The sequence below is a fragment of the Cygnus olor genome, chromosome 2 (assembly GCF_009769625.2).
Source record: "Cygnus olor isolate bCygOlo1 chromosome 2, bCygOlo1.pri.v2, whole genome shotgun sequence".
NCBI lineage: Eukaryota > Metazoa > Chordata > Aves > Anseriformes > Anatidae > Cygnus > Cygnus olor.
The window spans coordinates 44,224,548-44,337,560 of NC_049170.1; the positions used below are offsets into that span (position 1 = coordinate 44,224,548).

At 40.3% G+C, this 113,013-nt stretch overlaps 2 protein-coding genes and 1 long non-coding RNA gene across 6 annotated transcripts; 1 reads left to right on the forward strand and 2 right to left on the reverse strand.

The window, feature by feature from the left end:
- Positions 1–13,095: 13,095 nt before the first annotated feature.
- Positions 13,096–36,896, reverse strand: TCAIM (T cell activation inhibitor, mitochondrial). The gene is made up of 11 exons (XM_040548362.1): positions 36,767–36,896; positions 35,276–35,347; positions 31,957–32,092; positions 31,274–31,427; positions 29,925–30,171; positions 28,585–28,707; positions 26,654–26,751; positions 24,455–24,546; positions 22,813–23,045; positions 19,652–19,783; positions 13,096–16,258 (listed from the first exon to the last, which is right to left on the reverse strand). Exons 2-11 carry the CDS (start codon positions 35,302–35,304, stop codon positions 16,033–16,035), a joined length of 1,470 nt encoding a protein of 489 aa, XP_040404296.1. The 5' UTR covers positions 35,305–35,347; positions 36,767–36,896; the 3' UTR covers positions 13,096–16,032.
- Positions 36,897–38,931: 2,035 nt separating this feature from the next.
- On the forward strand, positions 38,932–58,205 carry LOC121065837. Its single transcript, XR_005817347.1, has 3 exons — positions 38,932–39,005; positions 50,630–50,637; positions 58,193–58,205. It is a non-coding gene; the product is annotated as an uncharacterized LOC121065837 (long non-coding RNA).
- TOPAZ1 (testis and ovary specific PAZ domain containing 1) lies at positions 39,855–79,945 on the reverse strand. Of its 4 annotated transcripts, none has more exons than XM_040548947.1 (20): positions 78,550–79,945; positions 74,615–77,081; positions 70,300–70,367; positions 68,652–68,782; positions 67,409–67,470; positions 65,409–65,521; positions 63,009–63,079; positions 62,354–62,491; positions 57,321–57,384; positions 56,335–56,486; positions 56,039–56,131; positions 55,674–55,789; positions 54,148–54,214; positions 52,700–52,874; positions 51,071–51,171; positions 47,376–47,541; positions 46,671–46,835; positions 45,618–45,821; positions 45,157–45,340; positions 39,855–43,443 (listed from the first exon to the last, which is right to left on the reverse strand). In XM_040548947.1, the coding sequence occupies exons 1-20, from the start codon at positions 79,697–79,699 to the stop codon at positions 43,230–43,232; spliced, it is 5,901 nt and encodes a 1,966-aa protein (XP_040404881.1). In that variant the 5' UTR covers positions 79,700–79,945; the 3' UTR covers positions 39,855–43,229. The 4 variants fall into 4 exon arrangements, with proteins under 4 accessions (XP_040404881.1, XP_040404880.1, XP_040404879.1 ...); XM_040548946.1 differs by having other exon boundaries at positions 63,009–63,094; positions 74,615–77,078; positions 78,550–79,944; XM_040548945.1 differs by having other exon boundaries at positions 63,009–63,094; positions 78,550–79,944.
- Positions 79,946–113,013: the final 33,068 nt, after the last annotated feature.

Genomic DNA, 113,013 nt, shown 5'->3' on the forward strand with positions numbered 1-113,013 from the left:
AAGAGAATGAGGAGGTAGGGAAGCCTCATGGTACAAGCCCTGGGCTAAGCTGCAGGATACAGGAATCAACTGGTAGCTCGGACAGCAGCGCCCGTCTGTGCAACTGTGCCACTTGGAGCAGAAATTCACAGCAGGTGTGGCACAAACATGTTGGACATGTGCTGGGTGTGCCAAAAGCCCCTATGTAGCATTGACACGGGTGTGTGCTACCATGGCGTGCCAGAACCCACTGCACCACCCGCTGCCATCTCTTTGCCCCCTGCCACATGCTGTCTTTGGTGCTGCTGTTTGCGGGTGAGTGCCGGGGGCCCAGATGAGGCCAGCCAGCCCTGGGGAAAAAGCCTTGAGAGAAGCATCCTGAGCTCAGTTCCCCTGCAGAGGTCACGCCACACGTCCTGAGGTTTGGGTCTGGCCTCCTCACGTAGGCTCTGCGTCCATGTTTGAGCTGCCCAAGGTGCTCAAATGGGGCAGACACAGAGGGATTTTTCCTTGCATGAGTAAGTCAGAGTTGGGAGGAAGTTTTCCTCAGCTTTCAGGAAATGTTGCAGTCTATGCTTGTATAAATCCACGTTTTTTTGGGGGGGGCTGAACACATGGTAGCCCTGTGACTGCCACAGCACCGTGCACTTCATCCGTCACATGGCCAATACGATGCAGTTTTGTGGGTGCCTGCTGACACCAGCTGGAAATGAGAGCCTATGGCAGCCCCACCAGCTTGCTGAAAGCAGGATTTCAACCCTAAAATGGCATTTCCTGCTAACCAGCGGTATGGGGCCACCAGGACATGGTAATCCAACACACAGGAGTGCTCAAGGGCATCGAGGCAGCAGCCAAAGTCTTCCTGCAGGCAGCCCAGGGCACTGCTGTCCCTGGGGGACCCTGGGGACTGGCAGGGTCTGGTTTTGGGAGTCCCTGAGTGGCTAAGGAGGGGCATGAACCCCTGTGGCACCCTGAGCCCCACGTCCCTCCTTAGGCCTGTGCCTGCTCCGGCACTGGTTTTATTTCTGGTTGCTCAGAGGCACATCTGAGGGAGCAGGGGAGAGGGCAGCAGCAAAACTCGTAATGCCATGAACGAGCATTCAGAAATAATTACAGAAATTAGAAGAACAACGCTGCCTTTCTGGCTGGTGCTGGTCCCCAGCCCACAAGGCTTCAACATGACTGCACACACGCCAGATTTCAGCACGTACTGAGCGAGGACCTTTGTGGGGAGGCTGAGGGAAGGCTTTGGTGCAATAGGCCTCAAAAAGAGGCCCTCAGTCACTCAAGATGCCCAGCAGTTCCCCACGGGATTTCACCAGGCACAGACGGTGGCAAGGCTGCAGGTGAGCCCCTGGCAAGGGCAAGGATTTTGCAACCCCACAGAGCTCACCATGATCCTGGGTTTGAGCATGCCCACGGCCTCATGTCACACTTAACCACAGCACCAAAAGCTCTTGCCACACGCCTGGTCTCCAGGCTGACACGCTCCAGGTGTCAGCTGAAGTGACACTGCCTCCTACAGAAATTTTTGTTACCAGTTTGCACAGCAGATCCCATCAGGGCCAGTGGAGCTTCCCACTAGAAGGGATTGGCTTTGTAATTTTTTTTTTTAAAGCAGCTCTTCGATTTATTTGCAGAGCTGAAGTCTTTTCAGGACCCTGAGGCAAATCGCGCCTCAGATGGTGCATTCTGGTTTTGCAGAGGAAGCAAATAAACACCAAAATGACACGCACCAAGTTTTCCACACATCATTACAGATACAGGCACGTGCCCGGAATAGATTTAAAATGTACAGAAGCAGAAAAATGCAGAACTGCAGCTTTCAGCCGATGAATGTTTTACGCAGAGACCATGCCCACTTAGTAGATATTTCCTCTTGTGTGAATAAAAAGGGATATTACTCTGAATATGGTATTTCAGAGTGATTTTGCAGTATTAACATTGTGAATTTTAAACAAGTATTGACTATCTAGTTGATATATGTGATATGTATGTTGATCTACTGTATCCACACAATCACAATGTAGTTGAAGAGCACATGGCTCCACGCTGCTCCTGGAAAAGTTTTTTTCTTCTGTACACCGGCCACCACCTCCCTGTGTGGCTCGGTTATTTTGGGCGAGGATGGGTGGACTGGCATGGAGACGCCTGTCTTTGAAATCCTCCGCCGTGTTTTACAGGAAAGGATCGCAGGTATGCAGGATGCGGGAGGAGGCTGGACACAGGCAAGCGAGAGCGGAGCGCTGGGAATGTGGCGGCCGGAGCTTTTAGGACAAAGCAAGGGACAAGGACAAAGCGAGGGGACAGCAAAGCACTGAAGATACAGTGCAACAGCTGAATAGTTCACGTGGTTACGATAACCATCCAGACCATTCAGACCTCAGAAATACTCCTGCTGCAGTAAAATCAAACCATGGAGTAAAACGCTAGCAGATGTGAAGATCTGCAAATGAAAAAAAAAGCAACGTCCTGTGTTTTTGTTACTATGCCATCCTGCTGTGCACCAATAGATGGTTAAATACTGTCTTCTGCTGCTACTTTTGTGCATGCAGACTGGGGCTGGTGACTCTCAGAAGCACCGAAGTGTTCCCCGCCCTGTCCCCGTGCCCTTTCCCCAGCCACCCAGGACTCACTGCTGGTGGAGGCAGAGGATGGGCTAAGTGGCTCTTTGCTTGGACCCAGGTGGTGGCTGCTGTGCTCCTCCCTGCTCTGCTGTAGAAGGAAACACACAGCAAAGCATGCTAAAAAAAATCACCCCGAAGGTTTAGAAGTTATTTTAGCAGGGAAAAAGCCAAGGAGGATGAAGGTATTTCTCACCAGCTGGGAAAAACAAGGCCACAGTTGCCAAGACACTGTCCTCCGCATTCCCCATGTTGGGTCCTGAGTTCCCAGCACAAAACACGCTGCTTTAGTATTTTATGACTTGAACAAAGCCCGTTGGAGCAGCATGGCTGCACAGGCACGGTCAGCCATCTGACCCTATAAATGGATGGACTGGCTTTAGGAACCCGTTGCTTGTGTGCTTGCAAAGGGAAAAAACCCCACATGGTGCGGGGCTCCAGCACCCCAAAACCCAACCGGCTCCAGCAGGGCTGGGTTGCAGCTGCAGGCAAGGAAGGACAGGCTGCAGGAGGCAGGAAAGTGGATGGGGAGCTGGGGAAAGGGGGATAAAAAGGAGGAAGCCCCTGGCCAGAGGCCACTGCTGACGGCCGTGCCCAGGGCATACAGCTCGGCTACTTCTGGTCCGGAAACAGTGCTGGGAGGCCCAGCGGAGGAGAGCCAGGGCGGGAGAAAAGCAGCCTTGGAGCATGCCTGAGGTCACGACACTTGACCCGTTCGCTTCGCTTCCTCTTTGAAACCTGATTATGTCTATTTTTAGGCCCATGCTCTGGGAAGGAGGGGGCCAGGGTGGCTGGACCCTGCCCGGCAGTGTGACTGGCCTGGCGGCCCTCCCCTGCGGGTGCCCCCAGTTGCATGCCAAGCATCTCCGAGCCCGGGGGCACTCCTGGACCGGCGGCCATCTCGTACAGGCCAGGCAGTGCTGCATCCTGCCTTCCCTGCAGCTGTGGCCAGAAACAAGCCAGGACCAGTGCAGGTGGGGATCAGGGCTGTGGGCTTTGCAGAGCTTTGTGCTGTTTTGTAAATTGGGGTTTTGAAAAAAAATGCTCAACACCCCTTTGGTGTTGCTGGTTGGGAGAGGAGCGGCTTGGTTCTCAGGGCTTCAGTCCTTGTGACTGTCACAGGTTTTCAGGGAAAGGCAAAATCACGTCCTAAAGGGACCCTTCAAACCCAAGAAATTGCTGTTTACCCTCACTGACATGACAGAGTCTCTCTCTGGCTCTTTCTCTCCATCCTTACTTTTATTTTAAAGCACAGGTTATTCTGTCTGCCTGAGACCTGGCATCACCCATGCAGTAGCACCTCCCAAACACATTCATCAAAAAAAAACAAATCACAGTTCTTCAAGCTAACACAACATTTACATGCTATTTAACATGCTCCTAACACATGCACGTGCACATACAAACACACACAAAGCTTTCTGCTTTTTTTTTTTAAAAAAAAAAAAAAGAAGGGTATGGTCAACCAATTCTCTTGGCTGCTTAGCAACAGGCAATTGAAACTGCCTATCAATTCTCAGTTTATAATAACCTGAGGCAGACCTAGATTTTTGTTTTCCCTTGAGCTTTTGTCTTCCCGTCCCTCCGTAATAAATACCAGAAATCTACGGGCAGCGTGTGTCAGAGACACCCCGGTGGAATATCTTTCATCGCACTCGCTGGGCTGCTTCTCCAGCAGGACACAGCTCTGGTCTCAAGCGCCGCTCCCTTTGTTAAAGCATTTGAAAGGTTCGTTCTGCACTGGACCTCTAAGTAGATTTATGTTCAAAATAGATAAATAAATGTTAAAAAGAAGCTTTTTTTTTTTTTTTTTTTCTTTGTATTAAAGAAAAAAAGACCCAAGGAGTTCATCTGTAGAAGCAGACAGAATGCAATCCTCAATCACCAGGATATACAGATAATCCAGGTATTTCTCTTTTTGATTGCACCATAAAAAGAGTCAGAATATAACTCATTTTACCAGCTAATGGAGCCACACTGATCCCTAGGCAGTGTCCCTGCAGTGTGGCTAGAGCTGGTGGAGCTGGTCTGGGTGTGCTCCTGGGCAATGCAGAGGTGGTGGCAGGCAAAGGCAGGAGGAACAACGTGGAACAGCTCCACAGAAGTTAACAGGGAGCCTGCCACCTGAGATGTTACTTTGCTGCCTGTGTTGGCCCCAAAACTGAGCTGAACTTGGTCCACCCTCTCTGCTAGCAGGTAGAAAATAAAAGCTTAAATAATAAAAGACTCCCAGTTCAACCCTGCTAGTGAACCAGGTGCTTGTGGGGATGGTGAGAAGCTCTGTCCTGCAGACAGATGCTGATCATTGCCTGCTCTCTGCTGTACGCTGCAGGACCAAGTGCTGTTACTCCCCAGCGCTCACGGCCCAAACGATGGTCAGAAACCCGATGGCTTTGCTTTCTTGATCGTTCTGTACAGATCAATGGGTACTTCAAATGCTGGGTCATGCTCTCCCTGGAGGCAACAGAGGTGAAAGATGAGGGAGACTCGGAAATCCAATAATATGCATGAATCTCCTCCCGCAAGGACCAGACTGAAGGATCATCAAAACCTTCCTCTTGCAGCAAGAACAGAGGGAAGGGCCAAGGTTTCTGATCCATTTGCAAAGCTGAAAGGGACTAAGACTGGCCAGGAATATTGAAAACTCCTTCCCAATTTGAAAAGATACACATGGGAAGTGGGAAGACTGTGGGCAGCAGGTCATCTTGAACCATACTAACTTCTAATATGAATCTGGATTAGTAAGAAAGTATGAGGTCTACAAATCCAGAGCTTCTTCCAGGAATACAGTGGGGGCAGGTGCTCAGCCCTGGCACTAGAAAGCATCAAACATCATGTTTGCTGAGGGGAAAAAGCCATGGAGGTCATCTAAGATGTATGCAGAGGTTACACTGTGCATGTATTCCTCTGGATCACAAACTCAAGCAGGGCATGGTCACTGCAGCCAGACTGCCTCCAATCTTAACCTCTTTAATGAGTTCATCTGCACCAGGCCCAGTAGCATTTGTCCTCTGGTTGGTTTGTCCTGGAAGTTATCCTCAATGCACCCTAGGAGTCTCCTGGATTGCGTACAGCCTGCTGTGTAGCTTTTCCAGCAGATGCCTGGGTGGTTGAACTCCCCCAATGAGAATGGGAGCGTGCAAGCGCAATGCTTCTCGTAGCTGAAACAAGAATGCCTCAAGAAGCAAAAAGCTCTGAGTTCCCAGCTCTTCCAGCTTAAAAGTTGGGAGCTTGCCAGTAGGCGATGCTCTGGGGGGAAGTGCAGTGCAGCCTCTGTCACTTCCTGCAGAGCACGCCTCTCTTTTTGTCCCCTTGGGCTGCACAGCCTGTGCATTATCACCTTGCCGCTATTGATCTGCAGATGCTGTGGCAAAGGAGGTGGATAAAAGCAAATCCACAGGAGAAATGAAACAGCAGCTGTGCCAGCCTCCACATCTGCCTCCGGCAGCCTGAGGCTCACCCCGGCAGCACCTTGCATCGACCCAGCCCTCCTGCCTCCTTCCCGATGGAGACCCCGCTGATCTGCTCCCCCAGGCCTGCGCTAGGATGTCACCAGGCTGTCACCTTATGGCACCGGGAGAGGAGCAGGCGAGCAGCAGCAGGGCCGCGGTTCAGCTGGGTTTGGACGCATCAGCTTTCAGCTAAACACTGAGCAAATACCCAGAGGAGACGTAAAGGGAGGGGGCTCAGCAGGCTGAGCTCTGCTCTTGTGGCAGCAGCTATCCCTGGCAATGTGAACGGCAAAGACCTTTTACAGCAGCCCTGCAGGAAAGCTGCATTGAAGCACTAAGGGCCAGGGTCAAGTGACAGTGGAGTTGCCTAATGATGATACTCGCCTTTGCAGGGGGAGCTCACTGGTGTGAAGTTCAGGGTACGGTGCTCTCCTCTGAACCTTGCTGAAGTGGGAGGGAAAGGTCACTTCTGTGCAAAGTCCAGTAATAAGTGTGTTGAGAATTGTACCAATCTGTGCATGCATCTCCATTAGGGCAGTAAAATCACAGGAAGAAGAGAAAACGCTACCCTACAAAATAAAAGGTTAAAAAATATATATATATATTTCACAAAATTTGTGCATCAGATCTGCTTGTAGCAGATCTTACAAATCTTTTAGGTTAAAAAAAAAAAATCTATGAAGAGCAATCCGAGATATTTGGTGTTGTATTGTTTGAGCAGAGATTGCTAAATGCGAAGCATCCAAGGGGGATCACAGAAGCACTGCACTCTAATGCCACGTTTGAAGAATGGGGAAGTATTTTAAAACACATCAGCTGTGGTGTAAATCAAACACCTTCGCTGAAGCCACATAAGGGCTCATCTAAGCAAAATTACAGCATTTTAAGTGTACGTTTAACTTCTGATAACTCTAGTGCAGTTCTGCCTGGGAACAGTGTTAGAGCAGTTAATACTTTTTCAGCTTAGTTATGACAAAATGTATATGTTTAAGGAAATACAGCAACAAAAAAGAAATACCAGAGCGAGTATGCACACGAAGTTTTACTGGTTTGGCTATCCTGAATTCAATCTTGGCTCTCAAAACCTTTTTCCCAGATAAACCCTTCCTGTAGACCCCTTTGCACCTGTACCTCCAGCAAACCAGGTGGAACAAGGCCCCTTCCCAGGGTGAAGATACAGCACGAGCAGCTCCATAATTAAACAGCTTCCTTGAGGAAAACAGGTTTGCTTTTTAAAGCAGTCTCAACTACAACAGTGTCTAAACCAGAACAACACTGAAGATAGAAGAAACATAATTAGCAGTGCAAAGAGATGAGGAAATGGCTCTAGTGCGCAAGAAAATGATTCATAACGATGCTGGGTAATTTGTGTTGAACTATTTATTATGCTCACACACATGGTGATATATTAAAATTCTTGTTGGCAAAATGTCCTTTCAAAATTAAATGATGCTTTAGCCTCACCACCAGGATTTTTCTCATCCCAAGTCATGTTTGTAATAAACTTTATTAAATGTGATAAAATATTACACAGTTCAAACAGAGAAACCCAATGGGGAAATCATGTCCATTTCTGTGAAACTAAGTAGCGGAGCTTTGTTGCTGGCATTAGGAGAACAGCTTTGTGCTTTGCTAGAGATATGTTCTAGAAAATCCCCATAGTTCTCCATGAATAATTGAAGACAATATATAACTGAGATGCTTGTTTGCTACCTCCAGAGTTGGATCCTCGAGGACCATTAAATTAATTTTTAATAACGTACGCTATGGCTAAAGTTATGGGACACAAAATTTCACTCTAAATATGTTCATCGTAAAAAAAAAAAATTAAATCTCAAGGTTACAACCTGGATAGCAGGAGGTTTACAATGACTAATAAAGCAGAAAGGGAGACATTAGGAGAGCTTACTGTTACTCCAATTTGTTTCTCACATCTCATTTGTTATGCCTTAGGTAAGAGGTACGCGTCTAAAGACTTATTCCACAACTTTAGCAGTGCAGCACGACAGTAACACTCAAATTTTCCAGTCCTCTTCACTTACACAGTCAGTTTTTAATTTTTTCCCCCCAGAAGCAAGGAATCGTGCAGGCCTTTCAAGTGTGCCGGGCGCCTGCACGATCCCATCCGTTTGAGTTATTTGTCATACACAGTCAGCGACAAGGCAATTTCTGCCAGCGCCTCAGGGCGATGCTGAAAACGTTTCAGAAATTCATTAACCAAGAAGAACCCAGTATAATAAATTGTCTGCAGAATAAATTTGCACAGAACAAAATAATCATTAGGAAACCCAGCCCACTTTAAGTAGTTGCTAACTGCACCTAGACTGCCATTAATCGCTGCATAATAGCATTTCACCTAGTATTAACTCTACCCTCAAGAAAGGCTGGTTTATCTTTGGAAAGAAATGTAATAAAGCAAAGTAACAAGGAAAAATGGCAAAGCAGCACGATCTTTAGAACAAAAAGAGAACTTTTCAAACACCCTGTGTCACGGATAAATCAGTATTTCTACAGACTCTCTATAGAGTACCACTAACAGCAGAAAAGTGCTAGGATGTATTTAAACACAAGCACATTTTGTAAAGCTATGGTGGAGTTTTCTGACGTTATTTGAGCATGAGGTTTTAAGGCGCAGGATGACAGCCTGTACCCAGAGTAGCTTTTATTTCACCAGAAGCAGAAAGCAGTTCTGGAAACTGCAATTTCTCGACACTCTTTGTTCCAGGCGATGGTCCCTGTTCACTCAAGAGAGAGAAGCTTTTGCCCAGCAGCACCAGTGCTGAAGGAGGCAAATGGAGGGGAGAGGAAGGAGCAAGACAGAGACGTGCTCGACACCTAATCCCTTCCTCTCTATTCTTAAACATTGCTCTGTTTGAACATACATATTTAGAGCAAACTGGTGTATTACCAGTACCTCCCAAGAATAATCTGAGGGAGAAAACCAGCACCCACACACCTGGTCAGAACTGTGCTTCTTTTCTCCAGAAGGAATTTCTAGAACCCACCAGGTCTGCATATACAGTAAGTTCATTATATATTCTAGTGCTTTACTTGATGAGAGGATCTTTTCAAAAGTGACCTTTAAAATTAAGACATAATTAAGTTTTAAGGCTTCTCAGGGGGATCTGCGAGCAGAGAAGGTCTGTGAGGACTTGTTCAAGACATCTGAAGATACTTCCAAAGGCAGTAAGGTCTCTGTGACTGCTAGAGGGCTGGCCACCCAGGTAGCATCACCAAGAACAACCATGTTTCTTTGGAAAGCCCTACCTATAGCACATGGCCCCATGGCCAACCAGTGACCAGATGAATGGAGATTACTAGCCAAGAGGAGGGAAATATATATATGGAAACACACAGATAAAAGCTTGATTCAATTATCACTAGATATAATCTGGGATGAATTCATCTTTCTATTTGTGATCTTCTTGACGTTTCTTGTAGTTTCTGTCTATTTTCATGCCATGTCTTTCTCAACTTATTATGTACCTGTATCTTTAATTTAAATAATGCCTCATAACAACACTTCGAGTAGAAGCTTTAAGAGGTTTTTAGAAGCCTCTTGTCCAGATGGGTATTAGGCTGATGAATTTACAGAACGTAAATAATTTGTTGGAGATGGATATGGTCTCAGGCAAAAATGCAAAAACCAAGAAACTAACAGCCATAACAAAGAACAATTTTTTTCTTCTAATGCATTATAATGTTGTCAATTTCAATATATTTATCTTTGAATATTAATGTGTTAATACACAAGTCAGCAACAAGGTACCTGTATTTGCTGGTTGAGATACCAATAACAATGGGTATTTCAATTGACAATTTTATTTTTATTTGTCCAGGAAGGTGTCAGACCAGCAGGGCCTTTTGGTCCACCAACTTTTCACCATTTCAAAATTGAGATATGGGATTTTTGGCTTCTGCACAGATTTCTGGCCAAAACCAGAATGCATGTACACCCTGGTTTATAGCACAGCCTATTTTTACTCCAAAATCTGTCATATCAGGACAGCAAAAACACATTTGCAAACACAGGCTTTTAAAGTTTGGTCCATTAATTTGACTTTTCTGGTAACACAGGGTCTAAGAGACCCAGCTCTTACAGACTATCACCTCACTGTTCCAGGCATCGTACGAATACAGTCCAAGACAAGATTCCCTCTTCCTAAAAGCTTTGTAAACTGGTTAGTCATATTTAAATTAAAGCTTCATGACCTTTACAGAAAGGTCTCACAAACTCAAAGATTAAACAGAGAAGAATATGCACGCAATCATGCAATACACCAACTACCCTGTGTTTAAATACCACCCGTTAGAGGGATTGTCCATTGTGATAGCATTACCCAGCAATCTGCCCTTATTTGAAGTGCACGAAATTGCACCAGAGAATTGGCTCATAACACGATGAACCTTCTCAACACTGCTACAAAACCAGAAATTTTCAGAATGGCCATTCCTCAGTTTTTTTAATATTTATATTTTTTAATGGGCCAGGGTCTTCAGACCACTCCACCAGGGAGGTTGCTGCAACTGGGTCTGCTCCCCAGAGCTGCGTAGGCAGTCCTGATGAAGACAGCATTAACTCACCTTTGGTAGCTCTGGGCCAACATTACCTTTGCAGATCCCTGCTAGCAAGGTGAGGCCCAAATCCTGTGGTTTCTGTGCAGTGCTCCTCTAGCTACAGATTAATCAGAGAAATCAAATTAACGCTACCTGTAGTGCTCCCCATTAAGCACTTTCTAGTAATTTTAGTTAACTGTGAAATTTATGGATTTGCATTTACTCTTAAATTTTTTTATTTTTATTTTTAAGCATTCTTTGTGTAGAAGTCACAGCTCCAGCTCGATGGACTGTCTGAAATCAATGCAAGTGGAAAACTGGAGTCATCTATGCCCTTAGATTACAAAACAAGTACAATTCAAAAACAGCCTAGAACTATGACCCACTGACTTAACGAACTAGAAACATGACATTAAAAAAACAACCCCAAATGAGAGGTTCCCTGGAGAATGACAAACCGATGGGTAAAATAATGTGCGGGTTGGACAAAGCGCTATCAAGGAAATGCCTTGATCTTAAACTGTGGCTGTCAGATCACAGGGCGGTCTTGAGGGAGGACATCAGGTTCTCATCTGATCGCTGCTTTTAGTAAATGGTCCCAGAATATCCAGTTACAGGCTGAGGGTGTACACAGCTACCACAGGCATGAGCTGACTACTCAGCTATGGCCCTACAACAATCAAACAGCAAAGCAGACGATTGAAGAGAATTAATCAAAAAGAAATTAAAGCTGACTGTGATCTTAAGCTACATCAAATTACCTTTTGTTCTCCACAGCAGCTAGGTGGGGATGTTGGAAACGAATTAACAAGAAAATTATAACCCTGCTCTTTTATCTAACCTCAACATTAAACATCATTTCACATTGCTGTTGCAGCCAGCACACCTTTGGCACAAACGCTGGCCTCTGCCACGGTTCCAAAACGTTTTTACTTCTGCTGTTGAAATCCAAGAGAAGTTTGCAAGGGGGTTAGCAGCTCAGTCTGGGGGGAGCAGGGCTATAGTTAGCACAATCCACAGCACAGATAGAGCCATTCTAAACCTGTTCTCTTTTGATAAACACATTAGGAAAAGTGTTCAAAAAATATTTAAACTTACCAATATATGGAGACACACAATATCCAAAAGCTATGGAAACAAGATTGCAAGGAGACTTTCAGAATGTAAAAGCTAGCAAGACAATATTAAATTTCAGCTCTACTGAATAAAATATCGTCAAAAGCCTTTTTTTTTTTTTTTAAGACATTACTGAGATCGCAATCAATCAGTCTAGCTACTTAGACATACAGCGCCCCATCAGAGGATTTAGCAAAAATGAAGTACTAAATTATTCAGTATTTAAGCAATCGTGTGAGGAATATGTAGCTGTAAAGGACAAACTGCAAAAGATTATTTTCCCTGTTACTTCAATATATACTGCAGTTTTAACAGGGCCTTCCAGGTAAAAATCTAAACATTTTTTCCATGCACAGAATTTAGATCCCAATTTAGCCTCATATTTCAGTCAAATTCTTCCTGTGTTTATATGCAACAGAAGAGCACAATCTGTATCTCTGAATTTAACTTAATATTTTTACTGCATTTACAGCTACGCTCTCTCACAGCTGTGTTGCATTTGATTTTTATTTATTTATTTTAAGCCTCCTCTGTTACAAATTCCCACACTTTTAAGGTTATAAAGAAATACTAGGGAAGTCTTGTCTTTGGATACATGTACTATAAACATACAGTATATGTGTAAGCCCAAGGAATCACAAAAATAACCCTGTTCAGATGCACACTGTATTCTCAGAATGACAATTTTAAATGAATAAGCTTTAAAATTTCACCTTTTCCTCAAAAAAAGCCTTTTAGCTATAATGTACACAAACTAGATCAGAACCATTCATGTTCTCCAAGAAAAGCTCTGATGCATTTTGAAACACGCTTAAATACATCAGCTCTAACCTTCTGCAATATTTACCATTTTAAGTCTTTTTAAAGATTCATAATCAACATTTTGAATGTCTGGTAAAATGTGAATACAAGCCAATCAGTCCCTGAAAGTGTATCACAGCAATTAATAGCCAGAATAACAGTGACCAGATGAGTATTATTTCACTTATTTCATGCAATTTTTATATATAGCTCAGAGAATCAAAATTGCATACTAAGCTGTTAAAATACATGTAGGAAACACTGGAATTCATACAGAACTGATACCATAAAATGTTAAGCATACACCTGACAAAATGGAAATTGATGTTTGCCACTGCATGCATCTCCAGATCGAAGTATTAAACAGCATCAAAATAACGCATTAAAAGTGATTTTATTTTATTTATTTTTTTTTTAAGTCCCCATGTCTTTTATTCTAGCACTGAATTTTTGAATTTCCTTCTGGCAACTGCGCTAAAACAATAAACCTTCGTGAGAGGTTGAATGACATGATCTGAGCATCGTGGTTTATTAACTCATGACGGATGACCAGCACACGTTTCAAGTCTTTGATCACTGGGAAAGATTTTTACTTATCTTTCAAACGTTTATTGCAAATTTCTAAACAGGAGGAGGAAAACTCAAATTAAGCCAAACATTAATGACTAAAACAGCAAGACATCAACTCCACCTAATTTGATATTAGAATTTGTTTTTAAAACAAACACTTCTTGAAACTTCATACTAAGCATGTTTTCAGTTGTTGGTCACAGAGCAAGCAGGAATTCTGTACCAAAAAACACCACGGTAGATGTTAATACTCATTTAAAACTATCACAACAACGAGCTGATAGCATACAGTCTGTTGAGCAGAATGCAAGGTGTTCTGCCCCATTTAAAAGCAGGTCAAAGTTTCAAATTCCCATTTCCACTCTGCCATTGTGATGAAAGGCTTTCAGAATTCTAGCCCCCTTTTTCTCCCCCTCATTAAAATACTGTAACATAAAATATAATTCTGACAGATTTAAACCATACACAGCTACCTAAACGGACAGTTCTGTTACTTTCAGGACAGTGTTCAAAATAAATCAAACTTGTCAAAAATAAAATAATACCTATAACATGCACATTAAGTTCATTTTTTTCCCCACTGCTTTTCTACATATATTTAAGAAAAAAAGGTTGTGAGGACAGTACGTTTGTAAACTCAACTCAACCGTTCTGCAGTAAAATTGAACTACAGAAAGTGTGCTATAAAATAATTCAGCTAAGATACAGACCTTACAATGTTGAATTACTGAACTAGAAAGAATCTTAATTTTGCCGTTGCTCAATTTTTGAGCAGTTTTTAGAGATTTTAGCATGCAGCCCCCTTCTCTGGGAGGATAGCAGCAGAACTGTGACTGGCTTATTGCACAAACCCAAGAACTCAGCCAGGCAGTAAGCATCCAAGGAGCTGGCTGCCAGCCTTTTGGGGGCTGACATGTTTTGTCAGAGGATTTTAGCTACTTCCCTGCTAGAAGGAATGGTGAGACTCATGAGATCTACTCCAGACTGGAAGCGTCTAATTGCAATTATTTTCACTACTTCCACATTTAAACTCCATCATCCCATTCCCTCTCGCCTGTCCTTGCCTACTCCTATCACTGTGCCAGGCCGGAGTCCTGACAGACCCTTTAAACTCGCTGAAAGATCCCACATTATTTCATAAGGGCTCTTTACAGCTTACTTCTCCTTCCCCAGCCAGTTCTAGCTGCCTTCTTTAAGGCTCAAAGAGAAGGTCCCTAAGTCTAGTCCCTGCTTTTCTATGACATTAATGTCAGCCCTCACTCAATCCCTAGTGGGATTCCTGTCACAATCACATCAGGATCTTGATCAAGTCTACTAACCTTCCCTCATCAAACATTTTCTCTCTTCTACAGAGAAATTGGAGAGCTGCTTCCTGCCTGAATGCCTGTAAAGGGGCATTCAATTCAAGGGAGAAAAAGAAAATTGCTACGCAGCTTTTATTACCGAAGCCACCCTACTTTCAAAGAGCTACAGGGAGTATTGCGAGGCTACAGGTGACAGGACTGGCTCATTTGCTTAGTTCAACTGGGACACAAACATTATTGTCAATACTAGGTGGACAGAGGGGAAGTATCATGCAATAGAAATTAACTGTTTAGTCAGAAGAAACTATCAACTGAACTTTATAACCTATGCAGGAATTGCTAAAAATTTGGCTGAACTAAAAGCCCAAGAAACTTCAGTTCTGCCTCTCCATTTTAAAACAGACATATTTGAGATCACAGTGTTTTTTGTTGTTGTTGTTGTTGTTGTTGAAGTTTGCAACATCATAATTTGAAATTGAACCTTTCAGCTGAAAAACTGGAGAACCCCAATAATTTCCTTCCTCAATACAGATGTAAATATAAGGCAGGTAAACATCAGACAAATCCTTTTTTTTTTTTTTGCCAGTTGTTATAGGTGAAGTCCATAAACATTAAGCTGTTGGATTCTCCTCAAAGGATATTTTGCAAAGTAGCAACCCAGATACAAAATACATCTTGGCATGTATTACAATAAAAAAGTGTCGACAAATTCACACACTTTCATTTTGTTTAAGCAATAAAGTACCAGTAAAGACACACATTTGCTCTACAGAGCCTTACTGCAAGCTCCTTGCTCTCACTGAGAAGTACTTACACTTGCAGACAATCCCACTCAAATCAATGCTTCCTTTCCTTAGATGTCACATTAAACTACTCAGGCAGTAAGTGCCATGAATGGGATTTGCAATCTGTTAGTAGTGTACAGAAAGATAAGTCTTCACAAAATTTGAATTGTATTTGCTTCACAAATACAGGAAAACAAAAATAGAATGACATCTCCTCTACAGTAAGCGCAGACAGTACAACTGGTGTATTTTGAAATTCTAAGGCAACAATATTGGACCAGCATATGAAACTGTACTACAGAGACCAAGTTAACGTACTGCTTTCTTCTGCAGAGTAGAAGTACTTTTTTTTTTTTAATTCATTAAGAGGTAGCAATATGAAATGCCAATATTGCCACCAAATAACTTATATACTCAATTTCTGCATTGAAAAAAATCCATTAAGGTGATATGTAGTGTCTGGTTTGAGTAGTGTACTCTGTATTCAAGGAAGTCTGTCTGGCAATATTCGTGTGTATTAAAAACACACATGCACATTTTTGCAGACTTGCAATTTAATATCTTTTCACCGTTAACTACAAAAATGCAGTTTGACAACTGCTTTCATACACTGGGACTCCTACAGTAGTACAGAGAACATACAGATGCCTTACCTAGAACTTGCAATACTGCGCATTGTGCAAACTGTCTAGGACTCCAATCCTTTCTGAGCAGCAGTTAGACGAAAATTTGAGGGTTGAGCACAGATATCAAAATACAGATTTAAATAATTTACTCTTAAAAACATTCATATTTATAGCCTCTTACAGAAAATAAACAATTCATCTGATTATCAGATATGTCCTCAACTTTTCCAGTTCCAAGGTATACACAGGTCTCCATCCTGCAGTACAGAGTAGAAGTGTGAAATGCAAAGGTGCATGCCTTGTAGGTACGGTAACGATTCTTCCAGCAGACGCTTACAGCAATCTATCATCTGTGCACTGGAAACACTGGGTTCCTTATACAGCCGATCCAAAGAAAATTTTTCAGTGGAAGTACCAATTAGCTCTTTTTCTGTAATCATCATCCTAGCAAATGAAGACAACACACAGGGACAAAATTAGAACTTTCAAAAATCATTAACTTGAACCAAACTTTAAGTAACTACATTTACAGATTATACACATGTAAACAAAGGTAATGCTTCTTCATGTACAGGTATGGTACTGCTGTAATTTTTGTGCAGGTCAATACCCACATCTGCCTCAGAAGCTAAATTGCATATGCTTCCATGACCATGGGCAACAGCATGCCTACACACCTGAAAGCCCGCATCATTAATTTTTTCTGCTAACAAGGTAGTCATAAAAATACCAAAAGAAAAATTCTGTGAGGTCTATTTTTAATATAAGGCATGGAAGCACTCAAATAACCTCTAAAGTATGAAGTTGGCATGGAAGCACTCAAATAACCTCTAAAGTATGAAGTTTAAGAGTAAAACTATGTTAGTAACTACTCTGTCTTCTTAAGAACAGTACTCTGCATGCCATCAAATCTAATGGATGACAGGTACAGTCACTTGATGTGTATTAAATGTGTTAATAACTTACTAATTGTAGGAAGTATACAGAATATCAAATTCATAGCTTGCAGATGATTATTTCCATTCACTCCAAACAAAGAGTAGTAAGACAGATCATACAGCAAAATTCAAGCTCCTCAGAAGTAAAGTTAATTTGCAGAATTAATTAAGATCACTGAAACCGCGGATTGTATGATGCAGATTCAGATTGGATTCAGCAGGACTTACTAGCTCAGGCACTGTGCCACATTCGCATAGCTATACTTCTTTCAGAGCCAGCTTGGTTGTAAGAACAGCACCACTGCTGCCCTACAACTCGGACTCTGAGCTAACAGGCCTCTGTGCTGAACCTGGAAATGGAGAAGGACTGGAGAGTGTTGCTGCAGTTGTGCTGCACCTGGATCAGCTTGGGTACTGGCTAGGTCTGACAGTGCCAGCTGCAGAGGTGGGATGACTCTGTACCTGTTTGGTGAGGCTACATATTCCAGAAGGGATGAAGCTGGACACTACCACAAAAATGCAGATTTGACAGACCCGGAGCAAGCCTGCCCACTCCACTGAGCATATCTGCACCACTCTCCTGAGCATGTTCTCTAATACCTGTGAGCCAAGCTTTCCTGTTCTGCAAAACCCCAAGCTCCCTTGAAGGATATAAAGTCAGCTGCACGTAATGAGAACCACAGGCTTATTTTTAGTCACTTCCACAAGGAGGCTTATACCTCTACCACAATACGAAACAGATACTTTCTGAAAATGAGGAAGTGGATTCATACCAGAAGACTGACATTATCCACACAGGTAACACAATTTTGTAGAACAGCAATGTCCAAACTCTCCAGCACAACAGGTCATACAGAATTCCAGCTACACTATGCCATTTACTGCATGTAAAACAATCACCTGCATGTACAAAGTATATCCAGTACATCTCAAAATATTTTCCTTTATCTCAGATCCCCTTTACAACCACAGGATGCTAAGGAAAATCAGAAGTACAGAAAGGGTTCTGTTCAAGGAACCATTAAAAGGAAAAAGGAGTTTTCAACTTCAATAAAAGGACACTAACAGAGAAATATGACATATCCACACACAAAAAGAACAGGTGATAAATACAGAGTGACTGTTTTGTATTACCTACAGCATAAGAACAAGAATGCCAAATGAAATCATCAGGCCATGGTCTATAAAATAAAGAATACCTCTTCCCTCCTTCAATATACATGTGGTAAACCTAATTCAACTCTGCAATTTGCTGCCACAGGATATTTCGAAGCCACAAAGTGTAAGCTGGCTCAAAAAATAATTAGACAATTAAGAAGGGAATAAAAATCTAGTGAATGCTTTTAACATGAGATAACACTTCCAGCTTCAATTACTTAGTCAAGTACAGACTGTTAGAAACTGGAGAGGAGTACAGAGTAAAAAGAACACCATAATTTTGCCCCATTCACGTAGCCTTTCCATAAGCTAACAGATGAGGGGGTTTCAACAGACCTTTGATATGACCGAGTATAGCTGTTCTCAACTATTTCATACAAACCAGCAATCATCCAACACACAGAAGAGCTGAGATATTTAGCGTGCCTCTTACATTGTTACAACACAGCTGCTTATACTCTGAGGGGAGCCCCACAGTTCTTTCACTGTTAACCTAAAGATGTCATTATTCCTGGATGAGTGTCTTTATGATGTGGGGTAACATGAGGGTTTTGGGGGGGGTGAGTTACCAGATGCAAATGCGTACATTTGCTACAACATCCCTCCCAACCTCTACAGACAACATTTTTCCAGCTGTCACATACAGAAAGCTGGATAGAGAGCTATTCAACAGTTATCACTGGCAAAAATAACCAACCCTTCATAGCTGTGCTTGGATTATGGAAAAACTCCAAAGAACCTCCATGCTTTACCAAAGTCCTCCCAGATGAGTCCTCCCAAGGAACGAGATCTTAACAGAGCTAAAACCATAAAGCTTTCAGTAAGGCTTATGCCTAAAATAACCTTCATAAAACTAGCTGGATCTTATAGATCATAGATGTGCTCACAACAAAGTGTGAGGTTTCAACAATTCATTAAAAGCAGAAAGATAAGCTTGCAGTAATGACCTGTAAAAGGATAGTAACACCCAGTTATCCATCACAGTGTTTTATTCAAAATAAAATCGGTATCTCTACTTCACACTCTTCTTAATCCTCAAAGACACATAGAACATACAAGGTCAACAACAAAATTTACAAGTGTGCTGGATATTACATGTTATGGACTTATTAAGTGCTGGTACTGAGACTCACTGTAGTCACTCTCATCTCACAAGCATCTGTGAAAAAGTACCAAGGAGGTATTTTTTTCCATCATTCTATCTCTAGTTTTTCTCTTCCCCTTATTATGTGCTACCTAATCTTTTCCTCATCTAACTGACAAACAACTAGATATAATAACTCTCTAGTCAGTCTAAGCTGTTTTTAGTTTTATTTTATTGTTTTCTTGTTGCAATTTAAGTAACATTAGTAGAAGTATGTTGCTTTTCTTACTCTATAGAAAAGAGTAAGAGTTTTTCTTTGTTAAAAAAAAGAAAAACTCTTCTTTTGGGATGTCATTAAAAAATTGTCTTGTAGGCAAGGATCTGAATTTCTGAATAAAATTTCTGAACAAAGTACTATTTCTGAATAAAGTACAACTATTTCTACCAGCTGAAGGATGGGTATTTTCTGACAACTGTTTGTGTTCACAGAACACTTGAATTTTTAACTTAGTAAAGCAGGTAAGTAGAGTTTTACTTTAGAAACAGAAGTTGGTTTTCCACCAGAAGAGCACAAATACTTTCTTCAAAGTTCTACAGCAGCTACAAGTATACAAAGATTTTCATAAGCTAAATGTACCGAGTCATATAAACACTTACTCTTCCTTTCTTTTCAGGTTCTCTCTTGCTTCCTGTGCTTTGGCAACAATAAACCATTGAAGGGTTGCTGGATCACAGACTGTTGGGATAGTAAAATGTCCAAATTCATGTAAGCTTGGTGTATATCTATCACTGTAATGAAACATGATGGAAATAAAAACCAAGGTATTTTTTTGATATTAGTATTGACATGAATTACTTTCAGAATGAATTCTAACTATGAGTAAGAATATCACTAAATCACATTCAGAATAGCTGGTAAAAAATTAATCAAGTTTGGCTTATGAGAATATAGAAGCATCATACATCAACCTTTTCATTACTTTTCATAAGCAACTCAGTCAAAAAACATCAAAAAATATACACCAACACCTTTACATGTAACTATGTGTTGTTCTGACTGCACAAAACCTTTTATTGGTGGAATTACTCTTTATGTGAGAGGGCAACTGGAATGTATGGAGCTCTACCTCGGGGTGGATTACAAGTGAGTTGAGAGCTTGAAGGTAAGGATAAAAGGGCAGGCTAACATGGGTGACACTATTGTGGGTGTTTACTACAGGCCACATGATCAGGAAGTCACCAAGACTTCTACAGACAGCTGGAGATAGCCTCACAATCACAGGCTCTGGTTCTCCCGGGAGACTTCAACCACCCTGACATCTGCTGGAAAGACAACACAGCTAGGCACAAACAGTCCAGGAAGTTCCTTCAGAGCACTGATGTCAACTGATCTATGGGTGGTGGATGAGCCAACGATAGAAGTGTGCTGCTGCTCCTTGTAACTAACAAAAGACAAGTTGGAGACGTAAAGGCTGGTGGCAGCCTTGGCTGCAGTGGCCATCAGATGGGGGGAGTTCAGGATCCTGTGTGGAGGAAGCAAGACAAGAAGTAGGATTGCAACTCTGGACTTCAGGAGAGCAAACTTTGACCTCTTCAGGAACCTACTTGGAGGAATCCCACTGGTTAGGGCCCTAGAAGAAAGGCGGGTGCAAGAGAGCTGGTTAATATTCAAGTGTAACCTCCTCCATGCTCAAGATTGGTGTATCCCTATGAGTAAAAAGCCAAGCAAAGGGGGCAGGAGACCTGCATGGATGAGCAAGGAGCTCCTGGCAAAACTCAAACAGAAAAAGGAAGTACACAGTATGTGGTAAAAAGGGACAGGCCACTTGGGAGGAATATAGGAATGTTGTCAGTGTATGCAGGGATGCAATGAGGAAGGCTAAGGCCCATTTCATTTGGAATTAAATCTGGCAAGGGATGTCAAGAAGAAGGGCTTCTTCAAATACATCAGTAGCAAGAGGAAGACCAGGGAACCCTAGAGACAAGAAAGAAAGACTGTAGAAAGAAAGATTTTCCCTTAGTTGAGGAAGACGGCGTTAGAAATCATTTAGGCAAAACTGATACCCACAAATCCATAGGCCTGGATGGGATGCACCGATGAGTGCTGAGGGAGCTGGCTGATGTTATTGCGAGGCCACTCTCCATCATGTTTGAAAAGTAATGGAGAACAGGAGAGGTGCCTGGGGACTGGAAAAAAGCCAGTGTCGCTCCAGTCTTCAAAAAGTGCAAGGAGGATGACCCACGAAACTACAGGCCAGTCAGCCTCACCTCTATCCGTGGAAAGGTGATAGAACAGCTCATCCTGATGTCATCTCTAAGCATAGGGAAGAAAGATGGTGATCAGGATTAGTCAGCAGGGATTCATGAAAGGGGAAATCATGCTTAACCGACCTGATAGCCTTCTATGATAGAACGACTGGCTGGATAGATGAGGGGAAAGCAGGTGGATATTGTCTACCTTGACTTCAGCAAGGCTTTTGACATGGTCTTCCACAACATCCTCATAGGTAAGCTCACAAAGCATGGGTTAGATGAGTGGACAAGTGAGGTGGATGAACTTGCTGGATGGCAGAGCTCAGAGGGTTGTGACCAGTGGCATGGAGTCTAGGGGAGGCCAGTAGCTACTGGTACCAGTCTTGTTCAACTTATTTATCAGTGACCTGGATGAAGGGACAGAGTGCGGTCTCAGCAAGTTTGTTGACACAAAACTGGGAGGAGTGGCTGATACACCAGAGGGCCGTGCTGCCATTCAGAGGTACCTGGACAGGCTGTAGACTTGGGTGGAGAGCAACCTCATGAAGTTCAACAAAGGCAAGTGCAGGGTCCTGCACCCAGGGAGGAATAACCCCATGCAGCAGTGCGGGCTGGGTTGAACCTGCTGGAAAACAGCTCTGTGGAGAAGGACATGGGAGTCCTGGTGGACGACAAGTTAACCGTGAGCGCCAGCAATGAGCCCTTGTGGCCAGGAAGGCCAATGGTATCCTTGGGTGCATTAGGAAGAGTGTTGCCAGCAGGTTGAGAGGTGATCCTCCACTCTACTTAGCCCTTGGTGAGGTCACACCTGGAGTACTGTGTCCAGTTCTGGTCTCCCCAGAACAAGAGAAACATGGAGCTCCTGGAGACAGAACAGCAGAGGGCTACGAAGATGATCAACAGACTGGAGCACCTGTCATATGAGAAGAGGCTAAGAGAGATGGGCCTGCTCATCCTGGAGAAAAAGAAGTCTGAGAAGAGATCTTATAAATATAAATATCTTAAGGAAGGGTATCAAGATGATGGGGGTCATATTCTTTGCAGTGGTGACCAGTGACAAGACGAGAAGCAAGAAGCACAAACTGAAACACAGGAAGTTCCAACTGAATATAAAGAAAAACTTTACTGTGAGGGTGATAGAACACCGGAACAGGTTGCTCAGAGAGGTTGTGGAGTCTCCTTCTCTGGAGATATTTAAAACCTATCTGGATGCGAATCTGGTGCAATGTGCTCTAGATGACCCTGCTTGAGCAGGGGGGTTGGACTAGATCTCCAGTGATCACTTCTAACCTCAACCATTCTGTCATTTAAACCAGCACAACACTGTAAGATAAAAACTCTAATTTTGATTCTTAAGTTGATTAAAACATGCAGAATGTCTTTCAGTCTAACTCCTTCTGAACCCAGAAAAAGGCACACAAAACCATGAGAAATAAAAAGACTGACATCATGAAAATCTGAAATTTAGTTTTCTTCTTAGTGAAAGCAATAATCAGTTTAACAACAACAAAAAAAACAAACAGTAAAAGCTCTAGAAGGAAGAAATCTTCCCTATAAATACCTACCTTTCTAGAATCATTTGCAAGCCTCGCAGACTGTGAGGATGAAAACGTAACCTACTGTCAAGTAATTTATTATAGAAAGAGTCCAGCGTCTCGTAGTATTCTTCTAGAGTCAACAGGGGTTGCAGCTCTTCTATGTATATAACTTGTATGCCTCCCAGAAGTTGGCTTATCCGATCTTCCAAAAACAGCAGCCTTTTCTGAAGTTTATAGTAATTTGGCAGTCTTTCAAAAATCTGTACAGGCACACACACAAACAAACATTTCCTACATTACACAGCACATTACAACTGTAAGAATGAAAAAATTAACAAGAAACTATAAAAGGAGACACTGAACAGTGCAAACATATGACCCAAGGGAAAAATTAATCAAAGAATATAAGAAATCAGAAATATCACATATATACATTTTGGTACAAGATATAATGGAAAAGGTTTGTAAGTATTTTCAATATTTATGCTATAAAGGCACCAAAGGCCATAAAAAGATAGATGGATGTCCTTTATCTCTCTATCTATGGAAATTGATACTCCCAGATCCCTAAACAACTATAATTTAAGGCCTATGTAAAATGTTTATTACCACAGTTACAGTGGTAGAGGTATTCTACATACTGTCAACAAGAGTGGTTTTGACAGACTAATTTATATCAGTTCTAAAAAAAAGGCAGAGTCTCTGTTGCAGGAACAAGCACTTTCTAAGGATTTGGTTGATAACATAGTTTGTCTGGAGTCTGAAGAGAGGGGAGGGAAGGATGAGGCCTCTGATTTACAAATCTACACCAGAAAAGATTAAGAAATGTTCAGAATTGTGAGTCAAGACACAGAAGGTAGGTGACAGGGTGAAGGCTGGAACAGGGAAGAAAGTGAAAAAGGGAAGTCCGTAGTAATCACTTCCTACCACCTACCCAATTATTACTAGAATGCAGCTTTTCATATAAAAAAATACTACCACTTGTGAAATTGTTCCAATCTCTCTAGAAATGACAGAGTAGTAGAATCCAAGTAGCTTTTGGCATAACTCCATTGGCTCAGCATTTGCAGTTGTACGGAAAAACTGCAAAAATACTCTAGTTATCATTATCTATGATAAACCATTTTACGGACTGACATGGACACTATTCTATTACTTCCTTTTTTTTAATAATTCCTAAATAAAGCACTAGAACCTAGGAATGCTTCCTAAAATGGGTTAGAATGCAACATAAGTTTCTACTCTCTAAAAAACAAGTAGCTAACCAGTCGCATGAAGATCTTCATCAACTTTTTCTGTGTATCATTTAATCTTCAGTGCACTTTAAAATAAAAAGCGCTTGTTTTCAGGTTTGAATACAGACCTCTTTGACTTCCAAAGCAAATACCATCACCACGTTTGTTTTGCATAACAAATTAGTTTGATTTACATCTAATCAGGAATACGACTGGTTTGTTAGCAGGAGCAGCAGTAAAGATCTGACAGAGATTGTTAGTAAGAACACATCACAGGATTATGTTTGGGATGCAATATACACAGTTATGCTAAACATAGCAGCTGCATTATTTCCTTTAGATTACTCATCAGTGATCTGCAACAATTAATATTTTGGTTACAGTTTAAAAAAAGGATGTCATAGCAGACAGTATCACTTGCTTTGAAATCTTACTTTGGTCCAGTGATGGTGAACATCCATGGTCCCCAGCATTATGTGGCCTGCCGCACTCATACCTGAACGGTCTGTGAATACCACTGTGCGCCCTGAAGAGCGAAGAAAGCTCTTTATTAAGTTTGGTTATTGTAATTATTCCCACAATTATTTAAGGTTTAGCCATATATGTCATAAGCAATGCATTTTCACTGCACAAAAATAAACAGGTGCTTTCCTTCTGCTCAAAATCTAAAAAAGTGATTCTTGAATACTCTGCTTCCAGAATTTTTCCATACCAACCTCAACTAGCTTTTATTTTCTCCCAATTTAAACAGATAGATTTGATAGATTTTTAGTTAACCAGACTTTTTCTTACAAAGACAGTTCTTAAAAAAAGAAAATTGCAGCAGACAGCATCTTCAAAGAACCTGCACAAATAATATATACCCAAAGAAATATATGCTGTATACTTAAAGTATGTTGAAAAGGTTGGTCGAAGAACTATTAGCACAACCATTCAACACTATTTCCACAAAGCTGTCTACAGCATTCAAGCCATCAGGAATGCCTTCATATTAGGTTTTTTATTGGTTTGCTTTTAAGAAAGAATAAAAGCAACATAAAAGTCTAATGCTATTTTTAAGTGTGGCACAAAGATTCTCAAGTATTCTTGAGGGTAACAGCACAGGCAACTATTTATCAAAATAAGCTTCCAACAAAAGTCTTCAGTGTGATGTATTAGTCTACAAGATAAGGCTTAAATAGAAGATCTGGAATGTACCAGACACCAAACCTAAAGAGTGCAAAAACCAAAACCAAATAAAACCACTTAACTTCACTGCAGTAAAACAACAGATGACAATTTCTATGTTATGCAGCATTAACATTACATGGTTGGAAATGTCTAAAAGCACTAAATAAAATGCTGCATGCTGAACAAGCCGTAAGTTAAAGTAATGCTACCAGTAACTCCATAATAACTAATTCTTGAGATCAAAAGGGCAGGTGTTGTCTTTGTAAGGAATCATACTGGATAACTGTAAAAAGGGAGCATCATTCCATCTTTGATGTTAAGCTCCGTAAGAACTACAAGGATGAGATTGAAATAATTAGGAATCTCTAAGACAGGAAAAATCAGACAAAGAATAGAACATAATGGCTTCCAATTATGAGACCAGTTATTACTCTTCAAGAGTCTAGATGGAAAAGGCAGCTAATTATGTTGAAAACGTACCTAGGGGAAGAAAAAAAGCTTCTCTTGAACCCACCTCTCTACCTCAGCATACAGACACTTGAACGTGCTCTCAGCAATCGTGTTTCCAAAATACTTAAGAGCGAGCAACACTGACTTCAAGACACCTAGTCCATCCTCTTACCCCAAGGCAAGACCAACTGTACTTTTAGGTACTCGCTATTATTTGTCCAGTATATTATTAAAAACATTCGAAAATGGAGACTACAACAGGGTCACAGGACAGACCTCTCTAGCATTTTACATCTTTACCATGCTTAGGTAAAGAAACTAATTTGAAATTTGATACAGTTTATACTTATTGTCCTACTCACTCTGTCTTTTGACAAAGGATTAAGCGAACCCTCAAATGAAAGCCACTCAAAACTGAGTATCTGGAAACAGGCAAAAAATGTGGAGTTACAATTATAGCAAACAGCTACTGCCAAGGCCAAACAGCTGTAACAGAATAACAGTATGTCAGATTTACAGAATATTTTATTTTTTTCTGAGAAGAGACTTAATTGTGAGTGTTTTATGGAACACGCATGATCAGAGAAGCTAATATGATTTTAAAGGGATTCTATTAAGCACTCCTTATATTGAATGTTTAGAGAACCACTAGCATTTTTGTCTTGAATTTACTATGAGTAACAACCTGTTGCTACTCACTATCTTTTCAAAGACACAGTCTGGATTTTTTGCATTTGTTTTTAGTACTTAGTCTTGTGCCTTCACCTCACTCCTCTTGCATTTATCAATTAAAAAAGCAGAGTGTAGAGAATACACTGTAAGGAAGGGTCACTAAAAACAGACAGTAGCTTAAAATGTAAATTCTCACCAGCTTTTTAGTAAGCTTGCAAGTTTTTTTGCAGTTATCAGAAGCACTCATGAAAAATACTACAGCTCCCTTTTCACAGAAGAGTCATGCTAACCTTTGAATCAATACTCTATTAGGATACATGAAACAAGTAGTGGAAATATACCTTTAACATTCTTTAATACTTCAGGTCTCTGTTGGACTAATCGACCTAGACTGTGCAGTTGGCTACAGCGATGAGCAATACCCCAACTTCTCTGCCACCTGGATTAAAACACAAATGAGAGCATTTCATTTTCAACTTTATAAAAAAAGAAACACAAAACAACAACACACAAGCTGAGATACAGACAAGAACCTTATAACTCAAATGACTCAAAGTAACACTTCTTCGACAGTAATAAAAGCAAAGACCTATCGAAAAGCTGTCCATGTCATGCTATTTGAAGAGATAAAAGTCTAAATAAAATTTCACAATCTCTCTTGAAATAAGTGCCAAGAACAATATGGGATAAAAACAGATAAGAGTAAACTTGTCTAAGAAAAATAAATATAAAAGCTGGTGGACAGAACAGAATTTGAAAATTAAACCTCTTGCCCAATAAGAAGGGGGTTAGTAAGCAAATAGCAAGCAACATACTAGCCAGGATTTGGTTCACTCATGTGGCATGCAGTTTCTGTTTGCACACTGTGTAATGTTTGTCTAGAGCAGCAAATATTGTATATAAAGGAAGCTGTCTTTTAAGTTCCTAGCTCAAAGTATCATGATTCTAGCCGTAAGTTGCCTTTTTTTAAAACAAACATATTTTAGAGTGGAGTAAGTTTTGTTTCTATAATATCATCTTTGTTAAACCACTCAGTAGCCAGGTGTTACATTAGTGACTTTAATAAATGTAGTTTTGATTTGACTTAAAAACATAGTTTTGATTTTGAATTTTGATTTTTTTGATCAGGAAGAAGAGACAAGCTACTAATTCAATTTCAAAAAGTGTTTAAATTAAAAAGTTGTCAGTATATCAAAAAACGATGTTTTTCATCTTTGGAAAAATTGCTGGCTGATATTGAACTGTCTCAAAATGTGAAAGTGGCATTCCAGTATTGTGCTGTGCCTGGCTGGGATGGATTTCCTTATCTTCATAGCAGCCCTGCGCTTTGGATTTTTGACTAAGACCAAGGACAACACGCTGATGTTTTGGCTATTGCTGTGTAGTGCTGGCGCAGCGCTGAGGTTCTTTTTCTTCCACTCTGCCCCTGTCGGGGAGCAGACTGGGGGTGGGCAAGACACTGGGAGGAAACAGCCAGGACAGATGACTCCAAATGAGCAGAGGGACATGGCCATTTCTGGTTATGGCATTTGTCTTCCCAAGCAACCATTATGAGTGCTGAGGTTTGCGCTCCAGGAAGCGGCTAAACACCTGTCCGTCAATGGGAAGTAGTGAATTAATTCCTCATTTTGCCTTGCTTGCACACACAGTTTTGCTAAACTTTTATCTTGATCCATAGATCTCACTTTTCCTCTTCTTATTCTCTTCCTCCAATCCCACTGGTTGTCTATGAGTGAGCAGCCGCCTGCATGCTTAGCTTATTTACTGTTACCCAACAATACCATTTTGGCTTTCAGTAGCACCAGACAAAGATATAAGATAGAATCTGTAAGCCACCTTTTTATCTCCATCTGTCCTAAACTTACACATGGAATAAAGCTAACAATCTCATTCAACCTCTGAACACCGGCATTAGGCTGGAGGATCACAAATAGTAGCTTCCTATTAATACATTTATTTTTCAGATTCCTGATACTTGAATTCTTTTCTAAACGATGGAAGGCTAATATAACTCCTGGAAGGTGCGTAACTCCTCAAAACATAGCAAACCTATGTATTTAGTTACAAATGTTAGGTCTTTTGGAGCAGATTTTAACAAGGAACTTTTGTCCTGCTACAATTCTTCTGGAGAAATCTTATTCAATGCAATAACAGTATCATACATGAAATACAGCTGCTTTGCCAGAATAGGCCTTTAAAACTCATGGCATGGTATTACACAATGCCTTGGTTTGGCTGTCTTAATACAAGTCCAACTGAGGTAATTTATTACCTGATATCTGAGAGCTGGAGTTGATAAGAAAGTTCAAATTTTAAACGTTCAAGTTCTTTTCTAAGTGGCAAACTCTTCTTTAGCTTTTCAACTGCACTTGCTTCATTATCATCTAGCCAGGATCTAAAAAAAAAAGAGAGGAAAAAAGTAGAATGTTGAATTTTCTCTCTCATGCAAACAGTACATCTAACTGAATTCTTACTGCTAACATTGATGTTTTATTTCAAGTTACAAGGTAAAGAGATTTTTTTCTTTTTTAAAGTAGAGGTCAGAAACTGAAACCACTAACTGCTTCCCATTAAAATATTTACAAAGGTAAACCTGGTGCTCTCTGTCTTCAGGGGGACTAGGCAATCAGATTGAATGGAAAGACTTTGACGTTACAACTATAAAACTTTGAGAGGCGTGAAAGGTGTAGAGCAGCAGATTAATGCTATTTATTTAGGGGAGCTGCTTCAGACGTCAGTGCTTTAATGAAAGAAGTTCCCAATCATCTGTCTTTAATAAATAAATTATCCTAACAGACTGTCAAATAAAAGAGGTGGTACTAAAGGGCCAAGTTACACAACTCTTACAGAGCTGGAATGAGCACAGATTATACAGGTCAAAGTTTTACCGTTTTGTCAGTAATCACAACCCTGGAAACATGACTTATGGAGCACATCTAAGGCCTTGAATAAACAGTTCATTCTATTTTTAGGAGAAAGCTACTCTTTAAGGGATTTAGCCTTGGCTGATAGCATGAGCTTATTCTCACACACTCGTTTTTACAAACGAATACTTCAATTCTTACAAAGTATTCTAAGGGAACAAAGCAAACAAAAAAGGAGCCCAGCACCAAACGGCTAGGTATTAAAACCAGACTGTTAATAGATAACTGTTCGTGTCATTTCTTGTCAATGTGTAAAAATAAGTAGAAATGTTGTCTACTTGCTAAATCCCAGTTAAATGTTTTACTGTAGTATGTAGTATAGTGATTTTTTTTGTGAAATGCTAGGTAAGATAACGGGTTATTTTTTGTTCAGAAGATACTACCACCATAATGCTGCGTTTATTTCAAATGACAGAAGAGTCTTGTTATAAAAAAAAGTTTTTGATATGCTAATTTTAACCCTTCCCCCAAAAGGAGCACATACAAATACAGCTTATAAACAACCAACTTCTAAATCATAACACGCTACATATAACACAAGTTTAGTATTTATAATTGATGGTACCCTTAGAAGCACAATGCTATGCCACCTGGCAACTTAAAACATTCTGACCTTAATTTTCATGTATTACCTTTCTTCATGTATTGTTAGGTTACAAAAATAAAATCAAATACAAGCCTTACATACGTTAAAGTAGTTTCCACTCTTTGGGCTTGTTCTAGGTCTTCCTCAGGATCCTTGAATCCAGTAAATGAATAGTAAGTTTTATCCCATTTGATCGGTCTGTTCTGTGTGCTTTTTGCTTCCTTGTGGGGCTGAGAGTTCACATTCAAACTCTGAATATGCTCCGTAGATAAACTGCAGGAATTGAGAATATCTAATACTGTGCTCAGGAGATCCCTAGTGTGTAGTGTAAAACTGACAGCTCGAAACCCTACAAAATACAATTAGCATTATTTAATTAAATTACTTTAACTGCATTCACATTTCTCTCATCTTAAAAGAGCTAAAATGAGGATGTGCATAGGCAGAAATTATTGTGACATTGTTTTTTTCAATATTCACTGCAAAATTCAAAGCAATTTAACCTTTACAATTGACTGTTTTGAAAACTATAAACATTTTAAAGTATGTGAATCATTGGACAAATCAGAAACCTAGCCGCTGATGCAGCAAAATCCAAGAAAATATTATTTTGCTTTAGCAGTGGCAGTCCAACAAAGAATTCGTATTATTACTGATCATCAATTTGCATGGAATTTGCACTTACACACTGGCTAAAACTAAGGTCCAGTAGTTAAATGAGAAAGCAAGCCAGTACTGGAGTCAAAAGCAGAATGCTGCTGACAGTTCAACTGGCATGAATAGACTGGACATAGTGCTACTATTTTCTTGAAACACAGTATGATTTTGTTTTCTGGCACTAGGGTACCTCACAATTTGCTCAAGTTCTTTGACTAGCAGAATACAGAACATAAAACTCATCTGTTAGATAAGGCCTTCTGACTCATCAGAGACAAATACGTAAAACAAAATTAATCAAAACCTATATTCCAAATTTGGCAATATTGACTGTAGTCTCAAAGCTAAGAGAACACGTGGTAAATTAAAGCTTCAGATATTACATACGGCATCTGCTTTCAGAAGAAATTCTTGCGGATCCTACAGGCACCCTGATATTGAGTACTACATATTGTCTGCAAAACAAGGACCCTGTTGTCGTTCGAGTTAAACATAAATAACGTATTTAAAGCACAACAATTATCACTTACATCAAAGTCCGCTTTTTTATTTCATCATACTGTAATTTGACCTCAACCTCAAATTCTCATTCTTTCAATACTTTTAAAAGTTCAAGATGTTTAATTATTTAAGATGGTCTTAACTGGTCTGATCTAATACATATTTTCATGGTTTGACAGTATTTTATTCAGTTGGAAAGTCATCATGACTGCACAAGGCATCAAAGACTGCACAATGGTCTTTCTTAAAGAATTTTAATACAGTAAGATACATTCTGCATGATATAAAAGCACCTGAAGTACTGAAGGATTCTTGAACATTAGAAGAGTTTGGTTCTCTTTCTCTTACATAAAAAGTAAGCTGAGTTGGCTTAAAAGAGCGAAATCCTGGTTTCTGTAGATTCTCCAAGTAGCCATTTAACCTCTTCAGAGAGTTTTCATTTACTTCCTGTTAAAAAATTAACAGATTTGGCCAGTTCTCATCTAAACCTTTTTAATCTCAAATGCAAAATTAGTGGTTTTTTTTAAACAATCTGCCAGCTGCTCTGAACGACACAGTTCATATTCTCAGCATAAATGAATAATTACCTTGCATGAATACACTGTATGATGTACATACTTGTACATTCCTGTAACAGATGCCCCAACCCCATTTTTAGGGCTTTCAGAAAAAGGGCTTAAGAAAATAATCCATTGATTTCAAATATGATGCACAGCATTTCAAGCAATATCATACGTTAAATTGGAAAGATTCCATATTTTCTTTACAAAAATTAAACAGAAAATATGACTAATAAAAAAATGTTTAAGGACCTATCCTTGCTAAAAATAAATTAAGCAGTGCATCTTTTTTTTCTTTTGTAACTGCATTCAGTTATAATGCTACCCCACCCCCACCCCGAAAGCAAGGAAAACAGAACGCTTCCAGCCTTGATGTATGCCACATTTACAAAGAAATCCCATTGTAAGATTTTTACCCTTTCTTTGGGATGCTGGCCAAAGAAATCTGGATGCACAGCAAAATAGAAAGGTCTGAGAGCATTGATGGCATCAGCTCCTGACAACGTTCTTGACTGAATAATGCATTGTAGCAATATCTTCTCCAGACATAACCTAACAAAATAATAAAATGTTTATGTATGATGCAACCAATCAAGTGACAAACTGATATAAATTATATTAGAATGTGACAGAATGGAGTAAACATTCTCAATTGCAAGTATAATCATTTAAAAGTGTTATTAGAAGTCTGAGTGCTGTTTTTTTTTTCCCCTTGGGACTCACAAAACTGCATTTATACAGAGCAAACCTAACAGGTTCCAGACATGGTGGATGCTAATGGCTGATTAAAGACATTTAAGTACAATAACATTTTCCTCTAAAGTAGGCTCAAATGATAATTTCCCAGTCAAGTATTTAGAATGAAAAAGACTGGCTTTAGTGGCATTTTTTGCAGCTGTTCCTGAAGCTGTTCCTAAAAACCAACCCTTACATACTTTTGAACCTCCAAGTTAAAAACCCAGCCCCCCTTTTTTTTCAAGCAGTGCCAAAGAGTATTACATTTTTCCCAGAAATAATAACCACAATTCAACCAAAAAGTTCTGCATTTGTTCGAGGGTCACAGTCATGTCAATTTTGAAAGATTCAATCTAATTTCCCAAACATACTCCTTTATAGAAGACGTCTAGTAAGATGACAGTACTTTTTTGTCCTTTGATCTTCACTGAAAGAGAAGGACAAAAACGAATTTCAGTGGTAGGAAAAGAAGAGTGTTTCAAGTAAGACCAGAAAGAAAAGTCAAATTAAAGTTCTAGGAAGCAGAGAAAGTGCAAAAGATTGAATACCTCCAATTATGCATAAATTAAACAACAGTTCTGCAAACAGCACATTTGTGTAACAGAAGACTGAAATGGAAGAAAAAAAGTTCTGAATTAAAGACCACCACCATTTCCTGCCGTAGCTTAAAGTTGATATTCAAGTCAGCATACATTACAGTGTATCTAAAAATGGCAAGAAGAGGAAAAGTGTGAATATTGAATGATTTATTTCTCCTTTACCTGAATTCACAGGCTAAAAAAATCAACTGACCAATCATTTAATCTGTGATTAACATTAATTTTATTTTGCAACTCAGAAAGGTAGGGATTCTGCTCTCTTAAGCAATATAATACTGTTTCACTCCTCACACTAACATTCATTCAAACTGCAGGCAGTAAGCAATATACGGAAGGTAAGAAACAAAGCTGCTTCCAATTCACACAAAAAACCCCAACTATATTAGTAATAGTAAGCAAGACTGTTTGCACAGAGAGCTATTTGCTCAGCATCCTATACCAAAAAATCATCCTTGGACACAGAAACATGTGAGACTGTTTCTGACTGCTCTCATTAATTAAAACCCACACCCCAAAAGCCCTAAGTCTGTGCTCAGATGGTATTTCTCATACTGGCAAATGAAAACAGCCGAGTTGCTAAGCTGATGCTATGACCCTTACTTTACCTTTCTTCTGTCAACCTTTCCAGCTCTTCAATTAGAAACATAAAAGCAGTTAAAGCTAATGGTTTCTGCCTCTAAAAGGAAGGCAAATATTGAATTAGCAGGTCTTAAAAGTCAGCTTGCTGAAAACAGGAAAAGTGTGTGTAGAGAAGTGGGAAGGAAAACCTGTAATGTAAGAAGAGTGATGAAATTTCCAACTGCTATGACTAAAGATAATTTTTGTGAGTGCAATTTAAATGGAAGACAAAAGTCTGTCATTTATTACTGGCAAACATTTCTACCTCCTTGCTGGACACGTCTGAGGAAGGCTCTAAGACTAGTCATCGCTATAGCTCATGATCCTACTCAAAATAGCAGGAGATGGTGAAGCACTATGGCAATATCATGTTTTTATGGAGAGTGAAAGCTCTCAATAACAAGAACGTGCCAGATGTGCTCAGTGACAGAAGAAAAAACCTCTGCCTGCCCTGGCAAGAAAGGAAACAAAGCACACCAGATGGAAAGTCCACTTGGTCATATGCTTTATTATTTTGAACGCAGAAAGACAAATACAACTGTTTTGCTGAGAAAAAAAAAAGTTTTCTTCATATTTGTCTTCTGTAGCAAGTGGACGCAACAGCGAAAAAAATTATTTCCAGCAACAACAACAAAAAAGTAAATTCAACCAGTTACCTATCTGATGGCAGCTTTTGATTAACAGCCACGTAAGAAACCCACATCCTACTAGGCCCGGCTGCTGGGAAGAAAGAAGCAAGGGGTTCAGTTCTCTCTTCACCTTGTTTGTACACTATATCCCACGTTTACCCTCCAGCTACATTGCATGCTGCTTCCAGTAGTTTGGGGAAAAGTTCCAACGCACCTGGAAATTATTAATCATTTCCATCTGCTATTCTACAAGAAAAATGTCCAAGTATGGACACCTTCGGTGCACTTGTTTTGTATCTAAACAACTCTGTCATGCTAGTATGAAGGCTCAGGATGCCAGCCAAAAGTCTATTTTGAACTTGCTTAAAAGAGAAACGCTCAAAGGCCAAAATTAGTCTGCGTGACTGAAGGAAGAATTCATTCACCGAAAATGAAAGACAGAACTCTGAGGCATCTTTCAAGTGAAGTGACAAAATATACGAATTGAAATGAAATTAGGGAGAGAAAATGCAAGGAAGATGCTTATGGCTTCTTTCAGAAGGGGCAACAGATTGTTCCGAGAGCTTCATGCTGATTTGAAGAGCAGAGAAAGGCTTCATGTTAAAATCAAGGTCATAACCACTTCGAGGGCAGCCGTCTCCACTCCATGAAAGATGTGAAACACAATCTCTCTTAGAATATATTATGCAATCGTACTCTAGGGCAGATTTAATTTATTGATTAATTCCCTTCAGCTTTCTTTTTACTTTTTCTTTACATCTCCCTGAAGTTTAACTTTTTGCACTGAAAAGCTCTGTTAAATTAAGCTCACTACTACAGATATATTCGCTCATTTTTAAACACTGAGCTTTAATAACTCAGTAATACAGTAACATATTGGATATCGTATTCAGGTTTAGAATACCACTTTCTCATAATTAAGCTATTTTCAAGGCCCTGCTTTGTTTAGAGACTTTTTAGCATCTTGCTTGAGGACAAGCATATAGCTTTTGGGGATTTTCAACTCTGGATGCTCTGTTGATAGCTTCAAGCTGTACAGATGAAAAAGCCAAAGAAATAAGGATTAAACAAAAAATACCTCATCAATGTTACATACATGCAAGTCATAAGCAAACTTTTAAACACATGCTAATTAAGTCAGCAACATGCCTTACCTTCTCACGACTCTCAAGCAGCAAAACATTTCAACGACTCAATGCTCAAGAAAGCTTTTGGCCATCCATTCACTTAAAAAAATAAGAGAAAAAAACTGTTTAGTAGTGGAGATGAGTATATACCAGTATTTCTCTAACTCTTGGGTGATAACTTTTAAAGTCAGAATAGCAATACAAAATTGAGAAGTCACACAAAAAAAGTTTCACAGAGAACAGTTTCCTGTTTTCTCTGCAAACAGACTGCAAGGAGTCTAACAAACATCAAGGGTTTCTACTATGTTTTGATTAGAAGATGAGTATTTAAAGATGTTCTAGTTAGGGGAAAAAAAAAACAGAAAAAAATCTGTATTGGAAGTGTATCCCATTTCTTCTGATGTTCAGTTTTTGACATAAGTATGGGAAATAAAAAAAAAATAAAGCTTTTCAAGCATTAGCACACACCAATTAATAGAATTCCAGGTTATTTTTCACTCCCCTAAGACCAAAACTTTCAAACAAGTGATAGTATTTTAAAACTTATATGCCAAGTATTTTATTGGACCATGACATGAAACCAAAGGGAAGGACTGTTATGCAATAACGCCTGTTAGTCTTTTGGAAAGTTTGCTGGCATTCACAATAATTAATCAGCATTTTCTACCAGAGAGAAGAGTTATTTCTGGACTACGCATCTGTAAACTGAGCGTTTTCAAACAGGAGATAAAACACTTAGCACGTCAGACTGCAGCCACGCACCTAATTACTGGGGATCACGAGGGAAGATCTATATGGGCAATGTTTCCTCGTATGTTTTCGGTGCACTTTTAAAAATACTTTATTTAAAAGACTTGGTTTTTACATTTTCCAGAATAGCGAGCACCCCAAGTGTGTTAGTTTGAATCACCTGGGGTGAGCCATTACCAGACAGACACCGCCCTAGTTTCCAACAGGGCGTGAAAGTTACTTTGACTATTTTGCAAAACAGCTGAAGTTTGAGAAGTGCATCTTACTGAGATAAATATAGTTTATTAAGAGTATATTATCACATGCAGGTAGAGGCAAAATATGTTGAGCTAAAATTTCTCCAGTTTTTAAATTGCCTCCTGATTTTCAACCAGGTGAGCGAGACAACGGTCCTTTCATTTTTTAGTGTCCGTACCAATGGTATTAAGTGGGAACCTGCCCCAGGTGCACTAGCAGGCTCTCTGGTGCTGGGACAACTTTCTCCCTGTAAGTTTAGCTCCAGTTATTTGGACAGGGGATGGAAAAACCCCAGAACCTCCCTAATCTGCGGCGACACTTTATATAACCAGACAAAAGCATCATTGTTTCTCGCTTCAAACGCTCCAGTAACTGCACACAAGTCGTTCCGGTCCTCGTTAAAGCCTCAGGCTCCTGAGGGAGCTTCAGCCGCAGGACACCTCAGAAGCACGGAGCCCCCCACGCCACGCCGCAGCCCCCCGAGCAGGACGCCGGGGGGTCGCCGCCGCCACCCCCCGTGTGGGGACTTACCTGCGCCTGGCTCCTCGGGCAGCCTGCGGAGAGCCGGCAACGAGCAGGGGGCGAGGCGGCCCGGCTGCCGCTGCCCGCCCAGCCCCGGCCCTGCCCGCCCGGCCCGGCCGCTCGGCGCCCCCCTCTCCTGCCCCTGCCCACCCGCCGCCCGCCGGGGCCCGGCCCCCATCGCCCGGCGCAGCCCCGACCCCGGAAACGGCGCCAGGGGGCGGGGCCCGGCGACCGCCCAGGGGGTTCCCGCTGAGGGCGGGAGCAGCGCATGCGCAGCGCGGCCGCTCTGAGGGGCGGCGATGGCTGCCCCGCCCCGGCGGGGGGCAAGGGGGCCTGAGGTGCGCGGGGGAAACGCCTCGTTTCGGCTGTTGGTTTTGAGTAAACGCACTGGAAACAAATAAAACAAGCGTTTTTCTTTCAGAAAACTGGAATGGTGTGAAATTTGGGGGTGGCGTTGGATGCTTTTACACAACAAGTTGGGACCAGGTGGAACCCACGCAAGGGTTATGGCGATCACGCATCTCCTGGTACTGGTGCCTTGGTCACAAACTGCATCCCACCCTGTAAACCTGAATAATAACACTCCATCCATTCCACCCTGTAACACACAATGTAAAGATGCTCTCCCTTTCAATGTGCAGCATGTCCCCAGCTCTTCCATTTCCCATTGGAGGAATATCCCCGAAATAAGATATCTGCTCTTTCCCAAAGAGCACGTTAAGAGTTATCAAAGTACTCACGTGCACCTCCAATTTCTTTCATTCTGCAGGAAAGTGGGCAAAGAATCAGCCACGAGCTCTGCAGTCATCAAAGGAAAATCAAAAGCTATTTTCCTGTGATTTCCAACAGCAGACACGTATGCATGTTTATACACCTATTTTGCTTCCAAGGTAGTTCATGCCACTACAGAGACATTCAACCCCAAAGCAAAAACATCTATGGCTGATGAGTATAAGAACAAAAAGAGATTAACTGTTAGGGATTGTCGCTATTTGCATACAATCTATTGCATTTCTGGGCAGAAAAGGCTAAAAAGAGGGCTGACAAGGTTTAGGAACTACGTGTAGTTCAGTGAAGCTTTAAATCAAGTTAACACTCGCACAACCCTTGGGGGATTTGCATAATTTTCATAATGTGCAGCATGTTTTTGCCTCCTGATAGAAGCCATCAGTTATGTAAGCAAATTGGTTGCATAATTATGCAGATGGGAAAATAATTTTAATTGATTCAACAGAAAAGTGTGCTGTTCATTTGTTCATTTCACCCGGGATTTCTTTTTACTCAGTGAGGGAAAAAATAAATTGGGAGAGAGAATCAGGAGGTGACGCTGCCAGATACCAGCTCCATTGCACAGGGCACCTATTTTCAAACAGACCCAGGACAATAACCTCCTCCCACCTTTCTGAGCACAGGAACGAAATTCCTACTTTTTAGCCAAAAGGTCTCACTATATATTGTTTACAAATATTGTCACAATATCCCATGGGAGTAATATTGTGGCTTTATCTGGTCTCGTTCTCCTTTATAGGTTGGGCTTACCTGTCATTCTGCATAGTTCCTCCCACTGGCTCAGCAGAAATGGACTTCAGGTGTGACTGTATGTCAGCAGAAAGGCCAGAGGTCCGTAAATACAAATGGGTACTCTACACCTCCAAATAATTTCTATAAAGTGGCACACGCATTTCTGAATGGAAAGGTTGCTTTACAACAAAGTTAACATCTGAAAGAGTATGTATTTTGACTACCTCTTGACCCCTAACAGAAGGAAACATAAGCATCACAATGTGAGAATTATGAGAAATGTGAGAATTAAAGTCATGTTTTTGCAGTGGAAAATTCCATTAGCCTTGCATATTCCAAAGTGATTGTGGAGGCATAAACAGTGGCATAGCAGTGGGGAGAGAGTATGTTAAGCAGATAAGGGGACAGTAGAAGGTTCCACTGTCCCCAGATAAGGAGGATAGCTAGGAAAAACAAGACGAACAGTGCAAAATTGGTAAAAACAAAAAATCACGGGCCCTCTAGTCACAAGAGTATAAGGAAAAAAAAAAGGAAAACGAGAAATAAAAGGTTGGTCAAATAAAATTGTACATATATGGAATAGTAATAAGCGTTGAGTAGTTTGTGAACCTGTGGTATTCAGCCAATAAGGAAATGGGAGGAATTAAGCATCAGGTAATAAGGAACATAAGGTTATGATACACTTTTGCTATGCACTCCTGCTTGCAGGACGCCCACCACTGCAATCGTGAATAAAAATGCTAGTTCACTGAGATCCTCGCCTGAGCCTGTGTTATTGGCTGCAGATTGTTTCTCACAACAATGAAGTTGCTACAAAGAGCAAAAGAGGCCTTCTCTCCTTGCTCCTTTATTTGTGTCCTCATCCTCAGCCTGCAGGGAAGTCGAAATGTGTTATCAGTTTCTCCAGTCCCATTACACGCAAAGCACAGAAGCTCTGAGGCCAGTAACGTCACTAGCAGTTTTTGATACTAGACATGATACCAGTCATTTTAGAGGAGATGCAGAATGATTAAAGACTGAAAAACGTAGACCTGCGATTTGCCACAAGACAAAGATACAAGATACATCCAGAGAATGTGAAAGGACAAAAATGTGAACTAGCAATCGCTCTTAATGTGGCCATTTTTTCCTACGCTGAGGAGTATAGCACTAAGATTTTATTAAATGCTCGATTGCTACACCAGAGACGTTTCATTTTACTCTCTCTCCTCATGTGAGAAGTCTCACTAGCATCCCATTAGAATTCTTCAGTGAGCTGAGCGCAGCACACAGGCCGTTCCCCCAAATCCTCCACTCGAGCCTGCAGTTAAAACTGGAAGCTGGCCATGTCCACAGCTGGGAGCTTCAGCCCAATTTATTCATGAGCATTTGCTACATTATGTGCTATGGCATGGTGAAAAAATGCATAATCTGACTGATTTCACACATTCTTAACCTCTTCACACAGTATATCATACTTGAGATCCTTGTAGTTGTTACTAGATATTAAACTCTCTACGTCTACGGGCCATTGGCCTATCCTTTCATATAGCCATGAATATTAATTAGAGAGATCTGAATGGAATTAAGTATTTTAATGACAACACTGATTCACAGGTGTTTTGGATATTTCACATAAAGAATAAAACCCAACATTTATTAACATCTTAACAATTCCTCCAAAATGATATCCCCCCTTTTACTACATTATAAAACATCGTAAAACTATCAAGCTTCTACCTCCAGCTTCTCACCTCCATCCAAGATGTGGGTTAAAAAACTCTCAAAACTATCAAGGCTTCAAAATAAAATCGTTGCAAGTCTTCCAAACTACGTTATTCTGCTTTAGTTACAAGAAACTGTCCGTACCTAACAAAAGTCATGTTTCCAAGAGCATAGCTTGTGATCAGTGAAAATTGAAGATTTCCATGAAGAAAAAGGGCATTTCTCATACATCATTAACTAACAACATACTGAATAAGGATAGCTTTGTCTAGATTTAGCTATTGAGTGCAGCATAGGATTTTTTTTGAAGCACTGTCTCTATCTCCAAACACCTAAGTATACCTTTTGTCTCATATATATGGCAAAAAAAAAAAATCTATCAAATGAGTTGCTCCTCTCTAACAGAGTTCTTTCAGCTATTAAGAAACAGTAACTTGTATAAGGGGAAAAGCAAAAAGAGGGATATTTTCTACGGTGGCTAACTGCAAAAATGCATCTTCTCTGTTGTCCTTAACTTTAATCTTTGGAATATTTCTTCATCTTTTCAGGAGCATTTCCATTCCACAACAAAGTTTTCCTCACTTGCTATGTCCCTTTAGCACATGGAATTTCTGTCACCAAAAGGGTACTAAGAACGCTGATCAAGAAACCTTTCTGAAATTTTGATACACAACAAAATGACCGGATTTGTACAGTATTTCAAAGACCCAGGAAGTATGAAAGTGTGAGATAAAAGACTTACAGTAAAGCTATTTAAATTGCCTATTGGTTTATCATGGTGACAGGGAGCTGTTTCTGTATTGACAGAAACAGCTGGATCCTGATGCACCCACTGGTTTTAACAGAACTTCTTAGCAGTGATGTGGGGAGGTTGCTTTGCCTGTTAATATAAAATATGACTGAGATTGCATCACATCAGCTGAAGATGATACTCAGGAGATGGAGCCAAAACATTGCACAAACTTTCCACAGTTCCAAGCTAACCTGGAAAGTCGATGGCTAATCTCTGAAGAATAAATCAACATTTGGATTTTTTTTTTTTTCTGGGGCTGCTCTAAGCAAAAATTCAAGGTTACTTATAACAGAAAAATAATGCTGTCCCTAGAACATCCCAACTTTTGAAGCCATAAGGATTATTAAGAGAATTTTGTCCTCCTGCATCTCTCAAACAGTATTAGCCACATCTGGTACTGCTTACAGAAATGTGGGATTTAGCTGAGGTTCAGATAGCTTCTGACTAATTCCAAGGAAGATTAAGCTACAAAGGATCTTACAAGACGTAATTAGCAAAAATGACTTAGTTTCTCGCTGTTGACTACATTGCCAGTTTTAATTTGTTGAAATCTCCAAAATTGCTCTTGCCTGTAATGCTGGAGTGGCTGGAAGAATGTCAGTTCAGATTTCTCATCTGAAACCCGATCGCTTCATATCCAGCATTCAGCTACTAGGGAACAAAGCAGCAGAATGCTAGTGGATTTGACTAAGTGGACAGCCTTGCAAATGGGAGAGCCATCTCAGACAATACCAAGTGGTAGAACCCAAAGTCTGTTTGAACTAGCACCAATTGTTTCTCAAGGACAAGGGTTTTAAAGAAATGCCATGTGATTTTACTACTGAACCTGCTAGTTTTTGTAAGGAAAGCAGGTGAGATCCCTACAGAAGCATGATAAGTTGCAAAAACTTAAGAGCTTCTATCCCTGTATTTTTCTGTACAGGTGGGACAGTGATCTCAGAGGTCATCAGACTCGAATCTTCTTTCCTCCAGTAGCAGTTCCAAGACAGACTGGATGAGCAGTGGTATCAGATGAAGAGGGCCATACAACAACCAAAGATCAGATAAATGACATCAGATTAACGAGACGGACCCCAAGACTAGAGTAACACCCCCCTCACCCCAAACAATAAAACACCAACACCACTCCAAAACCCTCAACAACCATCCAGCTCTAAAATCATGATAGCTTCATGACTCAAAGAACACCTGCAGTAATGCTGTGAGAACTGAGACTCATGCTGCCTCAGAGGGAAAGATTTTTAAAAAACTGAGGGTTTACACCACCACCTTGGCTGTCACTAATGATGGAACAGGCTTTGAAAAAACACGTAAGCTTCCATACCCAAGAGAGCAGAAATTCTCAGCACAAGAAGCTCTAATGGGAATGGAGAGCAGGACCAAAACAGCTGCATGTTATGTCTGTGAAGGTTGGTACTGGAGATCTTAACGCTACAGAAGTGGAGAGCTTGGGCAAGTAACAGCTTTGACAAAGGTCCCATTGATTTGCCATTCAGTCCTTCCTCTTCAGGTTGCAGATCCGTAAATAAAGTCTGACTTAAATATTCCATGCCCCAGATATGATTCATGATTTGCAGGTGAAAAAAGAATTCCTGAAGAAATAGGAATGCTAGAACCAGCTTGCTACAAGGCTCCATCTTGTCATACTGTTGGCAGAAACTTAAAAATGGTAAAGTCAATTATCAGATGTGAAGGCAAAAAACACTTCCCACTAAGAGCAACCATCAAGGGAGAGAGAAAGTTTTCCTTTTCAGTGAAAACGCACAGACACACAAATGTGAAGCCATATACAAGCTGTTATCTAGACACAACTAAACCTTCAGCTGTGAGCAACTTGCATAGACTCTCAGTTCTGTGAAGGAAAGGTATCCTAAGTCAGGCATGTCTCATGCGGCAAATGATTTTGAAGATACTTTATTCTCACTGCTTTTTACTGGGTGTTTGGAGTAAGGAAATGAAGGCCTAAGTAAGGGGCCTTCATTTGGGTGGGACAATATCACAAGGTACTGTAAGGAAGACAAAAGAAAACGTATTACTTTTACAAATTATGAAACAATGTGGAAAACCTCTCACTGGGGAACAGCAGAAACACTCAATCAAAGCTGTTACCTACATAATAGCACTTGTTGGGAAAGTAGTAACAGCTAGTGCTATGTTCTCCTTAAAAAGGAGAATGCAGATTCTGAGGCTAGAACTTTCTTGTCATATAGTGATGTCATTAAAATACACCTACGTAAGCCATATAGTTAGGAAAAAAATTGCTCTTTTTGTCCTACTATCTGCATTATCATCAACGTAAGTACTTAAAAACACAACTTGAGTTTTGAAGCCTTGCTCTAAGACAATAAGGCTGAACACAGTGGCAAATACCTTTAGTAATTTTTATTAGTTTTAACAATGATTACTTAAACCACTGAACACCCTCCCCTGAAGTCTTTATTTATTAATTAATGACTACTGAAACAGCCAGACCTTTCCAGCCCATTTCATATTCTCCTGAAGCCATTTTAGAGCAGATGTATGCTCCAAGCTGTAAACTTCTTCCATATTAACATTCACTGTCATACGCTTAAGAAAAAGCTTTGGATCAGATACATGAGCAGCCAGGCTAAGTCTCTCCATTCCTGCTTGATAGTCACTGTTACTCTGAACTGTCTGGTCTTCACATCTGTAAGTGAATTTTCACAAATACAAAATTATGCAACACGCAGGCCCTCCCTCTGCCATTTGCCTCATGGTTTATGCTGGCAACAAGATCACAAAAACATTAACCTAACACCTTGTGTTCACTTATGATAGATGTTAACTTCTAGACAAATTTTAGCTGATTATTTTGAAGAATTTAATAAGTTAGACTTTAGAATTTAAGAAGTTAAATTTAATAAGTTAGAATTTAATAAGTTAGACATCTTTTTAACATATTTTACAGTACTGAAACGTAATAGGATTTAATGCCAGTGCAAAGCAGGTCTGCAATATTCACATTTCATGAAGAAATGCTCTAGTCTGGGCTGGCAAATTCAGTAAAGGAATGTAAACCATTTTATGAATTGAATATTCCAAGAATTTATGTAACATGCTTGAATCCAAAAGGATTACTCATGCTTGGCATGTAATCACTTTTGGAATAAGGATGTGCCTAAGTGACATGCCTATGTTTTTGCAAGAGCAGAATTTACTCTTTAAGCAGACAAGCAGAGGTACGACAGCATACTAGCAAAACTGTCATCTAGTATAGGCTGCAACCTCTACATCAACACATTTTCATAAAAAAATAAATCTCTCTATGGGGTTTAATTTCCTTGTGTGTCAAATTAGCTGAAGAATATATCCTAAGTATAATCAGAAAAATTCCTCTGAAGACAAGAATTCTCAAAACGATACTGTTGTTCTGGCCAGCACCGTTTTCCTAATAATTTGATCATACATCAAACTGAGCGTGATTTTTCTTTTCTGCTGCATGCAACGTATACATTTCTTATTTTACAGGACATGATTGTTTTGACCTGAAGTAACCACTGTTCGAAACATAAATTTAACATTCCCTTAAAAGACAGCAGAAAAACTTAAAGAAAACAAATTGTGTGTCTTTAAAGGTAAGATGTTCAAAAAAAAAACACGGTAAAAAAAAGTCATTTATCAAAAAAAAAAATTAAGAGATGTATTTCTTGGGATGGGTAGAGCTGAAAGAAGACACAGTACTCAAGTTTGAGATGCCCTCATTTATCCTACTTAACAAATGCAGCTTTGCTATGCAGTTTCACATCTTGATACTGAGCCAAATAACCCCAGAGAAAATAGGGTCTTGAAAAATAAATTACAGGCATAATCCAGTGACAGTGGTTGGTGGTTTATGGACAAGAGGGAAAAGCAGTGAAACAAATTTTTATCTTGCAGTTACTCAGTCTCACAGGAAGGGAAAAAAATCACACTTAATATCAAGATACTCCCTAGAGAGAGAATCAAATAAAATGGTTCCAAGCACTTTCCAAAGAACAGCCAAAAAAGTTGCATTTGCTGTATGAAAGGAGTTAACATTTTGACTGTGCCTTTCTCCTCCGATGCTTAACCACAACACAAGACTCTGTATGCTGAGATGTGAACCTATCTTGTTTTGAAAATACAGGAGTACACTTGTAGCATGCTAGACACATTCAGCTAGGGAACACAGGCCAGTATCACTCAGGAACAATTATTTTTTTGCTATGCATGTAGAAAATAAAACCAGAAACACTTACTGTTATATCATCAGTTTGTAAAAAAGGATTAAAAACAAGTTTTTAAACAATTCTCTTTCCTAGCCAATAGGAAATCAACTCTCTCATTAATTACATGTTCACAGTGATAAGTACAATAAATAAGGTAAAAGTCTGACACAAACCTTTTCAGTATTATTTGAAGAGACTGAGTAGTAGCCCCTGGACTTTGAATATCGCTGGCATTTGAAACGAGGAATAATTCAATGGCCAACAGCATCTCAACCTCAGACACGTAAAAAGGAATTGGCAAAATTTTGTGATGTAAATTTCCCTCTAGCGGCAGGTAGCAACCCAATGATAAAGCAGCTGTGAGTAAATGCAGAAACATAAGAAATTAAGATTACCAATACTGAACATGGATCTGTTTTCTTCATGCCCAGTAGTAGCCACTGATTCATATTCCCAACTGTTGCTATTTCCCAATAAATATTTTGGTTACAAATAAATTCCTGACATTGACAAAGAAAGTGCTGTTTTCTTCTTACAAGGGAGACTCATTTCTCTCACCCATTTCTCCCCAACACACTAAGCTGCTAATGTTATCCACAGAACATCATGGAAGGATGTTTAAAAATCAACTTACTTTTGTAGTAGGTTCTAGCTTTACTCCACAAACAACTTCTTCCCAAACCTGTGATTAATCCTCTAAGTAGAAAAAAATCAACAGCTATATTTTTTGAAAGCATGAAGTCTACTGCAGAAGATGAGACCCCAAGGTTCTTGCTCTCAAAACAGGCTTTTATCAGCAGGTTAAAAACGCAGCTGTACTGAGAAACATCAACAGTATCTGAAATGAAAAGAAGAATATTTACTACTCAATTCAAATCAAATCAAAGCCTACTTGCAGAATCGCTTCTCAATGTTGGGGACCAGCACCAAGATCAGGCTTTTTGCTTCTATGAGCAAAATGGCACAAGGTTGAGATAATTTATGGTAGCACTTTATTCATCAAAATTCTTTTCATACTCATTTAATTTACATTGTGAGAGAGGAAGTATTAAAGTCCAAGTAATAATTTGCTGTGAAAACCAAGAGGATCAGATAAAAATATATTCACTTGCTCAAGTCTACAAATAAAATGCTCACCTGATCTCTCAAAATCTGCACCAATAAGAAACATCTTGGTGTCTGAAGTTCTGCTTCTACTCTAGATGGTCTTCCAACTAAGCTAATACTTAAAAGCACACACCGATAATAGGACTGAGACCTACGGAGCCTAAGTGGAGCCTAAGTAACTACCCATCTCAACCTGAAGTACACATCTGAACTTTGTCAGATAAACTGAGCCTAAAAGAGCACTCAATTCAATGTACAGAAGTCTAGGGTGGCTTGCTCAGTTTCTATCCTATTGTACAGACTGTGTATGCTCTTTAAAAATTTATTGGATCTTCCTTGTGGGCCTGTGTAACTGAGCCAACTGGAGAAAGAGATCAGGCATGCAAACTGTGTGCATGAGTGCATGCACGTGTGTGAGGCAAAAGCTGCAGAGTTCAATGACACTACCCTCTTTGGAAAAAAATGAGCTTGTATAAATCCATCTTCTTCAAGAAATGTTACCAGGAAAACGAAGAAAAAGAACAGTACAGAATAATCTGTTACATTTTTAGCTCTTAACACAGCACCTTTCCTTACTTACCAGAACTATTTTGGAAACCTGGTAAATTCTGAAGAACTTCCAATGCCTGCCTGTATAAACTCTGCCTCATGTACTTGTGCACTAGTGAACATAACAGATTATGTCGATTGAGGATGTCCTCTTCATCACAGGGCCACAATGGTGTATTCGTGGTCCATTCTGACTCTGCAGCAAAGAATGGCATAGTGTCATTTCTATGAACTAGAACTGCTGGATGCTGTGACTTCTGGCCATTAAGAGTATGCTGTAAACTGTAGCAGAAAAGAAACTTCAAAACTTATCATAAATGCAGTTTTTGTTATTAATAACTTATTCCTTATCACTAATACTTCTCAGATGGATTCTCAGAACCTTTTAATTTTAAATAATCCCTTTTATTGAGTATCATGATAGTAAAATGAACTGTCAGGGGCATATCTAACTATATATGTATACAGATATGTACGTATTTATTTAATTATATAAAACAAATGTGAATAGAAAATTTTAGATCCTCAATGTTACTTTATAGAACACCTCCTGTTCTTGTTTATACTTTCGAATTTCTTCTTTCAGTAGGTCAGAATTCCAAAAAGCCAACAACTATGTATTATTTTAATTTATTTTAATAACACAGACCAACGTAACTTGTAGCTGAAAGCTTTCACAAAATGGGACAGTTCAAATTTAAACGTCAAAACTCCATTCTTTGTAAGACGAGTTTACCTCTCAATACCCATGTCGCTCCATCCAAACTTCCAGTTTTAAGAAAAATTTCTGCAGCATTATTAACAATTTGACATCTTGATGCTAAGTTCTCTGCACCAATAAGTCCTTTCAAGACTGTAAAATTTATCTGTAGCTCATGCAATTTATCCAAAACCGTCCTTCCCTAGCATAAGAGTGAGAAAGGAAACAAGGAAGGTCTGAGAAAGCAATGACATGAATGAACACAGAATGCCTACACATTATACAGCACATTTAATTTAGTGACAAAGTTTTGTATACATCAGTTTAGTGACATTATCCAAACTAGGGAGGAGCACGAAAAGGATCACATAGTAAAAATTCTAATGAATAATAGCAGATTTTTTAATTTGTGATTCTGTAGACAAAATAAAACAGTCATTGTTCAACAGCTCCCAGCACACTATTCTTTTTAGTATGTTCACAGTATAATGTTCCTACACAGTATTTTAATATGCTTTGTAATTTATTTGCATTTGCTTGCTTTAGCATATTAATATTTTTACTCTCTTGATTCTGTTCAGCCCTATGTAACTTCTATAATTCTAAGAAATTCATAAGCCAAACAGAACAGATAATTCTACCCAGCAGGACAAAAAATGGAAGAAGTTGTGCCCGTGTGACCAACAGTAAAACAACCAACAACTTTATCATCATATACCAAGCTGATTTTCAGTCTGGTTTCCTAGAAGAGTTTCCTGTCAAACTTCTTTTTCTTCTGCTTTTTAGCTGGCTTTCTCAGTCAAAGATAAAAGAAAGGTAGCAATCTCAAAGATAATGAGTATCTGACCAACCTAAAGAAGTACTGATGAAGCTGAAAAGGGAAACTAAATTAATGTCCCCAGCAAGGCAAAGACAGGCAGGATTTAGCACTTGTCATCTGGCAGCAGTTTGCTGGTCAAGCAACACGAACACAACTCCAGCCTAGACATGTTCCAGCTCTTGCTTAGTGGGTGCATCAAAGAAGAAGTGACTTATTAAAAAGCACGGCCACGTGTGTATGCACGCAGGTGGCATGGGAAGGAAGGATGTGGAGGCAGAGGGAAAGGGAGGTTTAGGGAAACAGAGATGTTGACAGAAAATGAAACATACTCATTAAGAAGCTATTTTTTTTGAAAATGCCTTGTGTGTATGCATGTAAGTACTGTGAACTGGCACATGCCCCAAATTCGAGACTTAGATACCTACAGGTATCTGCAATGGTTTATCTCAACATAACGTGTAAAAGAATACAAACTAAATGATTGCAGTTATCATTTATGGTTAGATCAAATCCTTCATCCTGTCTTATTTTCTGGACTACTTTTTTGAAGAAGCAAGACAGGGCATCAAGAAGATAGCCCCTAATCACAGGATTACTGACTTATTTCATAGATACAATGGAGCAAAGCTGGTTGGAAAGAAGTAGTAATGACAGTTCTAGTTCATCCCTGAAGCAGAGATCAATTTGGAGGTTGTCAGTTCTGATAAAAATCACTCGGAGCACAACCTCATTCACACTCCAATATGGTCATCACAGGTTGTCTGTGAGGCTATTTGAGGATCTTGGAGAGCAGTCTATTGAGAGAGGGATTTGACACCCTGTCAAAGGAGTGATGATCTTTTGCTCTATACATAAAAAAAAAAGTAGTAACGTAAGAACTGCCTGCTCTTAGTAACCTCTATCATACAAGAGAAACAATACACATGCTTTTGACACCTTGCACCTCTGATGTCAGGAAATGAAGATGAACTTCCTGGGAATACGAGATCCTGCAACCAAATATCAAGATCTCTCCTTACAGGAGATCTTGAAAAATAGCTCTGTATGAAGGTATTTCCCTGCAAACACTGAATATATGCTGCCTCTGCTGAAGACGACAGCCAGAAAACAAGCCAAACTAAGCTCTTAAATGAGAAACAAGAGCGCTAACCACTTCTCAATGACAAGAATTTAGACCACCTCAACAGAGGCCAGGAATCTCCCAAGGATTCTACAAGCGAGTACTGTGGAACAGAAACACTTTAAAAATTCTAGTGCGGTACTAAAAAACTGCTAGTGCAAAGCCCCCTTCCTTCCCCTTACTCTCAAAACAGTGTCACACTGTGCTGTGGCACTCTTTTGTGACGGGTGCAACCAGCGTGCCGTAGCTCGATCAGGACCTGTTAGAGACCCTTCTACACTACACACTGATGCTGCAAAATTTCTCGTTCATCAAAACGTGTGTACCATGTCTAAACCAAGCACCTTTATCTGGTATCCCCTGGGACTTGGGGTGGCCCTGGAAGCAGACAGCAGCGCATGGGTTTCACGTAACAGAATTCTTCAGGGTCATGCCTTATAGGTAGTAGTTCAAAAGACATTTTAGTTCTTTAATGCAAACTAGAAAGGGTTCCCCAGGTCTAAAAAGACAAAAGGGGACAGGGAGAGTTTAATTTTGTTTGTAAAAATACATCCTTGAAATCATGTATAGGATGAGAAATGTCCCAGTACAGAATAATTATTTCTTGCAAGGATCAGCCCTAATGACAGAAAGACAAATTCAGAATACAATCACTGACCAAAATACATCCCAGAAGCACTGGTGCTTCAAATTCTCCCTCCCATTCGCACTGGTCATGCTGCACTGTATAGGGGAGGCAGATTGGTATAAACTGCTTCCTTCCACAGTGAAAAAGAAGAAATATAACATCGGAGCAGAGCTTGCTGCAGTGAACTTATGATCAATTACTGCATGAGTCCTAAAGAGTGGAAAACATCCAGTGAAAGGTCTAGTCTCTTAACACTGGCTTATCGTAATATTGGACAGCAGGAAAGGACTGTAAAGGGTATTTCTTTGTGAGGTTCAACTCTCTGTAAGATTCACACAGCTCATATATCCAAATCTGGCAAGATGTGTGAAATGAAAAAGAACCCCAGAAGAAAAGCCTTCCAGTAACATTCTGGGGAAGCACTACCAAATGCAGCAGGAGCCCTGCTATGCCTCTCTCCTGTCTTCTCGACCTTAGCCATTCCATCTGAGGTCAGGCTCATAAGAATTGGTGCAGGAAATATTTCTTGAGTTGGGCGGTATTGGAATACAGCAGCATTACCAGGTGGAGGAAAATGGCGTTTGTGGTAAACCAGGTTGGTCCAGAACCTCAGGAAGATCGGTCTCTTAACCCTCATTCATCCCTACCTCAGAAAAGGCAAAGCTGACCCTGAGCAATCAAGTTTCTAGGTTGCAAGACCAATTTATGACAGACTTTACCAGACAGAAATGTCTTCTACCAGACAGAAATATTTATGTGCTTTTGTCTTGAACCACACTGCATTCTTCTACCAAGCAGTACGAATACCTTGTACATCCATCACTACAAGGAAAACAATTTCCACAATCTGTATATTTTGCTCATATAAAAGCTGTAATTACATAATGTATGAAAAATAAAAGTGTATTCGTTCTCACAAGCAACTTCCTCCACTCTAATCAACAAAGCAAGCAAGAAAAAATCCCCACACATGCAAAGCTCAGAAGACTACTGCCCAGAAAGGCACAATAAAATGCTTTGATCCAGCTGGACAACTAAGAAGCACTAAGATTGTGGGGAGGCAGGTGGCACATCCAGATACTCTACTAGAGAAACAGTTTAGCATCTAGTAAGGTAAAGACAAATGCTTTTTCTTCCAAACAGGTTACTATAGTCCAGTGTACCTTTCTCCACTGTAGTACTTTGCGATAAGAATTCATCACGCTTATGCCAGTCCTTCCAATGAAAATCCTGTCTGCTTCATTACATGTCAAACTTGTTATTACTAGAAAGAAAAAATATGTATTATTTTTGTTTTCACATGTAAATTCAGTTTCAAAGAACTTGATCCCAAAACTTACACTTGAAAAACACAGTCATTGTGAAAATATTAAAAATATTTTATGAAATACTTGGCATTAAATGTAATAATTTCCTAAGTCTGACAATAACAATAGTTTATTCGGACGTTATTTTCTCTAGTTTATCCATAAGATGCTTGGACAAGTAATGGCATAAGTTAGTAACATCATAACTTAGCAACATCATTACTTGTAAAGTATGCTCTCAATTTTCTGGCACTATGAAGAAACAATGGCAGTTATAGATCTGGGTAACTGCAAGTTTTTCCAAGCCATATTATTTACGTTGGAAGCATTGCTGGCACTGTAGAACAGTGGTTGCCAGTGTGGGATGGTACACACACAATTCTTCCCACACAGGTGCGGGAAAGTATTTTTCGTGCCATTGATAAATTAAATAAAAATTTTAAAATAGTGTTTATTTCATCTTTATTTCATCCTTTTTTACATTTCTGTTTTGATGTATGTTTTATAATGCACATAATGTATTAGTGCAGTAGTACACGTATATAATTTATAAATAAATACACATTAAGTAAGTGTTCAAAAATTTTTTACTGATGGGGTGTCTATCAGTTTGGAGACCACTGCTCTAGAGAAGACAGACCAAGTTTCAAGCTCCATCAAAACCTTTTTTCTGTGTCATAAATGGAAGAAGTTTTATACTATGAAAGTCTGTAATCAGAAAGGTCGTGTCACATAACTGAAATAAATATTCATCAGGTTTTAGTAGTTAATACAGGTTGAAAAAGATTTGACTCATCCATTATACAAAGCTTTAATATCCCACTGACACTTACGTCACTGAGCCTCCGTCTTCTACAATCTTATTAGGAAGAAGGATGCAGATAAGTAAATGAAGAGGCATTGAGTGGAAAGTGGAAAGAAAACCTGCTAGAAATACTAAAAAAACTAGGTGTTTTGAGGACCCTGCCCTTGCAGAAATTCTTGGTTCGTTAGGGGACTGAGAAATTCTGAAAATCCAAATTGCTAATACCCAAAGAAACCAAACTAACCAAACGAAAGATATATACCTGATGTAATCCTGTTCAATGTGTTTTTATATGTACTAGTACATGCAGCTGTATTTACAGCTCTGAAGTTTATTTATGCTATTAAGAGTGTTGCACTTCAGATGACAAAAATTAAACATGCTTGCCTTTGTCCTGAGAACAGGACATTCTTTCTTAAAGACCAAGAGTTTTGGTTTCTCTTTGTAATCTGACAGAGCTCAAGCATGCTTCTTTCAGAACAAGTAGCTCTTTAAGTGTAAGCACCACAGATTTTACTTCTGCCAGAAAATGACTTCTGTTGATTATTTCAGCTGCCTGTATTTGCATGTAAAGAAATTCTGAATATTATTAGATGAAAGTAACTAATATGAAGAAAAGTCAGTACATGATTTTGTTTTCCACCTCAAGCAATAAAGCATTTACCCCATCTTAATTTTACCTGCATCAGCAAAATCGCAAAAAGGAACTCCTGGTCTGTCTTTCTCAGAATCTCTCGTTAGTATTTCAGCAATACATAAAGACAATTTCTGAAGGTCATCAAAATGTTCACATCCGGTTCTTGCATTAACATACAAAGTTCCCATCTTACTCCAATCATTTTTTTCCTTGCAATGCTATGAAAAAGATGAGTGACAAATATAAGCAAACCTGCTTCCAGAACACCAAACAGAATATACTGAAATTCAAGAGATAATCCTGAGTCAGACTTAAAGCAGAAAACAATGCAGCTAATATATACCCTGTGTCCTATGACATTACTGAATGTATTCTGATTTATGACATTTTACTTAACAGAGTACCACCCATTTCTTAAAGGAACAGATCAGAGTCTAGAGAAGTTAATCTGAAGAGATTATAACCAAATACAGACATTTCTAATGACATGACGATTAAACCTCAATGTTTTATATTCTTCTCTCTCAACACTTGTATTTTTATAACATATTACATATTTTTATAACATATATCATTAAAATTTTGTTAGCATCACCAAACCCATTTTCTTTCATCAAGGATTAAGTTAACTTGAATCCTCCTGTCAATATAGGCTAGGAATAATCACACGTCTGGTCCTCATGAGACACTCACCACTCTGGTATAACTTTTCTGAGAGGTTTAGGGCTCAGGCTACATTTACGTACTGTAATCTAGAGGCACAGGCTGCATATGCACATGCACTTAGAAAAAGTTAAATTTAAACCATGTGGGTCAGGATACCATTGGTAACAGTATAGGGCTGTGTTGCAGGGTCTGCAGGTAAGCTAACTGAGATGAGATCTGTGCCAACATGGAATTACAGAGGTTTTCAGGAACTGACTGGAGAAAATTGTGACCAGTCCTGGTCACAGTCCCGGTTCTTGCCTTCTTAAATTTAGGTTTCAGGATCTGTGCAATAAGTGTAGTAATATGTAAACTATACTATAATTGTTCATAAGAAGTAATTTGTCTCTCAGTGTGAAAAACGCAGCAGCCTGTTAAAGAAGTTATGCTGTAGTATTTTCTTATTCTTCAAAATAACCTGCCTTTCACAATTATGCCTTTTTATATAAGGTATTGATTCTGCTGAAGTATTAAGTAATTTTTGGTGAGAAATGATTTATCATTACTAATTACAAGCACAACAAAAAATTGCTGACAATTCTAAGATTTTTGAATTAGATGCAGAACTAGGATAAAAGCTACAAGTATGTAAATTAAAATAAGTACTGACATCACAGAAAAGCCAGACAATTTTTCCCTGAATGTTAATCTTTCCCAAAAACTGTTTTACATAGAAATGTATTATCATCACATTAATTTAAAATGACGTAAAAATTGCTATTTTATGTAGGTTTAAAAAAGTCGTGATTTAAGCATTCCAAAAGGCTTAAAAAATGCACACTGTACCTGAATTTCAACCATTACCAAATTGCAGTCAAAGAGCCAGTTGCTTTTAAAATGTCTTTCCTGAAATCTTCAATGGGAAAAAAATATTAAAACTTATTTTTAACACACCCTATTGAACTAAACTATGAACTAGCAGGTGATCAACAATTTATCATATTTGGATCATAAACTGACGTAATTTTTTATTTGATTTACTACACATAATATACAAAATGGACACTGAAAACAGACATTCACAATCATGCCGAAGGGAGTCAGTACATGTGCTATGCAAATAACTGAAGAGAGCTATTTTCCACAGATAATATTCCTTTCTCTTGGTATAAATGTAACTGAACAGGCAGGAATAAGACTTGCAATACATTAAGTAAATGCAGACCTCATTGTGCATGTCTGACAAAACGGTTAAAAAAAAAAAAGAAGTTGATTACATGAACCAAAGTGTAATTCAGCTTCAAATACCTCAGAATGAAATGGTTTATTCTGATGCTGCCACTGGAACAATGAATCCACCTACCCAGTGTGATGCTAGCATGCAGATACACTTCACCTACACATGAACGAGCTAGCATGTGTAGTTGAAGCAGTAAAGCTGCTCAGACTTCACAAACTCTTTCTCAGTTTGTGCTGAAAGCACAATACATACTGAGGCAACTTGGAAAGGGTCATTCCTTTGTGAATGAGATTCCTGATCTGAAAAGTGAAATCACCTCCAACACATGTGGTAAACTGCACGTATAAAACACTGAGATCTGTAGTTGAAAGGTATTCTATGGGAAAAGTATGAAAAGCAGCAAACAGTGATGGCTTGGTTTTACAGAGTAGATGCCTGCCGCATGTTTGGTTTCCTTTAAGAATCAAATCTTCCTTTATGAACCACAAATTTAGTTTCTCAACTTGTGTGTGCATATGTGATGGAGAAAATGGAAACGAAAAAACTTGGGCAAGTGATGGGAAACATCAACAGTTTTGGAACAGGTGTGGGCTCTGATTTCACATTTTGCCCAGCATAATCTAGTGGTACTAAAAAAAAAAATCACCCTCCTTGACACTTGTCTTGTGGAGGCACATGTGTTTAAGATGCACAGTAAATGAAACTAGAAGACTACTTCAGATTATAACTAACAATTTACTGCCTACATGATTTTTATTGCAGAAGTACTGTTTGCTTATGCTGGCCTAAAATATATATTAAATCATGACATTTCTAATTTGACTACACTTGTACAAATTTCTCCAAATAGTTGGGATCAGCATCCCATCAGACTGTACTATGACAATATTCAAAAGGCTAATCATAACTGCAGTCTGAATCTAAGTCTTGAGTAATGATCCTTGATCTTTGAAGCACGGCAAATTGACAGCATTTGAAAATACAGTTGGGCACAACATGGTTGTATTTTACTCCAAACCCCTAAATTTACACTTTCTAATCACCTTGTAAGTTTTTACATAAATTTATAAAATAGAACCTGAAGAAGGAACTAGACAGATATAACTATAAAAATAGCTCCTTAAAGGCATACCTGGATTTTATGTTCAAAACAACATTTATTTCCTGGCTGGAAACTTGCAATTGTTGAAGGAGTTTAGTAATGTAATTAAAATGTTCAAACTCAAGAAACATGCCAGCATCAATGAGCTGTAATATCAAACAGGGGGAAGAAAAGTAAGCATACAAGAATTGTCATCGTGTATTTCCACAGCCAAGCATCAGTGAAAAACACGTCACACTGAATCTCAGTCAAAAACCCATATCAAACATTCAGCTAGCCACAGTTTAACTTTTAAAAAATACCATTGAAAGAATATTTTAAAAATATCTTGCATTTTAAAACAGGCAAGCTATTTTCAGAAATTCCTTTAAATAGTAGTACAATCAAACTCATACCTTACGAAAGGTACTGATTAATTTAGGCACAGCATTTCTTATATTCAAAGAAGCCACGTGCTCGAAAACTTTCAGAAGAACATCCACAGCCGGCTATAATTTAGACAAAAAAGCACAATTAGTTTTATGTCTTTGTTCAACTAGAAAGGTTAGAGTTTTTAAAATAGGGGATTACAAATTTTTTCTTCAAGAATTAAGTACCGAAGTAAAAACAAACTTATTACTACAAATGGTATTGCCCCCAAAACTGAGAAACTATGGATCAAAAATTTTCAAAATATTTCAAGGCTACCTACCAGCGTATTAACCTGTACAGCTACACGCAGTATCTGAAATACTTCTTGCAACAAACAGTTCTTGAGCAAACAAACGAGAAGATCATTCAGCACTTGAAAAGCAAAATCCTCACCAGGAGTAACTTCTCTGTAATACCTGACAAATATTTGGACTGAAAAAGCAATTAAAATAATTTCACTTCAGGGGCACTGATGCTTTCTAAACAAGTTATTACCTTAAATTTTAAAAGCAGTGTAACAACTCTTAATTATCCAGGATATTATGGCACTGGGATATAGAGAAGAATAGGTAAAAGGAAAGATTGAACACAACGTTAACATTACTAAACCAAGACTGACTGTTCTGAAATACCTTCCATCATTGAGCTGAACTTCTGGAGGTTCAGGAAGGCAACATTACTACAGAGGGTGCAACAGGATCCCACGTTCATACTGTACTACATCCTACTAAGCTTTCAAAAACGTAGGTAAAAACAGAATGACTGTCGAGACTAAAATTTAGCCCTTTCTGACTCAACTCATAGGCTCACATGGATTTGAATCAACTCCGGTCTCTAAAATGTGTTGATTTTAATTGTCTGCATATATAACAGTGTGAAAGGACTAAATTAAAGCCGTTTGGATGCTATAACAGCACTTCATTTAATGCGCTTAATTCTGAAGTTTTGGGATTTGTAATATTTAGTTAGGGTGTTGTTCAAAACTGCCTTAACAAAATCTTCGTCCTGTTAAACCTTTCCCCTTGCCCCAGTATCTATTCTAAAGTCTAGATCATTTTCTAGGGAAGTAAGATTTTTAACAACCTCCTGAGATAACTGCGTATCGAAACACACATCCTCAATGGGAAACTGGTACATGAAAAACACAGGGATTCCTACTAAATGAGAACTTTATTCATTGTTGGAAGTGTCATCTATTTTTCTCCCAAGTCTACTTGTTTTAAATAAGCTAGATATCAGATATGCATAAAAAGATACTTATCATACCTGCACGTTTTAGAAGGCCTTTTTCTTTGATACTAATGTATGTCTTAAGTATTGCCATGCAAATCTAGAGGAAAAAAAAAACACAGTAAAACATTACCTCAGTTTATGCTAAACTATCCACAAACATGAGTTGTACCAGGAAACAATCTCTACATTGCTTCTAACTATTTGACCCATACATACCAACATATGCTGTAAGAAGGTAATTGGGTCTGAAGGCAAAGGCATTTTCAAAGGACAGCAAATCAAACAGAAAATGACATACATGAAATGTTTGGGAGAGGAGCTGCTGGAATCACAACTGCATGCGTGTGTGTGTATACTCGTAGCAAACGAAAAAAGGATTTTGAAAATACCTGGAATTAGTAAAAATGTGGCACACTAAACAAACAGAACAGCAAAGAGGTGAAACTGAAAGCACGATAAAAATTACACGAATGCACCAAGTCATCGAGAACTGAAGTTGCTAATAGATGGCTGAAATGTTTTTGTCTTAACATCTTAAGCTGCTTTAAAAATACATTAACCTCAGCTTTGTGATACACGTTCTGCTGTAGCTCTGCAGATGAAAAAGTAAAAACTACTTAGGTTAAATCTTAGAATTCCAAGATTCCAAGTTAGGAAAAAAAAAACACAAAAAAACACAAAAACAACAATACCCTTTTGCATCCCCTTTGTCACTTCTGAAAAATTTACAATCTTTCTGCAAAACATTTTAAAATGGGTCTTACATTTAATACTATTTTGTGAAATAACAAGCAATCAAGAGACACAACCCCCCCTGCCCCCCAACTGTAGATGTGTTATTGCAGAACTGAATTGGGTTTATTTTTAAACGAAACTTCAAGATTAGACAGGATCCACTCACTGAGTCTGTTACAGTGAATGAATTATCATGAAAGCAGGAGATACTGGCTTGTGGCCAAGACATCTTTAAGATTATTAACCTTTTCAGATCACCAAGGCAAACAACACAAAATTGTACATTTAAATACACTGACTATAAAGGTTATTATTTTTATTTTCAAACAGCATCATAATGTTGTTGAACTGTGGCCTAAGCTACCCCTTGTGGAAAATCAGGTAGTATGTTTGATCTTTAATATGTATGTGCTGTCACTCTTGCAAGGGGTTAACTCTTTTAATCCAAATCCAAAATCCCAGGTGGCTGAGGGCATTTCCAAAACAAACTTTAGCACATGCTTACAGTATGTAAATTAGTTTGCTTTCTTTAGGAATCTGTTTTCCTCCTCCTTTGGACTGACTGCCAAAAAAAGCCAAGATTGCATCTGGAGCTCTGACTGTTCCAACTATTAGTGAAATTGCTTGGAAAATCCAGTTGTAGTAGGTTTTAATCATGGGACATGTTACACTACATGCATAAAAGAAGTGAACTGTGTGCTTCATTTACAGCTTCTAGGAGGCTTCAGTTGATTTAATTGTTTAAATTTAAAGTTATAACTGAATCTATAGACCACGTAAAATGTGAGAATCTCTAAACTTTGAGTTAATCATAACACGTTTAAAATGAAGGTACATGAAACTAGAAAGAGACAAAATTACATTTAAAAAAAGTAGCATGGATCACACTATTCTGTCACCCACCAGCTGATTCGATAAATCACTTGATATGACAATTTAATAAGAAATGTAACAAAATGGCCGTTTATCTTCTAAAAGCAGCTGGCTGCCCAGTAAAACAGTTTTACTACAGTAACACAGAGGTGCTTAAATTACAAGAACAATCATCAAAATTCATGAAATCTTTCAGCATCTGTAAGTGTGCGCGCTGATGTTTAGTAAGAGGGAAAACCTCATGCTGCAGCCCTTTACTCAGTGAGATCAAAACCAGGATCCTTTTTACAAGAGGTTCTTTTCTTGCAAGATACTAGCACCTTTAAGATGTACATTCCATAATAAATGTGGCTGAAGCCAACCAACAAAAAATTATTTAAAGGTCATTAGAGATAGCAATAATAGGACAGCACAATTAGGTCTTATTTCTTTAAGAAGCCAAATAAAAAGCATCGGCCAGTTCTAATGCTTTATTGGGACAGAGTTCCCAGCTTCTCATCTGCTACGTGGACCCTGAATCTGATGTGTTGTTGCAGATCCAATGTGGAGCAGGGACTGTTCTCATGCTAACAGAAGTCATGAGCTCCCAGCCTTTGCTATCACGGCCGTCTCTTGTTTCCCAGTCTGCTATGCTCAGACTCTGGCTGCACTTCCTTGGGGGTACAATTCTACCTTGTGTCTGCATGGTCTCAGAGAAGATCCAGCCAACCTCTTTTTTGTGCAGCATTAGCCTCTGACACTGTGCAGTCTGTTGCCCTCAGTGTCTTGGTGACACAAATCCTCAATCAGCACAGGGGACTAGAAAATACATAGCAAAAAATCTCAACTGTCAAATTAAGGTATCTCATCAGGATGTGATATGCATCTACTGTCCTTAGAAGCAAATGCTTAATCTCTTTTTTGCAACCAAAGGGAAACAAATTTAAGAAGGAAATTCAAGCTAATTCAGGGAAATAACTCAAAAAGAAGGATGCTGGGCACCTTTTTTCCTCCAAGTAACACAGCTTTTTTTCTTTCAGTAAGTGGTAGCAGAGAACACATCTATACTGCAGAACAAGACAACTGATACAACAGGAGAAGATGATTCCACATACTAGTAAGCCACTATTTTAATCAACTAGTTTTGCATTTCTGCATAAAAAACAGCCTTAACTGATGACAATACTGCCACTTCAATCACACCAAATCAGCACTATCAACTAACGATTTTTGCCATCTTAATTTAAATGTCAAAAGCATTCCTTTTTACTAACAAATTTTTAAATTGGAGTGAGGTGCCTTTGGACAAACACAGAACCTTTTTTTTTTATTTATTTTAAAGATAGCAACTCCACTTAGCTTTCTGAAAATGCCTGCAACTACTGAAGCTGTTACAGCTGCAGAGACACTGATGGTCCATAGAGACGTATGAAAATCTCAGCAAAAGCATATCATTATTCAATGTCAAAGGATGCTCCAAAACCCTTTAGATTTATCAGACATCTGAATCAATACATTATTTAGTTTTGTATGACCTCTTAAATATTAAGTGATTGGGATTTTTCAGCCTTATTTCCTGTAACTGCTGAATGGACAGGATGAACCAAACTGTACACACTCTGAAAGACAGCTATTCTTGGAAGGCTAACTGATGTCTAAACCTAGTTAAAACCATTACCTTATCTCTGGGGAGTATTTAAAACAGTCTTAATAGTCTTGTTTACTTTGCCTAATATAGAAGAGATTTCACTGTGTGAAATGAAAGGAAACTTTCTTTAAATAAATAAAACTGGTAACTTGCAGAACGTGCTGATCTCAAGAGCATGCTGATTTCCAAAACATACGATGTTTTCGCGAATTAGATCACTGCTTTGTTGTGTGACTAATCACAACTGTGAAGAGTATTAAATCCTCGTAGGTTAGGCCATCGGGCATCAACACATTGCCTAATGAAAATGAAGAAAGCTCCATTATGGGGAAAGATAGTTCTCTTCAAAAATTCTGCTAACAACCACCACCGGAAACTTAATACTGAACAAGTAGACTGCTAGTCTGCTTAACAGTTCCTGAAGAGATTTATTTTGCCCTAAAACTGACTAGATGACTTCTTTGTTGCTGCTGTACCTGTTTTCCATTTATGTACTTTGGTGCCACCATGAGGTGTATGGCCTATTATCATTTTACGTAGTTCCAAAAAAACAAAATAAAGCAAAACAAAACAAAATGAAAACATGCTTCTGGACTACCAAGAAAGTTAGGCTATGTTTGGTGGGCAGAACTGTACATGTGCTGGGGTGCTACACCATAAACAAAATCATATGGAAAGGATTTTAATACCTTAACACAAATAATTATCGTTTTGCAATGTGTATATATATAAAAAGCTCTACAAATATGATAATTCACGCAAACTAGCTGAAAATCACTGATATTCAATACAGCCTGCCAAAAACATTTCACAACTGAGGCAAAAGGAAAACATACCATAAAGAATTATTTTCAAATGATCTTAGTATTTTTAAGCTGTCATATAAACTTTCAAAGAGGCTGCAAAGCATCAGAAAAAAAGGCAGCTTTTTTCAAAACATAAAAAGGAAGGAAACAACATCAAGAAAAACAACACCCAATTACAGGGACTTATTTTTAAAGTTCTGACACAGTACATTTAATTAATTAATTAATTTATTATTTTTTATATTATTTGCCTCTATCAGATTCAATGAAAAACACACCAAATTATTTTTTACATGCTTATTTTGTTATTTCTTACTTAAGAACGCTAATGATAAAATTCTAACTCATATCAACTAGATAAGAAATAATCTTGTAAGACCTGATGAGGACAAGTTTAGGCATTTGTTAGTTATTTTAATGTTTTATTTCTTTCTAAGTGACTTACATAACCACCAAAGTCTCAGCTAATGCCAAAATCTTATTACGTGACAGCACAATGAGCTTGCCTTGCACAGTTCTTGGAAGAAGAATTTGTTAGGGGGTTTGAAAACACATCTACTTTGCCCCCCACCAGAAAAGTAATATTTCTTGCAAATACGGGAATTTCTGCTCCATTGGAGGAGATCACAGTATCTTTAAACAGACAAGCACCCATTCCACAAAACTTGCACAAAGTAATATATCATATATGGCTTTTGATTTTAAGAACTTATACAAAGTCTGTGTTTGCTTACAGGTGTCTGATGCTTGGCATGGAAATCTCTCAGAACCTCCCCATTCTACCACTCCACATCAGTATGGCCTAATTCTTGCTCTTTTGTTGATGTCTGCACTCAAAAAGTCTGCAAGTTCAAAATTCTAGCATATTTTTAATAGAACTTCAGAAGATCTTCTGAACATCTTTTGATCCATCAATCTCTGACATTTACTCTCTCTCAATATATAAACGAACACAGGAGATGTTGTTTGGCTTTAAAAAGTGTTCACATTTACAGTCTGCTTCTTTCTTCAATAAATCTCTTTACCTTTTCATGTCTTTGTTCGGGAACATGCCGAAACCAACATTTTGCCCTTTCACAGCCACGCAAAGTCATGAAATAGTATCTGCAATATTTACGGGGCAAATCAATCATCCCCAGGATCTGCTGGACTGAATGAGAAGCCTAAAAATAAAATTAAAACAAGCAGAAAAAAAAATATATATTTTTGAAAGCACGCATGCTCTTTTTTTTTTTTTTTTTTGGAGAATTTCAAAATATCGAAGTATTAGAAGAAGAAAGATGACAAACTACTGCACTGCATGGCTCTGGATAACAAGATGACAATTCTGGGCGGGTCAGATTCCTTTACCCTTTTCAGTGCCCACCATAATGGATAATGCAGTCTCTCCTAAATATACAAAACTTTGTCTGCCTTTCACTTCTACAAAAACAGTAAAACAAAAAGCATTATTCATTTTTGTTTACGCTGGAAACAGAAATCATCGAAGCTCCACTGTGAACAAATCACTGGTTTTGTTCTCAGAAATTCTATTTACTCATTTATAACGTTTTTAGAGGAGCAGAAACATAAATCTAACAGGCTTGTTAATTTCTTACTGGACATGTGGAGAATTATCTCAACATCTGTAACAAATTTAGTGCCAAAGTATCAGAAATCACCACAGATTCTGCAACTCACTTTTGCATTTTTGTCTGTCGTCCATGGCTCAGAATCTCCATGGTTTTGCAATGGCAGTGAAAGGCCTTTTCCTGAAAATGTACAATCTAAAAATTAGGATGAAGGCAATAAATGGATCATGTAATAAAATGAGCCATACTGAAACCATTCTCATTTATCTTATTTTCCCTTATATTTAGAAATCTGTCAAGTCACGGCAATGATTAATGAAAATTTGATTAATACAATCTAAAACCAGTAATGTAACTTGTACTTTTCTTAGTTATCCTGAAACTGAGACTTTAAACAAACTTCAAGAGTAAGGGCTTAATAGCAAACATTCACAATTAAACTTCACAACGTTATGCAAGGTTTCTTATCTAACTTACAGAGATGAGAAAAGAAATGGAATGAAAATATCCAGAAGTTTTAATTTCAAAAGGAAAAAAAATGACGACTTTACCAGTAATCTCTGCACTGCCACATCACTAACAAAAAGTTTAAACTATTTTCCGAATTGAAATAAAACCTTTCATAATCTGTATGTTTCAAGCAGTGTAACATCAAGCTCAAGCCCAACGGAAGTTACTGATTTCTTAAACATGAAACTTGGGTTTAGATCTTTAATTACTGCCGATAATGGAGATTTCTTTTTCTGAAGAATGAATAATGTTAATAGAGGATAAGAGTTCAATTTCTTAAACTTCACATTTAAAGAGAAGTAAGAGCTTTTGAATGCCTTGCTTTCTACGGTGCCCATCTGGCATCTTGAAAGAACTGGGTATTCAAAAGGCAGGGTGCTTAGTGCTTTCTGAAAAACTACGGTTTAAATAAAGAACGTCCAATAAAGAGGCACGTTCTAGTAGAGATTTGCGCTAGGCTCTTCATCGGTATGTCATTCTAAACAGATAGGGCCATCACAGGATGGGAAGTAGAAATAGAACAATTAAATATGTACATGTTAAGTACTATCATGGCTGCACGACTCTGTGCAGTGATGATGGGGAATTTAGTAAATTTAGGAAGGGACGGATTTAGTGACAGGAACAAGACTGAGAAAACAGCCAGCAGCTGCAGAAAAATGCCACGGTGAACTTCAGCTCAGAAGTCTTTCCTCCAGATTCTTGCTGTCCCCGCAGCCTAGAGTTTCTGGCCAGGTCCTTTCAACAAGAGTTTGTACTCTCCCTGCCACCATATGCCAATTTCATAGGGGAGCAGGCACTAGAAAATGAAGCAGCTTGATCCTGCCTGCACTGTTCGTGGGGAGAAAAGGGCTGTTTTACTCTCTCCCAGCACAGAAGCTCTTGCTTTGGTAACCATTTCAACGGATACTAAGGAAGGTTTACAAGAACTCTTCAGAATATGAGTACACTTTTAAGGCCAAAGACATGAGCAATTTTAAACCACTGTAGTCTGGAGACATATTTCACTGTTGCTTTTTATAGCATTTATGTTTCTTGCACTTCCTAAAAATACTGTTAAGTGATGTGATGATAAAATTGTTCTACAAACTCTGACTGGCAGTATAATCTGAAATAAAGCAAGAACGTCTGCCACTGATCTCAATTCAGAAAATCCGCATTTATAAACATCCACATTAACCAATCATTCTAAAAACATCAGTTCCCAAAACAGCTGTTGCAAAGGAACAGAATGCCTATCTATCCATATGTAATCAAGTCCTGGTTTTTCTCTATCTCGTTTGCCAAATAAAACTATGCATTTATGTAAGGCTAAACATCAGAGTTCTCATGTGCAGGGAAAAAGATAAGGAAGCTATGACTACAGTTCCATTACGTTATGATTTCTCTGGTAGCAGAGACACTTCAGCGGTACCTGTCCCAGTTGTGAAATATACCAGGTCAAAATGAAGTGCTGCTTATTAAATCTAGATCATTTCCTTGATGCACTTTAGCAAATGCTTCACAAACGTTTGAGTTGGCATACATAAGAAATTTCTGATCTTCGGCAAGGTGGGCAAATTCCTTTGCCAAGCATTGCTGACAGATAACAATCGATCAAGAAAACCTGTTGTCACATTCTCCAACCACAAATAAAGAAAAGTAAGTTATTTGCTAAAAACATGGTTCAAACACAAGCTGTCAAAATACTAAGAATGCAGACATTATTGTACCATTAAAGTATTTGAGAACTATAAATAATAATATAAAATGAATGATATTTCATCCAACCAAATAGGAATCTGCTAAAAAATCCAGAACAAGAATCGAGAAAACAAACCTAAACAAACAAAAACCTAACCTTTTACATGAGTGTGTTTATTTTTGCTTCCATGTATAAAAATAAAACAAATTTCAGCCAATGACTTCAGGAATTGAAGAAAATCCTTATGGCTTTATAGGCAGGTAACACACATGTAAGAATAAATTCTGGAGGGTTCACTAATACAGCATACGATACCGTTCTTCCTGGCTTTCAGCACTGTACTTTCACTGAGGACTTTTACGTTCGGGACATGCAGTGGCAGTCTTGAGAGCAGCTCACAGTTCATAAGGTCTGTGTATTTACAGTCACTGTTGAGTGTTAAAAAACAAACATTTGGTTAGCCAAATTAAACATGTGCTTCTCTCATATACTAAATACCTATAAAGGGGGATTAAGTATATAAAAGATGAGAATTTCTGCAAAAATTAAAGCAACACTTAAAAACTCACTGTATATTTAAATGGCTAGCAGTCCCAACAACTTTATTAAGGGGCTATTATAATAAATCCCCTTTTAGCAGATCTTATTCCCTTCAATTAAGAATCTAGGTTCAGTATGAACAACAATTCAGCATGCTTGCTGTTTGGAGAAAGCAATAGTCTTGCTATCCCCTATGAGAAGCACATTCTAGCTATTTATTACTTCTTATAGCAAGGATAAACCCTTCCGAAACTGCAGACTGTTTTTAATACAGTTTGAAGCAAAAATGCTAATGCAGAGAAGAATAAACTCCATAGAATAAGCCTAAATTCATTAATATCTATCTTTACTTTTATTCCAGTCAATATACTGCATTAGTCCTCAGAGGAAAAAAAATCTGTAGATCTCATCGCCCAGAATTTTCAAGTTACCATGTAAAAAATTTTTTATGCTTCTTCACCACACCAGCCTCAGATGTGATACAGCAGGATTTTCATAACAGCCTACCTTCAGGATAACAATCTCAGATTGCGTTTTAATCTAGATGTCAAACTACACAATTCAGTCAAGAACTCTAAACTATATAGCTGAACAATCAAATCTTTTTTTTAACTGACATCATCACTAGAGCCAGAGTTTGCTAAAAAGGGACAGTAACCATGTCTTCTTCTAGGTGAAACTTTGCAATAGTAACATTTTTGAGTAAGACTAGAGAAGAGTTTTACTCCGAATGAAGGACTGGAGTTAAGCACAGAGTGCTGTGTTTCAACTAAGGAAGTTTATCTCAGCTCTAATGCTCTGTTAAGGAAAGACATGAATTAATGTGCTACAACTTGCACAAATATTTTTATCCAGCATAATCTATTTTTTCTGTAGCATGAAGAGCCATTTATGGCATATAGTAAATCTAAAATACTTTTAATAGGAAGAAGAGCTTGAAGCTTCTAGCCGATTAAAGAAAAGACAAAATATTCTGTGTATAATGTACTTTTGGTACACTTCAAGTCTGTCAAAGAAATGTGACTGGTACTGGAAAAAAGCAGTACCCTCTTCTATGCCAGATAAACTTTCTTGACTATTGTGAAAATGACTCTGAATGTCTGTGACTCACTTTATCTTTTATTTACTTGAGTATTCCATTAGTTAAGTTTATTTTTTCTACAAAGTTGTCTTCTGCTTTGCTTTTGGGCTGATGTTGAATGGAAGCATATTACTTTGACGCTTCAAGTTGTAAGTACAATAGACAAAGTAAGCACAGCTTGAAGCCAGCATAGCAGTTAAGCACATGCTTAACTCCACATGCTATGTTTTTAAGCGCCTTTTTCTACTGCTGCTCAAATATTTGTCAGTCTGAATTTGAATGAAATCTTTAAATCGTCTCATGAATTTATAAAGTCCCAAGAGGCAGAAAAGAAAGCTGAGAGTTTCTTTTATGTTCTAGTAAATGCTATTGTGGCTGGAAATCTATCTTACATTGTATTCATATCGAGATGCCAACACAGGTGAGACGCCGGTATAAAGTGGCTATATTTAGTCACCAGTCAGAAGACAAAATACCAACTGTTGTCTGTTAGGCTACTACTGCAATATGGCTATATTATTCTTGTACTCAGCACTGTGAATTATACTATTTGACACTTTTTTTTTTTAATCAGTCATAATATAACAGAAAAAGAGAATTAAAATGCCAGTGGTGTTTTGGCAAAAACATCATCTTTCATTTGTAAAGTGACTTGGGAACATCACAGGTTACTTGAAGGACACAGTATATTTACCTTTTTTCTGCTTCACCTTTTTCTTCCGGTTCAAGAGCAGCCACTCCGTCTGCAAACCTGAACTGTGAAGATATTTAAAATGTACTTTATGGCTTAACTTTGGTTAAGATTGAGGTTTGGGTGAGATTAGTTGTAGATATTTATTGTTGTCCAACATGGCACAGAAAAGCACACGTATTAGGACACTGATTTTATAAAGCCACAACACCACAAAGTAGCCCATCTGGGGATTGGCCTGGCAATACTGCAGCAAGTACTGCTCCTCCAGCAACCTACACAATTTGACATACCCTTTCATCCTCTCTAACACGCTGGGGACAAAAGAGTGCCGTTCACTTTATGAATCACATGTTAGAAGCACCAATTCCATTTGCTGAAGGAAATGCTTCTATTCTGCTTTTAAAAATCATTTTTGCCAGGGAAACCCATTCCTTACTGTTCGATCACCTCATAATTGCACTTACCAATTTTTAACCATCTGAACTTTGTAGTTTAACTTACCCAGTTAAAACCATTATCCACTCCAGATGTAATGGAAAACAGTAGACACTATCAGCACCTACATCTGAGTGGCAGTGAAATATAAATTCCAATCCATTATCAAATAAGTAAATAGCATAATACTTCAGCAACTCTTAAAATACCTGGACTTATTATCTTGAGGAAGGAGGTGAGAGAGCATAACGGTCAAATAAAGTTGTTGAGCATGAAAATTGCTTAACATTCCCTCAGAATTGCAAGGAAATCAGTATGTTACTGTCATGGCACTTCTGCCCAAGTGATCAGTCACATAATGCTCCTCCTTGGAGGCAGGATGGCTGTGCAGCTCCCCAGGGTTCAAATGCCATCCCTTCCTCCTGCGGCTGTGCGGTGAGAAATACTTGACACCTACTTTTACTAGGTATGTTATCTAAAAATATTACATATGCACAGTAGTGCTCTTGCGTGTCCATTGAAACAGTATTTTTCATACAACTGGTAAAAGAGAATTACCTTAACAACTGAGATGACAGTATCTTGTTTCATTTCAAATTTGTAGGTAAATTATTGATGTCATGTTAAAAACAAAAAACAAGTTCCATCAAGCAAAACTGAAAATGTCAACGGCATACAGTAATTGTAAAACTCTGGATGTCATATCTTTTAATTACAGGAATTTAAAAATTAGCAATGAAAACTATCCAAATACATGGATTACCATTTCTTGAACTATTCAGCGACAGAAAGAATGATTTCTCGGTACCTTTTCATTAATTTCAAAACTCTTTAGAAATCCATCTTGCTTTCTCAGTTGCCCATCTTCAAAAGAGTCCTCAGTAACACCTCGCAAAGGACTGTTTCTACTGGATGAATTATGGGTTTTAATATCTGTAGCTGAAAACGTACAAACACATTACTTTATGTTTCCCATACTGCAAGACAACAGAACTTTTATTTCCTAGATATTACAAAGACTTACAACCTATGACATTTAAGAGCTTTTAGGACTTCGTAAATGCAGAATTTACATGTAAAATTATTTCACTTTAAAGCACAAACCCTTTCAAATAAACATTAAACTAAGTCTGCAATTAAAATTCCAACCAAGCTGTATGTTCTGCAGTAGTCCCTGTAGAACAGTGTAACAGGTTTATTTATATCACATTGAATTCAATATTTTAAAAATAAATTCAGTTACAATTTATTATTAAAACACAGCCAAAGACATGTATGTTAATTTGCTACGCAAATAAAGACTTAAGTCTCTGCTGGAGAAGAGGCTAAGTTAATCATAATGACATGATGTAACTCAGCAGTAAATACAGACAGCTCTGAAAAAAATCAAATTCCTGTGATACAGTAAACTCAATGAGAATTCAGTGCAAGGGAATTTCAGCACCTTTTGTTAAGTGCCACAGGAAATGAAAAGACCACCTAACTGCAGCTCTCTGAAGTGGTTCTTTAAGCACAATAAAAGAAAAGAAAGTCAGTATTTCATCATATCACATAGTCACCGGTGTCTGTATCATCATCAGGTCATTTATCTTTTTAAAAAGTTACAGTCAGAAGTCATCAAGGACAGATCAATATGCATGTGGTAACTTAAGTGTGCGACTGGATCCTAACTTACTCAGACCTGTGAAGAACGAGCTGCTTAAACCTTTTTCTTTATTTTAAGCCCCAGAAGAAGACCCATAGACTTCTGGCCTCTAATTTCATTAGAATATGATGTAAACCAACAAACAGATTATGCAAAGTAGAAGTTACTAAAGATTACAAGACTGGATTCCAGGTTTGGGTTCAAACACGTCAGTAGTGCAGGTGCCATGCTCCATCCTCTGGCCCTTTCTCTTTATGTAACAAGAGGCTTAGCTGTACGCTTGCTACCTACTGCACCTCAGCGGCCTTGGTATCTGAGCTTTTACAACCCCATTACCATTTATTTTGCCTTCTAATCACTGAAGCTTGAAACCCTTCCTCCCACAAATGCTCGCTATTCCCACAGGGAAATTCAATCCTTTTTCTCCAAGATGCTACTTCTGCTCCAACCACTCACTCTTTCTACATGAACATAACACATTAATATAAAAACACTTAATGTCTTATTATTGTCTCATCAACTAACAGAGTTCCTTTCCTGAAGTGCCAGAGATGTCAAAAGACAGAAAAAAAAAGGACAGAAAAAATAAAAGGACAGAAAAAAGACAGTACTATCAACAGACAAGAACTACAGGGAAAGACGTTCTCTGTAAGAGGTTTGTACCATCTCAAAAGACGTGCACTTTACATAATTAGGAAATAAATCACTGTTACAAGACATTATTAACTGACAAGTTCTCATTTTATGTGGAAAGCACAGATCCTAGATTTTCCCACTGAACATCTTTGTGGTTCCTTTCTCAGACGCTTACCTTTTATTGCCAAATCCTGTGAATTTTCAGCATGATTCAACATTCCAGAGTCCTGTACTGTAATGTCTCTGTTTTGAACAAAATGTACATTTAAGATCTCCATCTTGCAAAAAGAGAACTAATCTAACCAGTTGTGTAAAATTAAAGTTTTCAGTCATACTTTTAGCTACAGACAGAATCCTTACTTACAATACGCTATCATCATTAGAATGTTCTTAAACCTCTTTTGACTATCTTATGTCCATTCCTACAGACATACACCTAGACATGTCAAGTAAAAACAAGACATTTCAAAATATAAATTTTCCAGTAAAAGCTCATCTCATTTCCCATTTGCTTAAAGTAGGGAAAAGGGAAATCTTATCTATACAGCGAATTATGGAAATACTGGGCTAATAAACCAATTTGTAAGTATCTATAAAATGTGATTTATAGCAATTTTACATTCAAGATACTTTGCATAACAATGAATTCCAAAGACAGTAAGAAAAAGGTTTACAGAAAGTTACTTAGTTCACCTATTTAAAGATAAGTTAGAAGAATACCTTGTATTTACGCAGAAGGTAAAAATAAATTAAAAATCATATACAGAATAAATAAAACAACAAAGTCATCATCACAGATTTTGGAAGCTTGTACCTGGTGAATGAGACCAAGTATAACAGCAGCAAGCTACCCAGTAAAATGGAACAATGGAAATTTGCAAGAACCTAATGGAAACGAAAGCTTCCCAGGATGTGTAACTTTGAACTGTATGATATGCAGGCGCAGACACCTATGTAGGTCTATTAGAAATACTACGAAACAGAGTTTAATCAAGTTACGGCAAGTCTGCAGAGGTAAGATGGATTTTTACTAGAAGCAGGCTCTCGGCAGGCTTATTTCATCTCCTCCCACATGACCATACATTTCCATGAAATGAAGAGCTTGAGTGATTTTGCCTACAATTGACTTTTTTTTTTTTTTTTTTTTTGTAAAATTGCAAAGCAGACATTTCCAGAAAGCTGTCATCTTCATACAGGCTTTTTAAAATAGAAAATATATAACAACATCAATAGACTGAAATCTTCATGTTCAGGTCAAATGCCATTTCCAAATCCTTACCAGATTCTGCTGTGTAGTCTGAAATATTTATGAGAACCACTTTTCAAGTTCTTGCAAAGAAGGTGCCTCAAACATCTACAGAAAGCTACATTTATTACAACACTTGGCTTCTGCTCACCAGCCTGACCAATCTAGGAGCACTGACAGAACCTGCAGAAGTCAATGCATTTTTGAGTTCGGAAATGGAAACAGACTGATCACGTTAGAATTTTTTTGAGTAGTGAATGCAGGATGCTCTTGTATGCTGTTGATGATCAAGTTTAAACATCTCTCTCTTTACAGAACAAGTTACATGAACCAGAGTGTTGTTCAGTTTGCTGTTTTGCATTTGAAAAGGGATTAAAGTTTATAGATTTTATTTGAAATGAAAACAATAAAATGCTTGTGTCCTCAGAGCAAGAATGGCTGGCTGCTGATGCTCTTCCAAAGGTAGCCACCAGATCTTCTGGCTCTGAGCCGCTAGATCTCAGATTTTTGTGTTTGGAGGAAGAGCACAAATGAATGCACCAACGGCGTCCTTTCCAATTACAATTTTAATACTATTAAACTCCTAAGTAATACTCAACACAATTTAAAAAGCTTTAACAACCTAGCTATGTACTTTCAGAATAACCTGCTGCTAGCAGACATACTGCTCTTACTTTCTGTATCTACAGAGTAAAACACCGTCACACAAAAATTAATCTACTGAAGTCCATCCCCATGCACAGGAGCACTGAAACAATTTTAGCAAAGATCCAGATCCTTTCTCTCATCATCTGCCTGTTCTTATCAGTCTGAAGGGAAATCAGAGCAAAAGCTATGTTCTGATACGGGTAAAGAAAACAGTCAGCAACAACCACCACCTGCAAGCATCAAGACCTTGCACCTCTGTTCTAGTTAAGATCATTTCGATTGTATTTTTGTAGAGTGTAATGGTTAGTATTAACCAAACACGAAGCAAAATATGCATATACTAGAATTTATATGAGCTCGAGATGGCTGACAACAGTTCAGTTCTGACTCACTGCTCTATGCAGACAGATGGAAGCAGCCTTTCAAACTAATGTTGCTGCAAAGCAAAATTGAGTATGCATAAAATAAGAAGCCAACAATGAAATACATACAATACCAGGATATTTCTAAGGAAAGGCCATGAACAGAAACAGCATTTTGTTTTAAAATATGTAGTACGATATAAACAGAACTCTACCAGCATAATCATTTTTTTTGGTTGGGCAGATAAAATTGAAGTCACAGTATTATCAGGTAAACGCTATCAAAATAAAAAACGACAGCATGAACTGGCCACTCTCACCATCAAACCTGGTGGTATCTAAGCTATCTCAGAAAGCTCTGGGAAGGTCTACTGCCTTGTTTTAATTTTCTCCTATTCAGTTCATTAGTATGTTCTTGACTGTTACCAACTACAGTCAGGAACCTCCTAATGATCTTAGCGTCAACTTAGGGTGGGTACAAAGCAACAACAGCTGATTTTGCCTGCTTCTTAAGCAAATTAAAGAGAAATTCTAAGAAATCAGAACTGTGCACTTCAATTTTCCTTGGCAATGGCAAACAAATTCTACAGATATGAGGTAGAAAGTTGAAATCTGATTTCAAGCAAGTTCAGTCTTCATCTTATGGTTTGATAATGTTACTCCAACTCGATGTCATTACTAAGTAAAGGGAATATTTATCCTCCCTGTAAACTATTGACAAGGCCCAATAAATCTTCAGTTAGTACTGTACAAATAGCAAACTTTACACCCACGTGTTGGTTATGGTCTGAAAGGGCTCGGAAGGTCTGGTCTTCCACTCTGTGCAAGAGCTGTCTGGACACAGTCAGTTGGAAACTTTGTCCATCTCTGAACAGCCATTATTACCCAGGGGCAATATACAGAAACCACTCATTCTGCTATATACAGCATGTTTAAGATATAATATACACTATACAAAAACAGAAAGTGAATGCTCATTCTAACAAATTTAATATGACACAGCCTAATTGTTTCCTAAGACGACTGGTGCTCCTACTAAAGACCTGTCTTTTGAGCTCTGTTCTTCAGAGGGTTTTAGTAAAAAGTATTATTCTATTTTTTTAAAAAATATAAATTCTCATGTCTAAAACCTGCTCAGCACATTGAAGAAAATTCCCGTCCTCTCTCACGCAAGTTTAGTGACAGGGAAAGGATGAAGGAGGGAAAGGAGAGCAAAGAGTCAAAAAATGAATGCTGTTATAAGATGGTGCAACTTTGAAAATAATTATATTTTTATTTAAAATGAAGATAATGTAAAACAACCCATAAAGTGCCAAGGAAGAAAATCAAACACCATCCAATTAAAAAAACAACAACAACAACAAACCTTATCTTCAGAAGAAAAATCTCATACAGTTGCTTTCTCAATTTTGGCTTTCTCGTTAAGATAAAAAATTCAAACTCAAAACTCATTTATCAAACAGAGGTATCAGAGCTTAGAGAAAAGAAAATGGACTAGTGAGTTGACGAGTTCATCTATTCCACAAGAGACTACTGCTTGTTTTATAAAAGCTTGTGGCTACTTTAAAGTGCTCCCCCCTTCAGTGACTTTTACTATCACCTCAAAACCCAGAGAAAAAAATGAATGCCTGATAATGTATACTAGGCTTCTGCTGAATGACGACGCAGGCTTATAAACGTCCAAAATGTGTCAGCTAAATTACAGATCTGAAAGCTATTCACATGTCCGGGGGTAGAAGAGAAGTGGGGAAGGAGAAAGACAGAATGGAAGGCTGCTGCAGAGACAGCCACTAACTCACACACAGACAGCAAAAGCGTAAGCTACACCTAGAAAAGCAAGACGTATTTCTAAGTATCGTACCACTTTACAACTAAAAAACTACCCTCAAAGGGATACTGCTTAAGCCAGATACTTAAAAATATTGTTATTTACTAAGAATATTACTCTTAATAATTAGCTTTCCTTATACTTTCATATTTCACATCATCGAGACCAATTCTTGAGGACTAGGTTTTTCTTCCATTTTGGATTTATCCTTGTTCTTGCCAGGAAACCACAGCATAGTTTATCTGCACACAGAATCCTACCATACCTCAAATCAAACTTTGATGCTTAAAGCCAGCCCAGATATTAGCCAAATTCTCTAAGGAAGTCTGACAACTACAACCAAAGTATACTGATATGAGATCAAAGTAATTGGGATTGTTGTCATCGAAAAGAATGATAAGCATACCTAAAATTAGCATTTACTGAACCTCTATTTTCTGAAATAACAGCATACTCAGGCTTAAGATTCTGCTTCTCTTCTTTAATGAAGATGCTACTACAGGATGCCTTCGTGGGCCAATTATCACAGGCTGTGAGTGTAAGCTCCTCTTCGTCATTGGTTCCAAAAAGATCAGGGTCATCCTGAATCACATCAATGACAAGAACATCTTCTTTGTAAGCTTCAAGAATATCTGGAAAAAAATCACTTTTGGGCTGTGAACGATTCACTCTTGATTTGCCACCACCATGTATTTCTAATGCAACAGGATGGTCAACTGCATTCCCTGAATGCTCAGGAAAATTTGATTTCCATACACATTGAGCAGCACTGAAGCCACATGGAGATGACTCCAGCTGCCTCTCAGGAGCAGGACACGGATATAAGGAGGCATGTTCAGGGAGCGTGGGCATCTCATTTGAAAGGGTTTCAGAGCCATCATGATGCAAGTCCTTACTGTTGATCTTACCAGTATTTTTCTTCATGGAAGCTGTAGATGTAGCATCACTAACTACAGGAAGGGGCTGCTTCTCAGAATTTACCCAAGTCTCCTCACCTCTTTTCTGCCTTTGCGAAACACTAGCACTGTCAAGGAGCTCTAGTGGGCTACAGGTTTTTCTTTCTGATGAACTGATACATTCCAATTTCCTGGATTCGGGTTTGTTTCTCCGTAAAGGAATTCTGAAATTCGTCAGGTTTCTGGTGTTTAATGCTTTCATTAGTTTTACATCAGAAAGCGTCTGGTTCACAACTGATGCCTTACAGCTTAAGTTTATTCTGCTTTTGTTACTTGTAGATGTATTATTCTGGACTGTCACAGATGGGCTTCTCTTTGTTACAGCTCCTTTGTTTTTATTTTTTGGTTTTGCTGTAAAATTTGAGGTTGCTTTAACTTCTTGCGTATCATCAGGGTTAAAAGCCACAGCACTTGTAACCATTTTAACTGGTGATTCCACATTTTCATTGCTCATTCCACAAGTCTCATCAATATCCATAGAAGAGGATTCTGATGTTTCAACTGAAGTCAGGCATTTAGCATTTAGATCCACTGCATTATGTGCACGCTCCTTAACTTTTGCCAGAGATGTACATAAATCCAACTGCCTTGAATTTTCTGTCGCAGCATTGTTTCCTACAGCCTTGACACTGCTTTTATCAGAGGATTCCTCGAAGACTGGACTTAGAAGTCTTTTTCCTTCTGAGATGGACCAGTGATTTTTAGGAACCCATTCAGAAGTCCTGGCACAAGATTCACAAGGCCAAACATTTTTACCAGTCATAGGTATTGTTCTTTGACAGGTAAACTGACACAGTTTCTTATTAACTTTATTCAGTTTTCCACCTGTCATGCTTTTGTGACAATTAGAAACACCACAGGCCTGAGTTAGTGCTCTCAGACTGCCCGAGGTAGCAGAGTGCCATTGTGGTGCCTCACAGCTTGAAGCTTCTCCTTTTGCTACTACTGAGAGCTCAGATGTCTTCTTAAAGCCACCTTCAAATGCAAGTGATTTGGTACTATCCTTCCTCTGTGCTGATGCCTCTTGTGCTTCACAAGTATTGTTTCCTGTATGAAGATCGTCTGTACAATCCCATGAATCTGACAGAGTCATTTCTTTATGCTTTAGTCCAAAGACAGCAGAGGAGCTTGATGTGGCATCTTCTGTCTTTAATTCACACTTAGTGCATTCATTAGCCCCATTTGTGAAAACATTCTGCCCTGCTGACATCTCACTGATTTTCATCTTTTTTGCACGCTTTCTACCAATATTCGATTTTTTTTCACTTAAAAACTTATTGCTTTGACTCTGATGGCATGAAAAATACCCTTTTTTATGTTGAGATTTCACTTCATTAAACAATAAACTGCTTTTTATAGGTGAGCTTTCTTTTTGCATTGTATTAGTGCTGCAATTCATCTCACTCTGTTCTACTGTACTGTCAGGACAAGCAGATTTTCTCTTATGCTGGGCTAAATGGAAGAATCTACTTAAATTAAAAGTGCTGGCAGTTCCATCAAGTAAAGATTTTACAAACGTGTTGATGTAACTACAAGCCTCTAATCTCACAACTGGATTCTTTCTTGTTACGCAGAGCAAGCTGTTGCAATGCTTTAGGGTGTTTCTGCAATGGTCAGCAACACGTTTTGCAGATTTATTTATCACTTTTTCTGCTGTAGTTACACTCAAACTTTGCAAGCACGCGATACGATCAATTCTGGCTTTCCTTTTTTTAAGCTGTATAACAGACCTTTTTGCTTCAGGATGACAAAGAAAACTCTTGTTTTGAGTCCCACCTAAAGCAACAACTGTAGGAGATTCAGAGTAGCGAGGTTCCTTTTCATTGGGATCTTCTGACTTAGTTAGATTTGCCTTACAATTCTTCACAGCCTGCGTACCTGAGTCTTGCTCATTTTTTTTCCATTTTTTCTTTGCTGCTTAAAAACAAAGTAGTCTCATTAAAGAATACACTAAGGGGAAAAAAAAACACCCTAATGCATTATTTTATAAAGAGGACAAAAACGTTCAAGGCTAGTAAAGAACATGACACTGTGTAAGACTAAAACGTTTGTTACAATTCACCAAATCTTATTTTTTCATTTTTAATGAGCACTATTAGCAGATGTAAGAGTACCAAATTGTCTCGTCTTTAGAAAATGTATAAAAAAAAGAACAGAATGTCACAGGGTCATTGGAAGCTGTGTATTTAAAACAGGTGGAAACCAATTAGAGCAAGTCTGGCAAGGAAACTGATGTTGTTTGCACCATCAGCCTTAAAATCTTTTGTTTACATAGTACATTCTCTGTAATAGGAAAGCTTGTTTATAATAATGCAATAATTTATTTCAAATATATCATCCAATTAAATCCTGGAAAATTCCAGGACTTGCATTTTTCTAAAATACTCATTTTTATTTGAGAGCACATACAGATTACGTAAACTGTACACGTGAAAATTTCATATGGAGAACAAACTTGAGAAAGTATTGGTAAAATTTGGTTTTATAAGACCTCAGTTTTCAAACATAATTTTAGTATCTCAAATTTTTCAGGATTTGGTATCTAGATGAAATATTCATTAATAACCTACAGCAAACGTTTGTCATCTGAATATACTCATTTTGGAAGTAAAAAGAATGCCTTACAGACAACTGCATTGAAAATAATGAGAATTCCTAAAAAATCCTCTTTCAAAATTGTTCATTTGATACAATATTCTCTTAATACACCAAAATGAAATCTTTGTTTCTGCATCTTTTAGGACTTTGCAGAGAATAGCGACAAAAAAAGCTGAAAGTTCTGACAACAAAACCCAGCATTATACAAAGACAAGCACTAATGACTGCGTGATACACATTTGAAAATAATCAAATAACATAAAACTGTAGAATTTACTATCTTTTATTTTAGCTTTGCTGAAACTACTGCCTCTCTTCCTGCTTGTGCCTTACCTTCTACATGTAAACGTGTACACTATGTTGGAGGAGAAAACAAATAAAATAAAGAAAAATTCTTACTCAGGGCCTGCTGCTGATACCCCTTCTCTCTTCCCCTTCTGCCCCCACCAGTTTATGTGGTCTCCTCTCCTTTGTGCTAAAGAACTGCTTTTCAACAAAAGCCTCTCTTCCTAAAAATTTCTTCCAAGACTGGTATTCACAGTTCTGTAAAGTCCCTAGCTCAAGAAGCACAGAGATAAGAGCTGGGTTACCAGCCGCATGCTGACAGTCACTTTGAGATAGGACACAGACCACCCCTTCCTGCCTGCAGGACTTTGTCCCACACATACACTAACCTACAGGAAAAAAAATGAATCTGATTTTTCACTTTCTAACGAGGTCTTACTGCAGCACCAGCCCCTCGTCCTGGAAGCCCAAATTCTCCACCTGTATTTCCACAAATGCTTACCACTTTCCCCCAGGCTATCTGTTCCTTTCTGAGGGTCTGAACTCTGCTGCTGTTCTATCACGCAACGCTTGTGCAGCTTTCCTCTGGCTGTTGGTTGTTCTGGGCCACTTACACCCTGTACATGCAGTAACGCCAGTGAGTCCTTCTTCTTCAGACTCACAGCTCTCTTCTTGGACTCCAGACACTTTCTATGGAGTTCTACCAAGGCAGATCCACCTCTCTTTCTTGTCCCCTGTAGTTTTGATTTCAGCAAAGATAGCCTGCCTTTCTTTCTCAAGCATTTCTTTTCTTTTTTCTTGGGCTTTTCTGAACCTTTTAAAGAACATCGATTCATCTTCCCTGGGTTATCTACCACTTCCCAAGGTTGTGGTTTAGACAAGGACGATTCCTCATTCCCCAAATTCCTTTTAAGATCTGGGATTTGCAGTTTCAGTATCATTAAGGAACCAATGCCTTTAATTTCAGTACTACATGTGCTGTTTCTAGGCTGCAGCACCTCTGCTTCTGGCAAACAGGGAATAGTACTCTCTGTGCTGTCAAGTTCCTCCTCCGAGGTCGGGATTTGCAATTTCAGTTCCATATAGGAACGTTTGCGCTTTTTTCCTGAGCTCCTTGAACTCTCTGGGAAACCTGAGAGGTTCAGCCCTTCTGGGCTACCGGTCTCTCCTGAGAATTTCTTCTGCAAGGTAATTCGCGAGAAAAATGGCTGTTGACCCTGTCCCGTCCTTCTGCTTCCAGTCTTTTCCCAGCACGTTCCTGCCACCCTGGTTGCTGCTCGCCAATCTTCACACACGGCAGCGTCTGGTATCTGCACGGCAACACCATTCTTGCTTTGTGATGCCACCCTGCACTGGATCCCCTTGTTTTTCTTACCGGGGAGTCTCTGACAGCTCTCGACTTGCTCCTTCTGCATGGGCAACAGAAGAGCATGCTGCTCAGGAGAAACTCCGGACAGCGCAGCAGGGTGCACAGAGGACGGTAAAGATTGCTCAGCTTTTCTCTCTGGTGCCGGGCGAGAGCTCTTCTTGCCTGCCAACTCCCCAGGCTCACACCCTACCTCTGCACCCAGAGAGCTCAGGCCGGCGGCCACCCTCTGGGCCATCTTCACCTTGCCACCGGTCACCACCTTCCCCGACCTTAACTGGGGCATCACAGGGCCCTGGAAAAGCCACCACCAAGTCCACAAAGCCCACTCACCTGCGCACCCCTACCCGCACGCCGGCTGCCCCAGACCCGAAGGCGAGCACCACCTCTTCCCGCCTCAGCCCTCACCTCAGCGGGGGCGACAGGCCACCACCCACGGCCACCACCCGGCTCCGGGAGCAGCGGGAGGGAGAAGGAGGCAGCAGCCCCGCACCTCCCCGCCTCACGCCCCCCGCCGCCCCCCAGCCCCGTGTCCCTCGCCCCGCTCGCAGTGCACCGCGCCGTCCCTCGACGCCTCGCCGGGCGCCGCCGCCGCCTGCCCGCACCGCACCGCACCGAGCCCGTGAGGGAGGCTCCGCAGCCGTCCCGGGGCTGCCCTGGGCGGCCGGGCGAGTCCGCCGTCGGGGGCGGGCCGGGAGGCGGCCTCGCCGCTTCGCTCCGCTCCCCCGTACCGCTCCGGGGCCGGCTGGAGCTGCTGAGGCGTTGTGGTGGCGGTGCCAAATGGCGGCAGGCGTCTTGCTCGGCCGGGCCTCAATCACGTAGCCAAAAAACACAAACACCAACCCCCTAGCCCCACAAAGAAATACATACATTGCGCACACACGCAACCCACCCACCCCCCCCCCCCGTTCCCTCCCCAAACCACATTGCTCAGCTTTTTTTTTGTTAGGTCTTTCATCCACCAGAATAACTCCCTCCAAAACTGGGAGGGAACATGCTTGTGTTTGTACCAGCACCTTACATAAGCTTTGTATTTCAAATAAAGTATTTTCTGAGGAGATACTAAAGTCAGAACAAAATAGTTCAAACACTGTGTAGCCAGAACACAGCCCAAACTGGTGTTTGGGCTTCAAATGCAGGAGTAGTTCCAGTACAAATGGAGGCCACCAAAGCTTAAGGACCATTCGCTGTGTGTGAACATGAACACATAGAAACTAGCTTACAAAAGCAATGTTGTACAAAGATTGAATCTTTGTGTGGTAAATGCTGTGAAAATCATAAATGCTGAAACTTAGGAAATTGTTACTTTAACACCAGCAATGCGGTCAGCATAATGGCAGGTGTTCATAAATGGCCTCCTCCTCCTAGGGCACAGCCTTTTATCCACTCACGGATCAAATGGAGGCAGTCACCCTGACTTAACGCTCCTTCATGTGAGACCTGGGACCAGAAATAAAGCTTTCTGTGTCACTCCTTTCCAGAAGTAGTGTTGTGGGTGTGAAAGAGGAGTTGAAATTAATAAAGGTATCTTTGGATTTCTAACCAGCTGGCATTGGCCCACTTGCGACTCTGGCTAAACAACTCGTTTTACCTATCTCCATCTACAGGTAGAGATAATACATCACTATCCTAATAAAGTCAGGAACACTTTTTTTTTTTTTTTTTTTTTTTTTTTTTTTCAGGGAGAGAGGGGGCAAACCTCACAATTAGTGAAAAAAATAAAAGGCAGGCTTGAAAACTTCTTAGGTTGCACACATGTTCAAGTACAAAAAAGTCAGTGAGTGGCCAACTAAAACTTATCAAAGCAGAAAATACATTTTTTTTAGTCAGTTTTTGCTTCAGCTCAGTATAGTGCTTCATGTCCTTGGGACAGAAAAGACCTGATAAAAGGGAGCCGACTGTACGGTACTTACCATCCTCAATGTGCCGCGGGATTCCTGTTACATAAAACGTTCAGCTCTGGCAAAATCTAACCTTCTCTGGTTCAGATGTGTGTAACATAGTCTTTTAAGTCTGGTAGCAAGCCAAGAAAGGAAAAAAATATGCCAAAAAGCAGCATTAAAGGAAAACTTGAAGAACAGCATTTGATTTAGCTTACTGCTCTCCAGTATCATTTTCAAGAGTTAGTATCTAGTCAGTTATTTACAATAATAAGAATTTTAGTCAGACCAGATTTTTATGAAATGAATAAAAACTGTACTTGAAATGAATACTAATTAAATACATTCTTCATGAAAGTCCTTTGAAAAAAGAGCTAGAGCCTCAGAAAGGACATTTTGAAGCAGCTGCGGATTATGTTAAAAAACAGACTGCATTCAGTTAAAAATATTGCTAAGAAGAGGTAGTGTAAACATTATCTTACAAAGCAGAGCAATTTAACCTTCTTTTAAAAATGCTTGAAATAAGAGGCAGAGATTTAATACACAGACGTATTATTTAAGGAAATTCCATGTCAAGCGTTTATTAAAACTGCAGGTTATTAAAGTGTAAGTAACTTAAAAATCAAATAAACAGCTTAAGGGGAAACATGAATTATTGTCACATTCCAACAACATTTGAATTAGTAATACTACAAGCAGATGTTTAAGCTTTATTGTAAAATTCTGTCTTGTCTGGAAAAAAAGATAAATGCTTGTTTCTCCTGAGCATTGTAAATTGTGTACCTCAATACAATATCTAAGCTTTAGACTGAATTCAGCTTTTGCTGATCTGTTTCTTTGTTTTACTGGTTTCTTCTTCATGCTAGACACTTAAACAGTCACAAAAATGCTAGGTACCCAGTGTCTGAAAGTAAAAAGGGAACCCTGGTGCCTAAAAACATTTATTTTCCCCCAAATAACTGGTACATTCAAAGATAACTGGCAATTTCCAAGAAGGAAAATGGAATTTACGTGACTACATTTATGTAAAGTCTATTAAATTTTTCTTTCTTTCTTCTCCCAGAGGAGCAAGTGTTTGCTCTTAGCCTCCCAACCAACTTCATTTTCGTTACCGGTGTGGAGAAGCTGTAGCTGCAGATCTAACACTGATATGTTTGACCAATCTTCCAAAAGTTTTTGAAGGGTTGATATCTAGAAACCCGTAAATAACAGCTGTATAGGTGAGCAAATCCTACACAATTTTTACTGGGCTGTATTTTAGACATTGCTAATATACTCACCTAGCAACAAGAATTAAGTCGTCTTTTTGAGCTAGGGAACTGGAAACAATTAACTTGAAAATGAATTGTCGTTTTTATTTTATTTTTTGGTGAGGTAATGTTAAAAATGTCCCCCTGGACTGCTTCCTTTTGCAGTCCTTAGATCTTCATGCTTGGTTGAGGAATAGATTTGTTATCTCTAGCAAACCTTAGCATAAAGATTTTGTCTGTGCTGTGCTGTAATAGTTGAGACTGAGCTCTGAAGAATGTTCATAGTCTGTTACATTCCTAAAATATGCCAAATTAATACAAATAAAACCAAACGGGGAAGGGTTTTAGTCCAACATGTCCAAGAGAGTATACTTCTACAGCCCCAAGGATTATTTTTTAACAGTTCTGATGTATTGGTTTTGTGAAGTTAGCACCCAAAATATTAGCACAGATATGATTTCAAGTAACTTTTTTGCCCCCTGCCTTCTATTCAAATATATGGCTGTTTTAGAAATAGGTTTATTGCTAGCCTGTTGAACTAAGGAGTTTTGTCTCAGGCAATATGCGTACTTCCCTCTAAAAATGCCTTTGCTTTCCATTCACCTTTGACATGAGTTGTAATGAGAATCATGCTAACTTGCCTCATTATGCTGAGGTACAATGTGCATGTTGGACTGATGTCCTTGGTAGCTCAGCTGTATAGGTGTTGACCCAGTTCTTACTAGCAGCTTTTCTACCCTGGCACTACAAACTCAGTTAGACAGGGGTCATGTTTGAAAACCACTGGATGCGCTTGGAAACCAAAGAGCTCACTGCTGACATTGTTAGAAATAAATATAGTGATAATACAACAACGATTAATTGATGTGCAACCAGTATGGTGTTGGGAACAGAGGTACCTCAGTGGAGGTATGTGATCCGCTTTGCAAAGTGGTTACACTGCGTGACATCCTGAGTCATGAATCCACAGAGTAGCTGGTATTTCAACCTTTATTTTGGTGGCTTTTTTATTATAGGGCTGTACAGAGTAGATTAAAGTAACTGCGTTTTCCACCAGTTTAAAATGAGACATCGGAGGGAAAAGGACAGCTGGTGTATTTCATAATGAACCATCTGGCTTCTTTTGGTAGATCCTCTGATTCCTAATTTATTACTGAATTGTGACAGCATGAAAATCAAAATTATCGATTGTGTGGAATCAGTGTTTCCCTCTGGCACATTTTGTGCTCCTTCAGTTTCTGTCAAAGGATGGTCCTAGGAGGGATAAGGACCTCTCACACTGAGGTTTTGCAAAGCTTGAAAGTCATCTATACCAATTGCCTTTTTTTGGTAATCATGCTGCTTGACATTTATTCTGGAAGACCTACTTTCCAGATGATCACATCTGATCTGAACGTTGTAGAAAGTGCCACTAATCGGTTTTAAGTTTCCATGAGGGATTTTCTGCCTTAGGTTCATATTCCATTTTATTCACATTCTTTTTTTTTTTTCTTTTTTTTTTTTCCTAGTTTACACTGCTAGGAGATTAAAAAATTAACTAGCTAACTGGAACTTGAAATTCAGAAAATACAGATGCAGTAGAGGAATTAGTCAAGTAGGAGAGTGCACACCAAGTCTCAATTTATTTTAAAATTCTCCAAATAATGTATATCTTTGCTTTAACTATATAGTATGTAACCATGTACCTACTACTAAATCTGCCTTCAGAATAAACTTTAGTGGCTGGATGAAAGAGATGTTAGACTTTAGAGGAAAGCATCTGCAAGCCAGCAAGTACATGACGCCTCCATCTCACTGCCAAAAAGGATTTTGAAATGTGATTTCTGAATGAGAAAATTAAAGAAGAAAGGAAAAGTGGAAATGGAAGTTCAGTAAATCAAAGCTAGAAAAGCCGTACTGTTAGAGATAGTAGGGGTGAATGAGACGTAGGCAGTGTAATAAAACAGTAAATAAACAGAGGGAAGTGTACCATAGAGAAATCAGACAAAAAGATTATAAAATTGCTTCAGAAAATCACCCTTAAAATGAAAGAAAAGTGGAAAGAAAGGAGAGCTGAAGACAAAACACGGTGGGAATTTCTTTGTGGTTCAGACTGAAGAAGCAGTAGAGGAGCGTCTTCAGCAGTGCTCTAAGGAAAAGGAAAGAGAGCCTTGAAATTTGGATGGTGTCTCTGATAAGTGGCAAACTAGAATCCAGATCTGAATCCTAATTAATCTTACTGCTGGACATTGAGCTATCCCCAGTGACTGGCTCCTAGCTTCAATTTCTTGTTCTGTGGACATCCATTAAGACCTTACATCTGTGTCTATTTAATAGTGTCAAGGTGTCTGACATACCAAGTGTGGAGCCTTATAGTCAGAATAGCTTTCTGTGACTTTTTTTCTCCTTGGGTGCTTCATCCATAACCATCAGATCACTTCACATCCACCAATAAATTCTGTAGTTTGTATTGCTTTTGAACCTGAGGAGTATATTTACAGTTACTGTCTGTATGTTTTCAGAAGTTGAATATTTTTTCAGAGCTGCAGATCTATGAAATGGCTGCTGTTTGCCTTTTTTTTTTTTTTTTTTTCTCCTTGGAGACAGTATTACTCTCTAACAATGAAAATACCTTTTGCAGTTGAAACATTTTTTCAGCCAGGCTGACTGTACTGAACAGTATTGAGCATGTCCCTGATAAACACAGCACACAACCGTTTTAAAATGCGGTAGCATCACCTCTGCTGAATGTTATGCAGCTGGCATAACCAGGGTAACCTATGGTAAGAGACACCCTTTCAAAAGCACTCTTTCAAAAGCTTACTCTTTGGTATTAAGGCTGGCAATAAGTGATTATTATAAATTAAATGCAGTGTCATTACCACCTAAGGGACAAGTCAGAACATCAACACAGTTTCTTTCTTTCTTGGTGTTGCACTTAGTGTATGTGTGCCTGCTTATGACAGTCTTTCCTTCCTGGCCTCTGAGTAAGTATTGAATGTTGGGCAATTTCATCTAAATTTGACTGCGATGGGATGAAGACTTCTGAGATATTAAGTTCCTGCATATTTCATGAAGATAGACATCCATGTAGATGAGAAATGGTCCATGGAGAGAAAGGCTAATAGGCTCACCCTTTATTAAACATCAGAGAGTCCACAGAAGAAAGAAATGTCAGATACCAGGTCTTGTCCTACTGCTGACAGAGCCATGGGTTATAAGCTCTGCAGTAGGGTTTCAGGCAGGACTTTCTGTCTGGGGATATCTTGGTTATTAGAACATCTGCTGGTGCAGAGAGCTTTCACGTGAATTACACTTGGTAACAGAGCCTGCTGACCAGAACACACTTCAGGGTTTCCTGAAGTTGGGGCACACAGGATAGTAGCTGCAAAGTGGTATTACTCTTTGCAGTCTGCATAAACACTGCGTCTGGATTACTGGCTTTCTGAGGAAGTGATGAGGATGTAAAGGTGTCTCCCTTGCTGGTGGTACCGCTACCATTCAGGCTGTGCCTGCATCTGACATTTGCCACTGAAATTTGGCATCAGTGAAATAACTTTGTGGAAGGGATTTCAGCGAGCTGGCTGGGACTCCTTTGCTCTGTGCTTCGCTGGCAGCTTGTAGCAGGCTGAATGAAGGGGAGGATAGGGTGAGGTGGTAAGATTTTTGCAAGAAGATTTTTCTTCTCTCATTTTAATTGTAGTTTCTTGTTTATATCCACCACCATCAAAAAATAACTGCATGTACTCCAAATTGGGAAAGCTGCCTTGCTTAATCAACAAATACCTGTGTTACATATTACACTGGGTTCCTCAATTTATCCAGACCTGATATGAAGAGATGCCTTGCTCTGTACCTGGAAGCATCTTAAAAAGACTAACAGCAGGGAACAGATATTGATCACAAAAAGCATAAAAACAAATCTATCTCAGAGTTTGGCTCCTAAATTTTCATTAAAGGAAGAACAAATACAGTTTTATCTGAGACAGTATGATTCAGTACTAGTTTTATGTACTTTTATATTAGCAGGTAGCAAATGTAGCTGCATTCTGTCCTCTGTTTCCTTCCTGGTGTCATGGGAGACGTCTTTTATTCTGGCCACAATTCTTCATCCTTCCTGTCTACTATGACCTCCTAGTAAAATTGCTCCTTCCAGTCCATGCTGATTGGTATCGACCTGCCTGTTGGTGGAGCTGGTGTGAGCGCTTCTTACCCATAATCTGTGTGCAGCTGAAAGGGACAGCAGGGGAGACACTGTTACAGCACTGAATATTTTTGTGCATCTTGTATTCTTGCTAGCGAAACGCATTGTGCATTTAGAACGTGGTATGGTGTCCTTGTATTCTTTTGGAGTCACACAAAAATGTAAATAAAAAAATAATATCTACTGACCATTTTTGCTAGTCAAATCTTATTAACGCTAGCCAAGCTATAACATAAGATGAAAATGATGTTGATTTTTCCAAGAAAACAGAATTAAGGTGTGAGGTACTGGACATGTAAACTGGAAGTACTGTGTGGTTTAGAGAAGAAATGTGTCCTGTGGTTTCTATTGTCTTTTAAGCTAATTAAATATCTCTGTGGTAATGGGGAGATGAGGTTGGTGGCTTTTCCCACTGCTCTTCATATTTTAACTTACAGAACTGATTCATTCGGAAAATATCTCAAGACTTGATGTCCATACAAATTTACCATAAAAATGATTTATGATTCCTAACAATTCCTAAAAATAATTCCTAACAAACTTAGGAAAAGCCGCATTCCTTGCAGAAAACTTTAAAAGGTATAAGCCTGAAAGTCTTCTTGCTATCTTTAGCCGCATTGGACCACTGCCTGTAAAACTGTGATAGCATTAAGAATCGTCCACTGACCACAAGCCACGTGTCCTTAGTCCTGAGGAATTGTTGCTTAAACTCTTACCTGAGCCCAGCTGCCAGGCTTTTTACCTGTCTAAAATCATGGCCTCCCAAAGGGAGAGGAACAAGGCTTGGTTTTGGTAGACTTGAAATCAAGAGCCTGAGTTGTACCTGTAAGGAAAAGAGGAAAGCAACATGGCTCCCAAAGACATAATATTAGTTCTTCTGTGCAGCTAACTTTGATGAGTTGACTGTCTCGTTACTACATGTAATGTGTCTGAATGACTTTTCAGGGCTCTTTCTATAAATGAGCCTCTTCTTTGGTCCATGTGAATTTACAGCAAAAGATTTTTTATATATAGTTTATGTTGTGTAATAAAACTGTATATATTTATTTAACATTTATTAAACTTATTTAATATGCAGATATTTATTATTTACATTATATAAACATAAATGCCTTCAAATAGCTATTTCTGCTTGTTGCATATGTTTGAGTTTCATATTCTGTTTTGAACCTTGAAAAGAGTCAGGTAATAGTGTAAATTCATTTTGTATGCTCAGCTGTCTGAAAAAGACAAGTGAAATCCCTCTGTTGCCTTCTGTGGGCTAAGAATGATGCCTCAAAACACCTGGGTGATCAGGGCTAGACAAATGCTGGACCCTGTGATCCTGTGGGGCAGGATTGTCTTGCCTTGTCTTCTCCCCACCATCCACTAACCTTTAAGCTTCATCTTCAGGTAGTGGTTTGTCACGTAAACCTGCGCTGTGGTCTCCCCGGGGAGTGCCATCTTGTTATTCCTGGTTGTTGAGCAAATTCAGAGGTGCAACCAAAGTTAAATAATTATTCCTAATTGTGAGTGTGTTTGGATATTTCTAACGAACATCTTTACTTCAGTGTAATTATAGACTTCTGTGAACACAATATGTTCCCTTAGTTTAGAGGCTGCATTTGTTAAAACGATGAATTAACACATTGCTGCCTTGTTTGGGAGGTTGGACACGATGTGCAGCATTTATTTTTGACACCTGTTTTCTGATACCCTCCCCTTTGCCTAAATAAATGTTTTCCATAGAGTGAGATGGAAAGAAGGTTGATGTAAATAGCTGAGACCTTGCTGCCTCTGGGTGATTCTCAGTGCAGCCAAGTGCAATGCATTGCCGAGAGGCTATACATGGGGTCACATAGAGCAATGTGATTTTTTTTTTGGTATTGGTTGAGTGTAGAAAAATAGCTGTTAAGTGGTCCCGTGCAAGAAGCTGCCTGATATCTCAGTAAGACACCCTGGCACACGGGTTTGCCCTTTTGTCCCTGAGAGTCCTGAGCAGCAAAACTAGACAGAGAGACAGCAATTTCAGTCAGATTCAACTGGGTAGTGTTAGCAGGACAATAACCAACATAAGCGTCGCTATAAAGTGTGGAAAGGAGGCAGAAGCCTGAGGCGGCTGTGTGTGACAGGAACAGGCCTCAGGCATGGCCTGAGGTGGCGGGGAGGCTCTGCTCCCACCCAGCGCTGCCTCTGGGCCCTGAAGCCTCGCTGGCCTGTTTGCTGACCCTGCGTTTCTGAATGAGAACCCACGTTTCCCGTGTTTGACCATATTTTTCTCTCACTAAAGGCTTAAAAATGACCTGAAAGCTGCCTGAAGTCAATGGCTGGCCAACAGTTTCCCTGATGCCTGTGTTTTCATCTTTTATGTTAGAGTAGATGTGAAAGGCGTGCCCCAGTGTGAACGAAAACAGCAGTTTGTATGACAAACCCCATACTGCCAAAACCTGTGGCCTTGAACCCTCACCTCAGGTTTTGTGTCTGTTCTCTTTCAAAGCAACAGCTGTGCTCCTCAGCCAGCACACACTGGCCCCATCAGCTGGAGCCTGCGCACCTGCAAACTTCTGCATTTTGGGATGACAAGACAAGAAGAAGCAGGAGGCTTTTGAGAGATAATATGAAATACTACATAGCTGATGTGAAATGAAAGCAAATTAAACCAGCACACCTCATTAGTCATGTAGAGATTCAAAGATGTTGTTCTGAAAAGGAGCTGTATTCAGTGCAGTAGTATTCACTACAATGCACAACCCGTACATTTTCATTGTCCCCTCTCATATATCCTCCCATTTACATCACTGTTTTGGGGGACATTTGCTTTTTAAACTTCAGGCTTTTGGGTCAGGGACCGCTATTCTGACTCCCCACAATGAAGCACCTGCTAGTAGAGACTGCAGTTTGCCACTGTGCACTCGCTGTACATGTGAAGTAACAGCAGGAATGTTTGCAGGGGCAACCAAAGGAAAAGTTTAAACATATATGGCCTTTAAATATTGACTAATTGATTTAGCACTTGAAAAATATTTGGGACTTGTAGATTTGTCTTCTAAAACTGTAAATAGCTACTGCTAGCAGTCTCCAGCTGGATTCGGGGAACACTGTTGGTCAGAGTGACCTTCCCTCCTGTTCTTCGTTGTTACTAACGGGAGCTGGAAAAAGAATTAATCAGAAATGTCATTCAGATTATTCAAACTATAGTAATCTTTAGATTAAAATGTACCTTTTGAGAAATGAAGCCATTTTTATGATGAGGAAACTAAACTATGTTGAATTAAAGTGCCAGAGATTGTTACAGTTAGGTGTTTATGTAGATTTATACACTCAATTTTGCCTGCTATTTTATGAAATCCTCATGATATAAATTGTTTTGCAGAATCATAAAATGTTTTAGGAGAAATATAGGTTGTGGAGGATAGATTGGATTTTTCAGGGCTGAATGGCTGCTCTGCTTACAGCCTCTGCTGCGGGGAAAATGACACAGTGGCATCGTGGATTTGCAAAGCCATAGACAAACAGCGATGAAAACACAGTAAAATTTTGATATATTAATAAGTCCAGACAGGAAGCATTTATTTGAAAAACATAATGGATAACCCTTTCTTGATCGTTGAGAACTTATAAAAAGTTAGCTCTCGCTCAAAACCCGAACAAACAAGCAGATTTGTCTGTTCTAACTCAGTCCACTGGGATTACCAGTAAGAGCGGAAAAGAGTTTCTTTAACAAACTAGATGAATTGGCTCTCCTAAATGCAGCTGCTCTCTCTGTCATCCTAAGCCACTTTACAGCATGCATAGCTGGTTTGCCGATACTAAATAATGCCTACAACTCACTCAGGATTTTTTTTTTCAAAAACAAACAAACAAACAAAACATCCACAAACAAACCCACCAAACCCCAGCCCTCGAGAGCATCACTAAATAGAGTATTACTTTATGCAAGCAAAAAGTTTGGCCATTTTTTGGTAATGTCCTTCTGGCCCTGCCTGTGCCCCTCAGCAGGATGGGGTGAGGAAATCCCCAAGGAAGGACAAATTGAGATATTTCCTATAGCAGGAGCAGTATGGTTATTTCAGCGCATTGCCTGAGATAAGCTTAAGCCCTATCAGCCCTTCAGGGGGTGCAGAAATTCTGTCCTGGAATACCCTGTCAAGAGGAAAGTTTTCTGATTTCCATTAAAGGTTCAGATTCCTCCAGTGGATGTTTTTTTGAGCAGACAAAAATTTCTGAGAGAAAAAAAAATAGCCTGCCAAAATTTTCCAGCTGGCTCTTGCCGTTAATGTGGGGAGGAGGCATGAGGTTTTTCATAGCTAATAAAGATGTTACGTCCTACTTTATCATGAAGCTTAGTTTTGACTGTGGGAATGTGACTAATTCTTCCACAGATTTAACGCTGGCAAAGTAACACAGTGATTTATGCTCATTAGCTGAGAGCTCTTACCTAACAGCACCTTCTGCTGAATTAACTCTTGCCTCTTGAGTTGTCCAGGTATCAACTAGGGGTCCCACCTCAGGTCCCCTGGCTCATTTTGGCATCAGTTGCCTGCACCAGCCTCTTGAAAATTCCTGCCCATGAAGTCAGCCTGCAGAGATTAGAGGCCGCTGTATCGAGCTGACTTCTTGGATAGGATCTTAAAATGCAAACTTTTGGCGGGCCATGCTCTGCTTTTTTTGCCAGGTCTTTCTAGCTGTCAATTGCCATGATTAATCACAAAGGGAGAAGAAGCAGAGAGGTGGAATTTTTCAGGGCACTTGTGTTGAGGAGGGGCAGGTGGGGACAGCCACTGGTGCTGGCAAGATCTTGTCCAAAGCATGCTTATTCCCAGCAGATGGTGCTGCGCTGGTGGACCTTAGCGAGGGATGGAGCAGAGGAAAGGGCTTGGGCTGGTTGTCTTCCTAGTGCTAATAATTGTCCATCAGCTTGATACACAGCTCCTATGCCACAGGTGTGTACATATATTATCAAAGGAAAGCATTAGGGATCCTGAAGACACTGCAAATTTCTCTGTGCACATGCGGAGTGGAAGTGATCTGTTTGCACAAGTGCATAGGTGTTGTGCAATCTGAATTTCCCTTTGTGGCATTTCTTAAATTTGGTTCATTTGCACTACTGGCCTTGTATTGCATTGCCGCAAGGTTTGCAGAACTTGTATAAATGCACAGCTAGAAATAATGTGCACCCTCATTTCGTTAGTCCTCTTAAATGGGCCAAAGCAGTGCTCCTCTTCCAGTCTTAATAAAGAATTATTAAGCATTTTAAAAAAAAAGGAAGAAAAAAAAACACAACACTTTTTGGTTACCTCATGCTCTACTATTTTGGGGTGAGCTGTAGGTGTGAAAAGCACTTAGCATTTAGGTAAGCAAAACTGCAGTTTTTACATTTCTTTTATGAAATTGCATTTTTACCATTGTAATTGCAAGCATATCCTGAGAATTGACCATAAGCAACATGAGTGCCAACAAAGCTGGCTTGCATATCTCCAGCAGGAAGGCAGTAGCAAGAGTCAGAAGTTATTTTGCTGACCTCCTCCTGCTTTTAATATTAACTTCTTCTAGTGGGATTTGTCTAATTTTCGGAGCAGACAAAAATTTTAGGGCAGCCTTCATATCGCTGGCCTGTTTTGTGCCTCATCAAAACACCTTTCATAGTGCTTAAAAAGAGAGTTTTAAATACGTAGGAGGAACATAAAGTATATGCGAGACATTTTAGATTTTTCTGTGCTTTGAAATAATACCTGATTTTAAGGACGTTATTACCAAGGTCACAGTAACATTATATTAGAACCCTGAACATTGTTTAGTAGGAAATTTTTAACCCTGGAGTCAAAAGACTTGATTATCAGTGTTGAGTGTAATCAAGTAGAATGAGCATATAAGAAATCTTCACAAGCAGCACAGCAAAGCAGCTCAATGTTGTTTCCTTTGCAAGGCCATGGCCTTTTCATCACATCGACTGCACAGATATAGCTGGGCTTGCAGTGTTTTCTCCCCTGCCTTTGTGATTATCACTAAGCAACTGGCCCCTCACTGTTTCTCTGCTCAGAGCTGTTTTACAGAGATTTGCATCATTTCGAACTTTCTCTTTTTTCACAAACTCCATCACAAATTAATGGACTAAAAGAAAAGTGCCTTGGATGAGTGAAATTACTTTGTAGAATAATTATGGATTATATTCTCTTCTCCAACCCTCTATGGAGAGAACATGAAAAGTGTCTCCGCAGCCCCCACAGTGTCCTACTGCTGCTGAAATCTTGCAGGTTTGAAGGTGTTTTGGAGGTGTCTACAAACAATGCATCGAATGTATGTGCTCGTACATAAATGTCCTAGTTCGGCAGCTGAGCAAATCATATGCTGTCAGTGAAATTCAGAGGGTTTCCTACTTTGCCACACAAGACCCAAGATATTTCTGTGCAGAGATCCAATTTATATAACCTGTTTACCCTGTGAGGATGCAAAAAGTCTTGGTTCCTGGGAGAAGCTGACCACCTTCAGTGTCAAATGTCTTCTAGGGGTGAAGGAAAATCAAGTGACTCCCAGCTCCCCCTTTCTGTGCTTTAATACGCTTCTGGATGTCGTGGAAGTATGGGTTGCTATATAGTGAGAGTCTCTATTTTTAATTCAGTTTTTTATTCCATAACTATTTGGGATTTTCGGTTCATCCTTATAGTGGACTTTCATTAACAAGTAGTTGGAAATTGTCCCAGCTTAGTTGTCTTTCATTTAAAAACTTGCTTTACAACTTCTGATAGTGGATGTCTCGTTTGAAGAAACCTCCTTTTCCTGCTCGGATACGAGCCATTCTGCAGAGGCAGTGTGAAAAATCCCATTTCTGAGCTACGGGCATGGTAGGAAATGCCATTCCCACACCCAGCAGAAATACCAGGGCAAGCGTGCTCCTGCCCCACACAATCAAGCCTTGAAGCGTGAGGCTGGTGGTAATTCATCACAGCCTACGAGGTGATTTTTTTCCACGGGGCTCACTCACAACACTCAGGTCTATCTCCTTTCCCAGCACTTGGCATATGCAGTGGACTAAGGTAGCTGCGCTCATGCCTGGAGTCGCGAAACTTCCCCTTCCAGCAGCGCAGCAAGCCACCATTTATTTTTAATTGCTCCCCACCGCGTAGGCCAATTAAGGATGAAGCCAGCAGGGCAAGGATCACTCGCAAACCCTTTGAAGGGAGCAGACCCAGCATTTGCTTCGCCGGAAGGCTGCCATTCACACATTTGTGCAAGAATGCAAACAATTGGGCTCACTCAGTGGGACGGAGCGCCGCCGCGTTCGGTTTGAAGCACTTGCCTAGTGCAGATGGCAGCGAGAGTGGCAGCATCGCTGAATATTATCCCCGGGGTTAGAAACTTTCCAAATGAGATTTACATTCGTGACCCTCCCTGCTTCAGCAGGAAACACCTGCTAAGGCAGCTTTAGGAAATGCCTCTCATTGTCAGCTTCTGTTTGAGCTCTGGGTTTCATAGCCCTTGTGGTTCAGCAGGCTTAAGAACTTGATCTTTTGATAGTATGAAAAGGGAAACGTTAGAGGATGGTAGGCACAGGCGTCATTTTTTGGCTCGTATTTCGTGCTACCATAATTATTCCTATAAAACGCTCACCTGACACATTTATTTTCTTAGCTTGTGAACCTGACAGAAAAGGGAGTTACTGGGTGCCCTGAATAGGTTGGTCATTTCCAGGGAGTCCTGGGTGGAGAGCTTGCTGTGTAGTTGGAATTAGCAACCAAATATTTTAGATTATTTGGGAAAGAAGAGAGCCTGCAAATGTGGTCGTGAGCTATCTGTGCTTTCCTGGTTTTGTGGAACAGAGCTGGCACTTATCTTCAGTTTTGCTCAAAACTGGGAAATTTCAATGTACACAAAATTAAAATGTAACGAGGAGAAATAGTAAACCAAAATGTGGTAAACCCAGTTTTATCCTGGGAAAAGTTTTTCACTTTCTCATCCCAGGATGGCTTGCTTTTGCTTAGTGTGGGCTTGTATCAGCAGCTGGCAGTGGCTTACACATCGCCTTCATGTCTGCTCAGCGGTACAGACACACAGACATCGGGCTCAGGACTGGTCTGATCTCTCCTGTCTGAACCCACAACGTGTAGACAAATGTTAGTCGAAATAAGCCCTAATTCTGGCTTTGTTCTTCTTTTCAACCTTTTTAAAAATTATTTGTAAATTTGTAAATTCATTTGTAATTTTTTTTTTTTTGGGGGGGGGGGGAAGGAGGAAGACTAACTGAGATATCTTATTTTATTAACAACAAGCCTTTTGTGAATGGTTTAAAAACTGTGGCCACAGCTCATATCTGTGTACAGGAGTATTTTCTAGACAAAGGCATTCTCAAACAATATTCATTATGCCTCTTACCTGGGCATTTGTTTAATCTTCTGTCTGAGGAATCCCTGTCTGTCCAGAGGGCTTAGGCTGTACGTGCTTTTCTTTATACAGCAGTAGTGTAAATGAAGCAGCTCAACTGAGACTGCAATGCCAGCGTGTGTAGCTAGCTTTAATTTTACTTGTAAGCCATGTTGCCTCGTTCTCATGCATTATAGAAAACCGGCACCCTCTGGCTTGTGTGTAAATCTTTTTCCCCTAGAAACTCCTCCAGGTGCCCATGAGGGGCTTATTCCCAGGAGCTGGGGTTATCTCTGGCTCCCTGGGCCCCACAGGGCATCTCCCTGCTTCGCTCCCCGTCTGCTCTGCAGCCCCACAGCGGGAAGGACGAGGCATTTCCCGACACACGGAGCCACAGGGCTGGCGCTCCTTTGCCGGGAAACACTGATGCTGCAAACAAGGGAAGGGCTGGCACGGCTGTGCTGCTAAAACAATCGAGTTTCTGGGGTTCCTTTTGCTGTGATCCCGGCTTATCTCTCGCCGTGTGGCTGCTCTGTGAAATCTCCCCGCATGTGAGACTTCTGGGGACGCTGCAGCTTTCTGTTCCACTGAAAGTCATTGTGAGGATCAGGTAGTTGATAGCTGCTAGGGCAAGCTAGCTATTAACATTGCTAAGGGTGTGCTTTTTGCTACATTAAATGTGTTCCAGCAGTCACGTCATGTAAAATTTTAACTATATTTCATCCTTCGTGACAACAAGAAAAGCACTGTTATTCTGCAAAATATTCACAGCTCTGCTGGGTGTAACTTTGTCCTGATTTTCAAGAAACTAACCATTCTGTACAAAATGAATTAAATGAACTGCTGCAATTTTTTCTCCCCCTTTAGCTACCTATAATATTAATATATTATAAAAATGGAAATTCCAAAGCAGTCTTTTCTGGAAAGAAATGCAGTTTCTAAAAAAACGTATAAATAATGATGAAGGGAGAAATATTCGTGTTCTTCTGATAATGGAATAATATGATGCCTGCATGTATTTTAATCTGGCAGTTGATAACTGTACCGCATGGTGATAGAACAATCTTCAGATTTCAGAGCCGGGATCCTCCAGCAGACGCAGAATTGTTTTCGGCATGGTAGAGAATTGTAGCTGGGGAAGAGACAAAGCTGTTCATTGTTAGACGAGGGTTTATCTCCCTGATTGCCTGTAGTGTATGGTTCGTAAGGTAGGATGTGACTGAATATCTGTTTGTATGGCTGTTATAGAAATATATGTGTGTGCATTTGGAATGCAATTTTTCAAAATAAAGCTGGATGTGCACTTCTATGTGTAGTTAATCATTTTACTCTGGTGCTTATATCATGAAAGCTCAACAATTGTGTTACAAAAAAAAATAATATTACGATCATTTGTCTTGTTTTCCCCATGATTGATAAATTCTTGGTGTATCAATACATCAAAACCAAGCCTACATAATATAACAGAAGCCTGTCGTATCAGAGGAAAACCAAAGCATTAGATAAAAGGAAACTACTAACCTATATTCATGAGTACCTAACAGCATTTAATAAGAGCAGCCAATTCAGGCCAAAAGCCATATTTTGCTTTGTAGCAACCAAGTTATCTCACACTGGGGATTTGGCTTGTTATATTTCCTTCCGATGTTTTTGCAGCCAGAAGGTCTTTGAAAGAAAAGTTTTGTTCTGATTTCTTAATAAGATCAGAATCACGTTCCAGTGCACAGAGACCGACTGGGTCTGCAGTTCCTACAGTAGTCTGGATATGTATATTAAGAGAAAAAAAAGGTTTTGCCTATGGTCTAGAAAGTACTCTGTTGCTTCTCCGTAGCCTGAATATTCATTAAAAGAGCTGAAATGAGAAGGCAGAAGAGCCAGCCTACCCTGACCATCCATGCTGCTAAAACAGAGTGCAGAACACAAGAATGACACCGGGCTTTGGAGCCACCCACAGCAACGGGTGGCTAGGGAGAGAAGGTGGTCGTAGGAATGCAGGCAGGGTCAGCTGGGGGAGAGGCTAGCCAAACTGCAGGAAAGCAGATGGAGAGAAATACCAGGTTTTGGAAATGTGTGATGGGAAAAAAAGGATGGCTTTAACTGAAATTGTGAGCTGAGACTCCAAGGTCCTGGTTTCAATATTTGCTTTGGCTCAGGGTCCCGGTGTCTCAGTGAAACAACCCAATATTTCTGTCTTTCAGTTGCCCATTTTTGTCTTTCAGTTGGAAATGCCAGTCAAGATGACCCTCAAGACCACCTCTCCTTAAGATGATCATAATATAGAAAGGCTTTTGGTCTACGAGCTCCAAACAACACCTCAGTGTAGTTCTTTGTTTAGTCGGATTTCCTAGTGAAGTTCTCCCACAGGTTTCTGACCACCTCAAGCCTCTACCACCTTTCCTAGGAACTGTTGCTTTCAACAGAGAGGTTAAAACCTCTGTCCTGACCTGGCACAAATATTTCCCTTTTATTTTTCATCCGATTTCAGTATAGGGGCAACACCCACTATTCAAGAAATGTATGTTTTTCTGCTGCTAGAGGAATAGCTTTTCTTTCCCCTGTTGACATCAATCACAGGTGCAAACATCTTCCTGACCCCGTGATGGGGTTGTGAAGCTGCAAAACCAGCACTGCAAAGGAGCCAGCACTGACCTGAGTCTGTATTGAGATGTATAGATATTTCACAGTCGTACTGGGGAAGAATCATACAATGGCTGGTCTTACGTTAATTCCACACCACAAGAACATTCCCATAAGATTTTTTTTTTTAAAATCTGTGTATTTTGAATGCCCACTTTATTGTGTAAACACTACAATTACAAATGTTCTCTCAAAAATGGTGGTGCCCAAAGTGTTAGCAGAAATTACTCCGTACCAAAAGGGTGGTGCATTTTTATTCCCCGGGTGCAGCCCATCTTATTAGCCCAAATTTGCATTTGATGAAACTGCGTGTCACAGATTTTGTCACCAATGATCATTCTTTTCAAGGGGCAATGTTGGTGATTCGGGCTGAAATATGCTAATTACCGAAAACCACCCGCACGTGAAGAACTCAGCGCCGCAGCCTCCTCCCCATGCCACCGAGAGCGGGGAATGTGAGGTGCCAGGTAGGGCAGGCATTCCCCAGCATCCCACGGAGTGAGAGATGGGGGAAACAAAGTGCTGGAGGATGCAATGCTGTTGTTGTATCTGTACTCCGAGCAGCCTGGGGCTGTGGGCTGGAAGGAGCTCTGCGGCTGATGTACAAAGGGCGGCGGCGCAGCGAGTGGCTGAGCTCTGCAGTGCTTCCCGTACCAAAGTGAAAAAGTTTGCATGTGGATTTTTTTTTTGTTGTTTGTTTGTTTCTTTAAAAATCCATCCTTGCAAAACAGCAGCTTAAACACACACGAGAATAACACGGAGGATTATTTTGAAAGTGCTTTAAAAAGATCGCAACAGAGGGGAACTGCTGATTGTTCAAAGCGAGGCAAAGCTGTTGCAGCCTATTCATTTCATTCATCCTAAATACCCAGTCGCAGTTTAATTCCTAGATGTACTGTATGCCCTTTCGTATATAATCAGCCTAATTTGTCTTCAGCTGCAAGCAAGTGAACCAAGATTCATTTAGTTAAGCAAGCTAAGCAAAAACATTCTTTGCTCACAGATGGGTAAGCCAGCCGATATCTTAAGATAAATGAAGGGAATTTTGTATTCTTTTCTTAGCTAGTGGAAGGAGTCCTACGGACAGAAGAATGACAAAACAAATTCTGTCCCTCCATGTTTTTAATTAGTTAAACAGGGAAAGACTAATAGATCTCATCCTGGAATCTGGAATCCTAATTTGCAATATTGGATGTTGTTTTGACTTAAACTGGCACTTTTAACAAATAGACTTTTCACTAGAGGTTTTCAGAAAGACCATGTGTAATATTAGATGAGAGGTACTTAATTAATGTAGGAAAGCGCCAACAAACTATCAGCCAGCTCTGACTTGTCTTGGATTTGAAATAAAAGGTATTTGCTCTGTGCTGCCTGCCTGGCAATTACCGCTAAATGTGTATGGATTTAGGCCAATTCTTAATGAAAAAGGGGCCAGCTCACAACAAATGTCCCCCATGTTGTCTTGGGTTGCACTGATAGTGCGGTGAATGAATCAAACAAAACGCAAACATCGAATCTGGCTGACCCCAGGGCACCCAGGGGAAGCCGGAGGTTGGCTGTGACCCTCCTCATGCTTGTGCCCTGTCCGAGGGCCCGGGTTGTAGCCAAATCTGCTGTCACATCTCTCTCCTGGATAGCCAGCAGAGCCGCAGAATAGCTGCGAGAAGGCATCGTGTTGTTGAATGGGAGCATATGCAGAGGAAAGTGCTGAAAATTGAAACCCTTTTAACCCCTGCAATCACGCTGAATATTAGCAGGACCTTCTACCAACAGGACTATATGACCATTTTTCAGTCATATCCTTGCTCCTGACTGCAGGCAGGGAGGGGAAAAATGCTCCCTGGCTCTGGTATTATCTGGGTAAAGGAGCAAACCCTTCACGACAAGCTGCCTTGTGTCTCAGTGTTGCACTCTTACAGCAGCAGAGAAGTGAGCACAAGCAGTCCTTGCTGCTCATCTCCACCTTCCCAAGAGGAATTCAAGCAGATGGAGGAATGAGGGATGATGTATCCCCCTCTGCCCTTGCCCTGGGGCACCCAGGGGGCTGTGAGCCCCTCTACCTAGGGCTGCAGAGCAAAGAGGCAGCATTCGCTGATCAGCTGGTGGAGAAGAAAACTGCAGAGATGAGGTTCTCCCCAAGACAGCGTAGGGAACACAAAGATTATGAAAACTACAGAAGTCCTGCCAGCCCTTGGTGAAAGGATTTTGCCCATTAGAAGGAAGGGTGATTGCCTGGGGAACCGTGGAGCTGAATCCCCCTTTTCTGTCTCCCAATCCCTATCATCATAGAACACCACCATGAGGTTTTACTCCACAATTCCTCATTCATGCATGCCCCTAAGCCCAATGGCCAACAGGGAGTGGGTCAGCAGTCCCCATGATCTTCACAATACAGCAGAGGTAAAAAATCTACTAAGCCCAAGTCTCGTTTCATCATCATTACCTTCCTTTTCTTTCCCTTTTGAATGTTTTCTGTTTGGTGAGGATCTTCTCCTCCATGCACCTTTCCTCTGTCCTCCCCGTCTCTTCCTTAGCCAATCTCTACAAGATGCACATTGTGAATTTTTCTATTAGCAGCACTGTGCAAAATGGGTTAAATCTCCCTGGGGCTGGGACTCCGCATGCCAAGCTGCTGGGCAGAGCCTCTTCTCCATCAGAAGCTCCTTCAGGACTCTTTTATTTTGCCTCTTTTATTTGCCTCTGAGATTTCTGTCGTCTCTTTCTCCTATAACCACTGAAGTTTCCTAATGAGTCCCATCGCTGGCACCAAATGAAAGCAAGCAAGCATTGTGTTTCTGCCTTGGGATGCAAAATGGAGCGTCTGGCTCCTTGCACAAAATTCTTACTACATTTCTGTAAGTACCCACTAAAATCTAGAGGTCTCATTGATAGGAAGTCAGTGTCCCAAGAAGAAGAGGGGCACTATCAGGTTGCTCAAGGGCAGTTGGGCTCTTGGAGGAGATGGCAAGTGAGTCCCCCTTGAGTGTGGTCCATGGGAATTGTCTGGGCTCACTCTGAAGCAGGCTGAGTTATCTGCTTGGAAAATAAACTCTGTTTAGAGACCTTGTTACTTCTTTAGGTTAGCCAGGCATGGCAGCCAAATGAGGATTTTCCTGCCATAATCTTCAGAGCACAAGTGTGGAATAAGCTGCAGCTATCTGGGAAGGGATGGTCGTATTCTGTGCTGGACACTCAGCAGTGTCATCACACTGTCACCTTGCAGCCCTCAGCTTTTTTCCATGGTAGTGGTGCTCAGCAAGCAGTCCTCTTCCCAACTGACTCCAGGTACACCAGGGGAGCATCTTTCTACACCCACCTGCAGCACCGGTTGCTCCCCGTTTATCCCCTCTGTCCTGCTGCCAAAAAGCCTACAGCCACTATTAGGGCTGGCAAACTTCTCTTCTTTCAGTTTTTTTTTTTTTTTTTGAAAATGCAATCAAACTTTTAATACATTGAACAACTTTTTCAGAAACCTGATAGTGTGTGTAGTTGAAGGAAATGGTTAATTTTTGAGCACAGCTAAAACTAGTTTTGCTTTTGTTACACCAGAGATCTATCTAACACTAACGCAGTTAGGGAATGAAACAATATTTATACTAGAGATGAAAAATGCATCGACTGACCAAAACCTTCTGTGCCACTAAGCACTGTACAGTGATCTAACCAGCAGTGAAACAAATAACTTATCATAGCATTGGAATTACATGCACGTAGTGGGAAATTCTCTTTTTTTTTTTTTTTTTTTTTTTTTTTTTTTTTTTTGTTCACAAAAGGACTTGATCACATGCCATTATTCCAAGAGTAGCTGAAATCTCTGCAGGCCTTTGCTCTGTAATCTAAAAAGCCCTTTGCTTTTTACTATCGTAGGCTTTGGCAGCTACAGGAAAATGCAAAATGATGGCTGTGCTTGTATCGATTATCATCCTAATTCTGCTCCCAGTGAAGTCCATCGCAAACCTGCTGCAGCCTCCCACGGGAGTGAGTACAGACTGTGTATAATTGCAGTTACTTTAATACAAATTTACTTACTTGACACTTGAAATTCTGCATGCTTGCTGCCGCTATGCTGTGGGTGATATTCAGTTAACTGACTCCCAGAAAAAGGCTGAGTCCCCTCTTGCTCCCATGCTCCCATTTTCCGCCCCTGCCTGAAGTGTGTCCTGCAGCACCATGGGGGCTTTTTGCCACTTCCCCATGTGCTTTCCCCATCTGATTACCTGTGAGATTCCTCTGAGGCATCATGTCTGTGTGATGGATACGCTGCCCGCTGGCAATTGCTCATTTTGATGCTCTGCATGACGTCTCTGCTTCACGTCTGGCTCCTTATCCCGTTATTTATTTTATGACCTCTCTGCCAATTCTGATCATCAGTCACTCCAAGTTCTCTTTGCTGCTCACTTCTCCTGCTTGGTTTGCTCAGTTAGCACCCCTGCTTCTGGTTTCTGGGTCACAGTGAATGAACATGCACTGGCTGAATGCCTCCTTCTTCATGAAGTTACACCTTTTAATATTTCTAAAGCTGTTCAGTGCCTTTTATCAGTTCTTTCCATTGTCCGAATGCAGTACGTATAGCCATTTAGCCTTGCCAATAGGGCACCTTCAGCAATAGCTTTAATTCAGTCAGCACAAGGGGTGGCCACAAGGCCGTGGCTTTATCCAGGGTCTATTTTAGGTTTGTGGGTTGGGTGGAGAAACAGAAATGCAGATGTTTCTCTCCTTTCTAAAATCTGGATGACCCTGATGCTTTGTTACATAGAGCCACCACCAGGGAAGATTCACCTCCTCCCAGCTTGCTCTACGGTGTGTGCCCTGGAGCAAAGCCTGTGGACAATAACCCTTGAATTACCTGACTCTGCTGTAAACCTGGGCAAGGTCAGGACTCCAGTTTAACCTCATATAAGATCCTAGGTGCCTTTATGCACCTACTAATTGTGAACTGGAACCAGGAACGTATGCTGCTTACAAAATGACTTTTCCTTCTGCCTGCAGTTCACCAGCTGCCAGTCAGTGTGGCACCGACTGCGGAGCTGCCGAGGGAAGAGCAGCGTATCATCACCAACCTGTCCTTCTTTTCAGAGATATCTCTGCCCTAGAAGAACTGGAACATTTCAAATGCTAATATGGAGAATGCTGGGTGCTGAGTGCAGCATTAAATTTATGGTTTAGAAAAAGTATCTGGCCTTGTTCTCAGCTGACTTGCTGCAAATAAATAAATACATTGAAGATCTCCGGCTAGATATCAACGAGTTACATCTAGCCCTGTAAAATCTCAGGGAATGTGGGGAATTCTGGGGGAGGGCTGTGCAAGCCCAGCTGACAGGACTGTTCAAAGCTGTGGCCTTGTGAGGGGCCTCTGGGTCAAGCCTGCAACACATGGGCCTGGTAGGTGTAACCAAATGTGAGGCCTGTTCATAGAGCTGATCCTCCTAGGGCGTGGAGTTGATCACACACATCAAAACTCAAACTGTTCTCTCCATGGAGATCCTCTGTACTCCCATATCAATGGAATGAGGCTTTACTCAGTGTATAACTCTTGTCTTTTGTTAAAGAATTTGTGAATTGACGCCAAGGTGATCATGCTGCCTCCTGGGAGCTTCATGGATGATGGGAGCAAAAAGAAGGATCTGAGAGAAGTTCAGAAACGATGCTTGCACAGAGATTATAAAAATTTCTTTTGCCACATATCCCTCTGTTGTGCTAGAAAACAATTAAAACAGGTAGATAGGACCAAATTTGTACCAAACCATTTTTATCTCCTGTGATGGTAAACTCAACCATCCTGCAAAACAGAGGTTCCAGCTTTACAGGTTCAGAAGCAAAGCACTGTGAAGACCCACAATAGAGCTGCTTTGCACCCTGGACTGTTCCTGTTTAAATGTGTCAGGAGAAAAGGTAGTTTGGGAGTGGGTACCAGCCTTATCAGGGCAAGTTACAGGCCTGGGGGCTGTGGGAGGGCTGTGGAGGCCAGGATGAGAGGAGGGAAGTGCACATGGACATGTGAAACTTGGTGCCTCCATCATGGGGCTGGGGAGGTTTTCATGGAGATGTGTGGCTTTGAAGTTGTGGAGAATTCATCTGTGCTTACATCTGTGGCAAACGAGAGGTTGTATGAAGCACTCAGTGAAGTATAAGCCCTGATGTTAAGTGGCAAAAGGCACCAGCTGAAGTACTACAAGCATTACGTCTTACTCTTCTCCCAAAACAGTCTACAAAATTCACTTTTACCTGGCAATCAGGCAGGGGGAGAGAACCAGGCCGCTTTTCAATTTAACAGACTCCCGGTGGCCATTTTTCCCTCCCTCCCAACCCAGTTTGCTGGGTTGAGAAGGACCACTGGTTTTGAGAGGACCACTCTCTCCCCAGAGCTCAGCCCTGCTAAAAAAGAAGCACCGACGTGGCTGTAGCTAGGCCTGGAAGCATGGCCTGTCGTCTGTTGAGTCTGGAGAAACTTTTTGTGGTTGAGACTTGTGGGTTTCGTTCAGCTGACAAACAGGAGTTATTCAAAACTCATTTGCATAGCAAGTGTGCATTAAAATGCGCGAGGCGTGCAGGGCTGTGGCTGGTGGAAGAAAAATGCATGCAATTTGTGGAAACTGTGGATTGTTATGACTCCAGAATTGGCATATTTATATGCTTCGTTGTTCTTAGATTTGGTATTTTCTATTTGTCAAATCTAACGTGTGTGACATACCTATCATGACAGAGTCTCCTGCTCTTCCACTGCAGACCTTTCAGTGCAACTGATGCCACATCACTGGTTTTTGAAGCAGTGACTACTGGGCATGGGCTAGATGACCCAAGAGAGATCCCATCCAGCCTGAATCATTCATCATGAGAAACACACTTGCCAGCCTAAGATATTTCCTGAGAATTCATTGCACTACAAATCACAATCAGGGAATGAATATAAATCCCGTGTGATGTGTCCGACTGAGACAGTATTCTTAATCCTTCTTTCACAGTTGTCTAAACACAGTAAAATTGAAGGCGAGATTAAGACCTGTTATGCAAAGGATCAAAAAATATTTCTTGAGGCATAACATGAAGAAATTATCTTTTTGATTTGGGGATCCCAAATGTTCTCCAGCAGAGGTGAAGAGCCCTTTGGGGATGTCAGGAATGTAGGCATATATTGAATAACAGACAAGCTTGTTCATCTTAGTCCTTTTCTGCAGGACACTTGGAGGAACTTCACAGATCCTGCAAGAGTTTCAGACTCCATTGCAGGTGGAAAAATGATGTTAAGAGAACAGATTTAAAACTTTTAATCAATTTTCTCATTTTCTAGGACTAAGAATTCAGGATATGTCACAGCATGTAAAATGTTACATCACTGATGGTACAATTGCGTTTCTTATGGACGACTGAAAGTTATGAGGCTGTATTACAAGTTGGACATCCCTACATAAATGTGATTACCTCCCTGTTAGATGTACTCCACATCCCTCTCAGCACACAGATTTACTAGACAAGGTCTTTTTGATACCGAAAATGATGCAGAGTAGCCTCACGATTACCCCCACGAGCTCTGCATGTCACCTGGGTCATCGTAAAGACTCAAACCATGGAACTGTGAGGTGGGTTACAGCACGTAACTGTCCAGTCCTGTATGAAGAATGAGCTAATTTAACAGTGTATGGTTTAATCCTACAGGTAATGGGACAAGCTGCTGAAGGAAGGATTGATTTACCACTGCTGATGCTGCCTACTGCTAGACATGGGCTTCAGTGGTCAGGAATATGGTAGGTGCATGGGATGTGCAGATCAGTGGGGAGAAGCAGAGCCAGTGAATGCTCTTTTGTTCAGAGTAAGAGGCCAGAAAACTGATAGCCTCTGACTTGGCAGAGGTGGTGACAGAAAAGCCCCATTTCTCATGTGGGATAATAGAAAGAGAGGTTGTACAGCTTCAGGCAAGAATAAGCTCTATGAAAAAAATAAAAAAATAAAAAATAAATACTGTGTATTTTTAATGTTTGTGTGGCACTTGGAAGCTGGAAATTGTTATAAGTGCTAAATATTATGTTCCCTAATATGTAAAACGGTGACTAATAGTATTACATTCTGTCATACAGAAGCCCTTGGGATGCAAATTCAAAGAGGCACAATAAATAACCATAAAAAAAAGGGCGGAGAACAAACCCTGTCTTCCCATTTTAGTGCAAATGTGCTGACCAGCAGCAGGTTTGCCCAGGCTTCTCTGCTGAGCTCAGGCTGCAGAGCCCAGACCCAGCACAGTAAGAAGGAACTGTAGGAGCCATGGGGGCAGAGCAGCCATGGACAGAGACCCAGTTCCCGCATGGTCCCCGCAGATCTGAGGGTTGCAGATCTGACCCTTTTCCCCGATTCTTTCAAAATAGTGAATGTGAGCGGACGTGCTGCCCCAGTAATTCCATTCATACATCTCCGAGCCATTAATGCAGAGCTCTCAGTGTTTTTTTTCAGAGAACATCATCAGCTGTTCCTAGAATAACTCTGCTGCAAAACTGCTTGGGGAAAGTGGCATCTCTCTGCCACCCACTCACCTGACTCCTGCTGGACACTACCCACGTTCTGCAGTCAAGGACATGGCCCTGCTTCCTCCCACACCTTTTCTGCACTAGACTTAATTCTCTTTTCCTGAATTTGTGGATCCAGCAACAAGTTCATGATGATACGTTTTTGGGTTTGAATGGAGGATGATCTTGGTATTCCTCATCCTTCTAGGTTGTGATAACCTTTTAATTTCACCCTCCACTACTGACACTTTGGGCAAAGAGCTGGGTCCCTCTCAACACCATGCTGGCAGCTGGCAATCTCGGCAAGCTCCATCACAGGGACAGTTCCAGCTCAGCCACGTCTAATGTCCCATGCTGGTGGGGAAGCCTTGCCCAAGCCCCCCCCAAACATCCCTGTGCTCCCGCAGGTCCCAACTGCAGCTCTGCAGGCAAGGGGCAGGGGCCTGGAGACCACACACTGTGTGAAAAGCCCACCCAATGGAGAGAAAAAAAGCCAGCGGGTTGTTTCCCTAAGCCTACATATAATAAGCTGAGCTTGATGAAATGTGCTGGATGAATGCATCTTTCGTGCGCCTGTTTCTAGGGGAGCAATTTTTTTCTTTTTCCTTTTAATTAGCCAGGCTTAAATTAGCAGCAACTACTGTTGATATTCCTCCGTGAGCAGCTAGAACACTTTCAATCAGGAGCCTTATTAATATGCAAAAATGTGATTTGTTTTGATTTCAGTCTGGAAGGGCTTCTTTCCCCCCAAGTTTCCATTTCAGAGTCTTCTGCTCGAAATGAAGGTGAAATTATTATGTAGTGGCCATGTAATAGAGCTCATATCATCAGGGGAAACACGTTATAGGGAGTTTCAGGAACTCTTACCTGGGTTTGCAGTTGTTCTGCTTTATTTTTCTGTGCTAAATAATAGCCTGCCATGGGATGAATGGGGGACTCACCCAGGCTGCTGCGCTCCCTTGCGGTTTAATTAAAACGAACACAAAACTTTATTTCTCTTCTCATGGACCTCTTCCTCACCCAAACCATGGTTTTAAACAAGAGCAAGGTAACGAGTTTTTTTATTAATTCCCAAATTGCTTCACCAATGTATTTGCATTAGTGTATTCATGCTGCAGAGGACAGATGCAGGCCTATCCACAGAAATACAGCCCCAAACTTATGCATGGTGGAGGACCTCACTCTGCAAATCAGTCCTGCTAATAACACCAGGTACGAGGTCTGGTGACTTGTTGGGAGGTTTGAGGGCTGATGTTGCAGCCAGTTTAATTTGTTTCCTCTCTCAAGAAAACCTGTCCAACACGGAGAGCTGGGTGGCAGAGGCACTTCTGAGCTGCAGCGTTGTGAGGTCTCCTCCCCAGTGGGATTTTGTTGGCCTCTGTAGCCGGTGTCCCTGTCCGTAGCACACAATCGGCTAGGAGGTCTTTAAATCTGTTTCTGTGAGACCCTCAGTTGGGATGGTCGGGGCTGTGTCATTGTTCCTTGTAAGCGTGCTTAGAAACCCTGCTGTGTGTCATAACCCCTCTGTGTTATGTGCTGGGCATAGACAGAGAAAGCCGGGGAAATGCTGAAAGAAAATGTGAAAAGGTCTGAATTTCTTGGCCTTTTGAGCCCCCTTGACATGGCAGAAGAGGCAGGAGAGCACCGTGCCTGCCCCAGTGCAGGCAGAGAGGGGACATGCTCCTGCCTGGCCTGAGGCTCGCTCCTGCAGTACATAAATGCCTTCAGCAGCTGCAAGTACCACTAGCTGTGAGTTCTTCCTTACATTCAACAGAAGCAAACTTTAATTTCAGCTCACTAGAATTTTTGCTCACTCCCATTTAGTGCTATTTTTATAGGAAAAAAAATTTTTTTGAAGTGGTTTGGGTATTTTTTTCCCTCTGAGAAAATCCCAGTGTTTCTCACTGCTGATCTCAGTTATATTCAGGAACAGAGTCTGATATTTTTTCAATTAAACTGTTTCCAAACCTGGACTTTTCCTTCTATCAATGTATGGGGAAAAGTGTATTTTTTTTCCCTGACCAGCTTTAAAAGGCCCAGTAGACTCCAGTCATATGCTTAAATTAGAAGAGACCTGATTCTTCAGATGTAGGTTAAACTGATTCACGTCAGCTTTGAGCCACAGGGATTGTGCACAAGAGTGATTTATACTGTGTAAATCATCCGGTATGGCACTATTTGCCTTAGGTTGGTTGTGTGGTTAGAAATGAGCTGTGATTCCTCCTCTGGATGGGCGGTTCAAAGGCAGAGGATGTGTTTCATCAAGCTCCAGGAGTGGGGTGTGCAGGATCAGGACACAGTGCTTTGAAGGGGCTTGGTCCCCTCTCCCCCCCCCCCCCCCCAGTGGGGTTGTGAGGAACCTGGAGATAGGAGTGATGGGACAGACTGATGGACTGATGATGGACAGACTGAAGGCTGTGGGGCTGGCACACAGAGCATGCTGTGGTGCTACAGCCCTTGGATGTGATCAAAAAGCCTGTGAAGAAAGGATTACCCAGGTATTGCCCTCAAAAGGAATAGTCTTGTGATTATGGGGGGAACAGTCACGCCTCTGAAAGACATTTGCTTCTGTGGGTTAGAAGGACAGACGTTTGATGTGCGTTTCCAACATGCCTTTCTTCTGCTGTGGTTTCTCATATCTCTAGGGTTTTATGGTGAAGGAATTAGAGCCCTGCATGTCCCCAGAAATTAAAACAAAAACTGGCTTCAGTGGTATTTCCCCAAATGCATTTTCATCTCATTGAATCTGTCCTACCAGCAGCCCCGAAGCATCAAAGATTTAATTTTCATCTAGTAGCGATCAAAAGCAACATCAGCAAGGAATAAATACACAAAGCCATGCTGCAGGGATACGAGCTCCCATGACAAGGCAGTGCTGTTCAGTTTATTAAAATAGAAAGCTCATGTGAGGCTGTTCTTGGTCACTGAATGTTTCAGTCACTTCGAACAGCTGTGTTTTGCAATCTGGTATTTTTCTGGATCTTACCTTTAAGGGAGTCAGTCTTTGGGTAGCGTGAGTGAAGATGTGGCCCCAGTGAAGCTGCCAGAGTTTGTGAAGCACCCAGGACACGGGCAGCCCTGTCAGTGGAGCTGAGGCTGGAGGCATTGGTGTTAAAGTTATCTGCTCACTGATCTAGGTGGGTTTCCTCCCTCCACTTGCTGAAGTCCAGAGCATGGGAGGCCCGTTTGGGTTGTCCCAGCCCTAGGGCACCTCCCATGGCAGGAGCTCACCCTTGCATTGCCCAGGGGGATTTCTGGGTTACTTTCCCCTGAAAATGCACACTTCTCCCCCATGACAGCATAATGTTGTTCCTTTGGCACGGCCAATGGTGGGGAGCATCAGCTCTTCCTCCCTTACCTGCGATTAGGCGGCCATATTGCTGCCATTTTGATTTCCAGGCTTGAGGACAATATGGTTTTAACTCACAAAATAAAACTAGAAGGGCTTTTTCAGCAACACGGCTGTCAGAATGCAATGAAACACTTTTGAATTTAGACTAGCAGAAAGTGGGAAGAGACCAAACCCATTCCTGGAGGAAAACAGCCGTTTCTTGTCACTGGAGAGCTATCATGGGAGATGCCGCCATCGTACCACAGCTCAGACTGGCGGTTCCCGAGGTAGGACAAAACAAACCACAAGTTTAGATAGAACAACCAAATAATGAATTAGATAAATTAAACTCTGACGAAGGGCAAGGCTGTGCAGAGTGGGAGTGCTGCCCTGGAAACCAGTAGCTGCAGTGCCGAGGTTCCTGGGGCGCACAGGGATTTGTATCCTCAGAGAGTTTTCCGTAACGTGTCTCCAGAGTTGGGGTAAGTGCCGGGCCACGTGGCTGTCACTATGGAAACTAGTATTTTTACATCCTACAAAACAGCCACAGAAAAACCCTCACAAAAGCCCTCTGCCTTTTGCCTCTCGGTGAGGAGCATGGTTGTGGGAGAGCCACAGGCGCCTCTTCCGGGAGCCTGCCCCGCACTGGGTCATCCCAGGGCCGTGGGCATCTCTGTAATGGGAGGCAGTGGGAGATGGGAGCAGCTGGGTGGGAGCCCCTGCTCTCCTGGCAGAGCAGCTACCAAAATGGGAAGCCTGTATTTTAATGTCATGTTTTGGTCAGGGAGTACTTCCCCCCTCATTGCTCCCCTTCCCTGAGGAAGAGGTGCAGGCCCGGCCTAGCGTGTTGCCTTTCACAAGCCCCAGCACTTCACCTTCCTTTTATTTCTCCTCCAGTGCTTTATTTCCTCCACCCAGCGTGCAGAGCCTTCTTCCCAGGTAGGAGCTCAGCCTCTGGAGGGGCTGCCTCTCTCCTCAGCTGGTGCCTCTAATGCGCCTCTGATCATAAAAGGACTTCACAGTCACACGCAGGGATCTCCAGAGCTGCTGCCTCTATTCCTGTGCATGCGTGTCTTCTAGAAATCACCACGCCAGGTAACTCCAGTGGTTTTAGACCTGCCCATAGCCCTTCAGCCGCCTTCCATGGCCTCACAACTGCCACACCACTTCACAAGGCCCACCTTCTGGCACAATCCCAGCCCTCGCCCTAACATGTGAGCTACAGGAACTTCTGAGCTTCTCCTGCAGATACACACCTTGCCACAGAGATGATGCCAACACAGAGCTGCCTCCTCAAACCTCTGCTGGACTTTTCAGCTCTATGACCATGAAACTCAGCCACAGCTTTTGGAATAAGATGTAATTTGCAGTGTTAGCAGCTGCTTCAGGTGGCAGGAGCTCTGCGTGCTGAGCTTGCGAATGCAAACTAGGCTGGGTACTTCTTTCTTGTTAGTGAATACTTGGAGGACTAGGTCTAATCAAATGCAACATAAAAACTTATTTATTGAGGCACACGTAGCTAACCTTGTTAAAGAATGGCAGCAACTGTTTGCCAAAGAAATGTAATTTTGGGAATTTCCCTTAAAAATAAGGACAAGGACTATGACACAGCGAAACCTCCTCTGCTTTGGCTTTTAGGCAGGGAGCATCTCCCTGAAGGATAGGTTATAAAACTTCTTTTAGTCCATATGATCTTCAGAGACTGCTTATTCTCATCTGTCATTTATATCAACCTTGGAGTGAAACGGCCTTTTAGCTTTACTTTGTGACTTTTACGCTATTTGTGGTACAACTTTATTGCACAACGGGGGTGTTTCGGCCCCATTTATTTGCATTTTTGAGGCCTGACAATATACTGAAAGGACTCTGATTTCATTGCCATGTATATATAATACAAATATTTGTATTTGTGAACTGTAAACATTGCTGTCAGTCATTTACCACAGGGAAACCTGGGCAAGGCAGACTGGCCTCACATCCTCAGCTTCCGCTGCAGAGATGCCATCCCCATCCCTCTCGGCTCCTTTTTGTTTGCTCATTTTGCCTTTTTTCCATTCTTGTGCTCTCTTTGCCGCTGGCCATTGTCTTGCCACATGCTGGAGAAAGCACAAGTTGTACAGAAGTGATTTTGAAGCACCAAGTCCAGGCAAGGTGTCAGAATAAATGAAGGAGAGTTTCTTAGGTTTCTTTAACCTGATCAGCCTTTCTATCAAAGACCTGCTTTGGCTTTTAAAATGGTAGCTGTGAACAAGCCCCTTTCCTTCCTACCTAGTGTCACCTCTTGCTCACTGAGTTAAGACGCCTGAAGACACTTTCTGTATTTTCTCCCTCCTCTTGAGATGCTTTTATAGCACTGAGATAAAACCTGACTCAGGTTTGTGGATACAAAAATTCAGTCCCACCTCCTGTTTGTTTTTCAATGCTGTGTTGGTCTGAAGTATCATTTTAATTTCATATTAGTTGTTTGCAAAAGAGGAAGCCCTATTAAAGAGTTGAAAAGGAAATCCATTAACGCCACATTTCATGAGGAACTCCACGATAACATAGCAGCATGCATGTGAACACACAACATGAGAGCTGCTTAGCCCTACTGTGCCTGTCAGCATGGCTTTTGCATGCAGGAGAGTGCAAAAATCACACGGATGCTACTCTCTGAAGTGCTGCGTGCACTGCTGGCAAGTGGAAGAAAGAAACAAGAGTCAGCCATTCAAAATAATTGAAAAACAGCCATAGTACAACGCAGATGCACTGAAAAAATAAACCCATCAGATTCAGATTTTAAAGGGTTCAAGGCTGAAATTAAGTATTATTTGCTTAAATATAAAAAGCACTTTCAGAGTAACAACCCTTTAGAAATAATAATAATAATCTCACAAGATTACAGCCCCGTGTTTCAGTTTTGATAGGCTTTCCTCTAACCCCCATCACCGAACTAAGACTACAAAAGTAGGTCTTTCAACGATTCTGATATGGTATTTTGGGGGGGAAACAGACCACAAGTACCAAAAAGGATCCAGAAAGCACCAGGAAGGTCTCCAGGTGTATCCACAGACTGCAAGGGCTTCCAGTTTGGGGGGCTACCCAGAAACCCAGCACATGGGAGGGTTTTCCATCCCAGCAGCCAGAACTCCAGTTAAAATGAACAGGAACCACAGGGGCTTACTTAAGAATAACACTCACACACATTTAAAACCCATATTGAGCTATTTATTCTGTGCATTCACCTTTCATTTGTAGTACATGCTAAAATTAAGTACTTCTAACTGCTGAATGGAGCAAACAGAAATTGCTTCCATCATCTAAAGCTGACAGCCGGCTATTCAGCCCACGATCCTCCCTACTGGATGGCATGCTCAGGCTCCTTAATGATGAGCAGGAGCGTTTGATTTCCAGCAGCAGTGCTACATTATGGCACGCATTAATTTGCTAGGAAATCACTTCAGAAGAGCATAAAGTGTGATGGATTCCAGTTAGAAACACAGAATAC

What these genes read in the sequence shown, in the direction of transcription:
- TCAIM (XM_040548362.1), bottom strand. Translation starts at nt 35,304, where the DNA reads ATGTTTTGCTGCTTGAGAGTCGTGAGAAG. An exon ending in AGAGTGGAAACTACTTTAAC is followed by an intron (nt 28,708 to 29,924) that starts GTATGTAAGGCT and finishes TTTTTTTTTTAG; the next exon opens with ATCCTGGCTAGATGATAATG. An exon ending in AACCTGAAAAGAAAGGAAGA is followed by an intron (nt 16,259 to 19,651) that starts GTAAGTGTTTAT and finishes TTCATTTGCTAG; the next exon opens with GATGATGATTACAGAAAAAG.
- TOPAZ1 (XM_040548945.1), bottom strand. Translation starts at nt 79,699, where the DNA reads ATGCCCCAGTTAAGGTCGGGGAAGGTGGTGACCGGTGGCAAGGTGAAG. An exon ending in AGATAGCCTGGGGGAAAGTG is followed by an intron (nt 77,082 to 78,549) that starts GTAAGCATTTGT and finishes TTTGTTTTTAAG; the next exon opens with CAGCAAAGAAAAAATGGAAA. An exon ending in ACAGGATTTGGCAATAAAAG is followed by an intron (nt 68,783 to 70,299) that starts GTAAGCGTCTGA and finishes GTACGTTTTCAG; the next exon opens with CTACAGATATTAAAACCCAT.